Source organism: Calonectris borealis, chromosome 6 (genome assembly GCF_964195595.1).
Source record: "Calonectris borealis chromosome 6, bCalBor7.hap1.2, whole genome shotgun sequence".
Taxonomy (NCBI): domain Eukaryota; kingdom Metazoa; phylum Chordata; class Aves; order Procellariiformes; family Procellariidae; genus Calonectris; species Calonectris borealis.
The window spans coordinates 42946974-43087839 of NC_134317.1; the positions used below are offsets into that span (position 1 = coordinate 42946974).

At 42.1% G+C, this 140866-nt stretch overlaps 6 protein-coding genes and 3 pseudogenes across 23 annotated transcripts in view; 2 read left to right on the forward strand and 7 right to left on the reverse strand.

Annotated features, from left to right (window-relative positions):
- Positions 1-5992: 5992 nt before the first annotated feature.
- On the reverse strand, positions 5993-22808 carry LOC142083810 (UDP-glucuronosyltransferase 1A1-like). 3 transcript variants are annotated; one of them, XM_075153795.1, is made up of 5 exons: positions 21934-22808; positions 9785-9916; positions 9431-9518; positions 8399-8618; positions 5993-7038 (listed from the first exon to the last, which is right to left on the reverse strand). In XM_075153795.1, exons 1-5 carry the CDS (start codon positions 22792-22794, stop codon positions 6741-6743), a joined length of 1599 nt encoding a protein of 532 aa, XP_075009896.1. In that variant the 5' UTR covers positions 22795-22808; the 3' UTR covers positions 5993-6740. The 3 variants fall into 3 exon arrangements, with proteins under 3 accessions (XP_075009896.1, XP_075009895.1, XP_075009897.1); XM_075153794.1 differs by lacking the exon at positions 21934-22808 and adding an exon at positions 20139-21038; XM_075153796.1 differs by lacking the exon at positions 21934-22808 and adding an exon at positions 12017-12927.
- Positions 22809-24217: 1409 nt separating this feature from the next.
- Positions 24218-25222, reverse strand: LOC142083862 (UDP-glucuronosyltransferase 1A1-like; annotated as a pseudogene).
- Positions 25223-26322: 1100 nt separating this feature from the next.
- On the reverse strand, positions 26323-27484 carry LOC142083863 (UDP-glucuronosyltransferase 1A1-like). The gene is made up of 2 exons (XM_075153907.1): positions 26621-27484; positions 26323-26376 (listed from the first exon to the last, which is right to left on the reverse strand). Exons 1-2 carry the CDS (start codon positions 27482-27484, stop codon positions 26323-26325), a joined length of 918 nt encoding a protein of 305 aa, XP_075010008.1.
- A 2400-nt stretch (positions 27485-29884) lies between these two features.
- Positions 29885-30792, reverse strand: LOC142083864 (UDP-glucuronosyltransferase 1A1 pseudogene; annotated as a pseudogene).
- Positions 30793-32104: 1312 nt separating this feature from the next.
- On the reverse strand, positions 32105-34197 carry LOC142083955 (UDP-glucuronosyltransferase 1A6 pseudogene; annotated as a pseudogene).
- A 5998-nt stretch (positions 34198-40195) lies between these two features.
- On the reverse strand, positions 40196-42357 carry LOC142083866 (UDP-glucuronosyltransferase 1A8-like). The gene is made up of 2 exons (XM_075153908.1): positions 40945-42357; positions 40196-40213 (listed from the first exon to the last, which is right to left on the reverse strand). The coding sequence occupies exons 1-2, from the start codon at positions 41893-41895 to the stop codon at positions 40196-40198; spliced, it is 969 nt and encodes a 322-aa protein (XP_075010009.1). The 5' UTR covers positions 41896-42357.
- Positions 42358-44419: 2062 nt separating this feature from the next.
- On the forward strand, positions 44420-82367 carry USP40 (ubiquitin specific peptidase 40). 12 transcript variants are annotated; one of them, XM_075153807.1, is made up of 32 exons: positions 44420-44575; positions 47509-47725; positions 48255-48322; positions 49323-49436; positions 50025-50189; positions 50768-50914; positions 54956-55099; positions 56063-56191; positions 56712-56813; positions 57165-57272; positions 58887-59208; positions 59723-59804; positions 60846-61017; positions 61862-61946; positions 63124-63194; positions 64317-64636; positions 65573-65699; positions 66446-66503; positions 67174-67227; positions 68838-68926; positions 69582-69668; positions 70458-70494; positions 72116-72180; positions 72778-72852; positions 74585-74711; positions 75817-75911; positions 77145-77263; positions 77644-77709; positions 77951-78161; positions 78300-78395; positions 79245-79339; positions 79757-82367. In XM_075153807.1, the coding sequence occupies exons 2-32, from the start codon at positions 47527-47529 to the stop codon at positions 79863-79865; spliced, it is 3738 nt and encodes a 1245-aa protein (XP_075009908.1). In that variant the 5' UTR covers positions 44420-44575; positions 47509-47526; the 3' UTR covers positions 79866-82367. The 12 variants fall into 12 exon arrangements, 10 of the variants coding, with proteins under 10 accessions (XP_075009908.1, XP_075009898.1, XP_075009899.1 ...); XM_075153797.1 differs by lacking the exon at positions 44420-44575 and adding an exon at positions 44601-44708; XM_075153798.1 differs by lacking the exons at positions 44420-44575; positions 72116-72180; positions 72778-72852 and adding exons at positions 44601-44708; positions 76008-76048.
- A 745-nt stretch (positions 82368-83112) lies between these two features.
- LOC142083814 (anterior gradient protein 3-like) lies at positions 83113-90824 on the reverse strand. Its single transcript, XM_075153813.1, has 7 exons — positions 90684-90824; positions 89571-89634; positions 89153-89205; positions 87904-87980; positions 87350-87413; positions 86509-86592; positions 83113-85380 (listed from the first exon to the last, which is right to left on the reverse strand). Exons 1-7 carry the CDS (start codon positions 90820-90822, stop codon positions 85331-85333), a joined length of 531 nt encoding a protein of 176 aa, XP_075009914.1. The 5' UTR covers positions 90823-90824; the 3' UTR covers positions 83113-85330.
- Positions 90825-98480: 7656 nt separating this feature from the next.
- The window catches only part of TRAF3IP1 (TRAF3 interacting protein 1), a 44338-nt gene continuing 1952 nt past the window's right edge, over positions 98481-140866 (forward strand). Inside the window, exons 1-14 of one of the 5 annotated variants that reach the window (XM_075153808.1) lie at positions 98481-98697; positions 99542-99610; positions 105288-105449; positions 107329-107469; positions 107616-108086; positions 109272-109349; positions 116123-116198; positions 121545-121643; positions 125781-125871; positions 126622-126705; positions 127348-127465; positions 127616-127652; positions 128507-128583; positions 139467-139690. In XM_075153808.1, the coding sequence (XP_075009909.1) occupies positions 98575-98697; positions 99542-99610; positions 105288-105449; positions 107329-107469; positions 107616-108086; positions 109272-109349; positions 116123-116198; positions 121545-121643; positions 125781-125871; positions 126622-126705; positions 127348-127465; positions 127616-127652; positions 128507-128583; positions 139467-139690 (1850 nt within the window). In that variant the 5' untranslated portion in view covers positions 98481-98574. Of the gene's footprint in view, positions 98698-99541; positions 99611-105287; positions 105450-107328; positions 107470-107615; positions 108087-109271; positions 109350-116122; positions 116199-121544; positions 121644-125780; positions 125872-126621; positions 126706-127347; positions 127466-127615; positions 127653-128506; positions 128592-129231; positions 129659-133942; positions 134935-139466; positions 139691-140866 lie in introns of those variants that run through there. The other 4 variants (XM_075153811.1, XM_075153810.1, XM_075153812.1 and 1 more) reach the window with 4 other exon arrangements.

The window sequence follows — 140866 nt, forward strand, 5'->3', positions numbered from 1 at the left end:
ATGCCCCACCACGGATGCCTCACCATGTGCCGCCTCGCTCCTACGTGCTCTGAGCTCGAAGGGCAGGAGCCATCTGATTTGGGCAGTTCCCCATTAGCCGCTTCACTGCTGACTGACTCCCTCTAATATTTCAACTTCAAAGAAATGATTTGGCTTTTTTTTTCCTCGGGCCAATCGAGGAAACGACCTGCTTCAGCACAGGTCACCTTGGAAATGCATTCGCATCATTTTCTCTTCTACTTCAGCCATCAAAATTGAATGATCATCTTTTATCAGCTCAGCTCGACGCTAAACGACTGAAGAAGATAGGTCAGAAGGGGGGGGAGAAAGAAAAGTCACCTCTGGGTTATTGGTGTCTGTAGAGAAAAGCTGCTGTGTCTGTGATTTTTGCTTTATCCTCGCCAGCTCTCGGAGTCCGGACGCCCAGCGCGGTTTGCAATGAAAACGAGAGTCTCTGATTGAAGACCCTGGAGGTCTCAGGGCATCTGTTTTCATCCCTAGAAATCCCTGCAGAAAATCAATTGCTTTGCTTCTTTCCCAGCTCTCAATTAAATGCTTGTTGGGGATTATCTGCTGTCAGGACACCCCTATCTTGCAATATGAGGAGCTGGTCATGAGTGCTTAAGGAGAGGAGTTGGTTAAAGGGCTGCTCCTAGGTCTTCCTCGTGTTGGCAGGTTTCTTTTGAAGGCCTTGACCAGAAGGCCATCATTCCCAGTGCTGTCTCCTGCATCTGCCCTCCTCTGATGGCCGGTGCGAGGTGGAGGCACGATGGTTTGCTTTGTGGAAAATCGTGGTAGAAAGCACCTTCAGCAAGGATCATGATGCATCGCTTGGACTTTTGCCCTGGTGCTGGGCTCTGCTGGCCTCCCAGGCACATCTGGCCCAGCAGTCCTGTTCCAGGTTTGGGTTTCCTTGTCTGCTGGACTCTTATAACTCTTACAACCTTCCCACCTTAATAACTCAAGCCAACTTAATTGGGCTTGATCCCTCATAAAACGTGGGGTTGGATGACTGTAAATTAACAGAGGTGGGCGTTGTCCCTGGAAATGTAACTCCCATGGCACATCCGTGGCGTGACCCCCTCACCCCTCCTATCGAAAGCCCTTTTTTTTGGATAACGGGCTTTATACGAAGCATCCCCTGGGGCTCGCCTCTTCACAACTCAGCAGGCTTAATCCATCGGTGAAATTCAGGGACTTCCAAGCAACAAATGACACATTTGGGCTCTTTTATTATAATGGGGGGAAAAAAGCAGAATATAAAGGCGTGTTTTTTCCCTAAGGCTGTATGCCGTGAAACCTGGCCAAAAGAGGGGCAAGCTTCACTCCTTGGGTGGTTAGTTCGGCAAGGGGTGGCTGATTGTTTGATTTGGGGTGGGAGGACCCTGATGTCCTACACGAAAAGGAAGGAGCCTCTGCCTGGGGAGATGAACCTGTTATTTTTGTTACTGTATAACAGACTCGCTCGATGTCAGGAGCACCGCCGGTTGTGGTTTCCCCTTCCTCCCCCTGCCCATCACCGAATCCATCCCGCAGCCTCCCTCGTGGTATGCTGAAATCATCTCGGACCCACCCCTCCAAGGAGTTCGGGCCAACCATTTGTGGCCAAAACTCAAAGGACACCCCCACCGCCTCTTCAGCAGCCTCCGGAAGATAACGAACCTTGGGTTCCTGCCCTGCTTTGATTACCCCCCACCGAACGTTAATTAAAGCTTTCAGCAGACGCTTTGTGAAGTCTCATCCGGCACAAAGCGAGTCACTGGGATGCGGTCCGGTCCCTCGCTGGGAGAGAGCGATGAGCTGGAGAGGGATGCTTGGTAACAGATGCAGCTTGCTTGGATCTGCCCCAGCGAAGGGGGGACCATGTCCCCCCTCCCAAGATAACCTAGGCTGGTAGCATTTCAGAGAAGAAATCTGCTCCGTTTGTTCAGGCTGGCTTTTGAAGAGGAGTCACGCGGTTAGATAAGCCAGTCACTATCTGGCTGGGGGGGATTTGGGATTTGCTGATGCCTGAACAGCCTGTGCTGATGACTTGCTTTTATCATCCTAAGCAATCAGATCTGGCGTATGAAACCTTTCACCCATCCTTAATAGAAAGGGAATTGAGGCTGGGAGCACTTGCTAGTACCTGTCAAAGCAGAATTGCGCGACAGCAGCTTTTTTTCATGATGGTTAGCGTGAGCCGTGACACCCGCTGTAGGCAGGGCAGGAGTTTGCTCTGGGAAAGGTGAGGTTGGAGACAGACCTCTCCTGGAAATACCAGCATCCTGAGCTAGCCCAGATGGCGAGGAAACGCTTGTGGATAGAGATTTTATCTTCTTTTTCCTTTGTAAGCTTGGTTCAGTCCTGGCAGCCTGCGGCACTGGCAGCAGCAGGGTTATGGACCAAGCTATGGACTGAGCCCAGCTGCCACATGGGTTTAACCTGGCTCGCTGAGCTTAAATGCTAAAGCCGGAGCAGTTCGCTCCCTCTCCAGGTTCAGCAGGGCACATTCCTCCCCAGGGAGGGGAGAGGCTGTCCTGTATTTTGCGTCTGGTTCACTTTGGCAATTGCTTTCCCCAGGTTTCGTCACGCTCACCTATAAATAACTCCTAAAAACACCTCTGCAGGTGATAATTAATTGGAGAGCTGCGTGGTTGCTCCAGCTAAAAGTGCCTGGCTTGCTAGCGGAGGCTCCCTGCCATCCTCGAGGCAGTGCTGGGGACCACGTCGGTATGGTATGGGGACCCATCACGCGGCATGTCTTGGGATGGGACATCTCCAGTGCCAAGCCCCAGGCTGCGGGGTGGAGCTCGCCCACTGGGATGCTGCAGGGAGCAGAGCCTGCTTTGGGATAGCTCTGGAGAACGACGTGGGGCCAGGGCGTGTTATGGGAGAACCTCAACCACGGACTGTGGGGGGCTGCATGGTGCCACCCGTATCAGCGTTACCCCTGCGCTGCTCCCCAGGCTTTCAGGGAGGAGGGCAGGGCTCTGGACATCGCAGTCACCATGTCTGCAGCCCCTGTTTGTGGATGCATGTGGTTTTGGGATTTTTGGTTTTTTTTTTTTTTTTAAACGAGGCTGGTGCTGCTCCTGGCAGGTCAGCATCCCTCATCCGCACTCCTCAGGGAAGCGGGCATGCACACCACATTTGCTCGTCTCGATCTTTCAGTGCTTTCCCACAGTGGGAAACAAGGCTGAAAGGGGGTTTGAGAGCTCCTGTGAAACCCCCCAAACTGGGGTCATGTCTGGCTGCCAGCAGCACTAAGTATTTACTTTTTACGAAGCCACACCCAAAAGACAGATCTTGAAAAAAATCAAGTTAAGTAATTGCAGGTCTCAGCACGAGCATCCGAGTGGGAGTGCGCGGGGTGAGGCAACACCAGGACCCATCTGCGGGTGTCTGGCCCTGGGAGCCCTGCGCAGGGGAGGAGGAGGCAGTGCTTGTTTGCAGGTTGCTGCTGTTTCTTGCTCTGCCCGTGGATAATGAGCATATTTAACTTCTCAGCATGTCTTGCAAGGGGGTGAGTCCCCCTCGGAGCGCTCTGTCCCTGTGGACCACGGGTCTTCTTGGACCCACGTGCCGGGGAGGTGGAGGAGCTTGAGAGCTGCCCAGAGCTCCTGTAGTAGTGGAAAAACCTCGCCATTGCCCTTGGGGACCGGAGGGCTGGGGTGAGGCTGCAGAAACCCTGTGGCTGCAGAAAAATGTCAGCAATTCCTGTCATTTCCCGCGGTCTGACTGGTGGGAAGCAGCGAGAGATGCCGACTGCACCCTCCCACCGGAGCCGGGGCTGTTGTGTCCCCCAGGACACCCCCATCCCAAAGCTAAAGAGGGTCTCACCCATATTGTGCAGCCAGGGGGGTCCGAGGGTCACCAGAAGAGCCAGGAGCAGCACTAGCTTGCACTGCTTTTTTTTCCCAGCCTTACTGTTGCAATCCTGGATGTTAAAATTCAGGCAAAAATAAAATAAACACTAAAAAAGTCCCCGGGTGGGAGCAGAAAGCAACAGCTCTCCTCTTGCTTTCACAGCTCCGAAGGGGTGCTATGTGAGCACTCAGTGATGCCGAGAGGCTGCCGGAGGTGGGAGGTGTTTGCGCCTCTCCTTTCTCCAAGGGCAGCGAAGGGATTTTGGTTGCTGTCTTACGGCAGGTGTTTAAAAGCAGAGATTTGGAGGGTTTGTTGGAAAAGCTCAGGGTGCAGTGCCTGGAGCCCTGGGGCGATGTGAAGCCTGCACAGCTCAGGGAGAGGAGCAATGGCTGGCCCTGCCTCAGTTTCCCCTTTTGGGAAGTGACCCGATCTCTTCTCTGTTGCTTAGAAATGCACCGTGGCAATGATTTCTCCTTCTCCCAGTAAGGGAAGCAAAGCCTGGGCTCTCTGCCCTGTTTAAGAGGCAGCACGGCTCTATACGGTACCTGATTAAGAGGGGACGGCATCCCCAGAGTAACTCTTCCCTTGAGAAGGGTTGTGAAGGCCGTGTTGCGGTGATACTGCAGCCCCTCCGGCTCCCTCTTCTGCACCAAAGCTGCTTGTCCCACGCAGTTTGGCCCCTAATTCACTCCGAAAATGAATCTCTTTGCAGCAGGGTCCGTATTCCTGGAGCACGGATGGATAAACAAGTCGCTATCGACTTCCACCGACCCCGCTGGCTTGGCGGGGAAGGATGGCCTTTTCCTTGCTCCCTCCTGTTAGCGATATCGTAGTGTCCTCTGCTGGGCACAGCTGAAACTGGACATGACGTGATGGTTGTCCATTCCTGGCCCCGCATGTGCCCTAAGGCTCCTCTCTCCTCCTTATTTTTCCAATAAGCCAAGAGAAAATAAAGAGCAGGACAAACTAGTCAAGGCTAAGGAGAGCAAAGGGAAAAGGAGAGGAGGAGGATACCTGGTTTCTGCTGCTGTTTTGCTTCAGCTTTGTTAGAGATCTTTCCGAAATGAAAGCCATGGGATGGGCATTTTGCATCCTCCTCCCTTTCTCTTAGCTCCTTTCCTCTACCTGCACAAGAAGTTTTGAGTTGGGAAAAAAAAAACCTGAACAACTGCAATTTTTTTTTAAAATTCTGTTCATCTGATCTAAAATTAAGGGGGTTTTCTCTTGTCCATGCAGAGAAAGTCACTGGATCAATCCAGAGCCTGTTTGCAGCAGGGTACTCGGACAACATCTCCATAAGGACATTTTAAAGTGCTTTTTGCACCAGACAGGTGCTGGAAGCCAGCCCCATGCTCAGAGATGACCGAAACCACTGCAGCTGGTAGTGTGATGGACACTGCGAGGTCTCGCTGGGTCGCATTTCCAGAGGCACTGCGTACCGTTGCACAGATGCACTGCTGTCACCTGGCTCCAGCCAGGACCGTGGGGACAGCCAGAGCTGTCACTTCAGGAACGTGTGGAACTGCAAAAGCTGCATTTTAAAAGCAGGTCAGCTCTCGTGCACCGTGGGGACTCCCTCTTCGTGTCCCAAGGAAGAGGTTTCCATCTGTTTACCAAGGACAAGAGGTGGGGGAGGGAAAGGAAGAGGATGAAAAGCGACAGTCGGCATCGATCCTGGACAGGTTGCAGGTGGCATGGATGCCCACGAGAATCGGGCACTGCAAAGGGGACAGGCTGAGGAGCAGAGGGACCGTCTTCTTGAACTTAACAGCTTTCAGTAAAGTACATGCTTTTTCAAACAGCAATAGAAAATAACAGAACCAGGTACTTAGCAGGATGCCGGTGCTGCCATGATGTACCGGGATGTCTCAGACTGTTTTGAGCCCTGAATATTAACTTACATTTAAGGTCTTTTTTGACTTTTTCTATACGTAGTAGTGGGGACTGTGGCAGCCTCAGGATGTAACCTCTCAGCAAGGACCAAGTCACCAAGCAGTGAGACAGTAATGCTGAGAACTGGCTTTGGTGCATTGAGGTGGCTTTCACACCGTGGGGCACTGAATCTTTCCCTTCTCCAGCTCTCTCTCCATGATTGAACAAGCGTCCAGCCCCATATCTCTCAAGTCAGAAAACACAAGAGCCATTATTGTTAGTACTGGGGATTTATTTATAGGGTTGGGATTTGGGTCTTCACCTGAACATCACTTACAAAGAGTAAATCAGTTGGGTTTTATAAACAATGCTTACAAAGATCTCATCACCTAACAGGTAAGCTCCAGATACAGCACTCTGCCTGATGGGGAACTTGGGTGAAACACCAGCGGCTTTACAACCGCTTCCCTGCCTAAACCTTAATTGAGTGCAGGGTTTTGTAAACACACACAAAACCCATTTAAAATGTGCGTCTAGCTTGGCTTATGTGACACGTATTGTCAGTGTATTACATTTGCCTCTTCTGTAACAACAGCTATACGAAGATTTCAAAGTGCTTGATAAACCTGACAGTCTTACACTAGAGCAAATGGTTCTCCTAAAGCCCTCGAAGCAAAGTCTTACGAAATCCCTATATATCTCCATTGCATATAGAGGTAAAAAAAAAAAATGTCACCGTGAGTCCTCTGTACCCTGAGACGTGGAAGCCAGGAGCCTTGGACTTCACACTAATATCTTCTCAAATGACTGAAGCACTCCTATACAAATTATTTTTAACAACTGATTCTTAATTAAAGGCAAAAATTATATCAGTGAAACAACCCCTCCCACAGTGCTAGTTTAAAGGAATGCTATTATTTCTTGCTGGAAGTCAGCAATTATTTTAGTGAAATTTGAGATGTTCTCTGATCCTTCTGGTCTGGAGCAGAGGCCTTATCTCTTACCACTGGTTTCATCTGCTATTGGGACTTCGACTTGGTTGGCTTTCTTGTTCTTCCCTTCTTAGAGCAGCACTTGCGGCAGCAGAACAGGCAGCACTTCAGAGAAATGAAGAGGGAGAGGAGCACCACAGCGAGGAGGAAGGCGATGACATCCAGGGAGTGGTACTGGATCCAGTTCAAGTCGTGAGCAGCAGGTCGCAGGTGTGGGGCCCCTTTGTGTCTCATTACAAACTCCACCCAGTGCACGGCCAGGTCCAGGGGGTGGATGGGTCTATCGAGGTGAAGGTCAGAGAGACGCTTGATGTTCTCTTTGTACCTGCCAAGAAAAGACGTTCGGTGTTTTCAATGACTTATGCTGCTGAGACTGACTCCCCAGAAAACAAGGATGCAGCGTCAGTTGTCTGATGGCCCACTGGGGCCTTCTCTGGTGGTGTTTCCCCAACACCACCACCCCATGAGAAGGATAATGGCAAAGTTATGGGCCCAGAAAAGTGCTGTTTTCAATGACAAAAAAAGAGGGAAAGGTATTAGGAAAGAAGAAAAAGCTTAGTTTGAGCTGTCAGTAAAAACTCTGGGGTGAAGGTATCTGGCTGAAATGTGAGACTGGGTGTAGAAAAGCCATCCACCTGAAGATCAGGATGCATTAGTATTATTATTACTGTTATTATTATGATTATTATTGCTATAAAAACAGTGGTTAGGAAACAATGGCAATAAGGTGCCGTTTTTCAGAAACATGATGGGGAAGAGGATGCCAAGGACTGAGAGGCCCTAGTGACAACAGAGAATGGGAGCAGGGAAGAGGAGAGTATGTCTTAAAGCTCCCCTTCGCTGTGATGCCTTAAAACACCTTGGCCATGTTGACTGCAATACTATGATGACTGGCGTGGTTCCCTGTACCGCCTCAGTGTATCTGCGCGTTTTCCTCCTGCTCTGTGCTGGAATTGTCCAGCATTGCTGGGCCAGGCAGCAGCTGACTGTGCTCAAAGAGCTCCTTATGAGCACTAAGTGGGGAAAAATGACTGAGAAAACTGGTCTGTAAAATAAATGAGTGATAATAGCTATGTTTAATAAACCCTGCCAGCTGGGAGGGAATGCTTCCTGATGCAGTACAGCCTCTGGACTATACCAAGGCACTGCCACTTGTCTCCTTCCTCCTGCTGCTGTACAGACAGCATCTTTGGGCAACCCTCATGCAAGGAAAAGCATCCAGGCAGCTGAGCCTTTCAACCTTTTCAGGCTCCCCACTGACTCATGTCACCATTGATTTGGGGAACAAAAGCAGTTTGCCACATCTTCCTTCACCGGTTGCCTTTTCTACCATATTGCGTCAAAGCCCTCGACATCACTGCCTGGTAAATGTGGCTTTAAGCAGGTGACACATCTTTTGTCAACTTGATTTCTTCCATTGCACTTGTACCCCATCTTCGCTGATACCTGCATCCTCTCATTTCAGCCAGTTCTTGTCACCTAATGATTCAATCCCAGGCAGTGAGAAGGACAGCGCTGTTACAGGGACAGGATGAGGTTAACCCAGGGCAAGCATCAGCTTCTCAATGATGTAACTTTGATATAAGAAGGCATATAAGAACAGATTAGCATTCTGTTAAGCTGGAAGCTAGAGCGCTGGCATTACACAACAGTAGAAGAAGAAAGGCTGTGCTTCTATTACTGACTTTTTATCATTAATAACTGCTTTCAGGGCAGTGGATATGTCCTTCGAAGTCATTTTGAGTATATTCAGTGTCAGTCCTGCTCCCCGTGACTCTATTCGCTTGGCATTGTCCATCTGGTCTCCAAATAAAGGCATTAGTACCATTGGCACCGCATTGCATATGCCCTCGTAAATACCGTGTGAGCCTCCGTGGGTAATAAAAGCACGAGTCTTAGGGTGAGCTGTGGAGGAAAGAAAGACTTGCTTAGCTATTTGATTTGTTAAGTCACAGTAACACATCCCTGGGGAAAAACTTGCACAAAAATGGCACTGGTAGGTATAAATCAAGGACTTTGCGCTGCCATGTGCATCATTACTGATGGACAGACGTAGGGCTGCAGAGAACAGGACATTACAAGGGATTGAATGAGTTGGGTTGTAGAGCTCTGTCCTGGTTTGGGTAATCTCTGGAAAGCCTTGGATAATCCTCCAAAGCTTCTCAGATTTTAGGATGAAATCAGAGCAAAGTGAGATTAAAGAGGATGTTACCATTGCTTGCTTTTTTACCATATCTTCCATTTGCTGGTTTTGCAGATCTCCCATAGCCAAGCCCTGTGTCTAACCAACAGATGCACTCCTAGCAATAGCACGTACAATTTTACCACTTGAAAAGCCCAACGACCTGTCTGGAAATGCTCACTCAGGGACCTTAAATTATCTTTTCAGTCCAGTAGACAAAAACATGACAAAAACTCATGGCTGGGTGTTGAGACTGGCCAGTCAGAGATAAAGACACCTCATTTTTGACAGTAAGGGTAGTCAAGTGTTGGAATGCCTTTCCAAACAGTGTTGTTTCATAATTTGGCAATTTTGAAGTTGCAATCAGATACGTTTCTAAAAGACGAGCTCTAGTTCAAACAGCAAAGGCTGTAAGGAAGTCCTGTGACCCATAGTGATACAGGGTGTCAGCACAGATGATGCTAATGGGGCCTTACAACAGCATTATCGGATTAAAAGAAACAAGCTGGTATCACTCCAAGTATCTCAGACCTACCTAGAAGATCATTCTGTGGCAGCCATTTGACAAGCTTTACATTCTTCGGCAAGTTGGGGGGCACCTCTCCCGTGTATCGCCAGAAAACCTTTCAGGAGAAGTAAACACAATGTCAGTTCTCAGCAACTGGCCTCTTGCTGCTCCTCAGTGTGTTTGAAAAGCACTGCTGAAAGCATCCGTGGTGCACAAAACCTGTTTTGTTGTGCAGAGCAGCTGGGGTGATAGTTTCTTCTGGCATCAGGGAGCAGGAGAAAGAAGGGAGGACCAAGCACGCTGAAAGCCAAAGGTAATCATATACTGTATTTGAAAACAGTCTTGAATTGCTGTGCTGAAAGGGAAAGAAGGAAACCATACCGTTTGAGGGACTGATCCCAAGGCATCTGCAATTTCTGTGGCTTTCTTCATAGGAATCTCAGAGACCATGGAGCCCAGCGAGAAGACAATAATGCCGTGTTCTCCAGAGGCATTCACAATAGCTTCAAATTCCTGCCAACACAAAGCACATCCTTAGTCAAAGTCCCTTCCATGTCATACATTGTAATTTCTGTCACGTTCCCACAAATTGATCTGGAAAGGCAATAAAATGAACAGTCAACACAACAAAATTTTGATCAGGAAAATTAGTTATCTATATGAAAATGAGTCCCAGGGGAAAAAAATGGGCACGGGGGATGAACAAAGTTATGGAGGCATGTGAGTGTTTGCAGAATTGAAGCCCGAACTGAGATTCAGTATGGACATGAGAAAAAAATTTACTTTAAAACAGTCATGTAGCAAAGCCTGCCTGCTCAAAGACATCAGTTTCTGTGCAGTAAAAAAGATGTTGTACCAATTAAGGAGATCAATTCATCATCAGACTTTTCCTGGCAACCAATCCCCAGGTGAATACATTGTGGTTTATTTTCACATTTATTGCAAGTCAGATGCTCTGGCTTTAGAGTTGATGCTCTTCTTTTCAAACTATGCAGCTGCAAGACAGAATTAAGATTTTGAAAAGTGTTCTGACAGCAGATAGCTCTAATTTCTAATATCTGGATTTATTTGGTCTGCTTTGAGTATGATAATACTGAACCGCCGCCAATTTTTTTATCTGTTTTGTTTGTTTGATTTAAATAAAAGAAGGACTAGAAGATCTGTCACTGGAATCCAAGAACAAAAGGATTAGGATGAAGCATAAAAACAGCTGAAGGCTGGAGCAAAAATCCTGTGCTATAGAAAAATATTTGGTAAAGCCAGGGAAGGAAAGACAAAACTGGAGGGAATTGCTGTGGGCATCAGAGTTAAATGAGTAGAATAAAATGAACTAAATGTTCCTGTAAATCTGGCAATTGAAATGTTATCTCTAGGGTCTGAGGGGATAACCGAGATTGACCCTCTTAGTTTATGCTCTGTTACGTATTTTCGTGGCTGACCAGAGTGCCTGGCCCTTCGCTTGGACTGGATCCCAAATAGAAGGCGCTACTGAAGGTTTGCTGATAGCTGCACCCCGAACAGCAGACCTGATGCTCTCCTGGGGGCAAACAAGGTGAAATGTAACTCTCATTTCAGGGCTTGGTTCTGTCTTACCAGATTTCTCTGAAGGCACGCTCTCCATTAAGGCCTCACGTGTGTCTGGTTGGGAACTCGGGGCTCAGTTCTTTATAAACTCACAGACATCTGGGAACTGCAAAATCCTCCCCAAACTAGAAATGTGCTTTTGGTACAGAATTCTTTAGCAGTTCCTGATGCAGTGGAACAGATACAGCTATTTCAGGGCGTATTTAGCCCTATTTATTTTCTGTGGGACTAGTCACACCAGTTTTACTCTGTTCTTTAAATGTTTTTGTGTGCCAAGGTCTGACTTTCTGCTCAGAAATGCCACTACCATTATGAAACTTTCTGCAGCCCTGCTTTGAGAATAGGTGCGTTATTTTACTGAAGTCTTTTTAACCAGCAGCTGCTTGTATCGGTGGGTGCTACATACAACCTTTATGAAATACCTGCAGTGGACACTCACTGAAAAATAAGAGAAAGCACTAAGGATTAGGAGGATTTCTTAGAGGGAAAGTGGCAGATATCCCATATTTAGGAAGTTTGGCATAGTTCAAGCAAAATACAGTTGCAGTCCAGATCTGGGAGAGAGTATTTTGCACAAAAGCAGCAGATCTCTTGCTGTTTCACGGGGTGATGGGGATTGCATTCAGGTCTGCCACTCTGAAATTCCTGCAGAAATGGTCCTCTGCTCAAGGGCAGAGGACTAGGATGATTTGGCCTGCTGCATTATCCTAGCTAGCACCAAGTCTTGTAAACAGGTATACAAAACAAAATTACTGGAAATAGGCAGCCAGAAAATACTGGGGAAAAAAAAAAAAAAGGGAAAAGCCCAGCTTCGTATGCATGCTTGTCTGGCAATCTGGAGGTCTCCCACAAAAAGTAACATACCCCTCAATGCACAAGAGATGCAGAGGTGCAAAGTGCTTTCCCTGCCTTGAGCCTGCTCAGCTCGCTCTTTCACCTGTTTCTATTTGTTACTGCCAGGAGCTCCATCTCATGGTCACAGCAAACAGTGCAGCCATAGCTAAACTAGGGAAAAAAAAAATAACTAACCTGTGATAATGCTTTTTCCCGAGTGCAGCTTATGCCTCCGATCAAGACCATATTGGGCATTAGGGGCCTGGGGTACTCAAACACAAAGTCATATTTCATGAGCCAAACAGACGCGTGGCTGAACAGCTCAAGCACTGTTGCCTCTTGTTGGAGGAATTCTTTGATCAAACCATCATACGGCGAATAAAGAAAGCTGCAAGCCAGGGAACTGCTCAGGCTAGCTATGAGATTGCCCGTACGCTGGAGGAACGCCATGCGGTCCGTGTAGCGAGTGAAGAACCTAGGAACGTAAGAAGGAGGATTTGGACAGAGGGTAGCGTGGAAGTCTAGGCTGCACGGCAGTCCCCTTACGAGGTAAACAGAAGGTAGGGAGAGGTGTTCGGCCACTATCTGTCCACATGGAAAAAAAGGATCCATAAAGACAGCATCAAATTTGCTTTCTTCAAGATATTCGATCAGCTCTTTGTTAGACAGAAGACGTTTGCAGGAATCAAAGAACATGGTTGTAATATTTGCCATTTTTGAGAATTTTTCCAAGAAGGGTTGAGGTGTGAAGCTCCTATAGCCCAGCTTTTTAAATTCTGCCTCCACATACTCCTTGGTGTAAGGCACAGAGTATGTTTTTACGGTATAATGCACCGACGAATCTATCCGCAAATTTATCTCTGGTGCAACCACCACGATTTCATGTCCCCTCTGTCTGAGCCGCTCCACAACTGGGCGCATGCTGAGCCAGTGGCTGCCGTCGATAGGTACAACCAAAAGCTTTCCACCTTCAGAAAAGGTCCACAGGAGCAGGAAAAACACAACCCAGGAGCCAAGAGCATTAAATCCCGAATTTGAAGAAGCCATTTTCCTCGTGCTGTCAGCAAAGTTTTAAACGGCCGCAAAACTATTGCAACGGACGAGGAGTGAATCACGGGGTACTTTGCGCTTTAATCTTAGCTAAGGTAAGTGTTTAATTTTTAACGGACTGTATGTTTTGGGGCAGAAATGAGGGTAATTTTTAACTGTGGGTAAAGGTTGGGTTTATTATTTGTGCACATGGTGAAGGCTTTAAGCAACTGGGCACTGAAAGATAAAGTTGAATACTTGTATTAACATTAGAGGATTCAAATGCTCGAGGGAAAAGTGTCAAGCAATTGGCCATGTGTCGCACTGAAAGGCTGATCAGAATTATGAATGGGAGGGAACACCTGACCAAGCGATCACTATCTTATTAACATGTAGTTAATGAGGAACTCCCTGCCTTGAGCCTGCTCAGCTGATTGGACACAAAACTTGGAACAAAAGTCTGACCTTTGGATTACCTTGTACTCTCAGAGTCTGAACAAGAAGCAATGATTGACAGAGATTTGATATTACAGTGAGTTGATAAGGTTTATCTTCAGATTTGTCTTCTATATTTGTTTCTATATTCTACAATATAGAAACAGTTATCAAAGTGAAAGCCCTGAATCTACAGTAGTAAACGTGATGAAAGCTTAGCAAAAAGTTCTGCTGTTGCAACACCCCTGTGGTCTGAACAACAGAATAAACGACTGATATCTGCACTATTTGCACAGCCCACTAGGGAGATTGAAACAAGCTAGGGAGGGAGGGTAGATAGTCACAATCCTGAAGGCTTCTTTTTTCTTCCTACACAAATTCAGAGGCAAAAGAGCTCCCTCTACCATCTTTGATTACAGACCTCTGGTTTTGGGGTATTCATCCGCGTTATCAGTCTCTATAGCACACTATAAGTGCCTGGGTATATACACAGAGTTAGTTCCACATTTCCATTTTTCATCCAGTCAAGTCTCCTGCAATTAATCAGTATTCTACAACTGTTAGGGATATTAAATCGTATGACCTAGAATTATTTTGTCATTTATCTAGTTCTAGCATATGTGCCACGATTGTCTAATATTATGGTGTTATGCTTACAACAAGCTAAGCTATATCTAGGCAGCTACATAGCTTAGACAACTTCACCTAAGCTCTCCTGGAGAGAAACCCTTCAGCTGCTTGCAGTACAAGTCTTGTGAGCCTGAGATTCCTACTTCCAAATCATGCCACCCTGGTATTCAATCACATATTGCCTCAAGCACAAATACTACTATAGGAAGCACTTAAAAAAACAAGTCTTAAATAATCTCTAATAAATGCTATAATACGCTCAAGGTAAACAATGACAAACCTTTGATAAGGGCTTCTTCTGCTCAGAATTGATGCCTCCAATATAGACCATATTTCGCATTATTGGCACAGATACTCAAAACCAAAGTCATCTCTCATCAGCCAAATGGTTGCTTTGCTAAAACAGTTCCAGTACTGTTACTTCTCTGTGAAGAAAGTTGGAAGCTAAGTTCTCGTATTTTAAATAAAACAGATGATAGCAAAACAAATGAAAACCCAACCAGGAGGTTCTTCACATGCTCCGTATATGTAATGTGATCTGAACTGGACATAAAAGTCCTCGGCACATAAGAAGAACAACTGGGACACTGGGTGGGTTTGTAGTCTAAAGTACATGGAAGACCACGCATGAAGTCCACTGAAGGGAGAGAGAGATATTCAGCAACAATTGTTCCACAGGGCAACACAGGATCCATCATAATGGCATCAGATTTGCTGTCATGGAGGTACTCATTAGTTCCTCATCATATAAGAGATGCCGACAAGTAGAAGAGAATATGTCGGTCAGTTCTGATATATTGCTGAGTAAAATTGTAAATTTTTCTAGAAAGGGAGGGTTATCAAAACTTTTTTCACTGACAGAATGGTAGTATCCATCTACAAACTCCTGTGTGTAAGGCACAGAGTATGTTTTGATGGTGAAGGATTGTGAGCTTTTCATGAGCAAAGTAGCTTCAGGAATCACCGCAATGATTTCATGCCCACTTTCGCCGAGTTTTTCCAGAACCACACACATGCTCAGCCAGTGACTTCCATCCTGAGGCACGACCAAGAGCTTCCCACCTTCTGCCAAACTCCAGAAAGAAAGAAAAGGAACAAGCTTAGCATATATCTGGTACCTCCACGTAACTGTCATGGGGCTGTCAGCAAGACAAGAAATGCACTGTTCCTTCTTACTTCTTCCAAGCAGCATATCAAAGCAAAAAATAGTTGTACCTCATTTATAACTTGATGGTCTTTCATCTTTACCTCTACAAAATGTTTTCTAAGACAGGTTGTTGGAGTTCAAAGATCACGTTTTAAAGGGTGATAAAAGCATTGATAAGAGTGCTATCAAAGGTTCTAAAGCAAGAAGCATTTACATTACGTTAAATTATTCAGAACAATTAGCAGGGTCTTTGGTTAGCAGAGGTAGCAGTTGTTTGTAAAGGGATTTTTCTGTATCAGGGTTGTTTGAAGTAAGCCGCTGTGCACTTGACTGTCCTGTGCCAGATTAAAGTCAGGAGTACTGCCTCCCAACTTTTGTGGCCACTGAGCTTCTCCAGAGAGCTTATAATACAAGAAACGTGCTGCACTATTGACATGGAAGACCTAAACCTCCAACTTTCTCTCTTACACATTTGCTCAGAAAGGTGCCTGGAGTTCACGCACGATGTTCTACACGGTAAGCAGGAGCCGGCACACCAAGCAGTGGTGTCACCAAAGTTTGGGTAACATATTAACCAAACACCTTTTTATATAAACAATGATGCAGCAGAATATGCAGTTCTTGCTCAAGTGGGGCCATAAGAGTTCGTAGGTGAGTGGCTCAAGGCCAAACATCTTTTTGAAAGCAATGATGCAGCAGAATATGTGGTCCTTGGTCAAGAGGGGTCATGAGAATTCATAGGTGAGAGGCTACAGGCCAAACATTTTTGAAAGTTCTTAGTAATAGCTACTTTTCAAAAGAAGTTAATAAGGCTTGGCTGTGGTGTGAGCCAATAGGAAGTCCACACTTATGTCCTGTGCTCACCAGAAGAAGGGGAGAACAGAGTTTCTGAGCTGCTTCTGCATGTGCTATGATAAGATTTTTAAGGCAAAAGAAAAACCCAAAACCATGTTGGAAGTCCTGTTCTCTGCAACACTCGACCGCAGCCTACTCAATGGGGAGTAACAATGGTGACAGAGCCAAACTTCTCTGGGTAGCAGTAAATAGTATAATCAGGGCCACAAATGGCAGTTTGAGAGATTTGGACTGAAAGTTTGGAAAAAGTTTTTTACCTCTGAGGTTTTGAAGGTTTGCCTGTATAACAGCATGGCTGATATGATCTGATGTGGAAGACAGTCCCACTCCAAGGAATTGTTTAGATATCCAAATCAGGTTGATTTGAATGGGATTTAAGTGCCTAATTTTTCTTGAGAACTTGTGTTGAAAATGCAGCAAATGATGCAATGGAAACCCAATGGGTAGACAGGTGAATGAAATAGGCGCCTATAAACAAGGCAATGTCCTTAGATACGGAGAACACGCAAAGGCACATGAAAACTTTCAAGATAAACCTAGAAAAGCAGATATCTGCAGTTTGTGCTTAAAAGAAGTGCCTGATGAAGCAGATCACATCTGCCATTAAGGCATATTTTATGGAAAGGGAAAAGGTGGATGCCAAAAGTTTGCAAGTTTACAAAAGCAAAATAAGATACAGGAATGGAAGCTGAACAAGAGCAATTGCTGGCTGGAGAAGACAGACTGTTTTAGATGCCCAACCAAGCATCCGGATCGGAGAGAGCTCTGAACAGTTTCTTCATGCTGTGCAGCAGCCTGGAAGAGTTGTCTTGGAACAGGTAGGAGTGATGGGAAATCTGGTTCGTGACATGGCTACCTTTGCCAAAGGTACCTGGGCGTGATAAGCACATTCCAAGACTAATACTAAGTGTGTCCTGAAAAGTTTATTTTGATAGGAGGTTCTCCATGTGGCACGTTAAAAAAAGTGATTCTCATAAGCCAACAAGAAGGACGTCTAAGGAAACTGCGTTAAAGAGGAAGGAGTTTCAGACATCAATACAGTCCCATTCTGCAGCCTGTTTAAGCAAAGCTTTCTCTCTAGCTGACAGTGTGGTGATATTAAAAGACCAAAAACTAAAGGAGGTGGACAGAAGGTGTTCTCATGTGCCAGAGAGTTAGCTGCACTACCTATGTGTGCATTTGCACATTTCAGTGATAAAGAAAAGATCTCACAACATATGCAGCATTGCATATGCCCTAAGGTGGCAGCATACACTCAGGTAGTTAACCTGAAGTTGCAGACATACTATGCCCAGTTACCCTATGCTAACATATAACAGGCCCTCAAATCTCATATTTAATATATAGTCACTTCCACGTAGTCTTTAATTTCTGCTAAAATTTCAGCCAAATGTGCATTATCTGTGTAACGCTAATATAAAATGCTATAAAACAACATTAAAGAGGTAAAAAAACCCAAACCAAACCCTTAAGTCTAACGGCACATCCATAAGAGTCTAAAAGTTGTGTCACTGGATTTTGAGCAACACACAAACACCCTTTCACATGTATATGAGTCCAGAGACTGAAGTCCACAAGTCCAGCCCATTCCAAAGGCAAGGGTGAAAAAAGATATCGATCGCGAGAAAGTAAAGCTGAAGTGCAGAGTTGAGTGCCAAGGCTGTGTGCTGGAAACGGTACAGCGAATATCCCCAGTCAGGGGAATCCATGATTACCTCTTTTGTAAGTCTACAAATCCTGGAATCAGAATGTACCTCTTATTAACCATCCAAATCCTTTTTAAACTCATAGGTTTTGTTTACAAAAGAAATCTGCTGGTGTTGAGAGGCAGAATTTTTTTTTTTGTGCATGGTGTGAAAAAGTACTCCCTTTTGTTTGCTTTAAGCTTGTTGCTGCCTCATTTCAGTGTTAGTCATAGGTCAAGTATTGGGAAAAACTGCATATCAGTTCCCCTTTCACCTTCACGACACTTTTCAGGACTTTTTACAGACCTCTGTCATGGATCCTTTGTTGTATTTCTTTTCATAGGTTTAGCTATACAGTTTATTCCATCTCTGCTTTTCTAGACTGAGTGCCAAGTTTGCATCCTCTTAAAAATGCTTCATTTTTACTGTGTGTGAGTCAGCTTTTTCTGAAAAATAAGCCCTATTTCACTGTTCTGCAAAGTCAATATCTGAAAAACTTACTTAACAGGAATAGTTATTTCTAAAAATAGAAGCTATGATGTTACTCTGCAAACCAAAAAATATATTTGAATACACCTTAAAAAAGATCTGAAATAAATCCAACATTCATTTTATAAGAATAAAGTAACATAACTTTTACTTTATTTTTATTATGCCAGTTGATACTTTAAATAAGGAGCATCACTGGCCTGGGATACATGCAAAAAGAATGCCAGAAGCTAGGGGAATGGGCCATGTCAAGCAGTTAAGAGCATTTATATTACAGTGACATAGCAATGCTGATGTTTCCACTGAGGAGCACTACTGGCCTAGGATATGCAAAACAAGGTAACATTTCTGCAGCCAAATAGAGGAATGACTGAAACGCTGTGCATTGCCAAATCTGATGAAATTCATGAGATACACTGCTAACCTGTGACTATATTCATCTGCAAATCAAGTACTCTGGTAATTCATGGCACCTTCCAAACTAATGTATTTTTTCAGTCTACCATATTCCAAACCACAGGAAAACCTTCTTAAAAGAAAAAAAACTGGCTGAGGGATGTGAGGAAATTCTGCAGGGATTGATGCATAAGGCAGAACAGAAGATTGGTAAAGGACTTCTCAAATTAATCTCTTTCTTGCAGAACATGTTATAAAAAGGTCCTGAGCAACCTGCTGTAATGGCAAATTTGCTCTAGTTTTGGGCAGAGAGTTTGGCCACATGCCCTCTTGAGGGCCTTTCCAGTACGAACTATTTGGTGTCTAATAAAACAAGAAAGCTCTTCATCTGTTGTCAATCCCTTCCCAGAGTGGACACTATCAAATACGCCTTAACCAATGGCCTGACATTGCACATTCAGATCTCCCTGCATCCTGAGATGTTACTGATGCTTTGATCACTGGTGCCTGATGGTATTCTCATATGAAAATTGTTTTCTGGCAGAAGATCAAGCTTTTCATCCTTGACTTTTCATCCTTCAAGCTTTTCAACCCTTCGGGATGAGCATCTCCACTGCCTGACTCATACTGGGCCAGGGACTTCCATCCACTGGGTTTTATAACAGGCTTCTCCATCCTGGGGGAATGCTGGGAAAGAAGGAGTCCTGGTGCAACTGGGACCCAAGGCTGAGAGAAAAAAAACTTCTCATCCATACCAGTGAAAAACAAGAATCTTCTGCCATAAAGCAACAGAAACACTGATCTTTCTGGAGGGTACTAGTTCTAAAGAAGATGTTTGCTGAAGCTCAGACACTCATCAGATCAAGCAGGGCAAAATGCATTATAAAAGTTAATGAAGATGTCACAGGTGAGACCTAGCAGGTTCTGCCAAGTGTTGTAAACCCAATAATGGAATTAAATGCCAGCACAGAACTTCCAGCTTAGATCCCAGAAACTTGGTTTACGTATATGGGCAATTCACACAAAGCAGAAACACCGTATGAGAAGCAGTGTCCACGAGATCAGTGAGAGGCGGAGGAGAAGGTTCACAAAGCAAATGTTGCCATGGACTCTTGCTGCTGCAGCAAGTCAAGAGACAAATCTGCTGTAGGAAATTGGTTGTTCTCGTACCAGCAGACAGTGAGAGAAGGCTCACAAGCACAGAGTCATCCTCTAAGTAAAGACGAATGTGAAAGAGCAAACTGGGATCTTCATAGGTGACTATAAACAGTGCTCTCATGGATATCAAAACATCTTATGCCCTTCCCACCATCTTTTCTTTCTCGTAGCTCTAGCAAAGAAGTTGAATTCATCAGTTGGTGGCAGGAGGTGTTTGGGGGGAGGTTTCTGAGCAAAGTGATCAGATTCAGACCTCCACAAATCTATGTGGACTTCAGCAGAGCTATACCCATTCAAAACACCACCCCCATTTTTATAGTGTGATACTTGAGATATCTTTACTGAAATGAGTACTAGTATCTCTGACAAAGCAAAAGCAGTTTGAAGCAGTTTACTATCACTCAGTTAAAGAGACCTTTCTAACAAAATCTGTGATACAAAGTTCTCCGGTGAACACAGGAGCTTCTAAGAACAAGAATCGGGCATGACGCACCTGAGTTAGCTTCCTGTGAGCGCAGTTTACTCCTCCAATTATGATCATGTTGGGCATCAATGGTCTGGGATAGTGGAACACGAAGTCTAATCGCAGAAGCCAAATGGAGGCGTTGCGTAAGAGATGTAACACAGTCACGTCCCGCTGAAGGAACTCAGAAGCCAGTTTTGTGTATGGTTGAAAAAGAAACTCACAGAGAAGAGAATTTAGGATGTCAAAGATTAGATTCTTCACCCGCTGGAAAAAGTTCATGTGGTCTGTAAGCTCTGCGAATATCCTGGGGACATAAGAAGGAGGACTGGGACACTGAGTGGCTTCAAAATCTAAACCACATGGTATTTGCTGCAAGAGAAACACGGAAGGGACTGAAAGATGCTCAGCCAGTATCTGCCCACAAGGTAGTACAGGGTCTGTCAGGACAGCATCAAATTTACTCTCCTCAAGGTATCTGACAAGCTCTTCGTTGTACAGTAAGTGTGTACAGGTAGACAGGAACATTTCAGAGGCTTTTTTTAACCGTTGATAAATTCTAACAACTCTTTCCAGAAAAGATCCTTCTTCAAATATATCCTGTGAAAATGCTTGGAAATTTCCATTCATCTCTTCCTGTGTGAAAGGGACTGGGTACATTTTCATAACAAAATTATTTGTTGGCTTTATGTGCAAGCTGATTTCAGGTGCAACGACGACTATTTCATGTCCCTTCTGCCTGAGACCATCCAACACTTCCCGCAGGCTGAGCCAACGACTCCCATCCATCGGCACCACCAGCAGCTTCCCACCAGCAGCTGAACTGAGCATGGACAGGAGCAGAACCAGCATCGCTGTGACTTGCGGATGAGCAGTAAGCTCCGGGGCCATTTCTGCAGAAATCTGGTGAGTGCTGCCCAGAAAGAAAACCACTGGCGGCACTGAAGCAATAGCACCAGCTCCGTGCTTTTATGCAATCTGTGCTACAGCCTAACTTTTGATCCTTGGAGATATTTGCTGTGTGGTAAATGGATAATCACTGATTTGATAAAAGGATGGATAACAAGTAACGGAGTTCAGCAATCTATATGGGCTGGGTGGTAAATGTGGTGGATGCACCAGATAAGGCCCATCTGTTTCCACCAGAAAAGCTTTGGCAGCTCTACTGCCTTTGAGCAGGATCTGCCAAGCCACCACAGCCCCTTCAGGCTCATTGAGATTGATTTTGTTCTTAGATCTCACATAGCCATCACCAAGGCGAAATCTTCTGAGGCCTGCCTGTAAACAGAGAGATGCTTCTTAGCCTGAGAGTCCACAACCTGCGACATTCCTGCTGATTCCATCTTTGGAAATACCCTTGGGAAGGAGCAAATTCACTGACAAAGAAAGAAGTGGTAAGGCAGCAAGGGTGCTCCAGGACAGAAGCTGTCATGCAATTGTCCATAAATACCAGACTCTACTACAACCATTTGCAAAGTTGTATGGATTATACCTAACTGCAAGGCTTTGACAGCCCTCAGACTTACCTGCTGTTCGTCCATCACTCACTAAGGGAGAGAGGACTAAGTTAAAGCTACACAAAATGGCTTCGAATACGCATAATGAAAAAGGCATCAACTGAGCATACTTTATAAATGAAAAGATACAGCTGCCTACACAGAAAATGGAAAGTGAGGAAGAAAGTGAGAGAAGAATAATTTCTGTCACGAGTATTTGCCTAACTCACTCTAAACAGGAACTTGATTCCTATCTGCAATACAAAATTCGACCCTCGTAATACGCAGAAGTCGATCAGAGCAAGAATTAAAAACAGAGCATGACCCACCTGAGTTAGCTTCTTGTGAACACAGTTTACTCCTCCGACTGCAATGATGTTGGGCATCAAAGGTCTTGGATAATCTAACGCAAAATCTAACCTCATGAGCCAAACGGAAGCCTTGCGTAAGAGATCCAGCACAGTCACGTCCCGCTGAAGGAACTCAGAAGCCAGTTTTGCGTATGGTTGAAGGACAAAATCGCAGAGAAAGTAATTTGGGATGTCAAAGATTAGATTCTTCACCCGCTGGAAAAAGTTCATGCGGTCTGTAAGCTCTGCGAATACCCTGGGGACATAAGAAGGAGGACTGGGACACTGAGTGGCTTCAAAATCTAAACCACATGGTGCTCCTCGCAAAAAAAACACGGAAGGGACTGAAAGATGCTCAGCCAGTATCTGCCCACAGGGTAGTACAGGGTCTGTCAGGACAGCATCAAACTTGCTCTCCTCAAGATATCTGACAAGCTCTTTGTTGTATAGGAAGTGTGCACAGGTGGAGACTGACAAATCAGAGAGTTTTTTCATAGTTTGGTATACTTTAAGAAATCTTTCCAGAAAAGATCCTTCTTCAAATATTTCTTGAAAAAATGCCTGTAAATTTCCATCCATCTCTTCCTGTGTGAAAGGGACTGGGTACATTTTCATAACAAAATTATTTGTTGGCTTTATGTGCAAGCTGATTTCAGGTGCAACGACGACTATTTCATGTCCCTTCTGCCTGAGGCCGTCCAACACTTCCCGCATGCTGAGCCAATGACTCCCATCCGCTGGCACCACCAGCAGCTTCCCACCAGCAGCTGAACTGAGCATGGACAGGAGCAGAAGCAGCATCGCTGCGACTTGCGGATGAGCAGTAAGCTCCGGGGCCATTTCTGCAGAAATCTGGTGAGTGCTGCCCAGAAAGAAAACCACTGGCGGCACTGAAGCAATAGCACCAGCTCCGCGCTTTTACGCAATCTGTGCTACAGCCTAACTTTTGATCCTTGGAGGTATTTGCTGTGTGGTAAATGGATAATCATTCATTCGATAACAGGCTGCATAATAAGCATTAGTTCTAGCCAAGTCCATAGGTTGGTGGTGTGTGGTGGATGCACCAGGTTACTCCCATCTGTTTCTAGTAGAGGAACAATAAAGAGTGTCCCAGGAAGGAGGCAGGGGTGGTTCTGGGTGGGACTGAACTTCTGATAGCCTCCCTCTGGCTGAACCTTTTGCACGTGCAGGAGATGTGTCACATCCACATCACCACTTAGCCTAGCAGAGGCTGCTCCCTCCCCCTGGGCAAGACCTTTCCCCCCCTGCCTCTCTCCTTGAACACTCATCTCTAGGAGGCCTATGGCCCCACAGCAGATGCGTAAGAGCTGTTTAAGATTGTTTCTAGACTGAGAAGACTAATGAAGATGGAAGCATGATGCCAGGTTTGTCTGCAGGACACATCACCCACACTAAGCTGTACTTCCAGTGTCTGAGACCTGCCTCAGGGGATGGAGGGGTTGGCTTTGTGAGCTCAGAGGACAGATCAGAGATGTCTGAACACTCTTTGAGGGGGACTTTCCACGAAACAATTCAGGGCCTAATTCTGGCTTCTTTTTTCTCACTAGCAAATCTTGCATGGTGTCCAGCAGCGGTGGAGTTGGATGAATGTTCAGGTGGCACATTACAGTGTGCACGAGGATGTCTGTAAGATGCCACAGCCACCTCCGTCACTTGGAGATGCGTGGAATTGCCACACAGGCTTGGTGGCCTCTCCCCACAGCGCACAAGTCCTAAATAATATGATTGAAGAGAAAGCCAGGGCACCAAAAAGAATAGCACAACTCTCCAGGCTCTCCCACAAAGCCGCAGAGGAGGCTCTCCAGTAAGAACTGCATGCATTACTATCTTCTACGTCCGAGGCACCCAAAGCGCGTGCCACATCTGAAAGCATAATCACCAAGGCTGCATCCATCCCCTCAGTGCTAGTCATACTGTCCTGGACGTCTCAAAGCAGACCTGCTCTATGGCTCCATTCATTAGGACTGGGTTTTTGAGTCTGGAAAGAGCTTTTAAGGTTTTGTGGGCCATCCCATGGGAGTTGCTCGTGAGACAAATCCAGCACTTTGTCCTACTGTCCAGAAACACTGGCAATCCCATTTGCTGGTAGATAAAATGTCCCATCACGGACCTTCACTAGAAGAGCCTAGAGTTTCTCTTCAACTGAGCATACTTTATAAATGAAAAGATACAGCTGCCTACACAGAAAATGGAAAGTGAGGAAGAAAGTGAGAGAAGAATAATTTCTGTCACGAGTATTTGCCTAACTCACTCTAAACAGGAACTTGATTCCTATCTGCAATACAAAATTCGACCCTTGTAAAACGCAGAAGTCGATCAGAGCAAGAATTAAAAACAGAGCATGACCCACCTGAGTTAGCTTCTTGTGAACACAGTTTACTCCTCTGACTGCAATGATGTTGGGCATCAAGGGTCTTGGATAATCTAACGCAAAATCTAACCTCATGAGCCAAATGGAAGCCTTGCATAAGAGATCCAGCACAGTCACGTCCCGCTGAAGGAACTCAGAAGCCAGTTTTGCGTATGGTTGAAGGACAAAATCGCAGAGAAAGTAATTTGGGATGTCAAAGATTAGATTCTTCACCCGCTGGAAAAAGTTCATGCGGTCTGTAAGCTCTGCGAATACCCTGGGGACATAAGAAGGGGGCCTGGGACACTGAGTGGCTTCAAAATCTAAACCACATGGTGCTCCTTGCAAAAAAAACACGGAAGGGACTGAAAGATGCTCAGCCAGTATCTGCCCACAAGGTAGTACACGGTCTGTCAGGACAGCATCAAACTTGCTCTCCTCAAGATATCTGACAAGCTCTTTGTTGTATAGGAAGTGTGCACAGGTAGAGAGAGTAATGGCAGAGATGCTTTTTAGTCTCTAGTGTACTTTAAGAAATCTTTGCAGAAAAGATCCTTCTTCAAATACATCCCGTGAAAAAGAATGGATACTTCCATCCCCTTCTTCCTTTGTGAAGGGTATTGGATACATTTTCATAATAAAATTCTCTGATGGTTTTATATGTATGTTTATTTCAGGTGCAACGACGACTATTTCATGTCCCTTCTGCCTGAGACCATCCAACACTTCCCGCATGCTGAGTCAACGACTCCCATCCACTGGCATCACCAGCAGCTTCCCACCAGCAGCCGAACTGAGCACGGACAGGAGCAGAAGCAGCATCGCTGTGACTTGCGGATGAGCAGTAAGCTCCGGGGCCATTTCTGCAGAAATCTGGTGAGTGCTGCCCAGAAAGAATAGTCCCAGCTCCATGTTTTTAACCAATCAGTGCTGTGCTTTCTTGGGATGATCTTTAGACTTATTTGCTGTGTGGTAAATGTATCATCATGGGTATGGCAAAGACGGAATAAGAGGTGTTGAAAGTGCAGCCATTTTGGCAGACAGTAATCAATGCAGCAGCTAGACTGGGAAACACCCACCTCTTTGTGTTGCAGGACACTGGGGAAATGAGGGATCCTTCAGCAAGTGGTCTGCTCAAAAGTGCTGATTAATAGATCATTAATTTTCCAAGCAAGAATTTTCAGTATAGAAAATTCCTCTCCTCCTGCCAGTCCAAATCATTTTCTATTTGTAAAAGATTAGAAAAATATTAATGCTTCACATGGGAACTGGTCTGGTTTCTATATCAGTTTTATATCTTGACATTGTAATGAAAATGGAAAATTGGCTATCCAAGTTCATTTCCTTGAAACGCCTCTTTTTGGAAGCATGAAGTAGGGGCTGGAAGGAGGAAGGACAAGGGCATGATTTTGCCAGATATATTTAAAATTGGATTAGCAACTCAGAAATATCATTCTAGATCAGCCTGCGAAGAGCATGCCCCAGGGCCATGAAAGTAAACACCACTAATGCATAGACAGGATTTGCAGACAATCAGCCCTAATTATGAAAATTATTGCACAGGGTAATTTTGACCATACGGTAATTTACTATGAAGGTTGATAGTATGCACTAGAATTTTTTTAAGGGCATTTACCTAACTACTGCAGCTCTAGGTACGCCTTTTGTAGAGAAACTTTTCAGAAGGCAGTGTAAGCTTTTGCAGATGCTCAGTGCTGGCTAGCAGTTACACAAATCTCCAACAGTTTTGCAGAAAATTTTGTAAGAAATCCATGTGGTGAAAGGATAAACCTAGACTGACAAAGCAACCAGAACATTACCTACCGACCAACATGTTATGACACTTTATTTCTAAATTATGAAAGGATGGTTCTATTAACTGAAAAGATTCATTGTTTTTAAAAATCAATTGTGACAGTAAAACAAATAGTTTCAGGTAATAATACCGATCTGGCAAATACAAGTAGCAGACCTGCCTGGTAAGACAGGGATCACCCTCACTGGTGAGTATGTGCCTCGTTAGCAAGAGTGCAGTGATAAACTACTTCCACCTAGCCCAAAGAAAACAATTGTGTAAGCAAAAATGCCTAGATCCTGCTAATGCTATAGAAGAGTACCTGCAAGAGTAGGAGGAATTAAAATCAACCCAGTTTTTCACCGATTTTGTCTCTACAGTATACCTTACTGCACGTATAAATCCCACAAACTCATGTATACAATTATATACACACAGAGCATCTGCAAACAACATTTTCCTTTCGAACCTTAATATATTTTATCAAGGAAATCACTGACCTGAGATAATGGCTTTTTCTTTCCACAGTTTATGCCTCCAATGAAAACTATGTTGGGCATCACTGGCATGGGATACTCAAAAACAAAATCCATTCTTTTAAGCCAAATAGATCCATGGCTTAAGAGCTCCTTCATTGTTACTGGTCTATGAAGAACATCTGAGGCCAGAAGTTCAAATGGCAAATAGGCAAAATTGCAAAGAAAGGATTCTGATGATTTCAGAAATAAGTTTTCCACGCGCTGGATAAACGTCATGTGGTCTGAGTTGTCTGTAAATGTTCTTGGGACATAGGAAGGCGGATCTGGACACTGGGTAGCCTCCAAATCAAAACTGCAGGGGAGTCCCCGTAAAAAGAAAACAGATGGGATAGAGAGATGCAGAGCCAGTATTTGTCCACATGGTACAACAGGATCCGTGAGAACAGCATCAAATTTACTCCCTTCAAGATATTGCATCAGATCCTTATTGTGCAGTAAACTGGTACAGGAGGAGACGTAGAGACCGGAGATGACTTGAACTTTTTCATACAGTGCAGTAATTCTTTGAAGAAAAGGTCTTCTCTCAAAAAGATCGTTAGCAAATGAATGCATGCTTGCTCTCAGTTCTTCCCTAGTTAAAGGCACTGGATACGTTTTGAGAGTGTAATATTCAGCTGCCTTCACGTTCAAGTTTACTTCTGGTGCGACAATGACAATTTCGTGCTCTTTCTGGCTGAGGGCTGCCAGCACTGAGCGCATGCTGAGCCAGTGACTCCCATCCATTGGCACCACCAACAGCTTTCCACTATCAGCCAAGCAAAACAGAGACAGGAAAACCAAAACCCCTGCAGAAACTAAGTAACTGTATTTACTTACATGAGCCATGTTCCTAGAAATCCAAAGTCTGTTCATCTGCCTTGACCTAACAGATTTTAAGTAGACCTACAGCCCCCTGCCAGATTCTCACATCCCCCCTTAACGATCCGGCTTTTCCAGCAAAACCAGTCACCAGTACCCATTCAAGGCATTGATGAATCATTTAAGGAACGTGATAAATCAACTTGGGTAGGGCAGAACTGGGCTTGGTATCTGAGGCTCCCTTGGGATGGATCCTTTCTGATTGATTCACTGTGCTGATTGATGTTAGATTGAAAATAAAATCAATCTTTGCAAAAACAAAATCCCAAGTCTTTGAATAGTGCTGGCACTTGGAAGTAACTGGGCTTGCTGAAAGCAGGTGTTAAAATGCTTTCTTGCTTTCCTTCTTTTCTTTCTTTCTTTTTGATAAGCATTTTACAGCTATTCTGGAATGCTTGTCAAATTTATGTTTAAATCAAATTATAAAATGATGCCACTATACAGCACGGTATCTGTGCAAATCCTAAGGAGGAGGCTCTGTGATTTACCTACAGCTCAGCACTGGGGCCACGTACAACACCAGGTACAAATTTATTACAATAAGCAACACTGCAGCAGAGGCTTGCATCAGCAAAGGAAAACCACCGAATCTGTGCTGTCATGCACGACACTTCTTTGTTCTCATCCTGACCTATCTTTCTGTGAGTCTCTTGTTCGTTTTTCTTCTTCCAGGAGCAATACGAAGGAAAAGCCACTCAGTTCCCCTTGTACCTAATTAAACACAGGAAAGCCTGGACAGAAGTAGCCAGTAACAGCCCTCTTGTTTCAGGCCAGGATTTGATTTTCAATGGGAAGAGGTGGTGGCATTACTTCAGATGAAAAACTAAAAGTAAGATACCATGTCTGAGCAGTTAACAAGTACTTGTGATAAACTTGTCAACCCGCAGGATTATATTTTGCCGCTAGATGTAACTGTGTGATTCAGAGGCATAGTCGGAAGACAACAAGAAATCAGGACTGAAGAATCAATATTTCTGCAATAAATATTGCTGCTGGACTTGCTGCTGAGCAAGATGAGAGTGAGCTTTGTCTTCAGAGGAGAGTCTGATTTTAAGCTGGAGCTGCCACATGGCCTTGCCTGCAGGCTCGTGTTGCTGCTTTCCCAGAGGATCTACCTCGGTTTGCCCCTGAGGAGAGCTCTGACAGACAGAACAGATAGGAAAAAGCACTACTCTGATACAAGTGGCCATGTGGGGGGTTGATGGCAATTTGGAAGAGACTTTTGTGAAAAAGCAGGATCTGAACACTAGCAGCTCAACAGAAATAAACAGTACTTTCAATGGGCAGCATCAGGTGAAGTACTGGGAGGAGTAAAGGAAAGCCTGAGGACAATTAAGGTTGGCTCTGGGGAAGATGTGCAGGCTTGCAAAATGCAAATCTATTTTCTTGTGAAGCTTCACTCATTCATGTCCACAAAGGCCTATGAACTTGGGGGAAGAGTAAGAGTGGTGATAGGCAGGAAGAATCCATTCCCTGAGACTCAGGGAAGGCTGGCAAGTGAAAAAAGTTGAAGGGAAGAACAGAGGAAAGTGTTTGTTTTTAAGTATCGTTCATAAAGGATAAAACTTTATCCTTTCTAGAAACAATGTGATTTATTGCTGAAACGGCTGGATGACACTAACTACAGACTCATCATCTGCTGAGAAGAGCTGTCTCCTCTTAGATCTTTTCCACTTAATCTCTGGCTTCACAAGACTCTGTTCTACTTACAGCACAAGCAAGCAAGAATATACATCACATTAGCAACAAGCTAACATACATCACATGCATGCCTTTATCAAGTGCTTTTTAGACCACAGATGCCTAAGCAACCACCCATCAACATTTCCATATCCAAACTGGATGTCTCCTAAAAATGCAGGCGAGAATTCAGCTGTCTAGTTTTTGTGATGGAAGCTGTTGTTAGACCAAAACCTTCACCTTCACAAAACATTAGCCTTCGACTCAAACACAAGACTGCTGTTACAGAAGAGAGCACATGATGCTATTGCACATAAGTCAGCGAGTTTCTTTTCTGACTGGATAAGCAGCTAATGCTCTTGAAGAAATATTCTACTGTCTCTTATGTGAGGCAAAGAATTTTTGGAGGAGCTGTTATAATTCACCTGCCCTTTTTGCATTCATTCCTGGGCAAGGTGGTGTTTGTGTACCTGACTTCTGCTGGAATCAAACACAGCATAGCACGTGATCCCCTCACCATACAAAATCCCCATGTCAGCCAGACCCAAGGAAAGGAGGTGGAATCACATCATGTTCTCCTGATCAACTACACCATTCTGTTTTTCAAGTGGATCAGCTATACAGAAAGCATTAATCTAAATTATCTCTTTAAGTAAGAAATGTCCATATCAAACACACTATTAGACCTCACCCAGATCTTGCAGGTGTATGACTGCCAGAACTTTTTCCTTGTTGTATCTTTCTCAGCCAGTCGCTGACCTGAGATAATGGTTTCTTCTGTCCACAGTTTATGCCTCCAATGAAAATCATATTGGGCATTATAGGCATGGGATAGTCAAAGACAAAGTCAAGTCTCTTCAGCCAAATAGACCCATGACTTAGAAGATGTGTAATTGTCATCGGCTTTTGGAGAAAGTCTGAGGCCAGGCTTTCAAATGGTGAAAAGACTATCCTGCAGGTAAAAGACTCTGAAAGGCTGATGAGGAAGTTCTTCACTCTCTGAGGGAACGTCATATGATCTGCATTGAGTGACAACATTCGTGGGACGTAGGACAGTGGGTCTGGACTCTGAGCAGCGTGAATGTCTATAGCACAGGGGATGCCCCACAAGAAGAAAACAATAGGGATGGATAGAAAAGTGCAAAGCAATTATCTATCCACAGGGTGTCAGAGGATCTGTAAAGATGACATCAGACTTACTTTCTTCGATGTATTTCATCATCTCTTTGTTGTATAGTAAGGAACTGCAGGAAGATTGAGGCATGGCAAAGCTCTTCTCAAATTACCCCAGGTATTCAAAATTCTCATCAGGAAAGGCTCTTCACTAAAACAGTTTGCACTGAGTGCATAAGTTCTTCCATCTCTTCCTTTTTGAAAGGTACAGAATACGTTTTCAATTCATATATCCCTGAGGAATCTATCAGCATTTTGCTGTCTGATGCGATAACAACTATTTCATGCCCTCTCTTGCTCAGCTCAGCCAGCACTTCCTTCATACTCAGCCAGTGGCTGCCCTCCACCGGGATCACCAGCAGTTTCCCAGCAGCAGCAGGACTCAGGCAGCACAAGAAGGGGAGCAGCACTGCCACCAGCATGTTGCCAGTGGGACGGACAGGAACCCATGCACGAGAGAGGCCAGGGGTGGGTCACAAACTTTTGTAGCTATGCTCCACCTACGCAAACACAGCATGTGGCAATGCTTTCTAATGATACCTCTGCCCTTTTGACTTGCCTCACATTTCAGGTGTTCACATGTTTGCACGGGATGGAAGTCACAGTAGGTGATTAATGATGATAAAAGGTTGAGATGAGGTTTGCACTTCAAAAGCAGGTTTGCATGAGCATGAGAAAGGTGTGTATCCTATCATACACTTCACTCTCCCAAGCTGAGACTACAGTTCAGTGCCTCAGCCTTCTCTTCTTCTTCCCATACTAGGACCACAGCCTCATGACACTCCTTACCATCAGTAACCCAGCAACCTTTACTGATATTTACTGACAGCACGCTCTACCGTACGTAGGAATCCATGAAAGAAATGCATCCAGAGTGGATGGACAGAAACACTGCTTGAATTACCCCACATGGTAGTACTGGGTCTATAAAGAGTGCACCAAAATTACTTGTTTCCCTCTAGTGTTGGAGTCCTCTGTGCCACTGAAAGCTGACAGAGTTGTCACAGAGTGTAGTAATTTGCTATTTTTTTAAAAAGCTTTTTCTTTTCTAATGAAACTGAGGCAAGTAGTACAGTGAAACATAACTTATAGTAAAGATAAATATGGAAAATCAATGTTGACGTACCTGGGGTTTGGGTTTTGTTTTGTTTTAATAACCAAAACCAGTTGGTACAATTGAGAAAAATTAATTTTTTTTCATTGATGCAAACCTGCTTTTTTTGACGATAAGCAGCCAACAGAAAATCTTTTCCTATCTCTACACAGAACTTCCATCTAACCGCTTATCCTATCAGGTATAAAACTAAGTTGCAAAACAGCAGTTCATCCTTGTACCTCAGATAACATCAACCAACAACAAGTTTCTAGTTCATGGCCCATGTCAGTTCAGTTCATGACTGAAACAGTTCATGAACTCTAGATCCTTCTTAGTTGTCAATTGCTCGGTTTTTAAATGTGGGTGATAACCTCTCACCATAGAAGTTTGTAAGTAGGTGGCTGGGCAGGTGCCTCTGGGATACAGTTTGCTCCTCCAAAGCATTCAGGGCTCTACATCACTGGTGGAGCTTTCTTTCACATGCAATTTCTGCATGCTTATTTTCAAGACTGGTGGGAAAGTTTGGCCTTATGGAGAACCTGCCCTCCAAAAAGAGCAGCCAGCTCCATCACCCGCACTGTCCCCATATCGGTAGTTTATGACACAGGATTAACTTAATGGGAATTTTCAAACAGCGCAGGAGAAGATGATGCACAGAAACAGACCTGTTGCTCATAACCTCTGAAAAGGCTGTCAAATGAACACTAGAAGAAGATACGTTCAAGCTAGACTGACAAATGAAGAAAGTCATGCATGTCCCGTGTGGGGCATTCACAGCCATCTGCTTGGGTCTTTAATATCCGACCAGCAATCTTTCCTACTCCTCACTCCATGTCCTTTTGAAAGACCCCTTGTGAGCAACTGCTACTCCTTTTCCTTCATGCGAACATATATAACCAGTTAGAATGAACCAAGCAGCACTAGAGACTGTCCTGGGAAGAGGATTGGCTCTGCCACTTCCAACACAAGCACTAAACGTACTTATCTGGACAAAAGGGGAGGGTATTAGGGCTTTCTCCTACACTACTCTGTTTCAGGGGCACTCACAATTTCAATATTTGAATATCCCTTTCCTGCTTTTGATCTGCTATAAATTATGCTGTACTTGATTCAGAGACCTGGTTGGTACCCAAAAACCTGAATGGGAATTTAGAGAAGACATCCATGCCCAGAAAAGCTTAAAACCTAATTAAATAGCCTATGAAAGAAGGGTAAGATACATTTTAAAAAGGCTTTCTTTTGGGGGTTTGATATTGACATCTTGACATAACGGGAAAGATGTAAATATATCAATCTGGCAGATGGACACGACAGAAAAAGAACTGATGAATAGCTAAAATGTTAAGACCTATAACCTTCAATGTCTATGAAAGGAGAATGGGTATACAGAGGTATGGACGGACAGTCCATGAGACAGCTGGAAAGGGAGGACACCATGGGGCAGACAGAAAGCAGACTGTGCTTATGGATGTTCTTCAGGCTCTTTCAGAGCAATACAGTCAAGTCCCCTGAGCCTGGCTTTGGTTGTAGGGACAGCTCTTACGGAGATGGACATGGTATAAGAAACTTAGATGAAAAGGAAGCTACCAAGTCTGGCTCCTGTTGGGGAGGAAAGTTTGCTACTCACCAAAATTCAGGTGAGCTTCAGTTCAACAAAACAGCTTATCATTTGCATAAACGTTACATGTCACTTAAATTTTCATATCTGATAAGACTTTAGGTTTGCCAGAATACGATTTAATCTGAATGCTAGATAGTAGGAAATAACATTTCTGCATCATGCAGGATTTCTCATTAGCTTTCTATCTTTAAATACCAAGGTGTTGTCAGTTAGGTTTTGATGTAAGGATGTTTAAATATTTATGTTCTTTTCAATTAAAAAAAAAAAAAAATTTTATACCTGAGACAGTTTTTTCTTCTGATCACAGTTTATCCCTCCAATAAAAACCATGTTTGGCATCACTGGTCTCGGGAACTCAAACACAAAATCATATCTCATTAGCCAAACAGATCCACGGCTTAGAAGGTCTGTAGCTGTCACTTTCTTTTGAAAAATTTCATATGCAAGTTCTTCAAATTGAGCGAATATAGGCTTACAGTAAACGAACTCCAGCATATGGACCAGCATGTTCTTCACGCGTTGAGCAAATGTCATGCTATCTGAATTATTTAGGAAGAGTCTGGGGACATAGGAAGGAGGGTTTGGACACTGGGTAGCTTCAGAATCCATACCGCAAGGAAACCCCCGCAAGAAGTAGACAGAAGGAACTGAAAGATACTCAGTAATTATTGGTCCACACATCAGAATTGGATCCGTGAAAACCACATCAAATTTGCTCTCTCTCAAATAGTGCATCATGTCTTCATTGTGCAAAAGGCTCTTACAGTTGGTGAAAAAGAACCTGGAAACTTCTAACATGCTTTGATACATTGTAATAATAATATTCAAAACAGATTGTTCAATAAAATGAGCATTAACGAATGACTTGAGCGTAACAGCTAAATGTTCTTCTGCATAAGGTATTGGATATACTTTCACTGTATAATTCTGAGGCTCCTTTGGCTTCATATACAAACTTGTTGACGGTACAACCACAACAACTTCATGTCCATTTTGCTGGAGTTTCTCCACCACTGGGCGCATGCTGAGCCAGTGACTTCCATCCTGAGGTATCACCAGGATCTTTCCACCTTCAGCAAAGGTTAAGGATAATGTCAAAAGAAGAAACATCCAAGTATATTGGTAAAAACACTGAAACGGGAGAGCCATTTCAGTAGAAGTAAACTGGAGACTTCTGCTCTAGAGGCATCCGACACTGTCCTTTATAGGAAGGTCCATGCAAGCTTTAACTTTTCTGCAGGGAACTTATTGACTGCAGAAATAAATATTTAACTTCCCAATATTATTGTGGTTATCCTTCAATATTGCTCATGTAACAGGGAAGGGGAGCACACTGGTTTTGAAAAAAAGATGTCTCCCTTTGTACTTTTTGTTAATTTTTAAGCTTGGAAGTATGTCAGCACATTCCTTCCTTCCTGAAACTAAGAAGACGAGGGATGTCATCTTGTAATAATACTTGTGGTTAATACCATTGACTTGGTAAGTACTCAGTGAGAAAATAAGCCTGGTTTTGCTTTCAAAAGGCAACCTTTAAAATACACCCCCAGAATGAATGGAAATTGCAACATCTTTTCTTTTATGGACTAGCCTAACTGAGAACACCTATCCAGTATGTAGAAGGCTGATGTTAAATTCCCACCTCCTGGAAGCAATCAAACCTGCATGTCTTATGAATATAGCACAGCTACCAGGGTGTACTATGCAATCCCAAATCTGAGGAGGAGAACAACAATCCTGTTTGGCTTTTCTCCCCATGGTACTGGACAAAAAAAATGAACCAAATGATGGATTCAGGGCAAGTGAAGGGAAAGGAGGCCAGTGTAGATCTTTTGGGACACAATGAAGGAGCCTTGGTCTTTGGTCACTGTCCTGAAAACCCTTTTCATATATTGTGAGCAAGACAAAATTTAGGAGGAGATATGATATCTTTTACTAATCCCACTGATAACATACACATGGAAAACCCCAACAAGCAAACTAGGCTTTTGAGCTCTCCTCCTTTCACAGATACAGGTGGTAACATAAGCAACCACATACAGGTGTCTCCTGGACCTCTTCAGCTATGAGCCCTGACGGAGCTGCAAACTCACCTTTCCTCTTCCATGTTCCCTTCTGGGCAGCAGCCCAACTTTGATGAGAAGAGAGATCCTCTCTTGATTAAATTAGCCAGGAACTTGGTAGTTGGATCTGGGTTTGAATCCACTCACAGGGAGGCACAAGCTGTCCCTACAGTTCATGTTCCCTGAGGGAGGAACTGATTGCTGGGCTGTTACAAAAAATATAGGAGGTAATACCCCAGCTTGGGTTTCCAAAGAAAGCTCTACTAGGGTGGTGTGACCCCTTGTTTGCTGGCATTTACTGCTGTCCTCTGGGAATGTGCAGTGAAGTGAGGACCTCAGGGCTTTGCTGGAGGAATGTTTTCTCTTTATGCAAGTAAAAGCAATGCCAGACCAAAGTCTTTTGGGTAGTGCTAAGGAAGAGGTCCTTGTGAAGAAAAGAGCTGATGCAAAACTATCAGCGGCACAAAGTTTTTCCTCTTCCTTCCTTTTATAAGTGGTGGTGGGATTCCCAGCATCTTCAGTATGGAGAAACAAACCCTTACAGCCTTAGGCAATGGGGTTTGTCTCAGTAGATACCCAAAGGGTGCTAGCACTGCTCTGTGGAGCTTCACAGTGTCATGCTGAGATGGAGGAACCAGCTTTAGACATGGAGAACCGATTTCTAGAGAGGGCCAAATATGGGAGAGTGAGAGGCGGGAGACAGTTTTGTAAGGCACAGACTGAAAGTGTGAGATTGAACTGATTTATGAATAATTCTGATTAAATGCTGGAGATTCAGAGATAAAAAGTGTATTGCAAGTGCTGTGATAAGAAGTGACCAAATCCATTTGGAACTTGCTGTTTGGTATGGGTTTTTCTCTGCACTTGAATATGACCTTCAACAGCAAATTAGTTGGCTGAAAACAGCCCATAAAAATTCCATCTTCCAGTGTCTATAAGAGAACAAGTCTCTTGCTGGTATGGCTACACTTTCTTACGGGCTCAACAGACTCCCTACTTTTTGTACCAGACCATCAGAGCAAAAACTGTGGAAAAGGTGAGACAACAACAGGAAGGACAGAATAAAAAAAAGATAAATTAGAGGTAAACAGAGAACAGACAAACAGACAAAGAAAGGATGAAGTTCTCAGGTTAGCACAGAATCAGCTGAGGTCAGATGTAAGCTGGGTAATTATTATTCAGAAAATTAACAGACTGGCTCATTTTTCAAAATAACATGGTAGGTTTACATGTGTTCGTTGTTCATTATCCAGTAGCAAAGGGCACCTGGGCCCCTTGCAGGTTTGAAGGGTGTGGTGCTGGTTACCAACTCCAGTTGTATCTGCAGACAAGGACCACAGCGTAGTTTGAGGAACGGAGGGCTCAAAGAGTGAGAACCATGTGCGAGCTCCTGGTATTGGGGAGGAAAGGCTTTCCCACTGGATACTAAGGACAGAAATTTTATGTTAAACAAGGCTGAAGCTTGGGTGACTCAGGACTGCAGATTTATTTTCCTCCCAGGAGTACCTCTCACCATAAGGCTCATGTGGGTCACTCGTGTGGGTGTCCCTCTGAGCTGGCAAGGAGCGTTGCAGTGATGGAGCAGAGCTGCAGTGGCATACAAGCAGCTCTGAGGAGTTGGGACTGCTTGGGCCCTGAGCCATAACCATGTTGAGGGGTTTGGGTGCAGGTGTGCTTACCCCTCAACCCATGATTGCTTCAGCTGGAAAAGGTACTAAAACTCTCTCAAACTGCTTATCTCTGAGTTGGGCTGGTTGTGATATGTGGATTTCTTCTAACCTGAGCAGCAACCAGTGAGCGGCGCTAAGGGAAGAGGATAGCAAATGGATACCTCAGCAGCTACTTGCTATATGAGTAGCACTAAAACTAGAACTAAAACCAAATGTTTGTTGAGGCAGCCTGGAAGTGTTTGTTTCATTTACTGGATTTGTCTTCCTGTTGTTAGATGAGATTGCTCATCCCCTTATGCTCTGGGTCTTGCAAGTAGGAAAAGGTTGCTCAAATGCAAGAGTGTGTGGATGATGTAATTTGATTTCCCAGGTTTCTGGATGATGGATCAGGCTTATACATGGAGGAATCCTTGTGTAACTGAATCCAGACCTTTTCTTGATGCTGAACAGTGTCAGGCAAATGAAGGTTGGTAACTGCTGACATGAACCTGCCTGTTTGCCCCCTTATATTTTACATAGCTATGGAGATATATTGGCATTTGCCTGCACCAGGTAAGATAGCATGTAGTTTGGCTAGCATGACTTCAGAGGAAAAACAACCCATAAAAGTGATGATATGTTGACTGCAAGTTGGAAAGTAATCTTACTCTAAGTCTTTGCAAGAGCAAGAAGCAGCAGGCAGCTAAGCAAATCACAGAACACAGATCATTTCTAGGGCAGCCCTTTCCTAAGCTGTAAATAGAAATCATGTGAAAATGATAGTATGTGATTCTGAAATTAATGACTGTATCCTAACAGAAAGGTGACATTTAAGGCTGCCCAGGTAACTGTAATTGGAACATTTCCTAACTTTTGTAGGGCAATGTGTTCGATATTTGTAAATATAATACTCTCATAACTTTTCTGGATTTTTGTGCATAGAACTCTGTCAAATATTGTACCTTTAGACCCACATTAGAGAAGGTGTTTTAATTTAACCGGAAGACAAACTTCCCATAGAAAGGGAAACTAAGGCAGTAGTTCCATTTGATATGAGGGAATTTTTGTCAAAAGAACTGTGTTTTACAGCTTCATCCAATACCTCTTCTTCAAAGTATGGGAGGCACAGGGTTGTGGACAAGAGCAAACTGAACAGAACAGTGAGATGAACTGTTTGGTTAGAGCAGCCGTTTCAGGTTGATACATACTGTGCATTGAAGATGCACAATGCATGATGGTTAATCAAAGTAGTGCTGCTTTTTCAAAAGTAGTGCTGCTTTTACTTGTCTGATGTTGTGTATTTTGCCATTGCAATATAAGACAGATGAACAGTATTGTCAGATTTAAAGGTGTGCTCAACATCCTTTACAAAAGCATAATAAACAGATGCTGCTGTGATATCAGGCTGCTCTGATCTGCCACTAGGTTCATCAACACCTTGAATATTGCATAAAAAAACCGACCCTAGTATTTGGTTCATGAACAGAGTGATGACTACTGCTTCAGTGCTGAAAATGAAGAGTTCCCCTTGTAGCTGTACTAATTCTAGCTACCCATGTTAGCAAATTAACAGTACCCGCAGACATGACAGGATCCCTTCTGAGGTCACACGAAGTGACATGTGGGTTGTGCAGGCTTTTGAAAAGTGTGTCTCTGCGTACCAGGTATGTGTGCACACTTTGGTACTGCTTACTGTATTCTTTGGCTTCTTGCCAAAGTCTTTGAATTCCACTTTAATTGCACATCTCAAAGGACCAGTTAGAAATGTCTCCTTATCAGAGCTTCCCAGATGCTGCTGTCTCTGGCAGGAGGGTTTCAGAACAGGACCTGTTTTCTTAATCCTTGTGCTGGAGGGACAAACCACAGGGTGTTTATTCAGTTACACTTCTCCTTTACTTGAGTAACTACATACTTAAATCTGGGGTTATCTTAATTGGTTTTAAGTTAACCAGTTGTTTAAATAAGTAATGGGTGTTTCAGATTAAAAAAAACAGGAACAACTTTGAAAGGTTGCTATAGCTTACATTTCTGAACTTTGCTTTGATCAAATCATATGCACTTTGTTTTTATGAGCTGCCCAAAAAAAGCAACTTTGCATTAACTTTGGTTAAAGATGAGATGTTCACCAAAGTGTCTCAGGGCTCACAGTCCGAGTTGATTTGCGATGTCGCCCTAATGAGGGACAGCTTACCATGCCAGCCTTCAGGTACTTCTGGAGTCATTAGAGGATGGCGCTGGCACAGGACCTCTGCTCAGTCAAGATATCGGGTCTGATTTCCTGCAAGCTTTGTATTAAACCTCCAGGCACATTGCAACTTGGCAACTGGATTTATGTGTCTGTTAATGAATATGTAATTGCTACTGAGACAGATGCCTATGCAAAGTGGGGACAAGAGGAAACCCAGCCTGAGGCAGCTAGTGCGGTTATCTTAGTCAATAAGTAAGTGCAGTTTGTGCTCCCCCAGGCCCAGCTTTGTGGTTGCATGTTCTCCCACTCCCTCTGAGACTGCAAGCTGTGGACGATGCTTATGGCTCAGAAAGGTCAAGGAACTTGGGATTTAATTCCCAGCTCTGTGCTGGATGAGACACAAATGCCCAGTTCTGCAAAAGCACAAGATCCTCAGCACACCGATGCTTTCAGCTCCAGAGCAGGTACTCCACGGGACCAGGTTAGATACGGGAGAAAGGAGCCCTCTTCTGGAATGAGGCCACAATGCCCGATTTTTCTGCCTGTGGAAAACTATGGAAGGCAGTGTAACAGAAAGGTCTGTGGCGTAAGCTACTCGCCTGAGAAAAGAAGCCTCATTTTGAATCTCTTGTTCTCTTTCTCCCTTTCCTAGTCATCCCAACTTTTTGTTTTCTTGTCTGTTGAGCAATGGGCTACAGGATTTCAGAGAACTACCTATTCTTACCATATTATATTTCTGAACAGTAATGGTCAACCCATGGTTTACACTCTACTACATTATTGCCTTGCTGCTGGGCACTGTTCAAAGTGAAATAGGAGAAATTCCTCTGCTCTCTGTAGAAAATGTAGCCAGAAAAGACGGACTGAAGATATGCAAGGTTTTTCAAGGTTTGGAACGTGATTTTTACCAAATGACAAATGTCAGTGTGAGGACGGGAGACGCCAGGTATAAAATAAGGGCAGGATGGTTCTACCATTGTAGCAAGCTACAAACTGTTTGTAGCTCTGAGACCTTCAAGATATAAAAGTAAAGACTTTTCATGCAACCAGCAAGAATTTGCCTCTTAAATCTCAAACTACGAAGTGCTGCTCTCTTGAGCCTAATGTGAGAGAATGCCTTATTTATAATATTATTGTAATATTCTAATTTATAATGTTATTCTTTATTTGCCTTATTCTTTATTGAGTTCAGTGGACTCTGCATAAACCCATCAGAGTTTAAAACAAATCTGAAAAAAGAAAGGAAAAAACCTTCAGCTCAAAGAAACTGTATTGCAATTGTGCAATGATATTGTGTGACCATAATTCAGAAGTGAAGGAATAATTTCAAAGGAAAGATGTTTGTGTCCTGCGTTGTGCCTGGAAAGAAATGTCTAGTGCTATTAGTTGTTTTAGAGACTATATGGTAACTATCAAAATAGATTTAAATTTCTAGATTAGCTTTAAAAACCGTGCAGAACAATTCTGGTAAAAGCAATGTGAAGAAATAGGTACGAAAACTTACTGAGTTTTGCGTACAAATGTCTTTCACCAAATACACCATTTTAGATTAATTCTTCCCATTTCAACATGACATTTATGTTTCACCATGATCTACAAACAGAAATAACTTAACACAGACAGCCATTGGTCAGGTGAAAGAAATATATGTCAGACTCCATGAAAATTAAATCAAAACTGGGTCTGGCTGGTGAATAATATACATTCACTGAGGACAGTAATTTGTAGCTGACAGATGAAGTCCATTTTTTGTTGGACTTGTCAGAAAATCCTCATTAATTCAAATAAGTCATCTGCCTCCATCAAGGTAATTTGATTTCAGCCTGTGGAAAACAACTGCCAAAACCTGGTGGTATTAAATCATTATCAGAAATAAAAAAATTCAATAGCACTAAACTTCCAGAAATTACATACTCACATTTCATTGGAAAATGTATAATTTGGAGGAAAAAGAACATACCTTAGGCAGTGGATTCCTCTGAGCACAGTTTATACCTCCAATAAAGACCATATTGGGCATCACTGGTCTGACGTACTCAAACACAAAGTCAAATCTCAGAAGCCAAATGGAAGCAGAGTTCAGGAGGTCTAGCAGGGATACATCTCTCTGAAGAACTTCGGAGGAAAACTTTATCACATCTTCATAGAAACCGTTACAGTACCCAAGCTCCAGGAGGGCAACCAGTGCATTTTCCACTCTTTGGAAAAAAGTCATGCGGTCTGAGTTGAAGGTAAATAGTCTTGGGGTGTAGGACAGAGGGCTCGGGCACTGCGGTGCTTCATAATGCAAGTTGCAAGGAAATCCTCTCATGAAGAACACGAACGGAAGAGAAAGATAATTAGCAAGTGTCGCTCCGCAGATAAAAATGGGGTCTGTTAGGACAGCATCGAAGCCGCTTTGATTCAAGTACTGCAGGGTCTCCTTGCTGCTGAACAGGTTCTTGCACTGAACAAAGAACACACGGAAAACGTGCACCGAGTTGTACAGCGTTATAGCGTTCAGCGGGAAAGGCAGGTCCTTCAAGTGAGTGGCAATGTACTCACGAAAGGCATTATCCAGCTCTTCTAATGTGTAAGACACTGGGTATGTTTTCACCGTGTACGCCTGTGTCGCCTTCATCTGCCAGCTTACTTCTGGTATAACCACCACCACTTCGTGTCCTCTCTCAGTGAGCTTTTCAACCACTTGCCGCATGCTAAGCCAGTGGCTTCCATCCACGGGTACCACCAGGAGTTTCCCTCCATCTGAGAGGCCAGGAAGGAGGAAGATAAAAATCCAGGCACAGCAAAGCCGCAAAGTCATGTTCCTGTGGTCAGAATACGGACTGTGAAAGTCGTCTCCTTCAGTATCTTGAATATGCTTTTGAGGGAAGCTGGTGGGTTTGTCTGTTGAGTTGTGCTGCTTTGTCATAATCTAGTAGTTAATGGTTCACTGCTTTGGGTTGTGGATTGTTTCTTTTTTTTCCCTTACTTGTAAAGCCAAATGCGGTGACCCTTTCCTGTGCTGAATCATTGGAGTTCCTCAGTGTTCAATTCCTCAATATGCTAGTCAGACTTCACAGGACTTCTCTCTTGATCGTTGATGTGTCTTGTCTTACCCCTTAGCCAGGGCCAGAGAAGGCAAGCCTGTTGCAAACAACTCCAACACCACATTAACAAATGAAAACAGCCTCAATAAATTTCATTGTGGCTGGAGACATGGATGTTCAGATAATTTCTCTGAGGACAGAAGAGAAGACCCTCAGGGTAAGGGGAAAGGGCAGGTGAACGAACTCTTCTGAGCTAGCAGGAATCTCAACAGTCTACAATGACACCAAGAAGAGACACTGAGAGAGGCTGACCTGGCAGCTCAGGCAGAGATCTGTGAAGCCGAAGCCCGGGTTCTTGCTTCCGAGCAGTAATGCAGTTGTTTCACAGCCTACGAGAAGGCCCTCAGGCCGTTGAAAACTCCTCACCACTTGCCTATACATCAAGTAGAGGCCAGACATTAGACATGTACTAAATGTGTTTTAACGACTACTATTCCCCGTATGGCTTGGACTGTTCAGTAGAGACTCAGGTGTGAGCCCAGGTATCGGACCTGACTTAAAAGAGCAGCTTCAGCGCAAGCATGGGTTTGCAAGAGCCATCAGCTTCACAGCATTGGTTTTGACGTTATCAATGCCAAAACGATTAGGTGCCTAAATAGCACCATGACGTGGAAAACTAATGAAACTTAGGATATTTAGAGCCACGCCGCCTCTGTTCCTCAGGCACACAACTGAGATACAGAAACAATATTTCTCTCCCGTGCGTACCGTGGTCAATGCAATGAAATTAATTATGTATTGTTTTCTTCCTGTTTTCCTATCAGTCTTTTTATTTCTTTTTCCCAAAAGTTACAATGCCTGTAACTTTCTCCTTGTGTAGGGGAACTACCGAATGAGTGGCAGAAAAGAGTTCTCTTTCAGGCACTTGGTAACTTGTCAGAAAACAAAATATTTGAGCTTCAGAGTAAGGGGAGAAGCTCTGAGGTAAAAGTGAAAAAAAAAACCCTCTCAGAATCCTTTATGTTATTATAAAGAAAAAAAGATCAATAATAACGAAAACATGCTGTTATTTCCAGATTTGTATAAAACATTATGATTGTATGAAACATAAATGATTGTTTTGTATAAAACACACTTAAAAGTGATTGATCATTAAAAATGATCGATGACCAGTTTAGTAAACAGCATTTTCTCACAAAAAGGTTGATTTTTTAAAGTTTTTTTTTTTGGCACCCCCTATTTGCTGAAGAGGAGTAAGCAGAGAGCTGGTAGGGAAATGTCCTGCCATCCCCTCCCCTCCCTTCTGCAGCAGGACGACTTTGCCATCCAAACCTCGCAGCACCCTTACTGTGAAGAGAATAGGTGCAAAGGGAAGTGCAGCATGGGTGAAGTTAATCAGTACCTTAGAGGCATTTCTGAGAGTTTGAGAGTTTGCCACCAACTCCCTCAGTTGGCTTTGTTATCTGGCAGGGGTTTCTTGCTGAGTTAAACTTTGATGGGTTCAAGGGACTGCGAGATAAGAATTGCTTACCTCTCACGTGTGGTCATCCATACAAGAAGACAGTGGGAACTTTGAATTTGGGTAAGATGCCGCATAGATGGGGAATGCCAGGGGAGGAATGGACAACCTCAAGAGAAAAGAGCTGTGCTGGAAAGCTGTAGCAGGAAGGAGGGACGTTGTGTCAGCACGACTGCTGCCTGTGGTTCTGTGGCCCCACTGGCACGATGTGCGTGATCACAGGGGACCATAGCAAGTGAGGTGCCAGCTGGGTCGTTCTAGGCTTGGTAGCAGCATTAGGAAGGCTTGTTTCAAAGAGGGAGCTAGTCTTCTCTGATTATTGGCCAGGCTCATCTGTATCTGCAATCCCAATGCCGGTACAAGCCCTGGCCTACACTTGATGGGGCCATGTGACGCCTAGGAGGGAACTGGACCAGGAGGGATGGGTGGAGAAGCAGCCCCAGCCTCTGTGAGGGCTCTTCCTTGCAGAAGCCCTTGTGCTACAAGGCTGGTAGGCTGAGCTTCATCCCCGGCTACATTTTTCAGAAGGCTTCAGCAGGGCCTGTCCCTGGCGGTGGTCTGAGAGGTTTGGGTGATGGCGGTGCTGTGACGCTCTCCTCCCCTGCCAGGTCCCAGCAGAAGCAGGGCCCAGGTGGGCCGGGCCTCCTCCAGGCCCTCAGGCTGGGGAGGCAGCGCAGGCCCCGGCGTCTCCATGGCAACACTTGCCGCCTTACCCCCGCGACAGGGAGGGGTCACCCCTGCCACCAGCAGGCTGACTCCCACCATGCACCGCGGCCGGCAGGAAACTACAGCCCCCAGAAGGCCTTGCGGGGAGGCCCGCCCTCCCAGCGGGCAGTGCGGCTGCCCCCCGCCAGCGCCGTGGCGCACTACGACTCCCAGCAGGCTGTGCGCGCCCGCCGGCCCCGGGGCCGCGTTGCCGGCCGGTCTTCGGTTCGAATCGGCGCCCGTGCCCGGTGGTTCCTTCCGCCCGTGGCAGGAGGCGTCCCTCGCTCTGTGGAGCGGTGGAGCCGGTGGAGCGAGGGGGCGCCGCTGGGTTTGGGCAGGTGCGTGAAATCCCGGCGCCGCGGCGGCCTTTAGCTCCCAGCGTGCTTTGCGCGGCGGCCACAACAAACATGGCGGCGGCCGCGGGGCCGTGGCGGTAGGCGCCGGCCCGGCTCCAGGTGCTGGCTCTGAGCGGTGAGTCGGGTTAGGCGGCGGCGGGGAGCCGTTCGCCGCAAGCCCCGGCGCTGCGGGCCGGCCGGGGTGCGGGCGGCAGGCCCAGGGCACCGGTCTTCGTCCTCCCTTCGGTAGCGGTGAGACCGCGGCTGAAGACTGGGCCCAGCCCCGTGGGGACTGCGGGGCTGGAGCATATGGGAGGTGGAGAGAGGCAGGGAGAGCCGGGTGAGTTCAGCCTGAAGAAGGGAAGGCGAGGTGGAGACCGTAGTGCTGTCGGGAGGGCATCGGTGCAGCCTGATTCTTGCAGGGGGTGCACTGGGGTAGGATGAGAGGTGCCAGACCCAAGTTACAGCAAGGGAGGTTCCCATCAGAGATAAGGAATATAGGGCAGGGGCTTAGAGGGGTTTTGGGATCTCCTTTCATGGAGTTATTCTAACTTTGGCAGGGCAACGTCCTAATAAGCGATGTGCTCTAAATTGACCCTGCTTTGTGAGGGCATTGGACCAGAGACATCATGCAGAGATTCGTTCTAATCTATATGACTATGATTTTTAAGGGAAGGAAGCTGCTAGCAGCAGTGCTTTGAGAATCCTGAAATAAGGAGCGAGGGAGGATTTGGCACTGCCCAGCTGAAGTGCTTCTCTGGAGTGGTGGGTGGTACAGCAGACTGTCAGTAAAATGATGGCTGTCTCCTAGATATGCGCCTTTTTATGATGAACAAACCTATTAGGAGCAAGCTGTTGTGTATTCGGATGAGGAAAATAGGAAGAGTCATAATCTTTGGATGGTTAAATGCTAAAGTGCAGCAGGTCTAACTGGAAAAATGAATGAAGGCTACGAGACAGTTTGGAAAGAGTGCTAAACCTAGTAATTATGTCTTGAAGCATGGGAGGTGGGACCTTCACAGGTTTTTGGAGTTTTTCTGGGTGATCAAGGTATAAGAGCTGCATTCAGAGAAAAAAAACTTAATGCAAAGAGATGGAAATTATTTCTTTCCTGACTGTCTTCATTAAGAAGGATCTCTAGCCACATAATTTTATTCTGTGGGGGTTTGTAAAGGGATATGTATTGTACGAAGTGCTGAAGAAGCATTATAGAACAAGCAGAATGAACACTGCCATAGCCCTTTGCCTAAAAACTGCTCTACTGTGGGAAGGACTAAAATGGGGTTATGGTAATGCTGTTTTATACGAAGAGTTTTAGGAGATGCCTGAAGAACTACTGGCTGGTTGAATGGGGGGCTGTCAACTACGTTTGGGTTTCCAAAAGGTGTTCAGTAAGGTTTGCTGTTGAAGGCTCTCAAAGAAATTAAGCTGACACAGGAGAGGAAGGTTGTTGCTTGATTAAATAATTAGCTAAAAGATAGGAAATAGAAAATCAATTGTCACAGAGGAGAGTGAGGGGGAGTTTCTTTGTATCTTTGCTAGGGCTGTGTTCAGCATATCATAAACTATCAGGAAAAAAAACAGTGAATAATGAGGTGATTAATTTTTTGTGTGAAATCAACGGATATATTGCAGTAAAGACAAGTGCCATCAGTGGAACTTTAAAGTCTTGGTGCTCATGGGTGGCTGAGTGATACAATAGCAGGTAATATTAACTAGATGAGCGCAAAGAGATGCAGCATGGAGCAGAGACAGTCACACAGTCTCTTATGGTTATGTATATATACACATATTTATGTAAGGTGTGTGTATAGTGGGGTTTGAACTGAACACATAGGAGTGAGACCTTGGGGTAATAATAAACATTGCTTAAAGGAGTTTAGTGCTCAGCAGTTGTACAAAAAGAGAACAAACCAGAGCATTATTATTTATAAATATATAAGTAATATACATATATAGCTGTGGTCTGCACACGTCTTGAATGTTGCAGGCAGATGACGTCCTCTGATCTCAGAAACAGGGAAGGGAGAAGTTTAAGGGGTTTGGAGGAGGTAGATAAGGATAATCAAAGATAGGGAACAAGTTCAGTTGTAGGAATGAATATGTTTTTGTGGAGGCTTTTGTGTGGAAGAGATGCCTGAGTGGAACATGATAAAGATCTGTAAACTTGCAAGTGGAATGAAGGTAGATAGGGGAATGATTATTCACTGCTTCAGTAAAACTCATTGATTACTCACTGCTAATACAAGAGCTACAGCATACCAAATTAAATTATGGGGTGGCAAGTACAAAACAAAAGGGAGCTAACTTTGGGAATGCTGGTACATGCTAAGAGGTTGCAAGGCTTCCAAAAAGGACTGAAAAAATTCCCATAAGAAGAATTAGTTGTCATTGAGTTTCTGGCTCAAACATCTGGAAGCAAAGATAATATTTTCATAAAGTATCACTGTATTTTTGACCATTTATTACACTCTTCCCACCTGAACTGGCCAATACTAGAGACAGGTTACGTGTGCTCATGGATTTGTTGAGACACAGTGCAGGATTTTGATGAGTTTGAGAGACCTTGCATACCTTTCCTGCAGGAGACTGGGCAACTTGAGCACTAGTTAATTATAGGTGGTTAGAAGGACCCATTTATTTTGCTATGCGTGTTTTAGCTGATGTGAAATTGAAATGTGATGTACTTGATTCTAGTTAAAAGTCCATTCAGACCTGTGCTAACATAAATGCTTTTAATTCACCCTTTTTTTTTTGTTATATTAGTGCATACTTTTGTATGGATCTGTCATTCATTTTTAGAATGAACAGAATAAGATGAACAAAGTTACAAAGGAATTCTTCAGTCAGGGCTGAAAGGTTCATCGTGGAGGATTAGAGGTGGGTGGATTCAATTCCATTTTTAATAGTAAATAGATAACTTTGTATTTTTTAAGGACTGTTTTGCCTTCACAATGTTTGGGGACTTATTTGAAGAGGATTTTTCCTTTATTTCAAACAATCATTGTGGAAAAGGGAAGAAATCAAAGCCCAGAGATTCTGAGCCTCCAGCTCCCAGGGATTTCACCAACCTAAGTGGTATCAAAAATCAGGGTGGGACCTGCTACCTCAATTCCCTTCTGCAGACTCTGCTTTTCACACCTGAATTTAGAGGTAATGTGTTCAAAATCTTCTTAAAGTAATGTTGGAATCGATATTTTACAGTGACTTGCATTTCTCGTTATTTATTAAAGAAACACCACAAACATTATTTTCAAGAAGAGTTTATTTTAGTTCACTTACAATAATTTATTACAGAATACTCAGAGCTCTTGGTCTGTAAAATTAGTATCATCACTTCTGCACAAAATGTAAGTAAATTGTAAACATTATCTTTTCTTACAGGTGGACAGTTACAGTTTGTGTAAATAAGAGAGGTTATTGCTGTCTGTAAAATGTCAATGCAACCGCTACAATTCCTGAAAAAATAGATATTTTGCCATCTGAACACCTTCATGCTTACTTATGCTTTATTGTTATAGCTTGAACCAGTTGCAAGGATGACTGATGTTCCAAAATGTTGTTTAATGTCTTAATTTGCCAAAAAGAATAGCGTTATAATGCTTGATAGTTAAAATACAATAAATCTTTAAAGAGGAGACATTGGCTTTTTTTAAATAGGCATTTTTCTTTACAATTACAGAGGCGCTGTTCTCTTTAGGACCTGAAGAACTTGGGACTCTGGATGACAGCAGTAAACCAGATGCAAAGGTATTCAAAATTTTCTTGTCATTAGTCACTGCTGAATGTTGATTCGGAAGAATATCATTTCAATTCGCATGAAGCCTTTCATGAGAATGAATGAAAGCTTAACTTTGAAGTTGGTTGGCCAATACTAGATTTTGCACGCAGATGTAAGTTTTCAGTACCATAAGCTTTTGCTTCAAAAGTAAGATATCGAGCCTGTTTCTGCTGAATTTGAAAGCGGAGATCCTTTTGTCTTCAAGGGGAACAGGAACAGTCTGTACAGTCCTTTTCAGTTTTTTCTCTTCTGTAATTGAAGATACAGTGCTAAGACTTATTTGTTACCAGAAAAAAAAAATCTAAATATGTGTGCAACCTAGGTGATTGCACTGAGGCTCTCTGAAGGTTTAACAGCCCACCCATGCACAAGATGGTATGAGACTGGAATTTAATCTTTGTTTAAAAAGTGCTTACTAAAGTTGACTACAGAATTTCATTCTTTACTTCTCGGGTTGAAGTGATACAACTGGTTGTTTGGAAATTTTTTTTCTTGTAAATCAAAGATAAATATAGGTGGCTGATCAAGCTGGTTGACATTAACCATTCTCCTTCCCATCTCGTTCCACCTCACCACCAAACCCTTTACTGTGCAAGGGGTAGCACATGTTAAATCTATATGTCATGACGTCTTGTAGCTGAGTTCTTAGGGTTTAGGATTATGAAAAATATCAGAGAAAGTTGTCCGTTTTTACTACAGTGATGGCTAAATTTTAATCCATACAGTTTTGCTTTATCACAAAACGTGTGTTCCATGACTATGTTTGGCTGAGCAAGGTTACGCACTGTAGATTTTTGGGAGTTAAGTCTGACTGATCTTTTGGTGTGAATTGAGTAACCTGTGTTATGAAAGCCAGAGAGTGGTGGTTTATAACAAGTTTTATACTAAATTACTTTTTTTTTTTAATTTAAATGATTGGTTTGAAGACTTTTTCTGATCTGTTGGGTATATTTTGTTCTTTATTTCTAGGTTCGAATAATTCCATTACAACTTCAACGGTTATTTGCTCAGCTTCTGCTCTTGGACCAGCAAGCTGCATCTACCACAGACCTTACCGAGAGCTTTGGGTGGAACAGCAATGAGGTACAGATCACCTTCAGTGACACCATCATTGATAAACTTTTTCCTGAATGGAGAAGATTTTTTTTTTTAAGTCTGACATTTAAGAAATATCATAAAATACTTCCAGCTGTGGAGATAGCATTGAATTGGGTCAACTATTGTTGTATACTATTGAATCTCCACATGAGGTACATGCCAATTGTTTACAGCGAGCAACAGAAGAAAATTGCTCTGTTAGATACAATTTCAGTAGCTTTTCCTTTGTTTTTACAGGAACATTTTTCCAACAGTAATTAGGGTTCTTGTCCTTTAGATTCTTACCTAAATTGAACTGTGTAACTCATCTTATAGTCTGGTCTAAATCTACCCAAGTGAAAGTGTCTTATGTGGGTTATAGTTTATGTACTTGTAGTTACTCAGAGAGCATAACTAAATTAAGAATAACAAATAATAATAAAGGTAGTAATTTACTACTCAAGGTAGTAAATATATGGGTAGTCATTGAGGCAGCTGTTTTTGTCACACTTAATATGTATTGTTTTTAAGCAATATTCAAAGCAGATGGCACTATTTTATTTCTTCAAGTTTGTTTTTTTATTTCTCATGCAGGAAATGAGGCAGCATGATGTGCAGGAATTAAATCGGATTCTGTTCAGTGCTTTGGAAACTTCCCTTGTGGGGACTTCGGGTCATGACCTTATTAATCGATTATACCATGGGATTGTTGTCAATCAGATTGTTTGTAAAGAATGCAAGAATATCAGTGAGAGACAGGTAAAGCCAGAGGATTTTCCAGGATAGGTTTCTGTTCAGTCTATTGAAGATACTTGAAATGTTCTTTTTTTTTAAACTCCAAAAATAATGACATCTGTCTTGAGTGTCACTGGTGGCCTTGTTGAATCTAGGTAGTGTGTATTGGTTAGGGCGCTGCAGACTTGAAAACATGTGAAAATTACGCATGACTTTGTTGTTAAGTCTTGGCTGGCATTTTCTAAACCACCTACATCAGGCTGTGACTCAGAGATGAAAACACAAGTGTTATTGCATTTTCTGAGTTGGCAAGTCTTTAGTAGATGTAGTTAGGAGAGACCTGAACAGTGGGATAACCACAGTAAAACATATCTTTACATTCTTTTACTGCTCTTTGTAATTTAAAAAAACATTCCTTGTTTGTTTTTTTTTTTTTAAAAATTAATTTCTCTTATGTGGATATATAGGGTTTGTTCCCCCCCCCCGCCATGAAAGCAAAATGAGTGCTCACATCTGCTGTGGTGAATAGGATGAGTATCTTTCTAATGTACTGTGAACTTACACCACTTACTACCTTATTTTTTTGTTGTACTTCTGCATAGGAAGATTTCTTAGACCTAACAGTGGCGGTAAAAGGTGTTGCTGGCTTGGAGGAGGCCCTGTGGAACATGTATGTAGAAGAAGAGTACTTTGAAAATGAGAACTTGTATCGATGTGGAGCCTGTGATAAACTTGTTGAAGCTTCAAAGGTAATGCATTGGCGATTCCCATGTTCAGTTTCGGAACTTTGTTTACGTTGCTGTGTCTGCGCTCTAACTCAGAAATAAAGAAACCTGTATCTTTAATCAGGCGGTATATAACAAGAGGATGCCAAAATCTGACCTGTTTTTTTAAACCTCAGCAACTATGTCAAGAAAAGCTGTGTGACTCATTTCTTGACTTGAATATTGTTGCAGTCTTTAATCTAGCCAGTGGTGAATGGGTTGGCATGTAGTTTTGAGAGTATTGCCTCATTCACACACCTCTACTGCCCTGGCTTTGGGCATTTCAAAGCATAGGCTGAAAGATAAGCTAGAGCATGAAGAAAAAATAAACAGATCCATGTAACGAAGAAAACTATGGAAATTCTCTCATAAAGAACTCAAATGGGAGAGAAAAATAATGAACAACTGTTACTCTGCACAGGGAAATGGGATCTGTTGATCCAGCTATTGCATCGTTTTCCTGATGCTGAACAGATTCTTGCAGTGATAAATTAACACCTTAGTAGGTGTTTTTAGTATGTTCTGTAGTGCTTCAGGTGAGTAAAAATGTATTCATGCAAGGAACCGTCCAGCTTTTCTAATGTGTAAGATGCTGGGTGTGTTTTCACCGTGTACGCCTGTGTTGTTCCCATCTGCCAGCTTACTTCTGGTATAACCACCACCACTTTGTGTCCTCTCAGTGAGCTTTTCGAGCGCTTGCCGCGTGCTAAGCCAGTGGCTTCCATCCGTGGGCACCACCAGGAGTTTCCCTCCATCTGAGAGGCCAGGAAGGAGCAAGATAAAAATCCAGGCACAGCAAAGCCGCAAAGTCATGTTCCTGTGATCAGAATACGGACTGTGAAAGTCGTCTCCTTCAGGCAGTAGCTTGAAGGGGGTTTTGAAGGAAGCCGATTGGTTTATCTGTTGAGTTGTGCTGCTTTGTCGTGATCTTCTAATTAACGATTTACTGCTTTGACCTGTGCTCAGCTATGGGTGAGAACTGTTGGGTTTGAGTTGTGTTTTTTTTTTTTTTAAATTACTTGTAAAACCAAATGCAGTGACCCTTTGCTGTGCTGAGTCATCGGAGCTCCTCAGTGTTCAACAGGAGAACTGTTGACATTAAGCCTGTGATGTTTATTGAGAGCGATCCCCAGGAGCTCAGGGACATCCAGACTGGAGTACTCCTTTTGTCTGCCTAGTTCCCTGCCTTCACCCCTGGGCGCTTTGGGAAAGCTTCAGATGCTTGACACTTGTTGACGTTGATATCTTCCAGAGGAGTTGTGTACGTGACCCTGAGTGCGTTGTCAAATGGTGGCATGGCTGTTAACACCGGTGACTGTCTGTACGCCAGTGCAGCCTGCAGCATCCTTGTGCTGACACCTTGTCCCTGTTTGTTGATTTACAACAGTTTGGACTGGTTTCCCCAACGTAGTAATCGAATTTAAGACTTTGTGTGTATCTTGTTATCCATCCCCTTAGCCAGGGCCAGGGAAGGGCAGCCCAGTGAGAGCTTTACAAGAGTTGTAGGTCTTTGAATTACATTTTTCCAGAGTGATACAAAGTGGTGTTTGGTTTTCTTCTGTGCTAATTTTTCATGTCGTAAGTCTTTTTATAAAAAGTTGCTCCTTTTTCCTGTTATTCCCACTATTTTTTGTAAAGCGGAAGCAGACATAAGCTGTTAGTGCACTCTGCCTTTGACATACTCTGCCTTCTTCACAACAGCAAAGTTCTTTGGCCTACTGTGGTCACTCTCTTCTGCAGCAGGATGAGTGCAATTCCAAACCTTGCAGCACCCTTAATGTGGAAGGGAGTGGGTGCAAAGGCAAGCTGAGGATAGGTGAAGTTAATCGGTGACTTGGGAGTTCAGGAACGTTTGCCAGTGCCTTGTGTGGCGTGGTTATAAGGGTTTGTTCAAGTTAAATTTTGCTGGGTTCAAGGGAGTGCGAGTTAACAGTTGCTTACCTCTCAAATGTGGTCATCCATGCAAGAAGACAGTGGGAACTCTGAACTTGGGTAAGAAGTCACATAGCTGGGGGATGCTGGCGTATGAATGGACAACCTCAAGAGAGAAGGGCTGTGCTGGAAGGCTGTAGCGGGAGGGAGGGACGTTGTGTCAGCATGACTGCTGCCTGTGGCCCCACGGGCACGATGTGCGTGATCACAGCAGACTATACCGAGAGTCAACACTGGCACCAAGTGAGGTGCCAGCTGGGTCGCTCTAAGCTTGGTGGCAGCATTAGGAAGGCAGCTGCCTAACAGTGCGACCACCTGCCCGCACCCAGCCTATTTTAAAGACAAGATGGCCCATGCCTATCCACTCCATTCCTCCCTCCCTTCAGTACTGTGGGTCTTTGGATGTTACTCTTCCCCTTTTTTTGTCTTGGCTTCTAGAGCATTTAGTAGTTGAATTCTTTTGTTCCAGAACTTTATCAAATTTTAATTGTACATTCTGATTATCACTCTAAACTTGGAAGAGCATGCAAAAAAATCCTTTGTGCCACCAAGCTCTGCACAGTAGTCTTCGCAACTGACGCAAATTAAACACCTAATTCGGGGAGTTTCTTAAGCCATATTTGTGTTCCTGGGAGGCTCTCTGGTACGGCTCTGCAAATAGAGAGTTGGGTGGAGACATTGGAAAGGCTGAGAATCGTGTCCATTGAATCTACGCTTATATTCAGAGGTGATACAAGGTAGTTGGTTTTGCTTTGCACCAGGGTTCCTGATGTACTTGCACACCAGTTTGTTTGATCTTGATTAATATTCTTCCGTACTAAAATGTATTATGTTGGCTTTCCTGCCTTGAAGGTCCTCTTCCATATAGATGAGGGAGACTTTAACCCTTGCTTGGTTGTTCTGTGGCTGTCTGTAGGGTCTTCCAGGATACACCTACACCATGCTGCTCAGGCACAGCATCGTGCTCGTTTACTGTAGCCCACAGATCTTAGTCAAGGCCCTTTTCTTCAAGCATCCTGGCAGATCTTAAGCAAGATGCCACTGTGATATATTTTGGTGACATTTTTCAGACCATTTCTGTTGTATTCGGAGGCAGCCCAACAGTTACTCAGCAGCAGGCTGAAAAATACACGTGGGAGTGATCTCTTTTTCTGGACAATAGATACCTGCCAGAGCTAGTTATGTTATGGATAGGATCATTTCTGACTTCCCCATTTGAAAACACTGTGCCTGTACAAGCCCTGACCTACACTTGAGGTCACACAACCCCAAAGAACTGGAAAACTTCTCAGTGGTCATTGGAATAAACCTCAGGTGAAGGTACAAATGCTGTGCTTGGAGGAGATGACCAGGAGGGGCCAGAAGAGTAATAGCCCCAACCTCAGTTGAGGTCCTTTCTTCGCAGCAGAAGCAAGCGTGTAGGCTATGTTTGTAGGTTGAGTTTCATTCATAGCTGATTTTTTTTGGGTAGCTTCAGGGCCTATGGCAGATGCTGAGCTCCCCACTGTTCATCTGGGAATGGCGAAGCTACCACGAAGCTGTGTCGTTCTTCTACAGCACCTGCTTTTCAGCAGCAGTTGAGTGTTTGTGCTTTTTACTCTGGACTCCCGGGGTCTGTGTGGGACTGGTGGTGGCAGGTGCTGTGCAAGGGGCCGAGAGCAAAGTTGCTGGGAACATGCTGCATAGTCTGACTTCATGCATAAGCACAAACCCAGGGGTTTGAAACGTTTGCTTCTTAGTATAAAATTCAAGAAAATCCTTTCACGAAGAAGATGTGGGCTATGGAAATGTAATTACTGACTAGAATTTCAGCAATGTCCTCCTTCGTTTTCTGTAGGAGGGTAAAGTATGGGACTCGTGATCACCATTCAAGGAAGGTGTAGGGCTTAACAGAGGGGAAAGATCTTGATTGCCTTTAGGATGTCTAGTTGGTAGGGAAATTGAGAATTAGGGAAGGCATTTTCAAAGTGAAAACGCTGGTCACGTCTGCCTGGTTGTACCGAAGTTTTCTTGGAAAGTAGAGTTGACCATAGCAAAATGGAAACACTATTCTGTATAACCATGTGCTTACAACTTTTTTTAATCATTTTACAGTCTGCTAAACTACGCAAGTTGCCACCCTTTCTCACCATTTCTCTCCTGAGATTTAACTTTGACTTTGAGAAATGCGAACGATACAAGGAAACGAGCTGCTATACATTCCCTATCCAGATAAATCTGAGGCCTTTTTGTGAGCAGGTATGTACTGTTACATTTGTTAAAGTTTCTGTATACTCTGCAGAGGACCGATATCTCAAGGACAAGTTATCTTTTATTTTGCATTTTGTCAGGGCAAGGTATTCAAGAAACTTTGTGGGGTTTTTCTCTGTCTCCAATTCCAAATCTTTGGAATTCCAATTTGTTTCCAAAAAACCACTTTTTAACTGAGTGGGAAATACCTTCTAGCTATACAAGGGGGAAGGGTATAATAATTACCTAAAACTTAATCTGACATTTGCTTGAAAGGAAGATAATCACCTGGAAATTGAAATTAAATTTGTTTTTGTGTTGTTATTGTCTGATAACGTCATGTGTAAATTTAGCTGTATATATTTTATGTGCCTGTAGTTACTTCATTTTTCTTAGGAATCTGTCTTTGCATTCATATATACGTATTTTGATTATGAACTGAGCTATACCAGTGCTTGATGACAATTTTTGATCCTTAGAATATATAAAGAATATACTTAATAGAGGTACTGTTATTGAAAAAGACATTTTTCTTATTGAACTGTTGCAATGCAAGCTTGGAAATTTCTCAGTGTTTGCATTTGAGGAAGCCTTTTTTTTTCCGTTGGTTCGTGTATATAAATGTGTTGCTTGTTTTTTTTCCCCTAGTCTTTTAAACAAAATAAGGCTGGTTATGAACAAACAGGTTGAGCTGTTCTATTATTTGCATCAATATTTCATTATTTTAAATTCTGAATTTCCAATATTGTTCACAATCATGCTTAAAAAGTTGCTTAATAAGCTTGTGCCTTGGTCCATGGTTTGTGTCAGTCCATACTTGGGTTCCCCAGCACTGAAAAGCCATTTCAATCTTTGCACATGTGAATGCACACAGAGAAATATCTGAAGCTATGCTGATGTTGTAAAACTGTCCTTCTGTGAAAGACTTACTGATATATATTATTGTTATTATTATTGTTTTTCTTTTTAAAGACTGAAATGGATGATTCAGAGTACATGTATGAGCTCTTCTCTGTTATTATACATAAAGGTGGCTGCTATGGAGGACACTATCATGTTTATATCAGAGATGTGGATGAATTAGGAAACTGGCAATTACAAGTAAGTCCTAAACATTTTTCTTCCTTGCTTGATATGTCTCATTTTTCAAGAGCTAGTGGACGAAACGTACATGCAAACTAATGAATATTGTAGGAGGCATTTGGTCTCTTACTTCATTGAGAAGGCTAGTTTTCCACAGTACGCGATCTCTATCAAGATTTTGTAGCAAATTTTAGCTTTCCAGTCTGCTGAACTCTCTCATGTTACTGGGCTCACTTTTTCTTTCCCAAATGAATTAATATCTTTGCTCAAGACTAGCACCGTCATTTTAATGGATGACTCTGGCTGGCTGTTTGTAAATAACGCAACTGTTATTTACTGCCTTTTCTGTTTAAAAAAAACCTGGTAGTGGATATTCTGTACGACAATATACCGTCCGTAGCAGGTGGCAGAGGCACCTTATCAGACTTCCTTCACACTTCTAAATTGTGCATGCTAGTGTTAGTACAGACTGTGATTGAAAACTGCTAGTTGTGTGTGAAACAACAGTATTTGTGAGTCTTTTATTTTTCTTATACAGGAAGAAGAGGATAGGCTGATTGAAGATAAGGCTTTAAGAGATACTGAAAATGCCAAAGAAGTAGAAAATCCATTGGCAGTGTTGAAAGGGATTTTATCAGAGGTATGGTATGTAAGGAGTTTATTGCTTTGATTTTGATATTAAGGAACGTAGAAGAAGGGGTTAGTGTATGCAAGAGTAGGCAGGTTTAAGTGTACAGTACTCTTCTGAACTTACTGTGAAGGATGTAAAACTTGTAACTTGACTTGACTTTAATACTAACAGTGGCTCTTCATACAGAAAACGGCGCTCTCTGAGTATTTCTTAAGTTACTTGCTGAAGCTGTTGCAAAAGGTGATGTTACATTGGCTTATTAACAAACAGGAATGGTTTAAGGACTTCAGAATTGGCTTCTTTGTGTTGATCCCTTGACTTTTGTAGCCTTCGTTATCCTAGTTTTTAACTTCTCTGTAGGAAGAATCTAAACAAATTCCCGTGGATCAATTAGGGCAGAAATTATTGGAGAAAAAAGGGGTGTCCTGGAATAAGAAGTACCGAAAACAATATGGAGCATTACGAAAGGTAATATGCATATATGTTAATTTGGTTTTTACTGTTAAGATAACTTTACATTTATATTCCTATTGAATAGTCAGTAGGATGGTAATTGAAAATACTGGCACTTGGACTAGCAAGATAGAGCATGTGTAAGAGAGATTTGTAAGATAAATTAGTAGACTGAGGAACACAGACAAGATTCTCAAGGGATTGTCTGCCTGAAAGCTTGTATCTTTTTTTTCCATGTATGTGATTGGCCTGTAAAAGAATTAACCTTGTTTCACTTGTGTCTGTGAATGAAGCTGCAACAACACTACTACCACTTGAACATAAAAGCACTGATGAGAATTAAAGAAATACAGTACTACTTCAGTCATAACAGAAGTGAGGTTTGGAAAATGTATGCCGCTTTTTGGTTGATTAGGGCATGTCCATAAAATTAACACCTACAGTAAAATCTTGTGTTTGTCCAGTTGGTTTCTGTATTTTCTAATGCTTTAAGAAAAATACTTTAGTATTTGTGTTATAGATACGGGGAAAATTCATGTTTGACTGTTTTTTGAACAGAACTAACAACGCAGTTTTCACAATAATTATTTAAAAGTAGTTGTGAAATCTGAATGTGAGTCTTCTGTGGAGGTAGATGTTTTTCTGACTTTGACAGGGAAGTGATAGAAACAAGTTGTGAGCAACCCAGTATTAACCATTTCAAGGTTTGAGTGCTGTTGTGAATATTACCAAAGCTGACTTTTCACAAGTGCTGGATCTGTACCAAAAGCACATTGATCAATGCAGGACTTGCCTTATTGAAATAACTGTAAATTTTTTTTACGCTTTTTGAAGTATCAAATGAGTTTTTGATTGGTTGTCCCCCCCTTCGCTCAAAAGCCACGATTCTGTTTTGTGTCATTTGGACATGAAGCTTGTTTGAAGTACCTGCCTACTGCTAAAATGAAAGTAGAGAACAGAGGGGATAAGCTGGGTGAAACGGAACAAGTAGGTTTTAAGTTCTTGAGATGCCACCACGGGTAGCTTTAATTTGGGTAAGGTACAACTCAGCAGATGAGAATTGAGCTCAAGATCCCTGTCTGGTAAATGCAGAAGAGAAATACACTTCTGCGGAGACGAGCGAGTGGAAAGTACTAGTGTTAAAGGGCTAAACTGGTTGGGATGGTGCTCTGCGTGTCTGATAAAGCAGAGGCTTTTTGGTGGCCTATGGAGCATCGCTCCGTATGCTACCTTTCCAGGGACAGGGAGTACGCACTTATGAGAGGTGTTTTAAAAGGAATCCAGTGTCTCAAGCAATCCTTGAAATTCAGAAGTTAGTCTGATTTAATTCGTAGTGACGCGTTGTATGTTAAAAAAAATTCTTTTGCAATTTCTTGCAATGATCATTTGAAGTTACGTAAGAAACAAAGCCAGCAACAGCGTATAAAAGATCAGGCAGATAAGTGGTGGTAGGAAAGTTACATTTTTCTGTCTAAACTGAGGAAATATATGAGGAAGCATCATAAAATCCAAGTTTGAAGGAATGGGGTTTGTTTGTCAGTTTGAGGATGAGTCAGGTGAAGTAACTAATGCAGTCTGCTATATTTAAATCTGGGTATCTTCTTCATCTTGTCCTTGCTTTCCTTTTAGTATTTGCAGAATCATCCTCAGACATTTCAGTTCAGTCCTGATGAAAATAAGGTTGGTCTGAAAGAAAAACACAAGCTCCTGTTTAAGTCAGCTTCTCAAGAACAAGATTTCCAAAGACCTCCTCAGAAGAATGATGTCCACTGGAATTCGGAAAAAAAACCTACAAGGCTGAGGGACAGTTCTGCTGGTTGCCATTGGTTTGATCTGAATGATTCAAAAGTCCAGCCGATCAAGGAGAAGGATATTGAGAAACAATTTCAGGGTAAAGAGAGTGCCTACATGCTGTTTTATCGAAAATCTCAGTTAAAAAGACCACCTGAAGGTACACAAAGCTCATCTTGATATTCTGGGGGCTTCCTTTATTGGCAGTTTGTTTTCTGGAGGGCAAAGGCTATTGGGCATTTCTGTTCTTTCCCAGAATTGAAGATAGTTTTCTTTCTAGTGATCATTTGAAAAAAGAGTTAACTAAGATACACAGAGGTTACCTCCAAGGAGGTAGTGACCAATTAATTGGCTAGAGCTGACACTAACTTTTTTCTAGTACGCTTCACAAATGCTAGCAGAACATCTCCTACTGAAACAAATAAAAGTTGTTGCTAACGACATTCATGTATCAGTTTCTCTTAGGGAAAGATTGATGGGAAGAAGTAGAACCACTTGTTTGTTCTTTGTATCATCTTGCAGTTTAATTTTCTCTATTACGAAAGGATGCAACATTATTGCTCTGAATTTTCATTGATTACCGTACTGTAATGTCTCATCTTGATCACTTTTCTTGTTTGCCGAAACACATTTTAAGCAGCTGAGGCCAAACTAGCCTATATTATTTGTTGCAGCACGAGGAAATCCAAGGTACCAAATTCCTGAACACCTTCTGAATGAAATGAATGCTGCTAATACTGAGCTGCAAAAAAAGAGGTATATTAATGAAACTGTACCAATCTCTTAAACAGCATTCTTAATCTGCAGATCTCCAAAGTGATTTAAAATGAAAGAAACTCACTGAGTAGAGCCAGATACTAAAATGATTCAATGTCATAGAGGTTAATCGAGGAGTACAACTTGTATGCCCACATTCTGCCTTTACTGGTTCCGTGCCTCCCTGTTAGTGGCGTAACTAGGCATTCTACAGAATTTCAAGGGAAACTTACTTACAGTTTAAGATTGTTCCTTTTTTTTGTGAAAATCAGTGCAATTCTGGAAGGAGAACGGAATAGGTTATCTTAATTATGTTTATAGAGGGAGTTCTCCATTGGGAGAAGGAGGAATGACTTGCTCTACTGTGAAACAACAGATAAATGGTATCCTTTGCCAGAAACGTAGAGGAAAGAGCTAGTGGTATTGAGGTTGGTTGAAACTTCTCCTTCTGTTGAGGAACACACAGAACTGATGATACGCCTGAATCACAGTTAAGCTGTCAAAATATAAACAAGCACAAGAGACACAGGTCTTGTGTGATATCTCTGTACTGTGCAAATTTCACTCGTTTATTTTTTAAATGGCATATTTGCTGCTACATTTAGCTAATAAAGCTGGATACAGGTATAAAGGAGGAAGGCATGGCTGTGCCTGTCCGGACTCAGTTTCCATGCAGTTTTTCTGTCGCTGCATTTCAACAGAGTACTGATCTGGAACACAGCCTGAAAAAACCAACAGTCTCCACATCCCTAAAGATCCATTCTGTTTAGAAAGGTAGAAGCAAGGTGTAAAAACACACAGAACATACTGTTACAGTGCTTATGTGGAGGATGTCTACACTACTCTGTATTGTACAATGTGTAAGTCACTGTCATCTTTGAGCACCTCTTTGCATACCCCTTGATGGAGGGGGGAATGTGACAGTGAATTTAGTCATGAGGGTGTCAATTCCAGGACAACTGCACAGAAGCATCTCTGAAATAAGCTAGCCATTTGTCAGTGTTAAATTCACCGGTTTATTATTGTGTTATTCTTTCAAAGAGCGGAATGTGACTCAGCAAACCATGGCATTGATTTACGTCTCCATTTGAGCTCATGTTATAAATTTCACAATGGGGCTTTGCATCCTTCACTTACTTGGAAAGAGAATGTTGTGGATTTGACTATTGATAGAAGAAAAACGCTAGGAGACCTTCGACAATCAGTATTCCAGGTATTTGCTATATTAAATGAACTCAAACACTTCAGTTTTACTTGAGTTACAACAACATTTACATATGTATTTACGCCGCAATTTTTATCTCAATGAGAAATTTTCAACAGTAAATGTTATTTTAGGAGGCTAAAAACGATATGGGTTTACACAGAAGGAAACATTCGTTTGAGGTCTGTTCTCGAAGTATTGAAGAAGCCATGAAATTGATGAATCTTCAACTATGTAGACTTTAAAGCTTTCATAAGCTAGTTATTTATATTTGGGCAGCATGTACATGGGCGTGGATGGGCGCTTTGCAAAACGCCAGGCTTATTCCTAACATTTCAGTTTGTGACAGATTTGTCTTTGTATTTTCAAGGAGCTAGCTGGCCTTAAAAGAAAATAATTGGATTAGTTTAAAAAAAGGGAAAATTGGTTAAAAGAAATATTTAGCTTAACTATTGAATGTGGTATCTTTGCATTTATTCTCTACTATGTTAAAGGAATATGACAATTTGTAAAATGCTTTTTTATAGAGATCTAAATCAAAGGTAACTTAATGTCAGGAAACACTGTTTGCTTTTCCTGTACCTCAGAACCTTTGGTCAGTGTCCAGTTGAAAAGTTATTTTTGTCTATCTGGTGACTAGTCTGGAAGGCCAAGTCCTAAATGCTTGACTGTTTTCTGTGTTACTGGCCTTGTTGAAGTAAATAGCTGTGACTTGTTAAGTGTCAGAGCGAGCTTGGTAGCCAGGCTGTAACAGCTTTCAGCACAGTTGTAATTTTGAGTGATGCGAGTTATTGGTTGCTGGTGTTTTACTTTTTTTTTTTTTTAAAAAAAAAAAAAAATTCTTCCCAATTAGAAGTTGGAGTCTTGGGAAGGCGACATGATTCTCAGTATTGCCAAGCCTTTACCAGCAGGACTGCATCTTTACCAGATACTTGATGGTAAGACTGCTACATACAAGGCTTCCATGTTATTTATATGTTGTATTTACTGCAGACATTGAGGATTTCATATGTAAAACATCTTGGAGAAATGTATTACTGAACACTGTTCAAACTTAAGTGCAAGTCCACTGCCGTTAAGGTATTTAGGACACTCTTATTAGTGAAATGAAGTTTTTTTGAGACTTTTATATGTAATCTTTTTTGTGAAGTGCAGTAAGACTGCAGATCTTATGGAAATTAAACACATTTGCTGAAAAAAAAATATCAGTCTGTATTTTGACCTTGATTTGCTTACGAATGTTTGCTTTCATAGTATTTACCTATTAGGTAGAGGAGAGGATAGAAGAGAAGACCCAGGGTGACACCAAAGAAAAATGTAGGTTAGACCTAAGCTGAAGTAAGAATTTTGTAAAGGAAAATGCTTACGTAAAAAGTACTTTAATTTATTAAGAGTACATTAGTATTTTAAAATCATTGAGTTCTGTCTCAAGCTTTGCATTGTTACGCAATTCTAGGTGTTAGTCTTCAAAAACCTATTAGCCATTTTTAAATTTTATAGTCTTTGTGGTCTGTTTCAGCAAATTAGGGTTCTACCAGAACATAACCCAACTTTCCATGATGTTGACATTAAAATATAGAGGCACTCATAGCTGCTGTAAATACTCCTCCAGATGCTAGTACAGTTCTTCAAATGACAGTGACTTTTAAAAAATCTGAATCTGATTTATGGTAGGAAAGTAAAAGAAACTGCAGCATGGGCATTAGTATTGCAGAGAATGGGCTTGGAATGTACAGTATGTAACTCGGTTATTAAATCCAACCTTTTTATTTTAAATCTATTGATTCACTGTTAAATCTCATATAGATAATCCTGACCAGGCATCTTTGCCAAGTGCTAACTTAGGCCTCAGTTTGCAAGGGAAATTGAATTAAAACCTTCGTGCTGTGGCCCTCTTTACTTAGGAGAGTGCTGTTAGTGGTGTGTACCCACTTGTGTTGCTCTTGCTACATGAGTGACCCCTAACTTACCCACCGTAAATGCTGATCACACAGCAGCTTTTGTAATGATACACTTGAGCCAGAGTAGAATGTGCCAGCATATTTCAGTTTACCAGCTGACCCCGCTTGTCTGCTTTGCCGGGGGGAAGGAACTTGATGATTTGCTCCTTTTTAGGAGATGAGCTGACACTGGATGGCATTGGGCTGGCTGATGGAGCGGACATCTTCGTGTGGAATGGGAAAGAGGTAAAAGAACCAAATACCCTCTCTCTTTGTCAGTTCTGAAGAGAGAAAATGCAATATCCAGACACGTTTTTGGAAATGTCAATCTGTTCTGCAGATGTGCTGCTGACATACCAATGTTGGTTCTGGGGACACCGCGTCAGCCTCATCTTGGATACTATGTCTTTACAGCTTTTCATGTACCTTGAGTGATGTACAGTCTGCTGCTTGTTAAAATTATAAATAGAATTATACTATGCAGAAAGTGATATGGTCAGATTGATAGGTGCCTGTAGATACCCGATGCCGGTTACATTGGAGTGTATTCTGAAAACATCTGGTGCCTCTTGGAAGGAGATAACAAAATAGTGATTACAATGATAGTAATGAGATAACAAAAACTTATGCCCTGTAGTGAATCGTTCCACATATAAAATTAGACTTTTGTGCTCCTTTTCTAGTGTTGCACCTTCCTTTTAATTTAAGGCTTCTGCTTAATTTTCAAATGCTTGCCTCAGTGGTTATATAACACAGTGTTTTATTCCATCTCTGTAATGGGATAGAATATTACTTTTAAAATATTTTTGTTGTAAAAGTACACATTTTCTTTCTGATTTATCAAAAAACCTTCTCCAAAACCAAAAGAAAACATCTAGTAACAGAGTCGTTCGTGTCTTGGTTGTACTTTTGGTATGGTCTCCAGCTTTCTGTGTGATCACATTGCCTTTGTCAAGAAACTATGTTCTTTGCCTAGGTTGAATATCAGAAAGGCCAGATTTTAAAATCTAATTCTTTTGGTCTGTCTCAGTCACACTTTTGGGTAATTCCTTAATACCCTGAGGGGCTAACTTCCTCTATTCTTAATCCGTTGGAGACCCAAGTGTCCACTGGTTTCCCAGCTACTGTTACCGATATATTTACTGTATGTGCAGACTCGGAACAGACCTTAATATTATGCTTTCTCTTCCGCACGCCTTTGAGTTACTCTGGTATTCAGTAGGCATTTGGTCAAACGTGTCTTATTTCTAACGAGGAGAGAGGGTCCATCTTTTTGTCTCAATAATTTTATTGTTGTCATTTATTGCTGTCCAGTCTTTTCTGTATTTTATTGATCACCATTGCATAAATCTTGCTTCCTTACTTCAGGTTGGTGGTACAAAGGTGATGACAGGCCCTGATCATGAACCTGTGGTCATAAACGTTCTTCGTTTAGCGGAGTATAACGAAGGAGGGAAGGGTCAGCATTTCACAGAATCGCAGCATGTCTTTTCATGCAGCACAAAACTGAGTGATCTGCGCAGAGCCTTAGCACCATCAGGAGGAATCATCCTAAAGAACGGCTCGGGACCAGATAAAGAAGCCAAGAACTGGGAAGTTTTTCTTGAAGGAGATATGAAGGAAACCGTCAAAAGTGTTGGTCTGACGGATGGATGCTCAGTACTAATCTTAGACAGCCATGACCAGAGGTAACCGTTTTGATTACAAGTATAATTAAACAAAAACTCAATTCTGGCAAAATCTGTTTCGTTAAAATTACCCGATATAGATAGGTGGGTTTTTTTTTTTCCCCCTTTTAACTAATTGTCACTTCAAGCTTTTTAATTCAAGATAATGTAATCTTAAGTTTTGGAGATCAGGTGCTTACCAACTATCAGATATTTCTTTGCTCTTGAAGTGCAGTCACATCCTTTGACTTAACTTGTAAAGGGAAAAACCTAGCGAGAACAACTTGTGCCCAGTGTGCTGGCACATCTTTGGCATGACCTGAATTTCTGAGGTTTGAGTTGTGTGGTTCTCTGAGGGACTTGGTGGGATGAGAGAACAGAGCAGTATCAGAAGAATATGCAGCTCTGCTGAATCTCCCAATTGAATCTGAAGTTGCCAGGGGCAAATTTCTGGTCTCATTTCACGTCCCAGTGTACGGCCCTGAGGTTAGGTTCCTGTTTTCAGAGACGTGTAAATGTGCTTGTTATATAAATTCTGACTTCCTAGTTGAAACAGTACTGAAAAATTGAGATTAAATCAAGCAGTGAGAGGATTCTTCACCAAGAACTGTTTCTGTGGTTATATACAGTAGCAGAGACGGAGAAAATCTCAAATTTTAGTTATGACTAGGTACGCTTTTACCATATTTTTTCCGGAAGCCTTAAATCCAGCCTCAGAAAGTGACTTAGACTCTGAAGTGCCTTCAGAAGCTCAAGTCCCATTGAAAGCCAGTTACCAAAACATAGCCCAGAGATGCCTGGATGCTGCCTGAGGCCTCTGACTCTTACTCTGTGACATGCCATCGCTATTAATGACCTAGGCATTATCGGTTTGAGAGCTTTGGTACTTAGCGATCTAGCCCAGACAATGTGTAGTTTCCCTGTCTTTGACCATCTTTGCATTGGTCATTTTTACAGCTTCGTGAATGTGTCAAGTGGCAATTTGACTGCTTTTACATATGACATCAGCTGGCTCCAAGTTAAAAACTTCTGCAGAACGGAGGATGAAGAGAAACACGTTAAAATTACTGCCACTATTGAAACAGTAAGGAGTCTGATTGTTCAGGGATATAACACAGGCTGTTTCTCTGAAAAGCTTGGCCAGTGCACTTGAGCCAATTAATGAGGAGTCCGTCTAGCCTCAGGGCTGAAGTTTTTCTGTGACGAAAATAGTGTGCAACTCAGAGTTACTGCTACTGGAATATTTTGACTGCTGTGTAATAAAACTGTAATGCTCGTAAGTTAAACTAGTGCAGTCTACATCAGTGTGTTTTAGCACTTTGCACCATCCTGTAAACGTATGTTTGGTGAGGCTATGTCAGTAAACAAAACCTAAAAGAGGAGGAAAGTGTTACTTCTTACTTTCAACATAGGATAGGAAAAAATGCTGGTTTTCCCCCAGGGGTGGATTTCTCTGGTACCTTTTCTGCCTTTTAAATTATTTCCTGTTGCAGAAAATATGAAGTAATACTTAGTTTTTCTCACAAAATTACTGTTTGTGAAATATTAGTCTTTTGATAGATCCAAAAATTAAATACCACTTTCTTTTCTTTAGAATACTGTTTTTTAGGAAAATTTCCACAAATGTGTTATGATACCAGGCCATTTATTTATTATATTAGGTATGATAATGTTAAAGAAATGTTTTCTCAGCTGTGTATAGTGGTAACAGGAATAATAACATAACTAGGATGCATTCCAAGTGAAGGCTGCCTTTTGTGGACGGGCATTTGAACAGCAGGTGTGTTACTGGAATTCTGTATTAAAGGTGTTAATATTGCTTTCTTTTAGGTGATGTCAGATATCAAAATGAAAGCAATAAGGGAGCTTCAGCTAGAGGAGGAACTGGGTAAGTATTCAGCTGCTTTACTTTTAGATCTGATAATATTAGACTTTACTGGCTGGCTTCCTGCTTTTTGCATCAGTCCATTCAAAACAGCAAATGCATTGCTGTTAGGAGTTTTTTTGGGAAGAAAGAAGGTGCAAAGGATTTAAAATTCATCTAATTCTGAATAAAATTATTATTTTTCCTAGCTTAAAAAAAAAATCGGTGTAAGTCTTGATTAAATATATTTTACAAAGCTTTTATATTTCAGAAGCTGAATAGGAATAATCACGTTGCCTTACTAAAGTATTACACTCACAAGTGAAGATGATTTTTTTTTTTTAAACCTTATTCCTTTCTTTAAGACACTCCAGTTTTCTTTCTTTCAGGTTGATGCCTTTACTTTTGGAAGCACTTGGTCAGTTTTGTAGTATTTTACTGATTGTGGCTAACAGCTGGCTTCAAAGAGAAAATAATCTTTCTCTGAAAGGAGAAAAACTAAAAGTGTTCGTGAAGTCTCTAGGAATCTCTCTCCAACTGTATTTTTGATGTAATGCCTCCAGAGGGAGGCCTCTAAGATAAAGTTGTTGTCATTAATCTTAAATATGTTATCTGTCTAACCTTCTAGGCCAAATTTCTTCTTATTTGAATTACTTCATACATTTATCTCTCTTTCCTGCCCTTTTTGTTACAGCAAATGACAGCTGTCTTAGACCTGTTAGTGGAAATGGGAAACTTCTGTCTCCAGGTAAATTTATTTATTTAATCATTGTTCTGTAAGAAGTTCAATTGGGAGACTTTAAGCTTCCCTTTGTCCTTTCCAGGGAGAATTACACACACATAACTCTACTAATTTCGAGGCTTAACTGAAGCAGTTGTGTGGGGGTTTTTTTCCATTTTTACTGTTTATTAACAGTACCAACACAAAGCTAGAGGTTAAACTTAAATGGTTTTATTTACTTGCTTGGTTTTATTACTTGCATTCCTAATAAGTAAAACTGATTAGCATACCTGCTGTTGTTTATTGACCACATGCTTCAAGACTGTGGGAATTAACAAAGTTCTGTTTCCCATACTTTATAAATTGAAAAATCTCCAAATGATCTGTTTTGAATCATATTTAATACATTACAGAGCAACTTTCTAGATGTTCCAGGAAGCAGAGTCCTTGTTCCATGTCTTTCTAACTTCTATTTCCTGAAACAAAATGGACTAAATGTATTTGTTAGAGTATTGATGCGCAAGGTTGGATTTTAGAACAGCTTGAGCAGCAAACTTGAGTCCTGTGGTGATGGAGGAAGCACTGTTAGGCTCCTGTTTGTTACGAGAAGGCAACTCGTGTCTGTGGTGTATGAAGCACACTGAATAACGTGTGAATTTCTGCTTCCATAAGAATGGAGGAACATGTTCATAACATAGCCTGCTCTTTGATTTAGATGTCACTCTATAACTGTGCTCTTGATGACCAGTGTTCAGCAGAAAAGGACCCCCAGATTTGCTTTTGCCGTTGTTGGGTCAGTAGTGAGAAACTGAGTGGATCAGCTTTGTGCTTGCTGGGAAACATCTTCTGTGTCTTTGTTATTTTGCTAATATATTGCATTAGTAAAACACAGCCATTCAGCGCTTGTCAGGCAACATCTGGAGTATTGTGTCCATTTTGGAGGCTCCTCAGCATGAGAAAGAAGCCCTTACAAACTAGAGCCAGTCCAGAGAAGAGCACCCAGGATGGTTTGCGAGCTGGAACATATGAAAGAGGAGGGAAGCTAGGTTTTTCCAGCCTAAAGAGGAAGAGGCTTGGGGGGAGGAGGGGTAATTGCCATCTTTAACTCCTTAACATGGACCTGTAGAGAAGGCAGAGCCAGATTATTCTCAGAGGAGCACACGGAAAGGATCAGAGGCAGCAGGCACAAGTTTCAGCAAGGGAAATTCCAGCTGGTATGGTGTGGGGGGAAGGGAATTCACATTGGGAGTGGTCATACAATAGACAGGGAGCCCTGGGAGGCTGGAAGATACCCATCCCTGGAGGTATTCAGAGCTTGACTGGAAAAAGCCCAGAGTGAACTGATCTGACTTCAGAGCTTTGAGCAGGAGTTTGGACCAGACAACCTACAAAGATCCCTTCCAACCTAAATTCTTCTGTCACTCCATATACGAGGGGTGGTGGGGAGGAACCTTTATAGAAATGCTGCTTTTCTCTCATCATAGGAGACTTACAGATCTGACGTCAACACTCTGGAAGTGAAGTTCTCTAAATGTCACTGAACATTTTTATCTTGCTCTAAAGAGCAGCATAATACAATGGGTATTTTCGGGAAGCAGCAGCTTATGATGTTCTCCTTGTTTTTGTCCTCCCTGAAGTGCCTGAGGATTATACTGTCAAGGAAGCGGAACTGAAAATGGGAAGCTTGCTAGGGCTGTGTCATGGGAAAGCTCCAACTTCCACTCAGGTATAGTAGTGCTGTGACTGAAAAGAGTCTCATGCTGCTTTTATGTTTTGTTCGCATTTCCCAATATTTCATGTAGTCCTCTTTTTACTCTTGTAATGGTTGTAAACGGCATGGAAAAAAATGCTCAGTGACACTGAGAATTATAGATATCAGCATGAAGGTTCACACCATTTATCTCAATTGCAGAAGACCGAGAGCATAGATATGACCGGTTAATATAGCTCATATGATTAATGGTAAATCATTTATCATTCGTCTTTTTGTGGTTGTCCAACTTTTGGGCTCTCATGTGCATATACTTTTGTAAAGAGCATAAAGTAAGAAAAGGGGGATATTGCTTTTGATATCTACAAGTTGTAAATACGCAAGAGAAGAAATAGTTGTATATTTCTAAAGATCAGAGTGCTAGCAGGTTTTCTCTCTCATTTGCAGCAGACAGGTACGGATGGTTAATGAAGCTCTACTGCTGGCCATAACTCAATTGCATGTGCTTCTCTGTGCTGCTTAATTGTTTGCTTTAGCCCAAAGGAGGTTCGGTGCTGTTTGACTGATGGCAGGCTTGCAATAGCTGGTATATGTGTGTATTAGGAGGTGTTATTTCACAGTATTTCCATACTTAAATATGTATTCTGATAGTTTATACTTGCTTTTTTAGCTCTTCTTATATTTTATTGTTGGGAGTGACCAAAACACAAGCCCTGAGATGGAGATAGTTGTGGAAGAGACTGCCTCTGTCAAAGAGGTAAGTCTAGCTGCTTTTAAAAGCTTTTGTCATGCCTGTGTCAGGTCTGCTGCTCCTGGAGAACTTTGCCTTATATCCGTGCGTCACTTCAGGTCATCAGGAGACGCTGAGGCAAAGGAAGTGTTTCAACTCCAAAAGGCCAGCCGGGAAGAATGCCTTGGTCTTTCACCAAGTAGTAAAGAGACATCCTTGCTTTTTCCCAAGGATGAACATAGCCCGACTGCTTCGTGCATGGCTAGCCACTCCTTTTATACACAGCAGTCCTCAGCATGATACGCAGTCACGGCAGAGCCTGCCACAATTCCTTGTAGTTCGTCAAACTCTGAAGGCACAGAATTGGAGTGAGAGGAGTCGGGAAGAACTGTGCACAGAGCGAAGGAAGCAGTTCTCAGTACTGCCAATCCAGACTCCTGGCACAGAGTGTTCACGTCTACGAGTAGTCGCTGGAAAGTGTTGAGTTTGCAGTTTGATTTCGAAAAGGTGCATCTCCAAATTCTGGAATGGAATTTGTTCAAGTAAAGCAACAAACTGACAGCACAGATTTCTTTTTAACAGTTTGTAAAAGCTGACTCGCCTGACATGGTAAACTTCTTGCCTGAAAACAATCTCATACTTGAAGGGTTTAATATATAGCTCAAATACACCATGCCTATGTAATTATATTGTTTTTAGGAATTGACCAGGAATCATTCAGTCTTTATGTTAGAAAAATCTAGTCTAGATTTGCTGAAGACTTTATTTCCCAACCAGTGCATTGAGGCAAGTCTCACCATATGTTTCTTTTTTCAGTGTCTAAATTTAATGCTGGAAAAATCTGGATTATCAGGTTAGTTGTGTTATATTGTTATTTAATGATTTTTTTTTTAAAAAGGAATTTCCAGATTTCTAAGACAACTCTTGCTACCCTTAAAACTTAAAAGTCATAAGTTTGTTACAATGATCTGTGTGTCGTTGTAATGTGAGGAGGGGAAAGAATGATAAACTTGCAGTCTTGTTGTGATAAAAGCTGGCTGTGCAGTTGTTCTTGAAAATCAGTTTCAAGCTTTATATTTAAACAAAATATGGCAAAATCCATAGTTCCTAGGCTGTGTGCTTGGGTGCAGGTGGAGGTGTTTGGCTGTTCTGGCAAGATTTGCTATTGTAGTGGGAACCACTGCATAATAACTGTAAAAAAATAATTTTTCGTCGCTTTGCAAAAACACGTTATTCAAAATGAGATCAGAGGTTGGCCATTATTTGGGAATCTGAGTGGTAGCAGTTCTCACTGCTAAGCTTTTCGGATTAGAATACGTGAGGATTAAGGAAGAGATATAGACAGCACTAGCATGACACATTAATGTCCTGGCTGAATATTTCTTTCCATTGATGCTGACGGGGAGGAAGGAGGAGAAGAGACTTGGAGTGGCATTGTTTTCCAGCTTTCATTCTAAACATTCATTGAATACTGAATTTGTGTTGCAGTGGAAAGATGGCTGCAAATTCAGCCACGCTCCAAAAAATGTAAAGGTTCACCTGAAAGACTTTACTGTCAGAATATACATTGAGTAATTCAAATGAAAATTAAATATTGTGCTCTTGTATACATGTACGTATGAGTTGAAATAGTTAATAAAGTCTTGGAAATATAAACTTAACCTTTTTCATTTCCCTATAGTATAGGTCTACTGCCAAGAAACAGTGGTTCTGTTTTTATTGCTTTATTTTATATTACCATTTTTGAAAAATTGAATTTGGCCTTGTGTAGAATTCGTGATCTGACTGCTCTCATTCAAAGAAATGTCAGACTTCACTGGATTTTGATGTTGTTTAAAAAGACTGCAAGGTGTTCTGGTCCCCCCCGAATTTATTGATTATATTCCTTCTGGGCTTGTTTTTTTTTTTGTTATGAAAGTCAAAGTTTATTTTCATTACTTATTTTGGCCAAATTAAAAAGTTTCAATTGTATTTGTTCCTTCTCTACCTGGCGCACTTTAGATATAGGTGCTAAATCTGAAGTATTGTAGTTTCTGGACTACACCATCTCTTTTTTTTTCTTTTTTTTTCCTCCAGAGTGAAGTCTCCTGGTAGGCAGTTGGGGAGGGGAAGTTGGATTTTTTCCTTATAGTGTAGTTTTCATTTTAAGGAGCCTGTCATTGATTCAAATGGTATGTTCACATGGAAATTCCTTTGCTTTCCTCTTAAACCATGGAAATTACCTAGGTAGCTGAGGAAGAGACATTTATACAAATATGAGAAGACCATTTCCAAACAGCAAAGTGTTTCTGGGGTCTGGGGAAGGACATGAAGGTGGTACTTCATTCAATTGGTCAGAGTTGTGTTTGAAAAACAAACAAATAAAAAACAAGCAAAGGAACCCCTTAACGCTTATTAAGAGTTTTGTAATGTTTTTTCAAAACAGCGTTGTTGGCTAATTAGTTTTCCATATGTATGTTTTTGTTTTTTGGTAGGTGACAACTGGCATTTGAGAAGGATTGACTGGTGCTATGAAGCAGGGGAAGCATTAAGTCAGGAAGTAAGAGGGATCCTATTTTTGACTTGAGTCATGCGGTAGTTTATTTACTCCATTTTTCTGTAGAGGCTTTCTCTGAAGAGAGCTGCCTTAAAGCAAATGCGTGGTGGTTTTGTGTGTGCTACGTTAGTACACGCACTGTTGTATTTTCACAGGGCCTTATGACGAGAGTGTTGGGGTACCTATGGTTAAAATGTAAATCTTGTGCACCTGCCTCTTATTTTCAGGGGCTAGGATTAAGCCATATCCACGTAGTTTTTTCCAAAGTCTAGGCTTACCGTGCATTAAAGCTACATCTACAAAGAAGCATGAGGTGTCCGCTGGTGAGATGTGGAGGTGCAAAGGAAACACACAGCTCGACAGGATGCTTTGGAAGGAATCCTGCAGAGCAGGCTCCTGTGGGTGCAGTACTTGCGTGCTGCTGCACAGCTGTCTCCACGCCGTGGATGTTAAATGGATATTTCTGTGCTCTTTGGTGGAAAAGCAAACCGCCTTGGACCTTTGGCATGCATGGCTTCAAAACCCACCAACATACACTTTAGGAAACAAAGCACAAGAACACGTGGACTTACAAGTGTACTGTGCTTTCTCTTCCTGCAGAATGCCACCCTGAAGGAACTTAATGTTTGCAGAGGAGATACTTTGGTTATAACTGAGGGAAAGCTTCCACCAAAGGTAAAACAAGAGAGTGTTCTTTAGTCAGTTGACAGCGTCTGGAGACTTGAATATGATAGTAATTTCTTTTTTTTCCTCTTGTGTATTTTAAAATTCTTCCATCGGTAAAATTCTGGTTGGCAATAATGAATAATGCTTTTTGTAGTTGTACAGCTTTTTAAATTTAAATCAACATTTATAATATTCTTAGTCTGTCTATTTTTATTCTTCTTTCAACTTCTGTAGTAAAAGGCTTGCCCATTGCAGCTTCTTTGCCTAGGAGTGTGTTAAGGTTAACAGGTCTGGGGGAAATGAGTATTTCTGGCATGCAAGGTTCTTGCGAAGGCACAACTCTTATGCTACTGCTTCCTTACAAAATCATAAAAATAGAGGAACTTAAGTGTTTGCCTTCGGCTCATAATTGTACTGAGGGTCGCGTTTGAAAAGGGAGGGCCCTACTGGGAGACCCTCTTGTCAGCGATGGTTATACAGATGGAAGGGTTCTTTGCTAACAAACCCCAAGCAATATCATAGGACAGTTTGGGTTGGAAGGGACCTTTAAAGATCACCTAGTTCCAAAGGCAGTGAGGTGGCTTGTGACATCAGGAGGAGGACACTGTGATGGCGACAAGTGTGTTTTGGGAGTTGGGAGGCCTGAAAGATGCCCTGATGTGGGAGAAGGAGGAGGGTTGGGGAGGCTAAGCGCCCCTTTCCTGGGGATCGCTCCCCTGTGCCATTCTGCCTTCCCTTTCGTACAGGGACTGCCCTCCACCTCCCCTTGTGTGCCCTGGGCTCCAGCCCCCTCCTCATCCCATGCCTTGGATGATATGGTGGCAACAGTGCCCCAGGGGGGTCAGGGGTCCTCAGTGACCCCCCCACCCACCTGGTTCTCTGCATCTGGTGCAGCCCCCCATGCCTGACAGTGGTTGAGAGGGGGCAAAGCATCCAGAGATCTCGCAGGCGGGAAAGGGAGGCCCAGCTGCCCCGCGCAAGGTCTCCCAGCACTCCCTAAAAGAATTGCCGACTGCCAAGTGTTGCGTGGGCCCTTCTTCCCCGTCCCCCAGCCCTGCCCCTGGGGTGTGGAGAGGTGCCATTTCTTCTGCACTGAGCCCCGAGGGAGAGGGGAGCAGAGGGACTGCAGTGCCGGCGTGACACGAGGAGCCTGTCGGATATTCTTTGCAAGTGAATATCTTCAAAAATAACATCAGTCAGGTCCTAGGACAAACTTGGAACTGTTGCACATTGCCAAGAGGTATCTTCTAGGGATGGTTGTAGGGGGAGTTTTTGGAGGCCACTGCAACTGATTATTCCTGTAGGCATGTTATAGGGCTAGCTACAGTCCTAATCTAGTTTGACAGCTGTGGTATGCCTGTCTCCGCTTCCATCAACCCCTTCCCTCTGAACTTGTGTTTTCACATAGATTGTGCTTTCATGATTCTCATGCCGAAGCTTTTCTGCAGAGACATAGTGTTACAAGATTCCCAGTTTATCCAGCAAATTTTGGAGTTCTTCACAAATATTGCTCTTGCAGCATCTGATCTTTACCCCCTGTATGGATTACATAAAACTCTAGTCCCTGTAAAAGTAGGAAGTGAGAGCTGATGATGTGTGATCTTAGATGAATGCCAATGCCTTTACAAAAGCTCAGATTTGAACCAGTCTTTTCCTTTTTCCTGAGATGAAGGTGAAATTGTTCATTGTCTACATTGGAACACATGAGCTAGCTACCCGGTACTTTCTGTTCACTTTGCAGGGTTTCCTGAAAATACCCATCTGGTGGTTCAAGTCTTCAAGTCATATGAAACGTGGAGAGAACACACCAGACCAAGTGAATGGGATGACCTGCAAGATGGATGCTTTGCAGGTGTCTCCTGCAGGAGGTGAGCTTGATCGGTTTTTGAAAGGAATCATATGGCCTGGTTGTCTGTGATTGCACTGAGGGCTTTGAGTCAAAACCAAAATTTTAATCCAAAGCCTTAAAATCCTTCTGAAATCTATGAGTGACTGTACAAGTTTCAGCAAGTTTATGGTGAAAGGAGCCACTTGGGAGACATGCAATTTTTTTACCAGGCCACAAATGCTGGATGGTGCTGTCCTGACATCCTTAGCTATATTTGGTCAAGGGTAAGACCTCCACTAAATTTTGAAGCAGGGGTTCTTTACTTGTCAGTAAATAAAATGGCTTCTCCATACCTGAAGGCAGTGGCAGTACTGTAAAGCATCTACTCAATGAGCATACAGGTGATTGGCTTCAAACGCCAGACTGCTAATATCACATTTAATTCACTTCAGGCTATGTTGCTTTTTGAGAAGCTGTAAAAGGAGTGATGAATAAATCTTACATAGAATAAAAGACATTACATATAGTATTTTAACCTGCGTTTGTTCTTCTAAAGGTCAAATCAAAAATCAGCTAGGGTAGGAAAATCAAGTGAGGGTTGGGAAGGAAGAAGAAAATTAAGTGGGGACAACTGTGAATTGGAAAATGAAAACCAATTTTCCTTGCTACAGGAAAAATAATATTCTTCCTTCGCTACTGAGCTGTGTTGCAGAGCAGGACTCCTCTCCTTTTAGAAGGTTTATTTGCGTTTTTCTCCTGTTCTCTCAAACTTTTTGAGTTTTACTTTCTCCCCTGATGATTTCGGTAGCATAGATAAGAGCAGATTTAAGTTTCCTTGCAACACACTCTACATTTTAGAGTCATAACAATAATTAATACTATTTACCAATGTGAATAACTCGTCTTAGTTTAAAATCTGCAGTATAGGATCAGTTTGAACTCTTCCTCTTTGGCAACTAACAGAACGTATTTTATCAACTGTATATTATGTTTCTTTAACTGCCCTCCAAAAAAAATTGAGGTCAGATCCCTTCTCCAAGTGAAATCTCACCTTGAAGTGACTGTTATCTCTTAGGACGATAAACAAAGTCATGTTGACTCTTCTGTTGTTTTTTTCTTCCTCCTCCCCCTCACCCCATCTAAAGATTCACCAGAATACATCCACACAGACATGGATCTTTGTTATGCTGGCAGTATAGAAATAGCAGGAGAAGCTTCTTTGGAAGATCTGAAGATGCAGGTTAGATGTTCTCCTGTATTGGAAATATACAGCAACACTGTGATTAATTGAGCTCTATTAATACCTATTTTTTATTTCCTTTTCCCTTGTCTCCAGTATGTTCTGATATGGCATTTGCTTTTATGCCATGTTCAGTGGTAAGTACCAAGAGGCAGTTGGAGCATGTAGCTCAGAGAATTCCTTAGTATGTCCCCTGCAGTTGCCATCCTACCTGTCATGTGTCCTGACCTGCAAAAGCCTTGTTGCACTTCATCTGGAACTTTGGCTTGCAGCCCTATCTTTATTTCACAATGTAAAAATTATTCATGAGACGCACACACATACAAGCACTTCCTAAAAAGCCACTTTCCATTTCCACATTGTTCCTGTATTAGTTTTCTGCGTCCTTCTTTTTTTTTTTTTTTTGTATGTTGAATCTAATGAATAAAGAATTGCTTTTGATGCGCAGAAGGTCATGTTTGTCATTCAGGAAGGTATAGCTTAGTTTCTTTGGCCAGAAACTAAGGTGCCTTTTTGTGCTTTTTTTAACCATAAAAGTATGATTTTAATACACTAAAAAACCCCAACCCAACCAAAAAAAAAACCCCAAAAGCAAAAAAACCAAAAACCCAACCAAAAAAACCCCCACCCAAACCCACAAAAAGACATAAACAAATCCTATCATAAGGCTCTTTATTGTTTAGCCAGTCGGTTGTTCTGCTTAAACTGCATGGGGAAGGATATCTCATCTGATTCTGATCCATACCAACACTTACTGTTTTGGGTGCGACTTCAGTTTCAGTCTCTGGCAAACTGCTATGAAAAACTGACCATTTGCACCTTGTGAACAAGGAGAATTGTCTTAGCATGGGAAGAGTACTGTTTCCTTGATAAGGGCTTAAAGGAGCTTGCTCAGCACTTGGCTAGAGATTGGGGTAATGATTCTGTCAGCCTCATTCCCTCCCAGTTATACAAATTTTGGTTAAAAAAAGAAATTCAGTACTTTTGAAATGTAAGTTAAGTTGAGAAATGTTGGGAGGGAGTGAAGTCCAACTTGCTTTGAGGTTGAGAAGTAAATATGTCGATCACAGCCACTACCTGTAAGTCACAAGCAACAGCTGGTGTGGAATAAATCTAAATACCTTGCCCTATTTCTGATTGCTTCAGTATTGCATTGAGAATTAATCAAGTGGTTTTCTTTTTTTCCAAGAAGACTGGCTGCTAAAATTATTAAAGACATGTTTCTTTTTTCAGGCTATGACCTTACCATGCTGCCAGGAGCAGATTGTCCCACTGCCCTCATTTCTCAGAGCATGGACAGTGGACAGTAAGCGTCCAGGCAAGCTTTTACGAAACAACAAGCAGCAACTCAAGTAGGTTTCCTATTGAATGTGCAAGTAGCTTTGCAACAGACTGACTGTGGACTGGATTGTGGGATGGATTGGTGGAGAAATAAATCAGCTCAGTCAAACGTAAACAGAAAGCTCATTTCTGGTTACTTCAGTTTTTTAACTTGAGAGTTGTGGAAGGAGGAGGTGTGTGCATAAGTAGATCATACCATGCTTACTCTGCTACGCTTTATTTTAGGTGTTTTTAAATGCAATTTTTGTACTTTTCTGAGTTTTTCGTTTTTGTTCCGATAGCTTCTTGCTTTGGTTTTCCAGAACAGCACAGGTCTACTTGACTAGATTTTTCTAGTCAGGAACTTAGAATATATGACTGGAAATGTGTATAATCTTTGTTCTGTTTTCAGTGACTATAAGCTGGGTGCCAGAGTGGAAATCTGCATCGAACCTTTGCAAAAAGAAGAGCGTTTGGGGTAAGATCTCAAGATACTTATTTCTTGCAGCAGTGCATTTGAGATGAGACTTAATTGAGCGGCTTTTAACTTAAATACTGTCTGTCAGGATTACAGATGTCAGTATGCGAGAATACTTCGGAGCTTATTTTTTGTTTTCCACAAACAAAAATAAGGGAGGGCAGGAGGGGGTGAAAACTGGGAATCTGGATTCTGAAAGCCTGACTCACAAGAATGGTCTTTTTTCTCTTCCTGATGACAGTCCCGATGAACTGCTGCTTCGAGTACAGATGGGCATACCAGGGGAGAGGGACTACTATGACTCCACGGATTTGGTGTGGGATATCTCCAAAGAATGCACAACCTGGGCACTGAGGCAACGAGTGGCTTCTCACTATTGTCTCCCTGTAGATAAAATTGAAATAGCCAAATACTTCCCTGAAAAATTTGAGTGGCTGCCAATATCTAGCTGGGTAAGATCTGGAATGACGGAATCCAACAGTTGTTTGAGAGAAGTATGCGTTGGTTTGTGCTGCAGTTCTTGAGCATGTGTATTTAAGCAGATTTCTGAAATCTGCCATGTACGAATCTTCTGCTTTGATTTTATTCAGACACAGCAAATTTCAAAGAGGAAACGGAAGAAAAAACAGGAGAGTTTACAGTCAGCGCCTTATCACCTGAAAGATGGAGATATCATTGGCGTGAAGGTAAATTAACTTAGCTTTAATTGCTGCACAAGGATTAGGTTCAGGCACTGTCCTCTGTATCTTAATTTCTTCCTGGTTTTCCTGCATCCTGCTACATCTCTATGAAAGTACTGGTATGTGAATCTGGACAATACATTGTGTGGATTGTTGCTACCGGGGCTTTTTCTTCTTCTTCTCCTTTTCTTTATCAACCTGATTGAAGTCTCATGCTTTCCCCCTTGGTACCGGCACTAGAGGGCAATACATTAGGGGCTCTTGTGCAGCTCTCAGCCAGTGCAAGCAGTCAGTTTCTGCTCTATGCTTGAACGCTAGCCAGAAGGAACTGGATTTTTTTCTTGTCCTTATTTTCTTGACTGTTTTTTTTTTTTCCAATTCAGAGTAAAATCCAAGAAGAGCACCCTTTAAAAATCATATTGTAAATTTAAACCCGTTACATTTTCCGAAGAATTATTACACATCTATTCCATTATTTAAAAAAGAATTACACAGCAGCATATTGAGCTCTGAAGTAGCAATAAGGCTTATTTAGGAGACCTCTGAAAGAACATACTGGCTGGGTTTTAAAGCAGTACGCGAAAAATCTGATGTCCTATCCTGATGCATTAGACTATCAAGAGAAATCTCTGAATAAAGCAAATTCACTGTTAAATACAAAAGCTAAACAGAGGAGTTTAATAATTTTTTTTGCCTTTTTGAATCTTTTCCACTTAGTTAACTTGAAGTTAATTGCTGTAAAACTAGTTTGAGGAAATGCTCTGAAAATTAATTGTGTAAACTGAGCAACATGCGGGAAATAGTTTTGGTAGATGAAAATTATAAACCAACACACTCAATCCTTTTTCACAACAGAATCTTCTCCTTGATGACACTAAGGACTTCAGCACAGTGAGAGATGATGTTGGAAAAGAGAAACAAAGGCAGCTTGCGTTAGAAAAAAAGAAAAGGTATTGAGTATTTATATTTATTTGTCTTTAGAAAGATGCAGACTGTTCTTTGCCACTTTTCAGACTAGTTTGATACCTGGGTAATTTTCTGGGACAGTGCTAGCTGGGTGCTTTTAGAGCACACAATTCCAGTAGTCCTGAAGGAAGTGCTCAGGTAATTCAAACTCCTGGCTTTAAGTGCCGTGTTCCTACACCAAGCCTCAGTTTTGCTCTTGCAACACACTACAAAATTTGTCACTGCCTCTGGAGATGAAAAATGAACTCCTTGGCTGCACTGGCCCTGCACAGATTGTAGGCGTGAGCCTGCAATGTCATTCTGAGAACAAAGTGGAAATCGGGTTCCAGTCCAGGCTCATGCTGCTGTTGGTCCTAAGGCTCAACATTAATATTGGGCATATTGATTTTTTTTTTTTATAGTCGGCAAGCCGAACGCTTACAGGACCATGTTTTCTCTGAGGAAAAGCTGAATATTAAGCACCGTAAACCAGAAGTGGCTCTTTCTATCAATGTGGGCGTTTTCAGATAGCACCAGGAGATGATTTGCTGACCAGACCATACTATCGATGTACTCAATTGGAATGGAGTACCTCAGCTGGACCAGCAAGAGGGTCTTTCCCGAAGTGTCTTCAAGAATCACCGAGACAAACTGGATATAGGATTCAGGATAACTCTGATTTTCTTTTAATCTCTCTTGGGGAAGTGCTTTAGCATCCCTTTATCAATGTGGTACTTATTCTCAGGCTAGGTAAATGCACTTTATCTATGAGAAAACTCATTAATATATTGTATAACCTTTTGGTGACTGTTTTGTAATCTCCCTAAATGCTTTTTTTTGGTCAGATGCTGATGCCTTGCACCATCATGACAGAATTTGCTGGGTTTTTTATGCAGTCATAATCATCTCTTTTTAGAAATTTTTTTCCACTGAAGTTACTAGTGATACCAGAATTTGCTTTTGTCTCTTTATATCTAAACCTAAGTCTGTAGTAGCTGGAGTCAGATTTCAGGAATGAAGGAAATGTGGAAATCTCTGGACAAAGTGTACTAAATTGGCTCAAAAAAGGGCAAGTTCAGAATTTGTCAAGCTCTAAAACCTGAAGACCTTTTGTGATATGGAACAACTATGCGGTAACCTTATGTTTTAAAGTTGCTAGGGGCTTTTTTGTGGTCCATAAGCTTCATTACAACCAAAACGGATGGAAAAAATTGGCAGATCTGATGTTTGGTCTTAAGTGGAACTCAGGAAAAAGGCTTGTATTTATTTTCAGTACTCTTATTCAGAGGACTTTCCCTCATTTCTTATCTTTTCAATTGTTCTAATATTCTTTGTTACATTTGAGAAAATGCTTCTCTTGGTGTCACAAAGATGACTTATAGCCTCCGTAACGGAAGGAGACGTATGCGGCTAGCTACCAGCTGAACTCAGTATCAAAGGTTCTTAAGTAAAATGTTTACTGAATGCTTGTGAGGCTGGATCTCAAGATTGAGAACACGTGTAACTAGCTGATGAGAGACCATATTTTTCTTACCCCTGAGGCTGGGAATCAGGGTTTACCAGAAGTTGACGCTGCAGCATCTTTATCGAAACTTTTCTAACGCTTACAATACTTAAACTGTGTTTCCCCCACTGTATGTGACTATTTGTAACTTAATTTCCCATCAGGTTCAGAATTTTCTTTGAGCACAGCTAGTACTGACAAATTAACCCAAACTCCTAGTGGCGTTAATTGTTTATAATCAAATTCTAAACATGTTTTGAATGATAGGGTGAAAACGGAATGGTGGAAGTTAACACACAAGTCATGTGCTGGTGGCATCTAACGCGTTTGCCTTTTATGGCTGGGGACCCGTGCAAATGGATTGCCAAATGGAGTGAATTCTGCTATCAAACACACTACAGAGCCTTGTTGAACTGCACAAGTGTCCAGAAACCTGTTCTGAAATGAGCAAAGCAATTGTTCAAAAATAGCTTTTGAACATAGCCTGAAGTATCTTTAATTAAAACTGTGATAATGAGAGGACAAAATACAAATCACTTTTGGGGGCTACTGTAAACTTTTAACCTGTTCCTTGTACGTGTAGGAGATATTGTAGAAGAAGATGCCAGTAGAGCAGACTACTAAAATTTTGGCTAATGTGAGAAGATCTCTCATTTACCTTTTATAGGTTAACAATATTCTGGTATTTCAGACAGCTTCAAGACAAAAACTGACACTCTCAGCTATCAGCAACAGAAAAAAAAAGTAAAAAGCACCTTGAAGCATATGATTAGTATTTATTTCTTTGCATATCTTTAAAGTTCAGCAGGTGCTTCTATCCTTTCTTAGGCTGATCTGTTCAAGAAGGGGATATTTTAATTTCCTTGCTGTTTTGGTTGTAGGTAGGCTTTACCTGAATCTTGAAATCCTAGTTTTATGGATAGATTTTCTGACTGAGGTGAGGGCAGCCAGTTGCTTTCCCCATCTTTTTTTTGCATCGCCTTCTTCCATATCAACAAGCGTTCTTCCAAGCCAGAAATGATCGCACATGCTGATTACTAAGGTAAGCAAGAAAGGTTGGTGTTTGCAGATTGTTCCGTTGCATTGCACTTACTTTGCTGTCACTTTAATTCCTCCAGTTCCTTGCTGGACAGCTGTACTGAGCTCAGCCTTCCCACCTACCTTTAATAACTCTAGTCTCTTCTTGAAAACACAAAGTTTGGAGAAATTTAAATATGGATTACAAGTACTGAGGTGGGGATTTTAGTATGTGCCTTCGTTAAAGTGTAATGTAGCAGCGCCTGCACTGAACCAATCTTGGATTATTTCTAATGTTGGCTCAAAATGCATATTTTTTTCCTTAAAACTATTGTGGGTCATTCCACAATGAGAGAGTTCATTAAAAATGGGGGTGGGGAGAGGGAACACCTTTTTAAAACGGAGTCTTTTTGATTCCACAGTTTATGATGGTCATATTCCAAAGCCTGGAAAAGCTTTCATCTTTATTTTTCAAGTGTTCTTCTCAAAATAAAAAGTCATTTCTATATGTCGATTTGATTTGTCTGTGCATGTCTCACTGATACATTGATTGGGAATGGCAGGAATTGGTTTCTAAGATTGGACGGGGCCCAACCTTCATTAAGCTTTAATTTCCGAATCTGTTCCTAAGACAGCATTCAGATCTCCCTGCGAGAAGTTTCCCCAACCCGGCTGGGGTTGCACTGTGCGAAGACCTGGCTTCAGTTGGAGGACTGGGATTTTGATGCAAGTTAATGTGATTTTTAGCTGGTGTTTTTCCCCTTTTTCACAAATCATGGTCTAATATTAACCGCCTGTTATTTCAGCAGCCAGTTCTTGCACAAATACAATAATCTGGTCTATTTTTCAAGGGAACTAGCATAAGTCATCTAGAGGACTGTGGCTCTGCATAGAGTAAGAAACACAGATCGCTAAGGAATGGTTGTCTTTTGTATCTGCTCCTGGTGCAGTCCTTGTAAAAGAGCAAGCGTTCAGCTCTGGGAATCTTATTATGAGAAAACTGTGGATTTTCTTTTTCTTTTCCTCATAACCGATTCCAATTTACTTAACTGATTATGGAGGAGGAGGAAGCGGCCCGTTTAAAAAGCGAAGTTCTTTTCGCTCACTTTAATGCTCCCTCAGCGGCCACTGAACAGAGCCGTCGCATTCTGAAGGGTGTTGCAGGTACAAGCCCCAAGAAGGAGGAGCGGTGGCGCGGGGGGATGTAACCGGGGCGCGTGAGCGATGGCACAGAGGCTGCAGGCTGTGCTCGGGAGAAGCTCCGTGGTTCTGGAACTCGCTGGCTGCTTTGGCTGCTTCCCCAAAGCTGAAGGGAGCGGGTGCCAGGAGAGTCCTCCAGCGTGGTTAGGGGCTATTTTGGGATTTTGCCAATACTTCAGCTGAACTTGCCTGTAACCGAGGAGTTAATCTTCAGCCCTAGCCATATCCAAGACAATACCAAGCTGAGTTTGCAAACGAGCTTAGAGAGACCAAGAGGTGTGAGCTCCCAGCCCTCCAGTCAGTGGCTGGAAAGCTAACAACCTAACTGTTACTTTTCCATTGTCTGACTGACCCTTGGTCAGCGCAGCTCCGTGTGCAGATAAATGCAAAGGACATGATAATGATAGGGCTCTTTCCATCGATCTTTATTACAGCTGGGCAGTGGAGGCCCATTAGCTGTGTTTATTGAATGGAGTTTGCAAGTACCTGCAAACCGCTGCTTCTGCTCGTGTTTGATCTAGGCGTTCGTGCCTTGTAAAAGCATCGATCTTCTTGCTAGGAGAGTATCAGCTTCGTGGTTAACAAATCTATAAATTCCTGCATTACAAAGCTTTCCTATAAACCTTAACTGCAGCCCAAACAGATTTTGATTCTGGTGGTTTTATTCAGATGGTGATCCGTAGGGCTTAAACACTGGCTTTTCCTAAAATTTCCTTGCTAATCACTGGGGAGAAATGTATTTAAGAAAAAGGAAACAAAACTGGCCTTAGGCTGTTGTGTTTGCTTCATTGCTGACAAGTTCTACTGGAGTTAAGTAACTGTTACAGGTTCCATGGATTAACCACGTTTAATTTCCTGTGTGAGTTCACTCTGCGATAGCGTCCGAGCCCTGGGGCCCGCATTGCTCGCTGGGCTCCGAGGTGCCTTCTGCCCCTCCGTGCTGGCAGCCTTCCTCACGCAGGTACCCGCCAGGATGCTCTCCTCCGACCACCCCAGGTCCTGCGGCAGTACTCAGCCCATCACCATCCTTTCTGAACCGCTCCCGCCTCTGCTCTCGGCTCGCACCAGCCCTCCTGTCTCTGCTGGGTAACCCGGGGGTTGCTCTTCTCCCCTATGACTGATCCCTCTCTTCATTTGCCCTTTTATTTGCCTCGTCTGCAGCTTCTCCCGGGGGCTCTATCTGCCGCAGGCCTTGTCTTCGAATTCCTCTTTAATTCCCTTTTTCCTGGTGATCACAGGGAATCGCCGATCGCTTCTGAACACACACGGTCTTCTGTGTTCCATGCAGAAGCTGGTGAGACCACGGTGTAATTCTGCTGCTGTCCCGTGCCTGCTGTCGCTGGCCAGAGCCACGTTTTGGCTGTCAGCCCCTGCCAGCAGCCTGTGCTTGCGGAACAGCTCCCGGGTGACATCTGTGAATTATACCTGTGTTCTTAACGCCCAAGAAGTTTAACCCTCCGCCCACCCGCCAGCCCTTTTGCTGGTAAAGAGATTGATTTCCGTATCGTAGACTCAGCATGCGCGGCTGGCGGCTGGATGATCTTGGTTAACGGCCAGGTTGTGATAAGAGGGACTTGCTCAGTTCTGCAGAGTATCAATTTTTTAATTATGGCCATGCACATAAAATAATGTGGAGAACAAGGAAAGGGAATTTGGAAAGGAAATGAGCTGATCCTTTATTTTTGTTGTTTGAATTTTACAGCAAAAGTTTTAACGAATAATAAGAAAACAATTTTCTGAAATTCACATTAGTGAGCATGGCAATTCACAAAGCAATAAAAATACAAAACCTATCTTAATATAGACTATAGTTGCATGCTTTTGTTTCTTACTGTATTAAACGGCTTTCAAACTAAAAGACCTATGGCTTAGGAAAAAAAAAAAGAAATTGTGCTGTGGAAAAATGGCTGCAAAAAGTACAAGGTGGCTATGCGCACACAGAACGAACTTAGCACATGTATTATAATCGAAGAATCCTTTTCAGAATTATGTTAACTGGGGTAAAGAAGAGTTTGTAAACACTAGCAAAGAAAATTCTTCTCTAATGATAATCATACAGTCATTAAGATAAACTGCTGCTTAAAAATCAGTGGGTGCTGCCTCATTCTGGGTATCTGTTGCACCGTGGGGTGCACTGAGATCTCGTGACAGTGGCTTCTCGGCAAGAGGTCTGCGAGGGAAGGCGCGAGGACGGCACGCGTGCGCTGTGCTGCGTCTCTCGGCACTCCGGGGCTGTTGTCTCGGTCCGCGTGTGCGGGTCGGTGCAGCCCCTTGCTCAGAGCTCCGTGTGCAGAAGCAGCTTCGCTTGTCTCATGTTTTCAAGCACTGTGGAGAAAGCACTGAAGATACTAAAGGTGACAGGGAAGGTGCCTACATCTACACAGCTTAAGGTCAGAAGTTAAAGCCACTCTGGGTAGCTAGGCTTCTAAAAGGTCTTTCAAAATATTTTTTTCTTTTTAATTTTAATGAGTAGTTTTGACGAGTTATTTTGTCTCAGCAACAGGTTTTCACTGGAATTAGTGATTGGCTTCTAGAAAATATTAAGACACTTGTTTGGGGGAAGATTTTTTTTTTTTCTTGGACTATTTTGTTAACTCCTGTTGGTGGCAAAAGTATCTATAATGCTGTGTTTTAATCGGTACTCCAGGGACAGAGTGCCATTAGAATACACGAGTTCATCTGACGTTCACGGGTGGCACAGATGCTCTTTTCTGCATTCTGCAGGCGTCCCGTGAGATTCAAAGCTTTGTCTGAGTGTCAGACAAAAGTCTGTGAGCTGCTGAAGTGGAAAAACTAGAAAAGAGGACTGTGAACCCAAATCACAGGATTGTTGTTAGCCTGCGTGTCTGTGGGAAGGCGTTTGTTCTGTTCCCCACAGCTTTTGGATCTGGCTCATCCAACTTGCTATGATCTGGGGATTGAGATCTCAGAAAAATACAATTCTCTAAGTGTTAGTAAAAGGGGCAGCCAGGAGAGGGGAGTGCAGAGACACCAACCCTTAGGAATTAATTCCAGTTCTCCTGGAATACGTATTTGACAACTTTGGTTACACCTAGGGCAAGAAGTATTGAAACAACTTCTGCGGTTCGGGTTATGAAGCAGAGCAGCAGTGCACTCAAGTCTCGAAATACCTTGAACCGAAGCAGATGGGGTTTTGGGGCCAAACTTAACTGCATTTGGAAACCCCACCAGCAGGATTCAGACACTGAGGACAACTCTCCCCGTACTTTACTGCCCAGTTCTTCAGAAATATTCAGCAACATTTTTTTCCCAGAAGGCTCTTGCACTAAATTTACTTCATTCATGGTTATAAAGGGCTTTGAGCAGACTTTACTGCAGAAATAGATCCAGCATTTCTCAAGATTCTCTTATACCCTCTTCTTTTAACCACATTTGTCTTGTATAAACCTGAGATGGCTAAAAAGGAATCAGAAAAGTGCCCATTTCACTCACAGGTCGAAATATCTTCTGGTTCGTAAGTGTACATCCTGTTCCCATATTTGCCAGTTAGATCAGCTCGAACTGTCATTGAAGGATCTTGAGGGGGAAAAAAGTACAAGACATTAGCAACTCCGGCTTTGTGAAGTGGGGCAGTGCTGAATAATTTTGTGAGGATAAAAGCCTTTTAAAATGGTGTTGATCGGCCTTTTCATGGCCGGAAAGGTACATCTTGAAGCACCAGGCTCTCAGCAGCTGTACGTTAATGAAGGAAGTCTACTTCTGAAACCCATCACGAGTAGATCCTCTACATACAAGCCTCATCTGGTGGCTCAAGATTATTGCCCCTTGTCCCCTTCGTACCCAGCAGTTTGATGGTAAGTTTGCCTTTTGTGTAGTTGTCGGTCACGGTCAGAGGTGATGGGAGTTTGCTCTGCCCTTGGAGAGAGAGCTTGTCATTCATCTGAGGACAGGCTTGGAATAAGAGGCTGTATTCAGATGTTGTGGCACGGTGTCACGTAGGCAGGACCAAACTCTTAAAGGATATACGTTAGCAGTAAATAGCAGTGACATGCTGTTCTTTTCCACTAGTGGAATAAGACTGTTGCGGTCCTGTTTTTAAAAAGATGGGAGTGGTTTTGGATGCCTGATTCAAGCTCCGATTGCTAAACAAGTATTCTGAAATAAGGCCCATTTTGGGTTTTTCCACTTAAGCTGTTCCTTTTGAAAGTCTGGGTTATTCCTACAGCTTTAGTGCCCAAAAGAATAAGAGCTATTACTGGGAGCAACATGAATTCAATGAGGACCGTATAGAAAAAACACAGCCCTGATTATTCCCCTGACGCCAGCAACTCACCCACAAAGAGGATCCGAGGGACGTAATGGCCATCAGGCGCCATGTTGTCATCGCTGCTGGAATGCTGTCGGAGTTAGATAGCCAATTAGTGACGGGTAACTGTCCAAGTGCTAGAAATGGACTGAATCCGCTGAACATGCCTCGTCTACCAATAACTAACGGTTCTGGTGCGATCAAAGTTTCCCTGTTCTGTCCAAGCTATCCCGTGCTAGATGCTTGGGGATGAGGACAGAAACCCAGGCAGGTGACTCAGAAAGCCTGATGACTGGGTACTTTTTTCCTTGTATCAGAATATGACCTGTTGTTGGAGAATACAAAACGGTATTCCCGTATGAATAAGTATATGTATGGAAGTGTCTCCCTATCCCCTCTCCAAGGAGGAACTGTGTTGGTGTTTTGCAAACCCTGTTGTACATCCTCAGAGAAGTGGGAGAAAAAAGAGAATTTTAAATACAACTTCAAAGCTGTGCAAAGTGAATCTATTTCTGCTTTTAATATGGCTTATTCCACTCCCCAGTAAACATTTTGATTAAGATTTTAAAATTTAGACTTACCACCAGATTGAGCATGATAAAGTCCTCCTGAGCCATCTGCTGGATCTCTGGGCTAGAAGCAAATGCTTTCCTTAAAGCTAAAAGAAAGAGAAATGCATTATTTGTGTGGAAAAAAAAAAATTCTGGATCATTGCTTTTCACGGTTTTGCATCATCTTATATTGATTCTAAATACACCAGTAAATGACCGGCACTACTTTCTGATGTGCACGTGTCACACAAAGTTTGGAGGAGTTGGTTCTCGTAAAGTAAAATGCAAAAGACATTTAGTGCTTGAGAAACTGAAATGCTGGTGTACATATTTCCTCCCCAGTGGCTGAACAGGTCATGAATGCATACGGCTTGGCTTTATTCGGCCGTCTGTGGCCCCGCGCTACAGAGCGTAGGAGTCGTCTGCACAATTTATGCTGTATGCATTTGGGGGAACGAATACAGAAGTTTCATAAGAAATGGTGGGGCCAGACTTCCCTGGCAAACCTCGCTTTGTTCTCGATAACCTAGGAGGTTATCAAGTGATAGTGAGTGGTCTGATGCACTTTGGCAGGAGGCTTGTAAGAGTAAGAGGAAAATGTATAAAACAGATGGTAGCAGATGCTTTTGCAGGCCAGAAGATGATTTGAGCTTTCCAATGCTGTAAACTATTGCACTTCTAAGATTCTTGTCTGCAGATGAAAACACACCGCCAAAGGCATGTTGCAGTCCCTGTGAATCGGTGAATATGAGGCTATAAAGATAATTTTCTCGGTGTCTGACTCTCCCTGCTTGCAGGATACCCGTAACTTCAAAGCCATTGTATAAAACAACGCAACGGAGGCAGTGCGATGCCTAATCTCGCTGGCTTGACACAGTCTACTCTCAGAGCTTCTGGGGGGATACAACTTCCCCAAGCTTTAATCACATGAGCTGATGATTTCCGTGCTTGCTGGTGTCTAGGACGGGAGTTGAGAATTGGCAGGAGATCAGGGGTGGGGAAGAGGATAAAGGAGGAAAGCTTGGTGTCTACCTGCCTGTTTCATAGCCATGTGTCTCTGCCATGGAAGTTTTAACCCAGAGCACATTACTGCCCAGAAAAACTTTACAACTGTTTTATTCCCCAACTCTCTCAAGGGTCCCCAGTGGATTTACTGTCTCTCCACCTTTCCCTGCATGTGCTGGAAAGGCTTCACACCAAGTGCTCAAATGCTTTGTAAGGAATGAGCACTGACAGATTTGGATCTTCCAGGTTGTTTGGAAGGGTTTGCTTTGCTCACCTTGGCTGTAAGGACACTCTTCCAAGTGGTGAATAACCATCAGTGGCTTCTTGCTGAAACGACATTGCAGGAAAGGAGTGGGGAGGCAATTCAAGACCTTTTGCAGACAGCACTTGCAAAGAGTTAAGCCGCTGAGTTGCTCCAGGGATATATTTACATTGTGAAGAGCAATAGCAAGCGGGCTAGCAGGGAGTTGTGGACACAGTCACGTACAGAGGGGCGTATCACTGAGAAGGCAACACTGGAGGCACTAGGCGTTTGCTCTCACCAGGATCTTGTTCAGCCTCCGTACCATGCAGCAAAATACAACTTGCATCTTGCTTGCAAGATACGAGGCCCAGTCTGAGCATCATGTTAGAGCAAGCTTTGTTCTGTGCAGTTAAACATATGAACTGGCATAACAAGAATTGAGGATTACCTGTGTTTCGATCGTGCTAAACCTTCTTCGTATGTCTGCACCCATTCAATGTCGTCTCCCCAGCCTGTTGAGAGCACCCTTAGTTAATTTTCCCATCAGTATGGATGAGGATGTTCTGCTGAATGGGAGCTGCAGCCACATGTGTAATCGGGTGGCACAAAGTGGGCACCTTCCGGCAGGGTGTCCAGACCCTCAAGGTATTTGTGGGTACCAGGAGAGCCCCAAGCAGAAAGGTGCAAGGAAACAGATGATAGGAAAGGGGGTGGAACCCCAGCCTTGCGAGGGCTCAAGTGGTGGATTAGGATTACAGACAGGTATTTCCAGCCACTCGAAAGCTGGAACCCAGAGTTCCTCCTGGAACTTGTCCACCCTCCCGAAGAGCCGAACCAGACTTGCTTCTTGCATATGGCTTCCTGCAATAAGGGATTGCTCGACAGGCTGGGGGCTAGGGCGGGGAGGGATGCAAGAGTGGTTTTGGCGTGAGGTGCCTGGATCTTACTTGATGGAGCAAAGCTTGGACCTGAGTCTGGAGCCCCTTCCAATGGCTACAGCACCCCGCTCATGCCCTGCATCACCCAAAGGAGACCCCAGGGAGGAAGAGGGTGTACCTGCTGCCTGTGCCTGACCTACGATGCTGGCAGGAAAGTGGACAGCAGAGGGGTTGAGCCGGCTGCAGCTTGACTCTGTGACTATGGTTTTCTGCGTACAGAGCATGCCTTTGTAGGAGTAGGGGCTGCTGGTGGGGCTGCCTATTGAGCTCAGCCTCTGCAAAGCTGATCCAGCAGCTGATCAGCAGTCAGTGTAACAGTGGCTCTTGGCTCCGTCCCCAGCCCAGGTTTGGAGCAAAGCACCTGTACCTGTTCCCAAGCACAGAGCGTGAGGACTTCTCCCCTGCTGAACGCACCAGTGCTCTTGGCCACGCTGGAAACGGCATCTGTGAAAGGTAGATTTGGGCTTCTGCTTCTCAATGGGAACGCAGGGGGGAAAACTCCCAGCTACTGCTCTCAGACATTTGTCTGCCTGGATATATGTGTGTGGAGGTGCACACTAGTCACTGTGACTAGAGGAAAATACAGGTGCTTCAGGACTGCCTTAAGCACCCCATTCGCTCACCTCGAGAGAGAGTCTGCGGGGTCCGTATCTGAACCGGGCTTTCTTCCTCTTCATTAGGGAGCTTCTGGATCCTTTTCTGCGCAGACACCGTTACACCATTGCAGAAAAGGAGGGAACACAGTAACAGAAAGGTGTGCATGCTTCTGGCTGGCAACAACCAAGAGAGAAAGGATCAACTCAGGCAGGCAGAACTTGACAAATACCCAAAAGCTTCAGGCAAAGAAAAGAGAGGCCCATGAAACATTCATCTCCCTGTTACAAATGGGCTGACTTCAAGGTTGACACCTGAGCGGAAGCTTGGGGAGCCTCTGGAGTGACCCCGAGAGTTTGTCTCACTGGTTGATCTAATCAAGCAAAACCAGCTGTATCTGTCTGCACTTACCTCTGCAGCTTGCCTTGCAGCTGAATTCCAACATCTGTTCGCGTGTTTCCTACCATTCATTGAGATACAGAGATAAGCGGATCAATCCACTATGAAATGGTCTATATTTTCAGCCAAGCACGGATCAGGCAGAGCTCCAGTTAGGTTTGATGGGAGATAAGTGGCAGAAAGCAATGCATATCAGGTCATCTCTATCTGAAGGCCTGAATGCACTTGGAGCCTGGTGGGTGACTTAGAAAACGCAGGCTGAAATAGCCATGGGGCAGCAGGTACCCTCTGTCCCGTCAGCAGCCCCTTTCATCTCGTGAGATCTCTATGCATGGTAGTTTTTTTGGCCAAGCAGTCCTCCTCACTTGCGTACAGTTCAGTGGTGTAATAACCAGCAATCACATCTAGCAAAAGCCCAGCCACAAAGAGCACGTACGCTGGCAGAAAAGAAATGCCCGGTCCTCCTCAGAGACAAGACAGTCTCATAAAGAGCCATTTTCTTGGAACTGGTCTCTCACCTGGCAGCTCCTGCTGGCGTCTCGACAAGGGTGTCCTTGCTGCAGCCTCTCCCCTCTGGCCCAGGTAAGGCAAGGTCTCTTTATACTTCTGTATTTGCACAATAGCTGGGTATAGACGTCAGCTGAAATTCCAGGATATCCTGCTCCCGCCAAGGTACAGAACAAGCTTTTTACAAAAGCTTTCTTCAATTAGCCCAGCAACATGCATGCTTTTAATCGAGGTATATTGATTTATGAAAGCATTCGTGCAGAGTTTATGCTAGACACACCTAGCTCCTTGGGGGTGGACTGTGGGCCTCCAGGTACAGTGAAGTCTCCCAGGGTGAAACTGAGAGATACAGAGGAGATGCATACACCTCCCTTGACACCCTTCACACCAAGAGTGGTGCAGAATTCACAGCACTTAGAAGAGGTTTAGTACATTTCTGTAAGAAAAAAAATATTAAAGAAAATAAGAAATCACAATGTAAACAATGTGGTGTGAACTGAACTATGTCACAGTAACAGGGAACAGCAGAGGGCCATGCAAGGATAAGAGGCATAACTCTATGGGATAAACAGGACTTGTGTCACAGCCTAAGGAGATGGTCTTCTCCCATCATAAATTTTAAGGAAATTAAACACCAACTGTCCATGAAAAGCTTCTGCTGTACCAAGTGGAAAAGACCATAATTTCCATTGTGGAACCAACCGCTGGCCTGTTAGGAAATCCTAGCTCTGCTTCTGTACAGTCATACTGTGGTCTTCATTTCCATCTGCTCTGTTGTGCTGAGTAAGAGAAGGGCTCCTTGTGAGGACCTCCCTCTGGTGTCCCATGGGGTGGGCTTTAGTGTGTCATATGGGCCCAGGAGGTCACAGTAGGGTTTTAGAAGAGCTGGAAATAGTGTCCCCTGTGTTTCCAATGCTTGGTTATTCAACCAGAGGAATGCTTGTTCTAATGCTGTTTTGTGTGAATGCCTTTCCTTGGCACTTTTTGAAGAAAAAGCATTCGTCTGTATTTAAGGTCCAGCAGGACTTGGACTTTCAACCTCAGTGCTTGCTTCTGGTGCCTGAACGACAAGGGACAACAGTCCTGGGCTGTTTCCCAGCTAGACCTTGGGGCTGGCAATGGCTGTCCTCGCAGAAGGAAGGCATCTTTGGAGTCCTCAGTGCAAAAGGAGGGGTTGGAGCCAGCACAGCTCATGGGAAAGGAAAGACCCCTTCTTTCCTTTGAATTGCCCTCTATTCTCACCTCCTCATACCTTTTGATTGAGCCAGTGAACCAGGTCCCAGGTGTGGAGGGTCATATATATATGTTCTCATAAATCACCGGTGGTTTTCATCTGTCTCCAGTTCAGTCGCAGGGTGAAGAGGCAGAATCCAGACCTGGAGTGTCACAAAGCAAGCTCAGGAGCACTGCCAGTGACTTACAGGCACATTGCTAGCTCGAGGCTGAGGATTACAGTGGATAGAGAGTTGCTGAAATGTGCAAACATCACACGTTTCTTGAAGTAGAATGGTACTGCATGAAATCTGGATACAAATTGCATGGGGAGATTGAGTTGTGCAGAGGAAGATGGATGGTCATTTCAGTAAAATTCAAAAGTTCTGCTTATTTGCAAAACTAGACTATAAAAATGCAAGTGTGCTGCTGCGCTCTGAATGACAAGCTTTTCTGATTACAAGAGAAATAAAAGCCAGCATGGAGAGCTTTAGCAGAGGCTGGCGAAAGGAAACTAGCACACAGACAAAATTTAAAGAAAAGGAGGCTGGGGTGGATCCAGGGAACGAAGTGACACTTTGTAGAGACCCAGCTCTCATGAAAGTTACTGCTTTCAATTTCAGTTACGGCAGGGCAGGTCGAATAGATCCACACCATAACTGCGGGCATGATACATTACATGGCTTCAATAGATCCAGAGGGAACTGTTTCTCCTGATAAAAGAAATCTGATGGTGCACTATACATCCATTAATTGCAAAAATTCTTTTTATATGATTTAACAGAATAAATCAAACAAACCTTTCCATTAACACTCCCTGGAGTAAACATATTGCAGCTTCCAGGCTGCTTATTGTGGTTTGGGTCTTATCTAATACACCAAACACAACTGGCCAAACCAAATTTATGCTAGGGTCCTGAATGGTCCCTCCATTACCCTCCCTCCCTACCTTAAGCAGGTAAAGATAAGAAAACCAAACTATTTTTAAAAGTTTTGTATAGAATCTGTACTGAAATGATTGAAACCAGCAGGAAATATCTATCTAGGAAACTACACAGCTCTGTTTGTCTAGCCATTATCTCCGCACAAAATGTATTTACTGTGTGTTTTATCAATTGATTGTTTTCATAGCTGTAAAAATAATTCACAAAAGTAATTCACCTCATTTCTCCCTTGCTTTCCACAACGCAGAGCTCCTGAGACACAGAATCTTTTTGTCACCTTGAGAATGGAAAGGCCACAGCAGGCCCGCTTCACCCTGATCCAGGCAGGATCAGCCAGCGAGCTGCGTCCGTAGCTCTGGGACACGTCTCGCGAGCTGGGTTGTTGCTAGATGGCAGGGGCAGGGCAGCAGAGCCTCTGCAGAGCTGGAAGTCCTACAAAAACATCTCATGGCAAGCAGCCAGGAAATGAAACAAATACCAGGGGCCATGCCAAGCCCCAAAAGAGGTATGTAAGAGGCCAGGACCTCAGCTGGCAGAAAAAAGGTTTGCTGAGATTCATCCTGTATTCAAAAAACTAAAATGATGTAGAAGGTGCCTATGACTCTGTATTACTTGTCACCAGGTAGGCTGGTACAAAGAAGTTCTTTCTGCCATAGACTTTATCCTGTTGGACGTGGTTCAGATTTTGAAGTGTGTTTTGAAGCGTAAAGTCACTTTTACACTTTCACAAGAGATACTGAGCACTTTAAAATGTCTGCCCACTTCGTTACAGTACCAGACTGGAGCCAAGCAGTCACTAGCATCTGTCAGTGTGTTGCACTGGTGAGATGGAACCCAGCTGCCTTGGAGAAGAGGGAATGTGTGCTGGAGATCTTTATCCAGCACACAGGGGAAAGGAGAGGAGAAGGTTCAAGCAATTGGTGTCTGAACCTGGATTTTGCAACCTGCAAGTCCAAAGTTTCATGGAATAAAATGACTTTTCTTACTGCAAGCACTGGCTTAGCAATGCAGAGCCAGCAATGGGGAATACCCTTGGTGTCAAATGCCAGCTTCATTCTCCTTTCCAAACTGCGTAGGTTCCCCATCATTGACTTTTCTTGCAATTAGAATTAAATAGTAAATGAAAATGAAAAATCATTAGCCCCAGAGCTATAGTCACTAATTTCTTCATGGCTTATTGGTGGGAGGACAGCTAATTAACATGACACAGAACACGGAAAATCTCACTGGTTTCCATATTGCAGGTGTTGGGCTCGTGCAATTGCCTTTTAGGACAAGGGAACTGCATAAGTGGTCCCGGGTGGGAGCTCTGCTCACTGTGAAGTCCCATCCTTGGAGCCTGCTTTCTGAAATGTTCACAAGATGACGCCACATCCAAGTGTCTCTGGTATGTCCGTGCCAAGTGAAAATGGTTAGTTTTCCGCTGCAGTGAAGTTGTGCTGTTAAAGCAGCAGGGAAGAGAGGGCACAGTCACAACGCTTAGTTTTCCATGTCAAGGTTAAAAAATTGCCAGTGTAGCACAGAGTGTGGATTCATTTGTCTGAGTTTATTTATCAGATAAACCTGGACTACTGGTGGAGCATGACTGGTCCCAACCTAAGTGGGTGTATAGATGAGGCCCCAGGGTAGGGGGAGGTCTGGGAAGCAAACTCTTGCCACTGTCAGGAGAACCTACCTCAAGACTTTAGATTGGATACCAATTTTCTGAATAATTTTGGAAGCCAGAGACTATATTTACAGAAAATAGTAAATATATCTAAATAGGCCTTCTTGTAAAAGGATATAAACTGCTTTCAGGGAGTGCAATACACACTCCTTGAAGTTTTGTAACTTTGGCGACCACGCTTCTCATGTGGAGATGCTGCGTGGCAAAGCCGGTATCAGTTCTGGAGTTGGTGGCAATAGGATAGGAGAGAGATCCCTGACAGAATAAAGCATATCCAGAGATGAAGACAGCATGGACTTCTACAGAAATCTATGGCAGCTATAGGCTTTTTTAAATCTACATTTTTCAAGGCATCTTGCAGAACCTCCAACCAAATATTTCAGGCCTGTGCAGCATCAAAACACAATTACTTCAAATCATCTAGGAGCAAAGATGCACAGTATGTACCAGCAGCATGTACCATGCAAAGATGCACAGTAGTTTGTGTTTCACCAGTTTCCTGCTGATCTTCAAAAGCGTACTGTCTTCACAGTGATTTGAACTATACATTTGATATGTTTACCTATGGGCCGGAGTAATTTTGATGGTTGATAATAATCCAAATAGTGTGGGACTGCTGGACAAAATTCCCAATTCCACATTGACTAGCAGCTCAAAAGGCAAAACATGGCTTTTAAGGGGTGGTAGTAATTTAGAAGGCAAACAAACCCACAGCTGTTTAAAGGAGGATAGGGGATTAGAGAGTTCAAGAGCGCATTGAGAGCAGACGGCTGTCTCCCAAGCAAATGCCGTTGTTTCTATGTCTCGGGCTCTTTCTGTGGACTTGGTTTGGTTGCTGTTCTTGATGTTAGGGTAAGGGGTACTGTGTGAATGTTTATTTCTGCCTGAGGAACTGATTTTAATGTAAACTTCCCAAATCCTATACCACGGAGATCTTTGGAGAAGTTCCACTTGGTTTAGAATTCTGCACAATTACAAACTGTTTGGTTTCCTGTTACCTTTTTAAAAAGTCTTAAAACTGAGAAACCCAGCGAAGCACGAAAGCCTGCTAATATTTATCATAGTCAGCAACAGAAATTTTGTTCTAACATAATGCAGTTTGTATGTCCTTCCATGTTACTGATGTCCTGATACTGGTATCCTCACACCTGAACTAGACATGTCTTTGAGGCAGACAGTGGGTGATTTCTGTTGTCAAGCTGCATCTATATTTTACAGCAGCATTTGGTAGCTCAGCTGATACGGGTTGGAAACTGCATGTATACATGTGTGCGCTTAAGCTACTGAGTTCATAAGGTGATTCGAGACTGGAGATAGTATCCTGCTGTTTGTGGCATGCAAAAAGAAAACAGAGGTAGGGAGCTTTACATTCGTGCTGCTGGGCCTTGAATATTTGGCCAGCAGTATGTACCATGGTGCTGTCTCGCTGCTTTCCAGCCTATTTCTGCAAAGAAGTTCTGCTGTATTAAGTCAAACTAGCGGCTGGAAAGGTCAGAGTCCCTTCCTCTGGGAGGAGGCAAACTTTGGAGGAAGGGGCAATGTATGTTGATGTCTACTCCTGCTTGTGATGGTGGTGAATTGCTCGAAACAGTAAGATTTTCTGCCACCCTTTTGGTGTTAGGATGGCTTTTGGCACATGTTGGAGATCTGTGAATCTTCTCTTGATCCATTCGTACGCTGCTTTTTCTCTTATTGATGCTGTGTGGTCAGCTGAATTTCCTACTGACATTTTCAGCAGGATTGGTCTCAGCTTGCCCAACGTCTGTGAACAATTCTAGTCCAAGGTCCTTGAAAAGACTAGGTCTCCAGACTAAACTTAAAGCTATCTGTTTTATAGTCTTCTTTCAATTCCAGTGCCTCCCTTTAGGTTCACAGGGATTTGTGGAGACTTTGTGGGTTGCTAGCTTTTGGTTCTTCAGTTAAATTGAGCTGTTCTTCCTCGGGGTACTACCTCTTCAGCAAAATGTGCATGCCAAAGGTTAAATTTAACAAAACCTCTGAGATTCCTTCTCAGGCATCTCAGACACTTCATGGAGGGCCGGTGGCAGAAATCCAGATAAACCACATGATTCCAAAATAAACAACCCTCTTCCCCAGAGCAGCTTCTTCCCACTCTTCTTGCTTCCTCTGAGACCTCTTCCGATGCACTTGGATGCAGAAGCTGTCAACACCTCCTCTTCTTCCCAGGCTCACCAGATCCTGTAGTCACAGCCTGTCTGGGAACCTCATCAATCCACCAGTGTGTTGGGCTGGGGGAAGACAGACATCGCTTCCCTGCAACCACCTGCTCTCAGGAGCCCACGTGTAATTACCCTGTCAGCATGGAAGCCATCCGCTTCCGTTCCTCTGCTGAAAAAATAACGTCTTTCCTTCCCTGAACTAATACCAGATAAATGTGCTTTGTAACGTGTCTCTTTTTTTTTTCCTAAATCTGATTCATTCTTCTAAGGTTGTTTAGCAAGGCAGGCGAGCTGGAGCTGTAAGTTGAAGCACAGCAGCACAGCCCCCACGCAGCCCTGTTGAAGTTCAGCTTTCCAACATTAATGGTCAAGACTGGCCAAGCAGAAAAGCAGTATTTTCTTTCTCAGGTTCCCAAACCTGGTCAGGGAGATCGGCAGCGACATGGAGGCTGGGGAACAGCCAGGTTTTTGCTTGTCGATGAGGGCTGCTATGGGGTGAGGATGAAGTGGGTTGCAGGGACCGTGTAGTACGCTGTCTGCTGGCAGTGGGCCTGCAGGAGATGAGGTCGGTGCTGAGGGTCCTGTGCTGTTCTTTAGTGGCCGTGGCCTGGCTTTCCTAGGAAGTGTGACGCGGGATTAGGCATCCTTCGCTCTTACTTTCTACTTCTTTATTTCAAGAAAAATTAAAAAAACAACCCCAAAAGATACAATTGCAAGTTTCTGAGCACTGTTTATCTGCTGATTATTCAAACAAAGGGCTGGGGTGTGACTAGTTCTGTGGGACGAGAGGCCTTGGGGCTGTTTCCAGGGACTCTTCCCTCAGGCCCAGGGCGGGGGAGGACAGGGCCTAACCAGGCCGCCGGGCCGGTTGCTAGGGCCGCGTTGTGCCTAGCAACCGCCTGCCCCGGCTCTGCGCTTGCGCAGTGAGGCGCCCTGCGTCGCGGTGCAGGCCGGGAATGCTCGGAGCCGCCGGTGGCGGCGGCGGCGGCGGCGGCGCGGTCCCGCCGCCGCTATGAACGAGGCGGTGGTGCGGCGGACGCAGGAGTCCTTGGGCCGAGTGATCCGCAAGCCGCCACTGACGGACCGGCTGCTGAGTAAGCCGCCCTTCCGCTACCTGCACGACGTGATCACCGAGGTGGGCCGGGAACCGGCCTGCGGGCCCGCTCCGCTGTTGCTAGGCAACAGGGCCTGGCTGCGGGCTCGGTCGCCCCCTGGCGGGCGGGGGTGTGGCTGCCCTGGGGCAGGGGGGGAGAAGGGGTCCCCCAGGCGTGGGGCTGTGGGGGGGCTCTAGCGGGGGGACACCCGCGGCCCTGAGCGCTCCCTCCCCCGGGAGGGGGGACCCTGACGCCTTTCCGGGGTCCCGGGGCCTGTGCAGGGCTGGGTGGCACACGCAGGTCACGGCTGCAGGGGGTACGCTCGGAGCAGCAAGTGAATCTCGGGGTTTTTAGGGTAGTGAGTAAGTCTCGGGGGTTTTAGGGTGGCTGGTGGTGGTTAAGAGCAGACGAGGGGTCTGACTTCTTCCCTCAGGCTGATGTGAATTTGACCTTTCGTGAAACCTGCTAGTAGGTTGTTTTTCCACCTCACATTTAAAAAAAAAAGTCTTCATTTTTATATTTACCGAGCTGCTGCTTTTATATATAGGGACATGTAAACAAGTCAATAAGGGAATAACGCAGAGCTGCGTTTGAAATGCATGTGCTGGTGTTTACGTTGTGAATCTTTCGGATTCACCAACCATCAAGGTTAAAGGTGGAATTAAATAGGAAGGGAGGCCTGAGCCATAAGCAAGGATTAAGTCTCGTTGTTCGAGAGCATGTTCAGAGACACAGCAGTCCTCTGAACCTGCTCTAGAAATAGTTCTAAATGAGGTATCACCTCTGAAAGCAAATAAGGCCAACATATTTCCTATTGCCACACAAGCTTTATTGAAAAGAGGCCTTCAAGTGTTCTTAACTTACTCCTTTTCTTCTATTTTGAAGGTAATTAGAGTGACAGGTTTTATGAAAGGACTTTACACGGATTTCGAATTGAAATCAGATAACGTTAAGGTGGGTATGAAACTTCCTTATTTATTTAGCTGTAATACTAGTATTCTTTGAAACTTGCCATGAGGTACTTTTGATCTTTTCTGCGTTCAACATCAAGGACCTGTCTTTAGTTTTGTGAAAAAACTGCAAAAGCTATTGCCTGTCGGTTATATTATGCATGGGGTGAACACCTATAGGTTACATTTGTGAATGTGACACAAACAAGCTGTTGTGTGCGAAGAACTGTTTCTGTAAAGATCTCAAAACAGTTACATCAAGTCTAGGTTTCCAAAATACTGTTGTGTTACAGATGAAAAGAATCATTATGTAGCAAGATTGCCTTGAAGTAGTTAGGCATTGATAATAAATCACAAACACTAGAAATCCACACACAGCTTTCTAAAGAGTCTTGTGGTCTCTCGATGGAACGTATGGTTTTATATTTATTGCTTTATATATATGTGTGTGTGTATACACATATATATATCCTGTATACCTATACACAGTAAATATTCTTGCTTAATAATTGCCGAGGCATTCATCTAGTATATGCGTTCCACAATAGGCTTATTACAGTACACAAAAGGCTAATTACTGAAAGAGGAGGTTAATGTTATTACTGAAAAATGCTTTTCTTAACTACAAGGGTGACTTTAGTCTTTTTTTGCTGCTCTTCTATTGTCTGCCTCTTTGAGCTGATGCTGACTTCAACTACCGACTTGATTGGAAACTTTGGCAAATAACGCAGTGTTTGTATGTTGTTAGTTGGACAGCTACATCCGCTGGTGATTGTTTAACATAGCAACTGAATGTATGAGGTCTATGAGCCTGGCTTGTCACCCATACAGCCAGTTGCATGGATGTTTTATGCACTTCTTGCAGCTAATTATTGATCTGATATGTACGTTTATTTCTGTGACTGTTCTTATTGTTGTTGGAATAACCAAAATCTAAATTAGTTATACAATGGATTGTTGGTTTTGTTGGTATTGTCCCTGTTGAAGCTTGTCAATCGTTTCCATGATGGAGAGTAGCTTAACACATGCTGCCTTTTCTTTGGAGAGCACTGTGCATTTTATTTGTGGATCAAAAAAGCAGGTTTCCTCAGCAACTCCTGAGTAGGTTTTTGTTTGTACCTACACACTGTGATAGCGGTGAAGTTGCACCAGTCTTGAGTACCTCTCTGAGAATTTCTTTCACAGTCCATGAAATCATGGTTTTCTAGAGTTCAGGCAGAGGAGATCAAAATGTTGTAATGTGGGGGCAAACATCTCTAGCTTGTGTTCTTCTTTTTAAGACACTAGTCAGGAGAAAGACTTGGCTGTCACAGGATGCTTCCTTACTGTGATTTCATAGAAGCATAGAATAGTTTGGGTTGGAAGGAACCTTTAAAGGTCATCTAGTCCAACCCCCCTGCTGTGGGCAGGGACATCTTCAACTAGATCAGGTTGCTCTTGAATGTTTCTGGGGATGGGGCATCTACCACCTCTCTGGGCAACCTGTGCCAGTGTTTTACCACCCCCATTGTAAAAAATTTCTTCCTTATATCTAGTCTAAGTCTGCCCTCTTGTAGTTTAAAACTATTCCCCCTTGTCCTGTCGCAACAGGCCCTGCTAAAAAGTTTGTCCCATCTTTCTTATAAGCCCCCTTTAAGTACTGAAAGGCCGCAATAAGGTCTCCCCAAAGCCTTCTCTTCTGCAGGCTGAATAACCCCAACTCCCTCAGCCTTTCTTCACAGGAGAGGCGTTCCATCCCTCTGATCATCTTTGTGGCCTCCTCTGGACCCGCTCCAACAGGTCCATGTCTTTCTTGTGCCGAGGGCTCCAGACCTGGACGCAGCACTGCAGGGGGGGGTCTCACCAGAGCGGAGTAGAGGGACACAGTCACCTCCCTCGACCTGCTGGCCACGCTGCTTGTGATGCAGCCCAGGATACGGTTGGCCTTTGGGCTGCGAGTGCACATTGCCGGCTCATGTCCAGCTTTTCATCCACCAGGACCCCCAGGTCCTTCTCGGCAGGGCTGCTCTCAATCCCTTCATCCCCCAGCCTGTACTGATACTGGGGGTTGCCTTGACCCAGGTGCAGGACCCTGCACTTGACCTTTTTGAACCTTATGAGGTTCACACTTCTCAAGCTTGTCCAGGTCCCTCTGGGTGGCATCTCATCCCTCAGGCATGTCAACTGCACCACTCAGCTTGGTGTCATCTGCAAACTTGCTGAGGGTGCACTCGATCTCACTGTCTATGTCATTGATGAGGATATTAAACAGTACCAGTCCCAATACGGACCCCTGAGGGACACCACTTGTCACCGATCTCCATCTGGACATTGAGCCATTGAGCACTACCCTCTGGATGCGTCCATCCAACCAATTCCTCACCCACCGAACAGTCCACCCATCAAATCCATACCTCTCCAGTTTAGAGAGAAAAATGTTGTCAAAGGCCTTACAGAGGTCCAGATAGACGACATCTGTAGCCCTTCCCAGGTCCATCATAGAAGGCCTCTAGGTTGGTCAGGCAGGACTTGCCTTGATGAAGCCATGCTGGCTGTCTCGAATCACCTCCCTGTCCTCCATGTGCCTTAGCATAGCTTCCAGGAGGATCTGTTCCATGATCTTCCCAGGCACAGATGTGAGACTCACTGGCCTGTAGTTCCCCAGGTCTTCCTTTTTTCCCTTTTTAAAAATGGGGGTTATGTTTCCCCTTTCCCAGTCAGTGGGAACTTCACCGGGCCTGCCACAACTTCTCAAATATGATGCATAGCGGCTTAGTAACTTCATCCCCCAGTTCCCTGGAAATTTCCTTTGGAGTTGCAGAAAATCAGGAGAGTAATCTTTATGCAGAGACCAAAACTATCCATAGAGAACTAGACCCTGAGAGCAGCAGCCAGAGGCGATGTTGTGAATAGCTGTATATATTTCTATGTGAGGGTGATCTGCTTTACGTAACTCTAGGGAATGATGCTCACCTGGTGTGATGATCTGGCAGATACACAGACTTGGGATGGGCAGGATGCTTTCAGAAAAAAGAAAAGGTTTGTACCCACTGTGAAATAGTCCCAGTGCTGTAGTCCACAGTCTGCCTGCTGTGGGCTGGGGAAAATTGGCAGTTGCTCTTTGCGAGCTGGCTGTGCTGTGCCTTGCAGATCACCAGGTGCATAGGCTGAAATTGGAAAAGCCCAAAGCTTGTGGTCCAGCCCCTGTGGCGGCTGGGCTTGGCTGCTGGTCCGGACATCCCCTTACATGCTACGCAGAGTCATGCACACGTACGTGCAGCAGCTGTCTGCGTTTCTAGTTTCAACTCACCTCTCCCACCTGGACATAGCAGTCGGGTCCTAAAGTACCCGCTGTTTCTTCTGTGCTACCTTTTATGTCTCCACTGTTGGGATACATTGCATGGATAGCTGGTCCCCTCCTCCTGTGTAGAAAGAAGTGGGAGGCAGGCTGGAAGCATCCCATGAACCAAATCTGCCCTGCAGAGCATGCACGTGGACCTCACTGAGTTCTAGTTTGTTTCAGGGATGTAGAGTCAAAGCAATTAATGGAAGAGAGATGTAAGGGAAATGTGTAGCGTGAGGATAGCTACATCGGGTGGTATTACTGTCTCTGTGTTTATTGGAAAGTTTTGTCTCGTTTGGTCTAGTAAAAAGTTGTTCTCTTATAAATGGAAAGATTGGATATCAGACTTGCTCTTTTAATCTTCCACATCAGCTTTATATACATACACAAAGAAGTCTTTATATTTATATATATATGTAAAGTCTTACCACTGGAATAGTGGAGATACCTTTGTTTGAAAGCTACCCAATAGAAAATATTTTCTTAAGCTCTCAGCACTGTTTCAGATGTTTGTTTCTATTTTGATAGAACTTTGTTTACTGATGCAGGTAGGAGCCATAGATTTCTCACTGGGTTCTTGAGGATTTCTTGTATGGACAGAACACACCGATAACATGACTGCTGAAAATGACGAGGATGTAGGAGAAAATTTTGGCTCTTTATTTGAAAACTTGTTTAGTTTAGAATAGTGTCCTGTCTCCTTCCCTAAATTAATAGATTGCATATGTCCTTGGAAGGATGGACAACTATTTTAATAGAATGTTGCAGTATTTCCTTCCTTTCCTTTTTTATTTTTGAAATGCGGGGATCACTGGTGAGGGTGAAGTGCTCCTGATGTTAATGGAGACAATCTGAAAATCCCAGCTATGTGGCAATTGTTTGTTTTAATCCTTTCAGAAGAGTCAAAGACGGGAAGTACCCTGCCTCTGGAGACTCTCTTCCCACGCGTTTAACTATCATTCATGGGCTTGCAGCAGAACCCAGTTCTTGTTTATGGAGAGTGGCTCTGGGACTTGAGATAACACATGAACAGCTCTATTAAGCTCCAGTGCCACAGGGGTAGATAGTGCTACCAGGTGCCCTGTAAGGAGTGTTGGCCTTGCTCAGCTGAGGAAATGCTGGCTTCTGTCGCTTTCCTCTGTATCGGTAAATCTGTCAAATTAGATCGAGGTCATTCTGGATCTGTGCACCTGAGATACTCAGACAGTAAGTGCAGTGCAAAATCAGGTGTATTACTGGATAATGACAACTGCTCCTTTTCTGAATTAACTGAAATGGCAGTGATCCGCTTTTCAGTTATCAGTTTGAATGCTGTAGTTTATATTCTTTTGAACCCATGCCTATTAAAACATGCATACAGAATTCTTCTCACATGGGTTTACTTTTTAACAGGCTAGTAAAATACTTTCTTTATCTCCACTCATGACTGTAAAGGATGAGTGAGTAGACTTCTGTGCTGAGCCTGGTAAATATTCCTTGAATTTTATTATGTTTTATTAATAAAAACCTTTTTTTCCCTCCTGAGTATTCTGCAGCTGCAGAGACTTCACACCATGATTTCATTCTCTGGGCTAGGAACCCTCCAATAAAATTTTACTTGGTGGGGGTTGGTTTATTTTGTCTTTATTTTTTTTCCTATGATTTTGCATAATCACCAAAAGCCATCATCTTTACTGAAGGGCACTTGGGGAAAGTTGTTTGTAAAGTATAATTATAAAACTAAAACACATCTGGTAATTGCGGAGATAAAAATATGTGCCTGTATCCCTTTCCCACCATCTTTCGTATGTTTTCTTTACTTACTGTTAAGTCTGGTTTGTAAAGTATGCATACAAGCATGAAAGTCCCTCAATTTAGGCTCATATAAGTCCCATAACTTTGTGACTTCTGTGCTGAAAAATATTCAGGGCAAGAACTGCCTTTCTGAGCAATATCTGCTGTAACAGTCCTGTTATAACTCTTCAGTGATTCTTTTGGTAATACTTGCAATCATTTCTTAAACAAAACTTTATCTTCTTTAACATGTAATACTTGAAAATGGAGTGCCAAGGGTCTTGCCAAGCAGTCATAAAATGCACTGGAGCTCAATAATAAACATATTGAAAAGACAAAGTTACACCTTCACTTTGGTCATTCCAGTTCAATTTCATCCGTTATCAAAGCTGTCATTTCTTAATCAGAAATAAATAGCTAACTATAAATCAGGGGCAGCCCTCTTTCCTGACCTTAGAAACCACGTGCTGCTCTTGTATGAGTGCTTTCTGCAACTATTCCTCTCATCAGAGTTTTTCTAGTCTTTAGGTGGTGTGCGGAATTATTTTGGAGTCTCAGTATTATTTCTTAATTGCTCTTTTACCAGGATAAAGATGCCAAAATCAGCTTCCTTCAGAAGGCAATTGACGCTGTTGTAATGGTAACAGGAGAGCCACTGTCAGTAAAACCAGCGCGTGTGGTGGCTGGACATGAACCTGAAAAAACCAATGAATTTCTTCAAGCAATTGGGAAATGTTGCTTAAATAAAGTATGACATTACTATATATATTTTATACACATAGTGATATATTGTCAGAGCTTATTTGTAACAGACTTTATTGACACTCATCTGCTATTTTTAATTACACAAGATAAGGTCACCACTTATGTTAATAACAACAGATAGATGGTATATGATCCTTAGCAGAGTTTGAGGCAGGTCCTCATTCAAATACGTTCTAGATACTTTAGTGCTTTTAATGTATACTGGTTTTTATTTTTCACCTTACTCATTGGTCATTAATAACATTTATTTGGTTTGAAGAACAATATGAAGCTTCAGAACTTTTAAAACTTTGGGATGCAGACACATTAATTATATGCCACCTTTGACTTTGTCTCCTTTAACATTTCAGTCAAATCTCTAATTCTGTAATGAAAGTCGTTTTTCCAATTGCTGCTTTTTTTTTTTTTACTTTTTTTGCACATGGAAATGCAGCAAAAAAGAAATTTGATAATCTGTCAAAATAACTGCAGGGGCGGTTCTTAAAATAATTGTTGCATTCTTAAAATAATTGTTGCATTAAAAGTAATTTAAAAATTAGAAGTAATGGGGATCCTTTGTTTATAGGTATTACAGAGATTTTTGAAATACAAAGGTATTATCTAAACCCCTTGAATTAATGAGTGTGAAGAAATTGTGTATAATTAACTGTGAAATACTACAGTGTTTACAGGCTGCCTGCAAGTTTAGTTTGGATTATCTTTGCCTGATAATCTACTCATTTAAATTTATGTTATTTTGTTTTAATTAGCTGAGTGCTATGAGCTTCTTCCTTATGAATTGCTTGAGATCAGGGAGGAGGAAGTTGATAAACATATGCACAGAGACTGGACGAGTTTGAAAATGTGCTTGATGGAACAGCTTTGTAGAATGTTGTGATGAGATTTAATATCCAGAGGATATAGTCTACCCATTTGAGCTAAGACAATTAGCTCCTTGGCTTTTATTGTGAAACATAAGCTTGATGTGCATCGGGAAAAAGATTTCCTTCAGTCACTAGCTTGATACTTTTAGTGCTAAGCTGAGCACACTGCTTGGAGTTACTTAGTTCAGGCAAGTGTTGCTAATGTACAGAAGTTAGTGTCCAAATGTGAAAACCCACAAAAATTCATAGTTTTGCATTTACAAACCAGGAGAAAATCAGGAGTCAACCCCCAGGGCAATATCAGTTCTAGTGATCTAAAAGCTGTTCCTGTTTCAGGAAGAATTCCCCAGCAACATGACGATTTTTTTTTTTTTTTTGTTAATGTAATCAAACTCTGCCACTTGAACATGAAAACATGACATTAGCTTGCTGTCTGAATGATCTAATTTAATAATTGCTTTCTTAACAAATGAACTAGATGCGGAAGCTTTTTAAACTTTGCAGCTTACTTAAAGTCATTCTTAACGTAGTTTTCTTTTCTTTAGTGACTGTTGCTGATTGAGCAAGTATTAGGTGAAAGTGGATGCAAATACAACGTAGTGTGGTTTTAAGAGTGTTTAACCAACCTAGCAGTTGTGGTATAAGGATTTGTCAGTCATTTACCTTACCATTTTGAAAAATATTTAGGTGGTTGCAATGAGTATTGGCTATTGTGCTATAATACATAAAAAGTGCCATATATTTATATAGCTCTGGCACATATAATCAAATTATTACAAGAATTACAAAGAGGTGTTTGACATATAAGAGCATTATGACTCCTGTGAAAGAATGTTTCCAAAAGAGCAGAAATATAAGCTTTATTTAACCCCTTCCTGCCCCCCCCCCCCCCAAAAAAAAAAAACCCCACCAAGTCATGTTGATTACAGAGATAGGAAGAAAGGAAATATTTAATGAAATAATTTACTCATTTCAATAATATTTTTCTATTCCTTGCAGCTGTCCAGTGATGTTGCTGTAAAAAGGATCTTAGCTGGGGAAACAGCTGATGCTAAAGGGAAACCGCCATCCTCTAAATCTCGAGATAAAGCAAGCAGAGAATCCAAAATAGAAGAACAAAAAAGCCATAGAGATAAAGAGGTAGGCATTTCCAACTTTTGTGGGGTACAGGGGCTCTTTATGGTTTATTGGGGTTTTTTTAGCTTGCATTTTTGTCTGTGGAAAGTAACTGCGTGATAGAGTTGCCATGTATTGGGATTAATTTTTAGTTTTTACTTTCTTTTTAGGGTACAGGAGACACTGAAATTAAAGACAGAAGCTCAAGCAGAGACAGAAAACCCAAAGGAGATTTGAAAGAGCGTGAAGAAAGAGAAAAGGAAAGTGATAAACAGAAGAATAATGAAGACGGGCACAAAGACCCTGAAAAAGACACCTTTAAGAAAGGAGAAAAACAAGAAAGGGAAAGAAACAAAAGCAGAACAACCAAGCAAGGAAGAGAAACAGAAAAAATCAAGGGAAAAGGAGACATAGAACGAGAAGATGATCTCGAGCGTGATAAAGGACAGGAAAGAGAGAAAAAAAATGAAGGAGGAAGAGAAAAGGACAGACTGAAAGGAAGAGACAAAGATAAGGCTAGGGACAGAGAACGAGAGAAAGATAGAGATAGAGGAAAAGATCGGGAAAGGGATAGACAAAGGGACAGAGAAAAAGACGGGGAGCATTTGAGAGAACATGGAAAGGATAAAGCAGAGAAAAAGGTAATCAAAGTCTTATTTCAGAGAACAGTAACTTTTGGCATGCTGTGGTAGGGACCGAACGTTTGTTATAATGACCTTGCATGTTTGTAGTCTCTGCTCGTTTAACAATTAAGTACTTTCTTTAACAGCAACTACTCTCATGATGTGAAAGTGTCGGTGTGGATTTGATCTGGTAAGAGTGTGACTGAAGCCGTGTGTGTAACTTCATGTCTCTGTCATGGTATACCTTGACTTGAGCCATCAGACTCATCTGACTGTGCTTCCTGAACATCTAATAAGCAGTTTCTTTTCTGAACTCTGCATGTCTGAATTCTCCTGATCACATTACATTATGTTTGGCAGAGAGGGGTGGCCCGACTGTTGGAACTGTGTACTTACACCCTTATGTGTTTTCCCAGCAATGCATGCTGTTGTTGCAGCCATAGCCAGCTTTTGGGGAAGACGGGGCTGAAGAGAGTTCCTTTGGGCCATAACTGGTCATTAATATCTTGAGCTTACTTTTTCTGTAGCAGGACACACCGGATGGAGTTGTACATCTGTATTTTTTTTCCTGGCTTTCTAGATCAAGCTGCTTGCTTCCAGCTTGATTTTTCTTTTCTTGAAAGAACTGTTGGGAACCCATCTAGATTCTTGCAGGGGTGCTCTATTTGCAGTGGACTCTGCACATCATGTTGCATCTTTGAGAAGGAACACATCCACCATTTCCCCATACTTCAGCCCTTCTCAGTGTAAAGTCCTAAGCTGCCTTAAGAGCCATCTCTTCATTGCCTTTCATTTTGTTCTTTTTATCTTCTCTCTTCCTCTAAATATTTCCTATTCTCCTTTTCTGTTCTGTTGCGTGCTGGTTCATGGTAGAAATTCGGGATTAATGGGCATCAAAGGTGCTTCTGTTAGGAGGTAGTTTAATTTTGTTAGATGTGAGAAAGCACTTCTGTCAGTACCTGTTTGCTGGCCTTAAGGATTCTTACCTTCATGCTCTTACTCAGAAAGAACAATGTTTAACTGTCGATTTTGCTCGGTTAGTCTCGTACGCGGGGAAGGCAAGGTAAAGAGGGCATGTAGATGGATAAGAATACCGTTGTAATGTGCTGAGTTCTACTCTATGCTCGTTTTCCCTTTCACATTATTCAGGTAAGTAGCTCGCTTCTCAGCACACTGAATCTGAAGCAATTAATTTCTTTTCAGTCCGCAGATTCTGAGGAATCCACGCTTAGAAAAATGCAGAGGACCACTAAAGACAGCAAGCACCAGCCAGATAATGAGGTTAGTAGTACAGAAGATCTGGGAAGGTGAATATTGGAAGTGTTGCATTTTAGAATAATTTGGGAGTCTGCATGAAAGGAATGTAGGATTGAAAGGTAGGTAGATGACAAGTTTTAGAGATGTAAAATACATGATTGTCTACTTGGTTTACTTCATTTTCCAGATTTTACTTCTGTGTATTGATATGTTGGGTACTTCAGAAAAAATACTTATTTGTTCAAAGTTTTCTGTTTATTCCTCTGAATCTTTCCTGGAAAGCTGTTAGGGTTGGGGTTTTTTTTTGGTACTGTAATAGAAGTTATTGTTTTGGAAAGCAAATGAGTCCAATGTTGTGTCTGGGCCTGCGTTTTGCAGCTGGATGATGGTGGGGCAGAATAGCAAGTCAGTGATTGCCTCTGAACAGTAGCTGTTGCTTGTGATACCATTGTGTCTGCATCTGCTGCTTCTTGATGACCTGAGGCAATTTGGGGAATTATGGAGCCATATTGCTAAATGTTTAAAGAGTGAGACATCAATAAATTAACCTAACGCAGCTAGGCTAGGGAAAAATAGGCAGGATCCCAAGTCTAGCAGGAGTCGCTGTTGAGAGTCTATGGGCCACTGACATCATCGTGTCTTCTACATGAGATGACAAATTTATAGCTATTCTTTGACTGAAATCCAACCAAACTTTTTAAATTATTGGCACTTGGAGGGAGAGCTTATAAAATAGTTTTTAGCCTGAAGCAAATGTTCATGGCCAAGTTAAACTTCCTGCAAATTGGGTCTCTAATGGAAATTCTGAGTCTCATCCCAAACTATCGTAGTGCTCTTGGGCACCACAATAATACATTGGGGCAGTAAAGTTTCATTTCCTGTCTTAAGTGCTTTTGGGAGTGATTCCAAGGCAAGTGGGTTTATTACCTTAAATCTAGATGACTTGCTTTTCCTCTACTTGCTTGCGTAACAGTAGACGCTGCTTAGTTTTTAGGTGATGAAAACACACACTTTAGACCAGTGCATGACAAATGGTGATCTTCTTAAGACTGTGGAAGAGAGGAATGAAATGAAAATGTTCCCAATGAATTTTTAGAGCTGGAGAGCTAAGATAGCTGCACAAAGTGATTTAGAGGAAATTCCAGCATGAAATGAATTCTAATGGACGGGGGTTGATCATCCTGTCCTCACAGTAGTTTCACAGCAGGGTAATGCCTTTATTTCCAGGGATTTACCCTGATTTGAACTACTGTAACTCCATTTAAGTCACGTGGCAGTGAAACAAGTGTATTAAAAAGAAGAAGGGAAATGGTTTATGTCTTTATGCACATGAAGAGTATTGAATCACAGTTTGTAGTGTCTGCTGCATAATTAATAAATCTTCAATATGTGTCTTTAGCTTTTTGTAAATATAATGCAAGTGAAACCATTTGAAGCAGCCCCTCTCAAGCAATGGCTGATATGCCAGTACCTAATATGTCACCCACTGTTTTCTGCCCTGAGGATTAACCTCCTCTTCTTTTCTGATTTGTTCCTGTCGTGCTCACTCACCCACTTACCCTGGCTCCTAGTCCTGTTCTCTTTATCCTCATGCTCCTAGCCACAGCTTCTCTTTCTTTCCAAGCCTAGTCTTATGTGGCTTCACGGCGTTATGAGCTCTTTGTTTTCCACTTGATTTTCATCTTGGTTCTTCCATATTTGAATTAGGCCCTTTCTTCAGACACGCTGCTTGGCAGCATAAGAACATGGAAACAGTGGGGGAAATGGGAACTTTTATTTCATTTGAGATGTCTGTGGAATTTCAGGCTGAATGGCTTCTATGCTGCATTTACTTTAGAGAACAAATTAATTTTTTTTTTTTTTCATATTCTACATATATAGCAAAGCTATCACTTAAAGCTTAGTTCCTGGCTTTGCTCCTATGAGATTAGGAGTCTAAATAAGATTCTATCTGTATTCATGCAAGTCTTAATTTTTCTTGCTGCTGAGGCCAGCTTTAAAATGCTACTTGAATTTTGACAGGTTGACTTTTTTTTTTTTTAAATGTATTTTTCTGGTACTAAAGAAACTCTGTATGTTACCTAGCATCTAATAGTCATCACATGAGCATCTGTAATTTTCTGGAACGAAAAAAAAGCAAGCGTAAGTAGGAATTAAGAAGAGACATTTGGTGAACACATGGCAAGAAGACGACTACTTGTTGTTTCAAGGCTAGCTGTTGCACTCCACGCTGTTTGTGATCAGAGCGAGTTGAGTTGTATTATGTTAGTTCTCAGTCCCTCTCGGGTACAAGTCTTGTTTAAAATGGACGCTTCGTAGCATGACTGGTTGACCTTCTAAATAATAAAGATAACTTTGCCTTTTGACAAAAGGTGATTGAGGTTGTAGAGCTTTTGAGCGTATAGTGCTGTTTATATGAAAGTGGCTGCAGAACAGGTATGTCATTTACCCCTAAGGCCAAACACGTTGGAAAAGTCTCTTCCATTTTACAGATGGCTGCCGAAACTCTTGGCTAAAGCTTTTTGTAATATCCTGTCACTTTTGGCCACTTCTATAATGAATTTATTTTTGCCCTACAACTGCATTGCTCTGGAACTGGTCACTTGAATCAGCCTCTAAGTCATATCTAATGAACTTCTATTTCTGTTGGAACTCATCTCAACTATATAATGAAACAACTACTGAATGAAAAAAAGACATAACTGCCCTAGAAACAGCAGAGAGAATAGTTCCATGGAAATCTGCCGGACATGGCTCAAATATTTTTGTTCCAATGCTGTGAATGACTCTCTCTTTTTGGTGTCAGTTATTCGTAACTGGCTCATGTAATAGAAATTCATCATTAAAACTTATGTTTTAAAAAGCAGGATTTTTCTAATAGTTCTTTTCGCGTTTGAAAGTTTTTAATTAGCAGAAGCTAACACCAATAGAACACTACCTTGTGAGCCTTCATTTGCAGACAAGGTAATTGATCTATATTTTCCTAGCAAGTTTTATCACCACGGCAGTCAAAGTGACCTTGGCAAATAGAGATCTTTCCTTGTTGCTGTTGCACACTAATAAATTGTGCCTGTTAATTATGATAGCTGTTTTAGGAATAAATACTGGGAATAAAGACAGTTTGAGGGAAGGACCAAAGAAAGTCTTCGAGGGATACATAGCTTGCAGTAAAAGCATTAGAAATGAGCTGTTTATTTGCTGAGGAATAGTCTGTTGCACAAAATTAAAAAGTGTATTTGTATATATAGTTTTATTTATGTGAAACTTTTATATTTATATACATACTATTTACATTACATGTGCAAATATACCTCCTAGCACTGTGGATCTAATTAGAAGAGAAGTCATCCAAAACATTGTGGAGGGATGGTTGAGTTAGATTCCTGTTCACAGACTTAATTCTTGTTTATTATTAGTGAACTATTGGTGGATCTGACGAATTAGAGGGGGAAGATCCCAGTGGCCTATTGATATAATGAGTTGTCCCCCTCCCTTGCTTGGGTGGGAGTGTTTTTTCTGCCTTTGGCTGTTGAGGCATGGAGTGGCCATGGCTAGAGGAGATGTATGTTAAGCATGTACAGGATTAGTTATGAGAGCAGTATAAAAGTCATTGATAGAAACTGTTCATGACATCCTTTCATTAATATAAGGGTTGGTTGTTGCATGGAAAGGGGGAGGAATTAGCAGTTTGGCAGGTTGTCTTTTCAAAGCATATTCCTCCTCTTGACCTGCTGAAATATTAGAAATCCTTGTTTTCTTATGTCTTAAAGTAAAAGTCAACCTATTTAAAGGTTAATAATGAGGACAAAGCAGCAGATTGGATGGTTTACAACAGGCTGCTGTATCCTCTCCAAATAGAAATGTAATTATTCAAAACTGGGAAGTGTGCATACATCCATCTAGGATTCCACTTTAATATGTTTTTTCCAGGATGATATAAGATGAAGTGTAAGATTTCTTTTTAATGGCTCCAGTGACTGCTTTTCAAAGTCTTGGAGCCTATGAATTTTTAAGAAGAAGAATGACCTATTTTATCTCCCTTTAGAAAGACTCAAACCATAAATATTGTGGGATTTATGTTTTTGTGTGCTACCATAGTGATTAAATTTTAGCTTTTACTTTGCACCTGTTGCCAGTGTGCACATGTGGCTCTACAAAAATGTTAAGCGGTGTTTGTAGTCACTACCTGACATAAATAAATGACTGAATCCATTCCTCTAGAAGCCCCAGCACCTATTCTCAACTTCTTTTCCACCTGTGCTAATAATTATATCACCCCAAGAGCTGCTGAAGTTTGAGTGTACCAGATGTGGCCTGCGGGCCAGACTCTGATGGTATGTAAGCTTTACTTTTGCTCCTTGCATAGTGTTGTGATTGTGAAAGATGGTAGTAATTAAGGTGAACTGAGATTAAGATTAACCACTTCAATATTAGCTATGCATTTTAGACTTCTGTCTATTTTTCTTTATAATGTGCCAGCCCTTTCTAAGAAGTGAAACAAAAGTATTGATAGCTCTGGTTGTGGGTCAAATAATAATTGTAATAATCCAGTGAAGATGGTGCAAATGAAAACTAGTTTACATCAAAGCAGGACTGCGTACTGTCTATTCGGTTAGGTTTTTGCAAAGCATAGGATGTAGGGCTTTCTTTTGGCTGATCGAATACCTGAAATTCTGAGCATGCATGTTATATTACAATCATGGAGGTGAAGGAGATGTAGTTTCTAAAGGGCCTAACTAACTGTTGGAGCTGACTCTTGCGTAGACGGCTCACTTCCCTATAAAGCACCTCCAAACAGTTCAACTTCTCAGTTTATCACAGTTGCATACTGTGATTATCTGTTGTTAATAAGCATTTCCCCTTTGTTTGTCAAGAACTATTGAGCTCGTGGTGCCTTATAGCATATAAAAAAGCAACATTTGCCTTTGAAGCAAACTTACCACCATATTCCTGATGTGTCAGCTTCATTCCCCTTCTTCATGTAGCTGTGTCTCCAGGGCCAGTGGGTACATTGTTGTAAGCTTGTAGAGGTGGGATGTTTCTCTTGTGTGGTCACCTAAAGTAGTTTGAGTAAAAATACTTAACCAGTATCCTATATTTTTAAACATCTTGTAGTGTTATTTTCCATTACGACATGTATAGTCCATTGTCCTATATGCAAGATATTATGGAAAATGAATGTTTTATTTTGTATAATTTGACAATTTTCTTTTAGAGGTTATTGGAACATATAATGTTAACATTTGCATAGAAATGGAAGAATTTGTAGTTCTCATTTACGTTATCAATATGGACATTATCAGCAGGGCTGGCAATAAATCTTGGATGTAAACTGCATGGACTGTTAATTCACACAAACTACAAAAAAGCAGATAAGGAGGAAATCCTGTGAGGTGCTAAACATATTTCAGGATTTTGTATAAGATGCAGAGATGTATTACAGGGATAGAAAGCATAGAAACATAAAACGGTATTCTATAAATCACCTGTACTACATCTGAACCTGTGTTCGGAGGTGGTTGCTTCCTCTTTAGCAGCAAATGTTGCTAATGAAATCAGGAAGTTAGGTAAAAGGACAGGAAAGTTATTAGAAGCATGAATGGCTCGTTGGAAGCTACTGGTTTATTAGGATGTACTCTCCTATAAGAAGCAGGAAGCCCTGCATGCGTGCAGAGTGGGCCAGATCCCATCACTGGCTCCATCCTCCAGTCTACACATAAGCAGAAGTTCGCCCCTTCTGCGAGCCAAGATTGGTGTAAGGAATGGACTGCCTCCTTCCCACCCTGATCCCATACCCAGGAGTTTTGTTGGGCTGGCAGGAGTCCTTCTTTACACTTTGCACCCTCTCTGGAGGCATTTGGGCCCCGGCTGTGCTTCAGGTAGTAGTAAATATGTAGTATACCCTACCTATAGTAGTGGCAGCTCTCACCCTCTGCAACATAGTGCCTTTGCAGAAAGTATTGTCGGTCAGGTGTTCTTGACTGCAGGCAGTGCAAGCTATATCCAGAGAAAACAAAATAATTCTTGTGTGTGCTTGCCTGCTTTCATTTCCTGGTCTCTCTGAATCCCTTTCAGACTAAGATCAGAGTCCTCAGAGTGTCCTGAATTTTCCTCCAGTTTGATCTTTTCCACTTTTGAACTCTTACCCTCCCTCCTGTACCAGTTGTACCTTCAGATCATCCATTGCTTGTTTGCTGGACTTTCTGGCAGGACCTATTTCTTAGTTTGTCCAGGGTCTTTGTCCAGGAAAGTTGCCATTTGAGTAAAGGACTATGCAAGTCTAGTGGCACGGTTTTTTAGTCTTTGCTTCTATTTTGGAATGAAATTTAAAAGACTTCCCAGAAGGTTAAAGAGGAACTGTGTATCTGATGTAGCTGAAACACATAGGTGACTGTAAGCATCTTACTGCTTTTGGTAGCTCACTGGTAGCTAAGCATTGTGTCCCAAGACCAGCAGTGGCATCATAGATGCTCTACAGATTTCACAAGATTGCTCTGCCTTAGATACTTCTAGTTCACATTTGGAAGCTGTCTTTACAATAATGAAATCTAATCATATAGGTTCATGTAAAAGAAAATAGCTAGCATGTATCCAGGAAAAATACCTGCAGAGTTTGAGGAAAATAGACTTGACATATTCTTAATCTTATATGTGTGAGTCAGTTTTGTAAGTGAATGTTTTTTTATGTATAATACATATAGATAAAAAAGCAACATATATAAGTAAATTTTATATATAAATATGTATTTTTTTAATATACAATTATATAAATTTGTGGGCTTTTTTTTTTTTTAAAGAGTGAAAGTCCTGCAGGAATATCAAGGCAGCCTTCAACAAAAGGATCAAGGCAACGTGCCAGACCTGGAGGAGAAGGTAACTACAGGGAGGATATTATTTCTATTAAATATGCTGGAGGGTTATTGAATAGGAATAGCATAAATATTTAAATATCCGTGTTTATTATTTTCAGTGCTTGTTTTATACACCCAGTCTGCATTTATGAATCCAATAGGCAATTTTTCTGCATGGAGTTGATACATAGAAAGTGGTACTCAGTTTAGTTTGCTCGCATTCCTCATGCACAATTGCAGATATAAATTCAGCCTGCTCTTGATATTTATTGTGTTCTCTCTGAATGGGCTTTTTTAGTTGGTCTACAACTATTTCTTTTTCTATTAGTTTCACAAAATTGTTTCTTTGCTTCACAATCTAGTAAGTTCAGACAAATATGGCTTCTAAAACTTTGAGAGTTTTTTTTTTTTCCTATCACTGAGGATTAGTGGACAGTATATCTGAGTTGATAAAATTATTGCACGTTTCCTTTACATAAAGTCACATGTAAAGTTTTGTTAAATGTTTACAGCAGAGCAGTATTTTTGTTTTAGTAAGACTTAAGATCTGTTGTTCAAGGTTGTTTTAGTAAGATGAAAGACATTTGTGAGGCAAGATGTGCTTTCCTTCAGGGGTAAATCATACAACCATGAACCCTGAATTTGTAACTTCATCACTTACTAATATTTAGGAAGAGTGCTTTTCCTAAATTTGGCTAGGGAATCCAAACTTCATTTACTTTCTGAATTTTTCAGTCGTTTCTCAAGGATCTGAAGTCTTAGTGTTTGGTCTTTAGAAATTTTGTGTTTATAAATGACAAGATCATATTTGTGAAAAAAACCCAACCAACAAAACAAAACAAAAGGCATGTTCCCTGAGATTAACTGAGTACTGGCCAGTGCAAAAAGGAATTTTCCTGGGTATTTGTTTGATAAACAGTACATCGAACCATCCACATTTGTGTAAACTTTCTGGGATTTCTTCAGTGAAAAGATGGTTGGGTGAATTCAAGACTAGCCGAACCTTTCTGAGTGATTTCCATAGCTTGAGACATTTACAGTACTGCAAGTGTAAGCTGGAGGACAGGTGAAGATAAGGTGTTGAGCAGAACCTCTGGCATTTGATGATTAAAGAAGATTCCTCTGAGTATTGAAACAACGGCATATGTCTGTAGATCTTTGACTCTCTCCAATGTCTGTCATTACAGCTGTGGTCAACAGTATTGCACCTGGGCTGGTGTCAGGCTAGGACCTTGTGGTTTGAGTTGGAACAGCGAAGGTGATCTGGGTATCAGCAGGACTGAATCCTATCCCATGTCATCTTCCAGTAGCTCAGCCAGGTGTAAGGCACCAAGCCCTGTGGCATTTCTGCTGAGAATGCTGGGGAAGGAAGGCCGGATATTTATGTGTTATCGAGGAATTATCAGCAGGAAGTGAGAATCTGTAAAAGGCCCATCTCTTTGTGCCGGCCAGGAGTCGCCTCTGGTAGCATTGTGGCCACCACCCCTGATGGCTGTGCAGTACCAGGACTCCAGACTGAATCCTGGTGGTGCTAGTCTTGACAGCAGAGGAGGAGGTAGCTCTGTAGTCGTCTCATCCTTGCTTTGGTGCTAAGTCTGTCCAGACTGTCGCTTGTGATAATAGATCTGTGGTATCCGTGCTTGCCCATTAGGAAGTGGATTGATATAAACTAATTGTATGGATTACAGGCCATTTTACCAGCCGTTGGATGATAACCTCTTCTGAGCCTTTGTTGACTGGAGCTATTTAACAAATCATCAATAAACATTCCTTCTCATCTGTCTTGCACCTGCATTAGTCATTTCTCTTTGTCTCTTAGGCAAGATTTAAGTGAAGATTTTAGTCCTGAGATAGTTTTAACTCAGTGTAATAGACAGTTGTGCCAGGCTTTACAAATAAGTAAATAATTCTGTTTTATCTGTTAAGGTGCTTCATTGCAATTGGTTATGTCACTAGCTTTTGTATGTAAGTGTATTAAATATTGTATTTGCATATTAAATGGAAACTAGATTATCTTCAGAATATCTCAAGTACTTAATACTTTCACATTAGGAAGAAAGGAATCTAAACTTAGTACTGCTAGCCCTTTGTGTAAGAAAGCCAAGAGGAAGAGCCTAGAGAAACATGTAGATAAGTTAAAAAACTGGCTGCTAACTGGAGCTCATATAACGACAGTGTAACTGCAATTTCTGTCTGTATTTAAGTGCCCTTTTCCCTCCTACTCCTATTTCGGTGACCTGATTATTTACTCTGATTCAAGTTTTCTTTCAATGGTTTTGTGCCCTAGGAGCTGATATTTTATTTCTAATGAAGAAGTCACTGTACATACATCAGTTTAACATCTCAGTTCAGAAGATTCAATAACACCTGTGAATTGATACCTGTGAAATAGCTAATTCTGGCTAAAGACATACTGTTTAGACTAATGAAGCATGAAGATCCTCATACGCTTATTCTGCCAATGTCACTATTTTTAATCTATGTAAAGAAACTGTGTTCGCAAGCATCCATGTTTTCTTTGGGTTTGTGTTTTAGTAGGTTTCCATGTCTCTGAGGCAAAATACTGTAGTTATATCAGAGTTTGGGTAGTGTTTTCATATCAACCAATAGCCATGTTTTCAAAAGGACTTGGGGAAAAAATTAAAAGGATGTTTAGGCACCTTAAATAGGCTGAGAAAGATCTGGCATTTTGGATATGAACGTCTGTTGACTTAGGAGCTTAATTCAAGTTAGTGCTCGAAAATTGAAAATTTTATGTCACATCTCATGTACTTATGTGCTGCAAGGTTTTAATAATTTTGTAGATGAAAAATACCGTCTGGATTCCATTAAATGTAGTCTTATTTTACTACTTAGTGATCCTTAGCTGATCCTATAACTTTTTTATTTCCCAAGATTTGAATATTTGTTTTACAGCCTGAACTGGCACTAAACTATAGTGACCAGACATGCCCCATTTTGTAGGATCATCCCTTCTTTAAAAAACCAGGATCTAGTTTTTCTGATAAATGAAATACGGTTAAGGACTTATCCTGTGTTTTGCCTTAAAGGCAAATATTTTAAAATACTCCTCTTTTCATGATGCATCAGGCCAGCGCACTCAGATTTCAGTTTACCTAAGAGATAAATACTTTGGGGCATTAGCCCTCTTTTTGTTCTAACACAGCAGAGCTGCAGTAGGTGAGTAAGGCTCAGAGGTGCTCCAGTAAGTCATCTAGAAGGTAGCAAAAACCTTCTGGAGCTATGCTGATGCCTGTTGCACACTGGTCTCGGTAGTTCCTGGTGATAATGATCAGAGCTTTCTATATTTTCTAATATTAACTGGAGATAAATGCACAACAGGAGAACACACAAAGGCTAATGTCATGACTAAACTTGTAATAAATAAAACTGAAGTGGTGAATGGAGGACTAGTTAAGCAAAACCAGGTATATTTGCTATCCTAGTAATTAAACCAAGTTATACCAACATTTGCTCACCTCTATTACAAACAAATTCCTAATGGTATTGGAGCAAATGTTTTGGGTTTTTTTTTTATATAGTTAATGTTACATTTATTACTACTTAGGCAACGACTGCTTTTATAGTTGCAACATGCCTTGCAGCAAAACTTGTATCATGCAATAGAGACCATTTTTGCTAATTTAAAAGTTCATTGATAAATGGAACTTAATTTTTTTTTAAACTTGCAGTTGCTCTTAACTGAGATCTGAATAGGTTTCCTTTCAGACGCTGAATTAGTTTCTAAATGAAAATGATGGAGTAAAGTGCTTCACTTTCCACTGTTGGTTTGACTTTTCTGCTGAGCACCAGACCTTATGGGTAACTTGTAGCACTGCTGTATAGGTTGGTGATGAATGTTTAAATGCTTGTTTCAGTTTTATCAAATGACAACTCATCCTTGCCTTAGTTAGCACAGGTAAATGAAAGTGCTGGCTGACCTTTCTCTGCGTCTTAATCTCCTCCTAAACTAGTAGAACTCAGTATTTCTGCTGCAATGGACTATATATCTTTGTGTATGCTTCCCGTGGCATGGGTGGAGGAGTAGATCCTCCGCTATTGATCTGTATGTCCTGAAAGCTTCAGCTTTAGGCTGCATGCAGTAGTTTCATTGCTGGTTTTGGAAGTGTTGGATGTTTCAACACAAGCATTAGGCAGGGCTCTATTCAGTAAATCTTTTCCCGTGCTATCAAAACTGATTGCTGATTTGTTCTGCTGGTGGAAACGTTACCTGAGGTGTCCTGGCTGTAGGTAGGGGCCCTGTGAATCTGTTCTTTACCTTTGCATTACAGTTACTTGTTTGCAGATAAGGGAGACTTGGAAGTGCGGTGTTCAGTTTCTGGGCAGCGTTTTGGGTACCTCTGTTCTAAACACACGTGCTCTTTCTGTATCTGTAATCTTGCCTATTTCTGAATTTATTCTGCTTCTGCTGCATTTTGAGGAGTGTGAGAACTGAACATATTACTCTGAGTGAAGGGGTGTGTGTATATTTTTAATGATAAGACTAAAGCTAAATATTCTACCCATTCTGTACATATCTTGACAAACTGTGTGAATAGTTTAACCTTTTTTTGACCACGTGTGTTCAATGTACAGGCATATTTTCAGGAATGATGTACAAATGATGCTGAATCATTTCTCCTTTGTGTCCCTCTGCCCTGAATGTCTCTTCTCCCTGGGCAGATAATTTAGAAATCAGATGTATACCTGAATATTTCAGTTTTCTTCCACTGTGTGTTACTTTGCTTTTGTCAACATTGTCCTATTGTAACTGGGGGAATTAATTTAAGGTAATCGGTAGATGAAATGGTCTTTCATTTTTTTGCAAAAATAAAACTGTTTTAGGTAGCATCAAAAGTGAACAGCATTTGTGGACTAGGCTCTTCTATGGCATTATCATCAAGTTGTGGAGTTCAGCTACTAGAAATCAGCTTTTCTTGCTTGAAATTTCTTAGTGGCTTTAGTATGAAATGTGTTTAAAGCCAAAGCCTTTGAAACAAACCGATGTGCGTTATGCATTCCAAGTAGTAAAGAAACAATATTGTGTATTTTAGCAATTACTTAAGACTTTATTAGGTAAATATTGTATTGTTTCACCAGCTAATATCAGGCTAATAAATAATATCTGTAAATTGTTTCTGAATTGAAGAAGTTGCCATTAGTTTGCAGTAACATAAAGAGTTCAATCAGCGGTCATGTAAAAAGTCTCTGTGAACTTTGAATGTTATTTATTTATGCTCAAGATTGTTTGTTAAACTACGATAGCCCTTAAAGAAATAGTAAGTGTAACAGGTATTTAGCATGGCTTTTTATTTTAAGTTTTTATGGTATCTTTGGTTTCATTTGACTATAAACCGTTTTGTTATAGGAGCTGTGGAAACAAAGGGCATGGCAGATAGGATTTCAGAGGACAGTGCTGCTAAACTGCAAGAGAAAGCTGAACCAGGACTTGCAGTAAAACAGAAAGGTAGGGAGAATAAAAATTTGACTGCCTTGGAAAGTCTAACTTGAGTGCTTTGGGGTCTAACTTGAATCCATGCAGCTAAATGATTTAAGGAGGATGATTTACACTTAATCCAACTGCTGCCTTGTGTTTTAATCACATCTTGTGATTAATGTCCTGGGTTGAAAAATGTACGTTCCCTCATAAACCAGTTATTTTTATTTTCTCTTTCCATACTCTTATGCAAGTTTTCAAAGAGACAGTGCTTACAGTGTCCCAAGGAAAATGCAGGGCTGCTGCGCCTGAATCCCTTGGTGACTTGTTCTGTGTAAGAACTGAATCATTGCACGTTGCCTTTTTGTACAAGTATTTGGGAGTCTCGCTTAGTGTTTGCATTTTACAGGATTTTAGAGGAAAATTCCATCTCTGCATTCTTATTTCTCCATTTTTTTTCCAAGTTGTATATAGCTCCCAAGACATGCATTGTTAATGAGGTATTTGTATCCAGCTACAGTATGGATGGAGCCATAGAAGCAAAATGTAGGAGGAAGAACTGAGATTTAAGCAAAAAGCTGCGTTTCTGTTTTCTCCAGATCCAGGTGCTTGACCCAGTTGGGAGAGTTGATGCCATGTATGTGGGAGGTCAAAGGCTGTTTCCCAGTCCACCTGTGGCCTTCAGGGCCTCATAGCTGTGTCAGTCTAATGAAATGTAGACGGTTGGCCAAGACATTTGTGTGACCTTACACAACTGGGAGAACTTCCACGTTAATTCCTTTTAATCTTTTGGAGCTGTCTTGTCTGTTGGAATGTATCTGTTATGGAATATAACTTTATATTCTTCTATTTATAATTGGAATGTATGTAAGAGGAGTACCCCCAGGTTCATTATTGATTTGGATTGGATTTTCAGGTGATATAAGAACCAAATGTTGTATTCACTGTTCTTTATTTTCAGCTTTATTCAATAAGGTGGTGTAACATAGTAGTGCATTAGTGAACCTTAATTTTCTGTAAGTTTTTATAGGTGGGAAATTGTCATTTGCACAGTTAATAGCTTTGACAGTTGGAATATGAAATCAATTACGACAATCGATAAGAACAGTCATCGCAGATAGCTAAGTTGGATGCTATTTGGAGTAATCATAAGATTGATTACCTGTCCCTTCTTGCTGTGTTCTCGTGTCTTTAACTGCAAATGAAAGTTTCCAAAGGAAGAATCATTTATAGGATTTTAAAAACATTGTTTACTGGCTGAAATAAACCTATTTTCCTGGATCTTTTGGAGTATTATTTCTACATTCTGCTTCAGTCTTATATTCTGTTTCTGAGCATTGAGGCGCTGAACCTTTCCCTTGTGGTTTGTTTTTTTTTTTTTTCCCCTTTATAAATGAGGATTTGTCAGCATATCGGTAATTCTCCCTTAGTGTCCTCTATTAGGAATCCTCACTGGCTAGTTCATGGTAGCCTCTTAAATAAGAAGTATATGTTTAAAGCTTTCTGGCAAAAGGGTGTTTTGGCCTGCCTCAGCTATTTGCTCATACACCCCTGAAGTTACTTAGGTCCACTTTCTTTAGATATGTGCACAGAAATGCACCCACTGTGGCAAGAAGAGAGGAACAGTTGGATTTCACGGTCACTTTATAAAAGTGTAGGCCTGCATGAGGCTTTTTCGGAAGCTGTTGATTATGTAAGATTTTTCTGAACCTTGTTAAATTCTAAAACAAGCTTTTTTGGGGGAGTTTCACTGGTGAAAGTGATCCACAAAACCTTTCCTCAAATAACTGCATAATTGGGCCAGTAATAGGCAGTGAATCTGGAAGTCTCCTGGAAATCTGGTATACAGGAGGTCCCTGAAGCATCTCTTAGTTTGCTCGGTGCAGGTGTCACAGCACTGTGCTGTGATACCGTCACTGCTCTGCCTCCACCGGTGCTGGGGGGCTGGGATGAACCAGGGAAGTGAGATTTTAGGGGTGCTCATTTTTCACACAGAGTAAATGAATGCTTGCAGGACTCCTTGCAACTGTTGACTTTGTATCTCGTGAGCTGTTATGTCAGCGTGATGCATGTTGGGATGTAGCAAGAGCAAGAAATCAGCTGAGACCTTAACTATGGCCAATAACTGCTCCAAAAGTTAAATTTCTTTAGCAGGCTGCCCTCCTTGCTTAATGGTAGCTGTTTCTTTGAAAACAAAAAAGTGGTTGTTGCAGACGTCGTTTCCTGGGGGCTGGGTGTATATAGAGGCAAGGGAGGACTGTACGTGCTTCCCACAAACCTGCAGAAACCTGCTGTGCCGAAGGTCAGCGATGGCTTTCCAGTATGAGAAGTGAAGCTGTACTATTAACAGACTGAATGTAACACACAAAAAATTAAAAATCCTGGATGTGCTCACGCCTCTCCCCAAGCCTGTCTGCATAAAGGCTGCCAAAGAGTTCTTCGTCCGGTCTGACTTACCCGGGGTACCCACGGTCACCAGTGGGCTGTCTCAGCTCCTGTGATTGCATGTGCAGGCTCCAAGCAGAGCCTTTACGCAAAATCAAGTATTTTATTAAGGAGCAGACCTCTGTTTTTTATTTCTCCATACTTTTGTGATCTCCATCCTGTGGGAAAATGCCTTTCGCTGTGTGGAAGGGGAATTTTGAAATCCCTATTGCATCCGTTGGGTACCCAGGTACCCAGGGGAGTGCAAGAAGTTCATGGTACAGCCACCAACAGAGCAAAACTTTCTGACTCGGGCCTGGCTTGGTCTTAACATAGGGACCACTCCAGCTTGTGTGGCAACGACTCTAGGATTGTTCGATGCACGGTGGTTGTTCCTGTACCGGTAAGGCTGAGAGAAAACTTAACATAGCACTTACGGTGTTAAGTGTATTTACATATCTTCCTTACGTTCTCCAGTGGACCATATGTAGAATTAATACACTGTATAAAAATGTAGTATATGTACTGTTCAGTAGTTTTAAACGAGAAGGTCCTACCTGTGAAATGGCTGTTCGGAGAATACGCACAAACCCATTAGGAAAGTGGAATGCAGTAGACCCTGGGAAAGATACTTGCATTTCTTTGCCTAAATTTGGGCTGGTAAAAGCCCAGCTGCCTTGGCCTTTTTTCTTTCAATGGTTCCATTTGTTGCTGATTTCAGAGCAGAGGGACACTGAAGTGGACAATAGTTAGAAGAGTCCTTTCTGTTTATGGCATTACATGAAAGAAATACTTACCAACAGATTATTCATCTGAGCAAGCTTTCTAGTTGGAGTCCAAGAACATCGAATGCTTTTTATCTACCAAAATTATTTGTAGAAATGCTAAAGCAGAAAGTGGTGAATGATGTCATTAATCCTGCGCAGTTAGATTGTCAAGGCAAAGATGTCGTTCTTGTTCTCTGCCATTATAGAGAATGGTCTAACCTCAGCTTGACCGGTGTAGGTTCATGCCGCTAACTGCACTGGACTGGTCAGAGTAACTCTGTGGGAAACCTATCAACTGGGAAGGAGCGGTTAAAATGGTTCTGTCCGATTTAAATTGCAAATGGGGTCAACCCTATGGAGAGCATAACTATGGTGGAATTGCAGAAGAAGCCCTCATCCTCGAATCGTAGAATCCTTGATGTTGAAAGGGACGGACAGATGGAGGTCAGCCAGTCCAACCCCCTGCTCAAATCTGGGTCAACTAAGAATACCAGTAGAGGAAAATAAGTAGTTAAGGTAAACAAAAGAAAGGTTTAAAAAAACCCCAGCATAGAGAATATAGTTTTTTTTTAATATGGTTTTTCCTCTTATGGTTTTGTATAATGAGCAACTTGAAACATTGCAAATGTTACCATGCAACTGTGGAAGAATTGAGTGAGATGATGTAATTTTCATAGATGAGGGAATTTCACAATATTAAGAAACAAATAAAAAATAAAGAAAGTTTAAATGTTTTTTCAGTGTCCCTTTTGAATTGTGAATGCTCTGAGACGTTTAAAAACTGGAAGTTCACAAGATATTTAACTTTTATATAAGCTTATAGAATTTTATTTCTAATTTTAAAAGTTTGTCATGTGATGTATTTCATGAGCACACATTCAAGTACAGAGCTGATAAGATTCAAAATGCTGTCGTAAGAAAAGTCAGATTTGCCTTGCCAGCTAAGCCAAAATTGTATGTTTGTTTCATTTAATAGAAGGAGAAGCAGAGAACGTGGCTCCTGAAAAGCCTGCAGTGTCTGAAAATGGTGAAGTACCTAATGGTCTTCCACCTCAGCCTATCCAAAGGTTTGTTCCTATCCTTTACTCTGTTTGAATCAAACTATGATGTGTCTGGAGGTAATACAGTCCATTTGAAAACACAAGGAAACTTGGAGCAGTATGTTTCTGCTAGTGGTACCAAATAATAAATATTATCCCATGTATGGTTCCATTTATTCACTTTCATGTCCTTCTATAAAGAAAACTTTAACCTTGTGAAGTGTTTTGGGCTTATTTTCTTAATCCATAAAGTACTTCGATGTAATGTTATTAAAATATGAGGGACGTGTGGAAAGTCTAATAAGAAGAACATTGCATTACATACATGACTTTCATAAGTATGGGGTTACGGATAAGATGAACTTGCCTTTTAAATCCCAATTTACTTTTTCTTTGCCCAGTGAAGGCTTGTGTAATTGTATCACTTGTGAAAAGAATTTTTTTCCATTTACATTGCAGTGTGTACTGTTAATGATAAATTTGTTCTTAACGGTAAATAACTGTGCTGTATACAGGTTATTTTTTAGCGAGACAAATCAAGAGGTCGTTCTACGGGGAATCATAATTTTTTGTTTTAGGACACATTTTCTAGATTTTTGTAGACTCCTACTAGGATAGCAAGTATTGCGATACTGGATTGTATACTGGGGATGTTTTCAGTGTTTTTATGTATCAGCTAATTTACTCAGCTTACGTGTGTGTGCATGTCTGTTCCTTTGGAGGACACATGAGGCTTCCTTTTATAGTATAAATGAAAAAGCCTCTTTGTTATTGCAGACACATTCCCCGTCCTAGCAGTGCAAGACCAGCACCGCCCCGAATAAAACGTCAAGAAAGCGCAGAGGTCTTACTCCCAGAAAGGTAAGGAATGTGGGAGATGCAGAGCAGATGTTTCTAGCACTCGTGCCACAGTATTCTCAGATCTTCTGTGCCTCACCTGCTGCTCAACAGCTTCAGGATGGATCACCTCACCGCTCATTGATTCAGACTCGAAAATTCAAGCCTGCTTTATTTGTTTTATTGTTTCTGCAAATCCAGTGCATTATCTAAAAGTTATGGTTGGTAGTCACATCTGGAAGTTCAAAAATACGACTTTTTTTTTTTTTTTTTCCTTTGGGAACTCTGAAATAGGTAACTCTAGAACGTTAATCTAAACTACCACTAGAGTGTATCTATGAAACATGCAGTGAATATCCCATGCTCAAAAAAGGCTGAAACAGCCATTTGAAACTACGGCCAAAATGGCTTACAGGTGATCTCTGATAAGTGCCAATCACTAAAGCAGTGTGTTTAGGAGGAAAATATACGTCCTTTTGTAGAGAAGGATGGCTGTTTTCAGAGTTGGGCTGTGAATGGAAACGACAATTTGATGTGCTCATAGTTGGCGCTGCTTTATTTTATGGGAGGGAGGGAGGAAGGGAGGGAATTGCTGTCTCTTCGAGATCAATCTCAATAGGTTTGGACAGATCTTAATAAGTTTTCATTTTGTTGTGTCTCTTTCAGGAGCGGTAGTGGTAAAACAGTCTCAAATGTGATCATAGACCAGCAGATTTCTGATGATGATGACCAGTTTGTGGTGGAGGCAGCACTGCCACTGCCAGAAATGCCAGAGATGGAAACGGTCTGTTAATTTTGCAAATTTTAGAACCTTTTTCCACACTTTGTTTGTAACTTACTTGTTTAAGTAGCTTCTAGCTGAATGTTTTTGAATAGTTGTATATTATAGCAGTGCCAACTTATTGCAACTAAAGCTCTCTTCCTGCCTGTGTAGGAGCCAGAAGGAGAGCTGGTTGAGGATGAAAAGCATGGTATGTTTGCTTTTACATATATTTTTATATATATAGAATAAACCCATGGGTTTAAACCAAATGCTGAACACTTAAGGTGCTGAATAAAGCGGCAGAATACCTCCTGAGGGTAGGAGCTTGCAACCTTTGCAAGAAAAACAGAAATTATTTATCAAATGCAGTCTTGTTTAGTTGGGCAGCTGGATTTGCAACTGATGTTAAGTACAGAGTTTCTATACATCTTTAATGTCAGCAGGATTTAAAATTCTGCATAAAAGTTGTAAATTAATGTTTCTTAGAGTGTCAGGTACAGCTTATCAGTTCTGAGATAGGAGATGGTATTGGCTGTTCAAGGCAAGTTATAGAAAAGCTTTTAGGAAAGTTGACGGACTGGTTCTTAACAACATTTATGCTTACTCATGACCTCAGATCTCTGATTCAGGGGCTTCCATTGTGGTTACACTGGATGTGATTTGGGCAGATATACTTATCTGCCTTCAAAAATTCCTAGCAAAGGAATATATGTATCTATCTACATACCTATCATGTGCAGTTCTTGAATTCTTCCAAAAGAGGGGTGCAAAGGAAAAGCCTTTGTGTTAATACAGCTCAGGGATCTGGTTCTGTACCAAGAGTCATTCAGTAAATGCTACTGATGATACAGTTTCATTTAGAGGATGCTGGAGAAAATAGATCAAATAACAAATACCTTGTATCTTAGTAATTAAAATACATAATAGAATGCTGTCATGTTGCTCTAAAAATTGTTTACGTTAAAAAAAAATTAAGCAGTTGGTTTTGATTTTATTTTCTGAATGTTTAAAATAACATTTTAGTGCCAACCAGTGCTGAGAAATATACTGATTTTTCAACAGGTGGGCTTGTAAAAAGAATCCTAGAAACAAAGAAAGATTATGAGGCATCACAGAAATCATCAAAGACGACAGAGAGGGTAAGATGGTAATGGCCTTCAAAGAACTGTGAATATTAAATATTGTAATCATGACCTCTTTCTCTGCCTTAAATGTGTTTTTTCCATTTATGATCAAGCTTTCCTCCTTGATGTGTTATGCTGCCTTTTCTCTCCATTAGTCTGTCAGATATTGTTACCTTCTCAGTGTAGTGCTCTCTCTTTCTCACCTTTAATTTTTGTGGTTTGGGGTTTTTTTCAGTATTTCAGTACAATTTTTCAGGGAGCCTTCTATATCCTATTCTTTTGTTTTCCAGAACAAAGTCTGCTGATTTCAGCCTTGCCCTTGATGTAGTAGGGCACCTTGTACATTTGTACAGCTGCACCGTTATTGTTTCAGTCTTAGCTGTCCTCTGGGCATTTGAAGAGCAGTATCCTGTTGCCCAGCAATCATTATCATTGTCTTAAAAAAAATGGGATCTCTGGTGCAGTTAACCACCTAAAGTATTTTCGTAACACCAAATGTTTCCCTAGTAACATTCTCGCATACCCCAGCATTCAGGTCTGAATCTATGAAGTGATTTGATTTTATTTGATTTGATTTTTCCACAATCAGTAGTTGGGAAAAAGGAAAGTGGTTTCTGTTGTTGCTGGCGTTTTCAACGGTGGTTTTTTTTTTGGTTTTGACAGCTTATAAAAGGTCTAGAAAGGGTCTAACAGTGATCACAAACCGAAAACAAAAGGTTGAACCCCCCTGATTTCAGTGTTTTCCTGTTACGACTGGAGAGCTCTTGCTTTTTCAGCCTTGCAAAGCTCATGTCACAAGAAGCAGCAAAAGGCAGAGCATTTAGATGGACTTTTCTGATCCATTGGCCCTTTGGAAAGATTCTAAATCACTGATCTAGTTTGATGTGCTGGTGAGGAGGCACTGAGGAATGCAGTGCAGAGTGCTGTTACGAAAATACAGACAGGTACGTAATGTTTTGGAAAGGCGAGTGCTTTTCATGAACTCTTAAATCTTCAATTCCAATCACATCTTCTCCTTTTTTTAATGTTTATTCAGCGCTGTAGGTTTTTACTACCTATATTCTTTTTCAGCAATAATCTATAGTTTGGCATACTGTTTTAAGATGCTGCAACTCAGACCTCAAGAGTCCAGCTTTTCACATAGCATCAAGCTCTTTCAAATAGCTGTCTGAAATCAATAGTGACTTTTGAAGCCTTGAACACTTGACTGCCTTGTTTGGCTTTATCAAATATAGTAATTTGGCAATGAGTAATGATAATATGATAGGTTATGAGCAAAGTGTACAGCAGAAAGAAAAGTGTCCCTGTGGGACTAAAGCCATGGCAGACAGTAGACTGTTTTAAAACCCCAGTTTTGTCTAGAACCTCTATTACTTTATAATCGCCTCTACAATCTGCAGCAAAAGTGACACAGTGTTAACTTTTAGGATTGGAATTTTGGGAGGCTAAAATCAGCAATTCTCTCCTCTTAAACAGAAATACTCCCATATGTTTTTGTGCCCGGTGGCATTCTGCCACACAGACCAGCCTTTTCATTTCTTCCCCAGCAAACTGAGAAAGTTGGGATGGCAGATCAGACCCCTGGGGGAGTATCTTCCTATCTGAAGTTTGGGACTATCTGAGATCCAGGCCTGCTTGGCTGGAAGAAAATTCCTTTTACATATTGCAAAGGCTGAGATTATAGAAGGAAATGAATTCTTAAAATAGGAAAACACCTTTAGTTTTCCTGTTCATAATATGTTACGAATAGTTACAGCTTTATCCAACTTGCTGAATTATATACCGTTTATTATAAATGTGCAGCTTGTAGTGTCTGTGTACTGATCATTGAAACACTGTTGGCTATTTCTAATGAATGTGTCTGATGTGAAAATTTGCCTGCTTGAATAAGTTCTGTCTTTATATAATTGTTCAGAGAAAAGGAGGGTGAAAAGTTGATACTGCTCTGTTTATGCAGTAGCTTTAAAGCTCATTACTGGAGTGCGCGTTGAGCTGGCACTTGCAAGAACAAGAGATACAGCGGTTCCTGTTCCTGGTTTTGTAACTAGGTGGTGCTGTTGAATCGTCAGTCTCAAGACTAAGTTTTGGGAAAGCAGAAATAGTTCCATTTAATAATGTCTTCACCAGTACATAATTGTGTTGTAAGCTGTGCTGTTTGGTCTTGTGTCCTGTCAACTTAAGCACTGGACATAGAAAGGGACAATGGGGGAGGGTTTGCAAAACCGCATGGATTTCATGCTCGGGAAGCTTCCTCTGGTGTTTGTGCTAAATTTTCTGGGTTTTTTTTCTGAATAACAGTAACTAACGAACTAGAACGATTCCCTTTTAACCCCTTAGATTTTTTTTAAATGCACATGGGCAATTGTGTCGTTCTACAATAACCATTTAGTCCTGTTGCCTGTTTTGAGTGTCTAAAACATTCGTTCAGTCCTTGTTTGTCTTTTGTTGCATCTTTTGAAGCGCTGATCTGTGTTAGCAGCGCTAATAATAGACAACTAATTCTGGAAAAAAACGTGCTGACTTCCTAGTCCATCACGTGAAAACCTGCATGCAATGCTAAGCTCCTGGAATATCATCTGATCTCATATCCAAGCAGCTGGCTGCTACTGCAGTAGGTTTCTTTGCTGCTACTGCTTTTCAAATTATGTTGAAGAAGTCGTCGTGATCCGCAGAGGAGAAGTGTAGTTTTCCTGACAGCAGAGGAAAAAATCAATGGAAAAGATGATTAAAAATGCTTCGAGTTAGTGACTGGGACTTGACAGATGTAGTTCAGAAAACATGAGCTGGAGACATTACTGAATCCTGGGAATTTATTTTTGAGGATAGAGACATTGTGACGGAGGAGACAGTAAAAGAAAAAAATACATTTCCAACGTGGCGTTGCCTCTGGGAGTATTTCGGGGACCAGATATGCAGAGGGTAGCAGGTGGGGCTCTGGCATGCTCGTGTGGCTCTAGCGTCATGAGCATGTCTCATCTCCGAGGGATGTTCCTAACATCACGAGGAAGGCAGTGGCAGGATTTTTTCTTGCGAGACTGCAGACCAGCAGTTTTGGGAGGAATAGTTACTGGTCTGTGGAATCTCTTTGGAGAGAGGCAGCAAAAGTAATTAAAAAGAAGGAAGAGTTTCAAGTGGTTTATTCCTGCCAAGTGGTCTAGGCAGGCAAGTGGAACCACGTCCTGTTATGTTGATGGGACTGCGAGAATGGGTCAATGAACTCTGGCCAGTGTGCTGTGTTCAAACGGCCGTAGGTTTTGTGCCAGGTCTAGCTCTGCAGTCTGCTGGGAAGCAGTATCAGTCTGGGATTTGACCATTTCTCCCCAGACTGTCAGCTCTTTTATTTAATTTGTTTTCCATCAAACTCTCCAGAAGAAATATCTTCTACATCAGTATGCAACTGTATTCCAAAACGTATTATGCATTGGAGGGTAAAAAGTAATTGTACTTCTGTATTCTGGAGTAAGGTAACCAAAAAAGTGAAAATTTGAAAGAATACTTGCTTTGAGAAATTCCATCTGATGAAATGAAGGCTATCCTTGTGTCCGTCAGTAGGAATGTTCATCTTCCCTCGTTTTGTTAAACTATTCAATACATACAAAATAAATGAAATATTTTCTTAGTTATATTCATTAAAGTCTTTAAAGCCTTGTTCTTCTGCCAGTTGTGAAAATGAAGAAAGAAAAAAATATGTTTGTAGCCTGAGCGCTGCAACTTTTGGCTAATACTTTATTAAGTCCAGTATTCAGCAATAGACTGATTAATGAATCTACCTAATTTATTATGGGTTAATCAACTAGAAATTAGGTGAAGTTGGTGAACTAATACTTAATCCAAATGTAACTCTGGTGAACTCTTGGGGATGTTTTACACCTTTACTTCTGAGGTGTTGACTGCCAAGGAGCATTTATTTGTGTTAAAAGCATTCCTCTGAAACCTTTTATGTGCTGCGTTTCCCAAACATGTATTTGCTTTTTAAGAAGTTCTAATAAAGAAAAAGAAGAGAAAATGAAAGAAGACTGGGACTTTCATCATCTAGGTTTTGCATGTGCAGAAACTTAAAATAATATACACAATTTTCAGGTCAAACAAAGAGGTCATTCTGGAAATACACAAGATTTTTGCTGCCTTGATTAGCTGTGTTCAGCCTAACAAATTCCTAAAAAGACTTCCTAAATGTATTTGTTTAGAATCTAACCCTCTAATGTTAAACGGAGAAAGAAACAGATGTTACATTTTGTATTCCACTTCATTTATTTGATGTGTGGAAAATGTAGGCAGGTTATTAAATAGTTTAAGCAAGTGGGATCACAGAATTCCCATCTTTGCACTACCAAATACAGTTCACAGGCTTCAGAAAAGAAGCAGCTTTGAGGTTTCTGCGAGGAACAAGTGATATTAAATAGCTTAGCACCTGGATAATATTAACTTTAATTACAAATGTGATAAATTAAGTATGTACTTCTAAGCTTAGAACAAATACAATCATGGCTGATTCTGTTTGTTTAAAGTTCTTCAGGTCATTGATTTTTATATTAATCCATCAGCTGCACGACATTGGGTGTCCCCTCCAGTCAATGCAGTTAGTAACGTGTCATGTTAACCAGATGTATTCATATGTTCCACCATTTAAGTATTTTGAAGAGGCTCACCATTCAAGACAGCTTCTCAGCATCCTGCCAGCTTAGTATGTCATAAGAAATGCTGACAGTAAAATTTAATAGGAGTTACCTGCAGAAGGGCTTTCATCTTTGTGTGACAGCTCTGTTGATGATGATGTGACATGAACGCAGTGTTCTGAATAAAGCTCCAGTGAGAAATTATTGGTGCAAGCATGCAATTCCTAAAAAATAAGAACTGTACCCAGCAGTCTGGTTATGGACAAGTACCACAGGAGCTTAAATTGAATGAGTGTGTGCATAAGTGTCCTTGTTACACTACTACCAACTCTCAGAAGAAAAACTGTGGTCCCCAAGTAATTGTGTTACAAGCTGTGAACACAGGAACAGGATTTTTGTCACTCTTGTGATATTCCTGGTACCGTGGCTTCTTTGCTGTGGCCTTTGCGCACAAAAACACAAAATGTTCTCTCCTGTGGGTACAGTATAAATACAACATGAGACAGCAGATGGATATGTTAAACAGAAAGGATATATAAAAGTGCAGTGAGGCAGCTGTGATTTCCATCCCCAGGAGAGGACGCAGTGCATCAGCTGTGTAGCAGCAGCGTGTTATAGGACACAGTACAGGTGACTTTCACATATTTCAAGGAACTTATCAATGGGTTTGGCTGGGATATTCTTCTGAGGCATAGACTGGTGTGAAAGCAGTTGGTTAACACAAGGAACATGTTTATTGCAAATTCTTTTTTGAACAGGGAAGAGGCTGCTGTTTCAAGAGAAGGAGGTTGTGGACCCAGAGTTTCAGCAGTGTGAGCAGAAAAGGAAAGCTGGGCAGGACTGGCACCCAGTATGCCATTATGGCTGAATTAATACTATCTACTATTGTTAAATTACCGCTAGAGTTGTCTCTTGGCACGTGTGTGGTCAAACTCATAGGATTCTGCTTAGCGCGCTGAATACTGCACCAAATATGTGAGGCTTTATGAACTGACTTCTCGCCAGCATGGACTGAATGTGAAGTAAGGCAGACTGGCTCTGGGGGCTGAGGTGGGGTGTTCCTGTACATCTGAAAAGTCCAGCTTTTTTTAGAGGTATCAAAGGTGAACTGGGGGGAAAAAACCACCTCCCCACATCCCCCCCCCCCAAAAAAAAGCCCCCTTTAAAGAGCTATCCTTTTATTTTCTTTTGGTGCCTTCCAACTCAGAAGCAGGTCAGACTAACTCTGGTAAATCTAATGGTAAAGAACATTGTGTCTCCGATTCCTTGGCCTGTTACTGAACTCGGTACCTGGCATAAGCTGAAAAAGCATCCTGTTCATTTGAAATGATTTAACATTTACTGTTTTCCCTGTGTTTCTGTGAAAGAGTTTCTTATGGTGATCCCTAGTGGATAGTTACAATCTACTTAAAATGCAGACTGTAAAAACCAGGAAAAGAAAACACCCTTTATGATCAAAAAATATTTTGTACAATAAAAAAGCCCACCTTGTTGTTTTTGCATTGAATGTATCAAAATTACTTGTCCAAAATGAAGTTTCTGTCCTGTCCTATAGAAAGAGGTAGGGGGGGAAATGGTATAGCTCAATAAAACTATGATTACTTGGGTCTGTTTTCATAATGGGACATAATACAATAGTTAAAAGGGGCTGTAGAAACTATTAAGTGCTTGATGGATGTTTGTTCTAATTTGATTCATAGTTAAAAACTGTTAATTTAAAAAATGGAAACAAAGGAGAAGCTATATAAAACTAAGCAAATACTGTTTCTAGAAATAAACTTTTCAAACAGTGGGGAAAAAAATCTCTTATCACCTCTTTAGCTTAGTAGATGTCAAGCACTTGAAGTGTCCTCAGCAGCCCAGCTATTGGAAATGGATGTCTTGTGAATGATCCATTTTATGGAGCTGTGCAAACTGCCATATTTATACTAATTGCTTTAGCGAGGGTAAATTAAACACAAGTAAATTCTGGTGGGTTCTGGAGCCCTGTTGATAATTTCCCCTTCATTGAAGAAAAAGAAAATTCCTGGTTTTTAATTTCTCAGGTCCCTGCATCCGAGTCCACGTTGTGTTCTGTTCGCATTGAGGTAATGGGAAAGGCAGACTTTTTCCCAGGAATCCAAAATAAACATTTGTCTTGGTGCCTTATGAAAAACACGAAGGAAAGGAAGCGTGTTGGGCCTACAGAAGCGATATAAGGCTTTTATATGGGGATAATTTATTGATTCTTGGGCTTTTGTGAAAGGAGAGTTCATTGAGGTGTATGGCCTAATTAAATAGCCTGGAACAATTCTGATTCTGGCATTTTTCTGAAAACTGAATATATCCTGTTACATGTTTGTGCAAAATGAGCAAAGGTGGCATTCAGGACTTTTACCACCCATGTTGCCTGTTGTAATAAACCATCTGCCATAATTCTTAGTGATTTAAAAGAATGTCCCACGTAGATTTTAACCCATAACTGTAACTATGAAACTGAGAACAGACAGCATGGCTCTTTTCCCCCCCTTAATTATTTATAATCAGCAATAGCTGGCAAAGCTTGAGTGATAGTTCTCTGCCCTGAGCTCAGCTTTCTGTAGACTGAAATGTAACATGGCATCTTGGTAGGACAAGTGTTTGTGAAATGAAAGAAAGGATTGATGGTTATTTTTAACTCGTGGGAGGAGGGACAACGATGTGCCAGCTGAGCTACTGCACCTTCAGGTGTTGGGAAATTTTTCTTGGGAGCTTGAAATTTAAGTGCTTCTCCTTTAGAGAGGTACACTAAAAAACTCTTGCATGTTTTTACACCACTGTAAAACATACTGTTATGTGTTTCAAAGACACGGGTTTTTTTAACAAGCCTATTGATGTACCTGTTTAAGTCCGAATAGTATTTAATAGATTTTTGGTGATAGTATGTTTCAGTACTTGAAATTACTTTGGACGGGATAATATTTTGTCCTTTTTATGTCAGTTTTGAAAAATTGAACTACATAAAGAGTATGCTGGAGTTACAGGAACACTAAAATTATTTTTGAATATTTACTGATACACTTTAAGGGCATCTTCCTGATTCATAGAAAATATTCCACGGTGTTTTATTTCCACGTGCGCGTTTCAAGCAGCTGTGTATTTTAGCATGGAATATTTCAAATTGTTAGCTGCATCTATGTTTTAAAGTATACAATTCTGGTTTGCTTGTTTACTGAATTGTGGGATTTTCATTTCTTTTTTATTTTTTATTTTCATACCATAATTGCTGGTGTTGAGAAGTGTGGCTGCTTGGACTCTCTAGGTATCAGGGGAGGTCACGCCAGCATTACAAGAATGTAAAACATTGAACTCAGCATTTGGAGAATAAAAATGAAGCATTCTTCAGGTTTTCACACACCCAACTATATCCTCAGATAATGGACTGGCTGAGTCTTCTCGTTTCTGAGACAGTTGTATTTGAAACAAATTCCGTATCTCTTGGCTGTGGCAGGGACGGAAATGGATGGCAGGGAGGAAAGTGGTAAGGGTTTTGTGCGCTTAAGAGGAGAGGAAAAAGAAGGCAACGGGACGTCTTCCTGGGAAGCTGCTGGATCTGATACAACTCTGCTGTGCTGCTGAACTGAAGGTGATTGTCTTTATAGGTAACTTCCCAATTACGCGTGGAAATCATGGTACCGTGGATTAAGCCTTCCCTATGGCTTTGGGAGAGCACAACATGTAGCAAGGACTAGGAAAACAGAGTTAGAAGAGCGAGCAAAGGGTTTTGAAACACTGTGAGAGTGCAGATCTGTTCATAGATCTCTACTAGCTGCGGCGAGGCGGTGGGGCAAAAGAATATTTCCAGGAGAGAAACTCTTGTCAACCTGAGATGTGTGCTGAGCCCCAGTAAATGGCCGGTGTGCAGGACCCAGTCCTGTGATCTGTGCCTTCAGGGGCACCCGGGCAAAAGCTCTCTTCTCTGGGGAGCTGCCCCATCAACAGGGAGAGAAGCTGGTCGACACTGATGGGAACGCCGTTGGCCATTGTGCTCAGAGGTTGGCCAGGGAGGAGACCCAGGGGAGAAGATCTGCTCAACCCTAAGCAGCTGTGCTGAGAACGGGGGTGCTCACCAGCTCTCGGGGGATGAAATGAGTCAAGAAGCAGCGCTTTCATCTTTGCATCATAAAGGACAGCAAACACATGGATGGCTCCAGAAAGTATCTAAATAACATGTTTTATGTAATGTAGTATAATGAAACACCTGCTTCTGTGAGAGAGGTATGGATCGAGTGAGAAGGAATTAAGATGAGTGTTATTTTTAACAGTTTAGCCAGCACTCATGAATTGACTTAGGAAGCAAAGGTCACAAGTTCAGCAGCATTTGTCACTTCAGCCCAGTTCCTAATTAAACAACTTTAACATTATAAAATTGCAGTAAACTCAGAAGTCCCACAGTTTTCATGCGCCGCGTGTGTGGTAAAACACAAGCATCAGACGTAAGTAAATCTCAGCCTTCAAATCTTTAGAAGTATTTTTCTAAAATATATGTATATGTATATATATATCTGAGTTCATCAGTAAGCCAAGGGCTGCTGAAATGTGTTTGGCAGTAGTCCCTGCTGCCTCCAAACGCAGCTGAACAAACAGCCCGCAGCTCGCACAGGAAGACAGGCCAATTGGGTAGGAGGGCAGGAGGGGACAGCGTGGTAGATTTGGTGTCCCAGCAAGAGAGAAGCACACTGCCACCTCTGTGTTTATATAGCCGCTAGGAACTGTGCTTAGGAATTGGCTGATCCTGTGGTTGGGGTGGTAGAGAAAGACCTTTCTAGTTTTCCGGCATACATTAAATGACCGAAATGGCTTTAAATAAACTTTACTTAAAGTTTCGTGTGTCTTAAAAAAAAAACTTGGTTTGGGAATTCGACCTGTAGGGCTCTTGGAAAGAAAGAAAAATTAGGTTGTTTTTCTTGAAGGGGGAGAAAACGCAGTGGACTTTTCTTTAATTGTGATTGTTGTTTTCAGGGAAGGCTTTCCTGGAATAAGATTATTACAGCGTCTTAGTAACGTGGCATCCCTTTGCTCTTTTTATGGCATCCTTTTGCTCTTCGTGACTTCGCCGCTTTAGCAAACACTTTCCCTGTATTTAACTTGCAGTAAGCTAGGAGGCTTCAGGAGATTGACCACAGAGACTCTGCTGGCTGCACATGAGGGAAGTGTGCACAAGACCAAATTATTTTTGAGTAGTGGAGTTTATTGAGGCCACATCTGCAGCCTGCATGATTTTACAACCACTGTTAACAGAAGTACAAGGCATGGAATAACCGCCGTCTATTTTAGCTGTGCAGCGTGAAGTGCTATTATTAGGACCAGCATTAGGAGCTGGAAATCCAGATACAGACAGTGGAGGGAGAGAAGCGTCTTGAAGGGGCTGATTTAGAGAACTAGAAGGAGGCTGTGCTCTTCAGCATCCGCTGTAGCTCCCAAGTAGCAGCAGAACACCGGGGCAAGCAGGTCCAATGAACGTTCATGGTGCGGCAGAACCATCATGAGTGGGGATGCTTCTGCTTCTCCAAATTGCTGCCTTTCAGATTTCATAATCATCTTGCTCCAGAGTTTAACATGACCTTTTTTTCAGTGTCGTTATGCACTGTGACTTGCAGCAGTCTTGAGTAGATGCCAATCCACCGAGTCCTGGTGCAGGGCTCTGGAGTGACGTGGTGACAGCCCAGCCTTGCCCTATAGAGTGCACAGGGGGAGGATGGATGGATGTGTGATTTACACAGCGAACGCGTTGGCAGCCAGTGGCAGCAACAGATCGATAACAAAAGTGTTGTTGATTATTACGTGTCTGTTGAGAACTTCTGTTCAATGATGCCTCATTAAGCCACAGAAATTTCCTTTTCAATATATAGAAATAGGTTGAATTGAGACTGAATGTGAAAGAGGTTCCCCCTCCCTACACCCACTTGCTTTGGGAAAGATCGTGTCAAGAATGAGAACATCAGTGAAATCATTTATAGGATCGAATACTAATTTTACTTTTGTACACTTGTGATCTGAAAAACAATTTAATATTGCTGATGCTATTGCAACGGTTTTGAGGCAGTCCTCTGTAGCTGTGGTGACTTGGATGTGGCGTGCTTTCTGCTCATCTATTTCTAGACTATTGCTTCGTTTCTTCTCTTTCATTGCAGACTGTCATAAACATTTCTCAAAATACTTCACAGTTAGCAGTCTCCAAAACATTCTTCATTCAATAAGTCATGCACAACAGCCATTTTCCCTAGTTTTGATGCTTTCCTTTTTATTCATCCTTTCTAATAGGAGACGCCCTTTGTATCGGAAGCAGCTAGGAAGAAAGAGAGAGACTTGGTAGCCAAAGAAATTGAGAAGTTTCAGGTCTCTATTCAGACTCTGTGCCGGAGTGCCCTTACGCTTGGCAGGATCATGGATTACATTCAAGAAGACATGGATGCCATGAAGAACGAGTTGCAGATGTGGCGGCACGAGAACAGACAGCATGCAGAAGCTCTACAGAAAGAGCAAAGGTGAGTGTGGTCAGGGAAAGTTTGATTTATCTCTTGAGACAGATTTCTGTTTTTAGGAGAGGGGGGAGTTTTACTCATTTTTCAATGCAAATTTGTCATCAGTCATTTTTGTAGTTTTGGGAATTTTTTGCAGTCTGAATTGTTTTTTGAAGTGTTAAAGTCTTAAGGTCTTTTCAGCTCAATTTGATATGATATACCTGACAGCAGAGATGCAAATGTTTGTGTGATATGAGAGGGCTTGATTTGTTTTCTTCTTCTCACAAATATATAAGGAGCAATGGGGGAAGAGCTTAGTAGACAAAGTAGGTTTTGAATCGGGACCAGGAGTGGATTCCTAAATCACAGCCTGCTCTCTTTGTGCCATTGAATTCAGCGTGTTCTGCAGTGGTGTTAATAACAGTTGTGGTTGTCTGTGCAAAGTTAAAAAACAACATTGGAAAGCCAGGAGAGTGAAGGTGACGTGCATAATAGAAACAAGGAGGTCAAGCCTAGAAACAGGTTCTTTGGCCTTACTTGTCTCACCGATGTGTCTTTATGCTCCCTGGAAACAGAACGTCCCTTCCAGTTGTGTGTCCTCTGATCTTAAACACGAGCTAGATATCGATCTTCTTGGATTCACAGTCAGCCTGGATAGATTTGCGGCTCCCTGAATCCACGTGCTTCATTCATGCAGAAGCAAGTATGCGTGGTATGCTTAGCTAAGTCCTATCTAGGTAGGTAGCAATGTGTTAAACGTTGGAAATTTACAGCTGCTGGCTTAGTCCACTGGCTGGGGTGGGAATTAGGGCTTTGGTTCACATATAAAGCGTAATGATGTTAATTCCTTGCACTTACATAGCACCTTCTATCCTAAAACCTTGACAGGCTTTAAAACTCTGGTTGGTCTCAGAATGCACCACCCCTGCAAAGAGAAAGGAAATGGTGTTTGGCTTTATTTTACGGTTCGAGAAACTGAGGCATTGACTCACTCGCCTTTGCACCACTCCTAGCGACAGGGAGCAAGTCTCAGGCCTTTCTCCAGGCATGTGCTTACTCAGTGGATCCACCTTGGCCTTGCCGTTTGTACTTCGGCTGGTTTCCCAGCACAGTGACTGTACGTGCTTCGCTGGCTTCCTATGTCCCCTGAGTTCCCAGGCAAAGTGTACTAAGGACAAGAGTGTCTCCTTGATATCGGTG

Excerpts from the sequence above, each read along its gene's own strand:
- LOC142083810 (XM_075153795.1), bottom strand. The coding sequence starts at position 22,794 with ATGGCCCCGGAGCTTACTGCTCATCCGCAAGTCGCAGCGATGCTGCTT. Across the intron at positions 9,519-9,784 it reads TGGGATCAGTCCCTCAAACG|GTTTTCTGGCGATACACGGG; the intron begins GTATGGTTTCCT and ends TTCTCCTGAAAG. Across the intron at positions 7,039-8,398 it reads GCAGTTATTAATGATAAAAA|GTACAAAGAGAACATCAAGC; the intron begins GTCAGTAATAGA and ends TTTTCTTGGCAG.
- LOC142083863 (XM_075153907.1), bottom strand. The coding sequence starts at position 27,484 with ATGGCTCATGTAAGTAAATACAGTTACTTAGTTTCTGCAGGGGTTTTG. Across the intron at positions 26,377-26,620 it reads AGAAAAAGCCATTATCTCAG|GTGGAAGTAGTTTATCACTG; the intron begins GTCAGTGATTTC and ends TCTTTGGGCTAG.
- LOC142083866 (XM_075153908.1), bottom strand. The coding sequence starts at position 41,895 with ATGACAAAGCAGCACAACTCAACAGACAAACCCACCAGCTTCCCTCAA.
- USP40 (XM_075153807.1), top strand. The coding sequence starts at position 47,527 with ATGTTTGGGGACTTATTTGAAGAGGATTTTTCCTTTATTTCAAACAAT. Across the intron at positions 74,712-75,816 it reads GCAGGTGTCTCCTGCAGGAG|ATTCACCAGAATACATCCAC; the intron begins GTGAGCTTGATC and ends CCCCATCTAAAG. Across the intron at positions 78,396-79,244 it reads GAGATATCATTGGCGTGAAG|AATCTTCTCCTTGATGACAC; the intron begins GTAAATTAACTT and ends TTTTCACAACAG.
- LOC142083814 (XM_075153813.1), bottom strand. The coding sequence starts at position 90,822 with ATGCACACCTTTCTGTTACTGTGTTCCCTCCTTTTCTGCAATGGTGTA. Across the intron at positions 87,414-87,903 it reads TTATCATGCTCAATCTGGTG|CATTCCAGCAGCGATGACAA; the intron begins GTAAGTCTAAAT and ends TAACTCCGACAG. Across the intron at positions 86,593-87,349 it reads CCCTCGGATCCTCTTTGTGG|ATCCTTCAATGACAGTTCGA; the intron begins GTGAGTTGCTGG and ends TTCCCCCTCAAG.